The sequence below is a fragment of the Mobula birostris genome, chromosome 18 (genome assembly GCF_030028105.1).
Source record: "Mobula birostris isolate sMobBir1 chromosome 18, sMobBir1.hap1, whole genome shotgun sequence".
Taxonomy (NCBI): domain Eukaryota; kingdom Metazoa; phylum Chordata; class Chondrichthyes; order Myliobatiformes; family Myliobatidae; genus Mobula; species Mobula birostris.
In genome coordinates, this window is record NC_092387.1 from 18,755,408 (window position 1) to 18,899,586 (window position 144,179).

Sequence of the window (144,179 nt, forward strand, 5' to 3'; positions counted from 1 at the left end):
TAAAACTCTTTGTGCTGCCCATGTCAAACAGGCAGCTTGTCCTGTGCCCCTCCACCAGGATGTCCATCATTCACCTTGTGAGCTGGTGGGGAGCGCTTTGGTCGAGGGTCAGGGAAGCCAGGGTGGGGTCGCTGTCTTGGTCCGGCGTGGTGGGGTGCCCCGTCAGCACCAGTTGGTCATAGGCGGTGGGAGGTGGCGCCAACCAAGATGGCTACCCCCATGTCTCGCACGTGGTGATGGCATGCAGGGAAGATGGCAACTCCCATGTCTCGCACGTGGTGGCGGCGTGCAGGCAAGAATAGCGACCCCCATGCCTCGCACGCAGTGCTGCTTGATCCCGCTCGCGGTTTGGACTTACAGGCCTTGGTGAAGTGGCCCTCCTTTCCGCAGCTGCAGCAGGTATCTTCTCGGGCCGGGCAGCGTTTCCCGGGGTGCTTCTCGAGTCCACAGAAGTAACACTTAGCAGACTCGCAACTGGCAGCAGCCGAGGTCGATTCGCCGGCAGATTGCGGGGTCTGCGGCACCCACAAGGCCGTTGGGGGATCGCGTGCCTGGAGAGCCTCAGGGTTGTGCAGAGCGGCCTCCAGCATGTCGGCCAACTCGATCGCCGAATGTAAGGTAAGATCAGCTTTTTCCAACAGCCGCTGGCACACATACACTGACCTGGTCCCCGTGACGAAGGCGTCTCTCACTAGGAGCTCTGCATGCTGTCCTGCCGTCAACCCCTGGCAGCCGCAGGTCCGCACGAGCGTCTGTAGTGTCCGGACAAACTCAGCACTCGATTCCCAGGGCCGCTGGTGCTGTGTCTCTAAGCGATGCTGCGTGTAAGTGGTGTTTACCGGCCACAGGTATTATCCTTTGAGTGCGTTCATCGCACCGTCGTAGCTCGGCTGGTCTCTGATCATTGAGTAGACCCGTGGACTGACCCTGGAGAGAAGAACTCTGCGCTTCGCTGTGCAGTCGGTCACTTCAATCTCCTCTAGGTATGATTCGAAGCAAGCCAGCCAGAGTTTGAAAGCGTTTCCAGCTTCAGGTGTTTGCGGGTCGAGGTCTAATTTGTCGGGTCTCAGAGAATGTTCCATGCTTTAAAATTACTGCTAATAAAATTGATGCACCATCAGTAACTCCAAAAGACTGGAAGTAGAGTAAATACTGAAAGACTTTTATTCGCAGTAAAATGTGACCTCCAGCATGCTGAGTGTCTGCCCCTGGACTGAGGAGGAGGAACCAAGGCCCAATCGCCTTTATTCAGGGGTCTGTGGGAGGAGCCACAGGGGCAGTCAGCAGAGGGGTGTGTCCAGACAGTTAACCCAGTTACAACATATATATATATGGTTTACCACAGGTAGTTCACAATAACTAGTCATTTCCATTCCACGTCATTCGTGTAAGTTTCATTATTGTTCTTTATAAGTTGAATTGTTGGACTTGTGTTGGGTAATCCATGAGGCTAATGAAAAGGACCATTATTTCACTGGATTTAGTAATTAATCTGATGACTCTGTAACTGTCTTTCTGTGTGTCATTTACTTTTGAATTAATCAGGCTTCTACAACTTGAACTGTCTTTCAAGGCATAGATCGTAATTCTTACCGATTGACCCCAGTTATGAATGCCCAACATGTGGGACACCCCTAGGTATTTTTTTTCAAGATGGTGCTGAGCTGCAGTCTCTGTTGATGTCGCAGCTCAGATTTAGTTCTTTTTTAGCTGATTTTTTAGGTTGATAGGAATGGTTTAGAGGACAGAGAGGGGAGTTAGGGGTCCAGCATGTAATTGCAAGTACGAAGAAAGCACAGCAGCGCCTCTACTTCCTTAAGAGTTTACAAAGATTTGGCATAATATCTAAAACTTTGACCTCTGTAGGTGTGTAGTGGAGAGTATATTGACTGGCTGCATCACAGCCTGGTATGGAGACACCAATGCCCTTGAACAGAAGACCCTATAAAAAGTCATGGATCCAACCCAGTCCATCATGGATAAAGCCCTCCCCACCATTGAGCACATATACTCAGAGCATTGTCACAGGAAAGCAGCATCCATCATCAGGGACCCCCACCACCCAGTTCATGTTCTCTTCTCACTGCTGCCATCAGGAAGAAGGTACAGGAGCCTCAGGATTCACACCACCAGGTTCAGGAACAGTTATTACCCTTCAACAATCAGGCTCTTGAACCAAAAGGGATCACTTCACTTGCCCCATCACTGAAATGTTTCCACTACCTATGAACTCACTGTCAAGGACTCCTCATCTCATGTTCTTATTTACTTATTATTATTATTTCTTTCTCTTTGTACTTCCACAGTTTGTTGTCTTTTGCAAGCTGATTGAACCCCCGAGTCAGTGCAGTCTTTCGTGGATTCCATTATGAATTTACTGAGTATGCCTGCGAGACAATGAATCCCAAGGTTGTACATGGTGACATATGCACTTTGATAATAAATTTACTTTCACCTTTGAGTTTAGGATTCAGGGACAGGGGAATTAGAGGTCAGACTGGAGTCTAATCCTCCAATCAGCGTTCGAAGGCCAGCAACACTGATGTACAGGTTGGTGAGACCGGAGGTGGACTAGTGTTTGGAGCCCTGTCATTGGCGATTCTAGAATGCAAAGCCTAGTACTCAGTGATCGATGGATCCTGAGGACAATGCTGCATATCAAGGCCCAAGGCCTGAGTCAGAAGTCTGGAAGTTGTGGCCCTTTGGCCGGAGCATGAGACTGCAAATCCCTGCGAGTGGGCTGAGGAACTCAAAGCCCAATGTCTGCCAGCCTGAGTCCGAGTCCCCTGGAGGCTGGAGGGTGAAGATGGCCTCTCCTGGGGCTGGATGACTCTGTGTGTGTGTGTGTGTGTGTGTGTGTGTGTGTGTGTGTGTGTGTGTGTGTGTGGTAGGGAGGAACGGGGTTATTTTGCTGTTATTATTTTAGTCACTTGCTGTATTCTGTTTTGTTGTTCTGCTGAGCATTGCGGGTAAGCTACGTTGGCACCGGAATGCCTGGCAACACTTGTGGGCTGCCCCCAGCACACCCTCAGATGTGTTGGTTGTTAATGCAAATGACACATTTCACTGTGAGTATTGATGTACACGTGATGAATAAATTTGAATCTTGAGTATGAATGAGCTTCCATGATGTGATTAAATTCAAAAGTCTGACATATCTACATATTTCATTCCTACAAACAGCAGAAGTCTGTCTCTCTCTCTCCCCTCTCCCTCCAGTCTCATGTGCTTTGATGTTATTCATTACAATACCGTGGAGATATGATAATCATATCAAGTGTTTTGAGTATATTTTCCAATTTATGGCAATATTAACTCACGGGCATGTGTAAAAATGAAACCTGTGTATTACCTGGGACCGACAATATGTTGTCATAGTCCCAGAAAAATACAAAGCTGAACAGGCCTTTCGGCCCATTGAGTCTGTGCCAACCATCGACCACCCATTTACACTAATCCTACCCAAACCCATTTTATTTACCCTGCATTCTCATTAACTGGGTTCTACCTTCCTAGAATCTAAATTCCTAGATACTAGTACTCAACAACGCCCTATAGGCAATTTACAGCAGCCAATTAACCCACCAGCCTACATGTTGGTGAAACCCCGAGGACCAGGGAAACCCATATTACCACAGAGAGTGTGTGCAATTCTCCTTCTTCATCTCCTAGAGTGAAATTATTCATCCCAAGGCCCTTTATCCTATTTAGCCCCTTATGTTCATCATAAACAGGTGGCTTGTGCTCAGTACATTCCTATATATACTTGGAGGATGGAAACGTCTTATTGACAATTTTTCTGCACCTTAGGTGTTGCCAAGGACAATATTTGTAGGATTTCCACCTCCCCTTTCATCGTTTACATTGGCCCCACCTCTTTCTACTGCTGCACCCTCTTCAAACCGCACAACTCTCTGAGAACTCTTATTATAACCTTCTTCCACAATGTAGAAGAAACCATAATTAGAATTCTTAGAGAGTTGCAGGCTCTAAAAGTAGTATCAATACTTTTCCCTGGAATTCCTCTCCTAAACCTTTCCTACTGTAGGGCAAAAAGGTAGCAAACGGAATACAGCGTTGGGAAATGTATTTTGCATTTTGGTAAAGGGAACAATAGTGCAGACTATTATCTAAATGGGGAGGAGGTTCAAGCATCAGACGTGCAGAGGGACTTAGGAGTCCTCGTGCTAGACTCCCAGAAGGTTAATTTACAGGTTTCAAAGAAGGCAAATGCAATGATGGCATTTATTTAAGGATATAAAAGCAAGGAGATAATGCTGAGCCTTTATAAGACATTAATCAGGCCACATCTGGAGTATTGTCAACAGTTTTGGGCCCCATATCTCAGAAAGGATGTATTGTCATTGGAGAGAGTCCAGAGGAGGTTCACAAGGATGATTCCAGGAATGAAAGGGTTAACATATGAGGAGCGTTTGGCAGCTTCAGGCCTGTACTCACCAGACTTTAGAAGAATGCAGGGGGATCTCATTGAAACCTACTGAGTGTTGAAAGGACTATATACGGTGGATGTGGAGAGGATGTTTCCTCTGGTGAGGATATTCTGAACTAGAGGGCACAGCCTCAAAAGTGAGAGGTGACCTTTCAGAACAGAAGTAAGGAGGAATTTTTTTAGCCAGAGAATAGTAAATCTGTGAAATACTCTGCCACAGGCAGTGGAGGCCAAGTCCATGTGTATATTTAAGGTGAAAGTTGATCACTTCCTGATCAATCAGGGCATCAAAGGATATGACAAGAAGGCAGGTGTATGGGGTCGAGTGGGATCCGTGATGGAATAGTGGAGTAGACTCGATGGGCTGAATGGCCTAATTCTGCTACTGTGCCTTGTGGTCTTATAATAAGTCTACAGCAGATGCAATCTCACTTGGCCTTGGATCACCTACATCAGGCTGCTGTTTACAGATTACAGCTCAGTGTACAACATAATCTTACCCTCAGTTCTAATCAAACAAGCTCCAAAACCAGGGCCTCTGCAAATGGATCCTTGACTTCCTCACCAGGAGACCACAGTCAGTGTGGATCAGAAACAACATCTCCTCTCCACCAACAATCAACACTAACACACCTCGGGGATGTGAGCTTTGCCCCCTGCTCTACTCTCTCTACACCCATAGCTGTGTGGCTAGACACAGCTCAAACAGCATCTATAAATTTGCTGATGTCACGACTATTGTTGGCAGAATTTCAGATGGTGACGTAGAGGCATGCTAGTGTGAGGCAGAACAGCTGGTTGAGTGGGGTTGCAACAATAACCTTGCACTCAACATCAGTAAGACCAAATGAGCCGATTGTAGTCTTTGGAAAATGGAATTCAAGGCGCTGGGAGTCCAGGTCCCTTCTCAGGCGGGGGTTGATTCTCAAAGCATTTCATCACAGTAGATGTGAGTGCCACTGGGCAATAGTTGTTGAGGCAGCTCATCCTGCTCTTCTTGGGCACTGATGCCCTTTTGAAGCAGGTGGGAGCCTCCGACCGCAGCACTAAGAGACTGAAGATGGCCTTGAACACCCCTGCCAGTTGGTTGGCACAGATTTTCCATGCTCTACCCGGCATCAGGGCCTACACCTAGTGAGGATTTATCCTCTTGAAAGGTGTTCTGATGTCAGCCTCCGAGACGGAGATCACGGGGATACGCATGGGTGTAGTTCTATTCTCCCTTTCAAATCCTGCATAAAAGGCATTGAGCTCATCTGAGAGTGAAGCATCACAGCTATTCCTGATGTTAAGTTTCCCTTTGTAGGAGGAAGTGGCCTGCAAACCACAGTCAATGAAGGCGAGCACCCCACATGCCTTCTTTGCCATCTTATCTACTTGTGCTGCCTCTTTCAGTAATGAATGGAAATCTCTTGGCATGAACTCAGTTGATGTCCACAGCTAACACAACCAGTTGAGGGCATTGTAATTATTGTCACATATTTAGAGCTACCATGCAGAACAGGTCCTTCCAGCTCTTCAAGCCAAACTGCCCAGCAACCCCTGATAACCCTGACTTAACCCCAACCCGATACAGGACTATTTACAACGTCCAATTAACTTGGACTGTGGGAGGAAACTGGAGCCCCGGGGAAAACCCCACGCACTCCATGGGGCGGACATACAGAGAATCGTTACAGAGAACACCAACGTTGAACTCTGAACCCCGACACCCCGAGAAGTAATAGCATTGTGCGAATCACTACACTACCATGATATAATGAAAACCTTTGCTTTGCATGTGATCCAGACAGATAATTTCATATCATATAAACATCATGGTAGTACAATAGAAATGCAATAACAGAATGCGGTATACTGTATATTGTTACAGTTACAGAGAAGGTACTGTCAGGTAGACAATAGAAGCACGGGCCATGATGAGGTAGACTGTAAGGTCAAGAGTAAATCTTGGTCAGTGGTGGTTGAAGTATTACAGGGAAGCTGGTCTGGGTGTCTTCTATGAATGGGGGCGGGGTTGGCAGAGGAACTGAATGGGAGGCAGCATTGAATTACCTGTGAGATGGAACCTCTTGGTTTCCTGGTGGAGCAAGTGCCCTGTAACATTTAAAACAATTGGTAGGGGGTGTTGGTGAATAGAAAGAAGGGAATTTTTCCAATGGCCTTCCTATCTGAAATGCCGTACATACAATAGCAACCATATTGCCAAGTAACGTGGCTGGAGCAACACTGGAAACACTCAATAGGCAGGAAGCACCTGTGGAGAGAAAAAGAGTAAATACTTCAGGTTAATGTTAAATTGGAACTGGGTTTCTCCCTTTGCATTTTCTGTGCTATCTTGCTATTCTATAAGCAATGAACTTTCTTCTCTGCCGTTTCATAGACATAGACATAGAATAGTACAGCACAGTACAGGCCCTTCAGCCCACAATGTTGTGCCGACCCTCAAACCCTGCCTCCCATATAAGCCCCCAACTTAAATTCCTCCATATACCTGTCTAGTAGTCTCTTAAACTTCACTAGTGTATCTGCCTCCACCACCGACTCAGGCAGTGCATTCCACGCACCAACCACTCTCTGAGTAAAAAACCTTCCTCTAATATCCCCCTTGAACTTCCCACCCCCTACCTTAAAGCCATGTCCTCTTGTATTGAGCAGTGGTGCCCTGGGGAAGAGGCGCTGGCTATCCACTCTATCTATTCCTCTTATTATCTTGTACACCTCTATCATGTCTCCTCTCATCCTCCTTCTCTTAAAGAGTAAAGCCCTAGCTCCCTTAATCTCTGATCATAATCCATACCCTCTAAACCAGGCAGCATCCTGGTAAATCTCCTCTGTACTCTTTCCAATGCTTCCACATCCTTCCTATAGTGAGGCGACCAGAACTAGACACAGTACTCCAAGGTTGGCCTAACCAGAGTTTTACAGAGCTGCATCAAAACATCGTGACTCTTAAACTCTATCCCTCGACTTATGAAAGCTAACACCCCATGAGCTTTCTTAACTACCCTATCTACCTGTGAGGCAACTTTCAGGGATCTATGGACATGTACCCCCAGATCCCTCCGCTCCTCCACACTACCTAGTATCCTGCCATTTACTTTGTACTCTGCCTTGGAGTTTGTCCTTCCAAAGTGTACCACCTCACACTTCTCCGGGTTGAACTCCATCTGCCACTTCTCAGCCCACTTCTGCATCCTATCAATGTCTCTCTGCAAACTTTGACAATCCTCTACGCTATCTACAACACCACCAACCTTTGTGTCATCTGCAAACTTGCCAACCCACCCTTCTACCCCCACATTCCCAGATTATTAATGAATAGATAACTAACATCTCCATGGTGGTTAAACATTTCATTTAATGGCTAACCACAGGGCATCTCAGCGTGACTATGATGTCAATGTTTCCCCTATGTCTGACACAACACAATCCCTGAATTGAAACAAGGTCAAATATGTGATTCAAGAGTTCAATTGAACAAAGAAGGTTTCTGGCAATTACTTGTTTCATATCTTTCGGCACACTTAGCTGGCACAAAGATATTGACCAGAATTTTGACTAACCAACACCCTCCCTCCACAGCCACACCTTTCTGGAGGAGCAAGTTTCAGATTTCCACTACTCTTTGGAAAATATTCCTTCCTTCTGATCCAATCGCTGGCCCCCATTCAATAACTCAGTTATGTTAGCCCATGAGCCTCATGCAGGTGTGAGCTGGGTTTATGCAGCCCTGCCTGGCCTAGTCTCTCTGGGCACCATGGTAACGTGAGGGTTAGTGCAATGCTTTACAGCACCAGCGATCAACAGTCAGGGTTCAATTCCCACTGCAATCTGTGAGGTATCTCCATGACCGCGGGGGTTTCTTCCCACTCTCCAAAGACTAACAGTTAGGGTTAGTGAGTTGTGGGCATCGGATGCGGGTGGCACTCATGGGCTGCCACCAGTACGTTTGGACTGTTTTGCTCATCGTCACAAAATAATGCATTTCACTGTATGTTTCAGTGTTTCGATGTACATGTGACAAATAAAACAAAGCTTTCATTTTTTTAGTCCCTGTGACAGGTCTGCCATGTATTTCCTCTTCAAATTTGTCAAAGTTCAGCATCCTGGCAGAACCAAGTGGTCTAAACAGTGTCTGTGCCACCATTAGAAATGGTGTCTCACAGTTCCAGTCAGCAGGGTTCAGTGTCAGCCTCAGGTGCAGTGTGTGTGTGTAAGGTCTGCACATTCTTCAGACTGCATGGGCTTAAATGATTGCTCCTTTCTTTCCTCTTACATGCCAGAGACCTGCTGGCTGATAAGTTATTTGGCACAGTAAATTAACCCAAGCGTAGGTGGATGGTCGAAGGTGTGTGAGAATGAGGTTCCTGGGGATAAGCCTGGGAATGAGATTGATGTGTTTGCTCTGAGAGCTGGCATAGACTTGATGGGCTGTTTGTCCTTTTTTTTAACAAGAGGAATGTGTGAAGCATCAGTACACAGCACCATTGGCACAAAGCTTCAGTACACTGCCCCATTAGCACAAAGCATCAGTACACTGCCCTATTTAAGGCTGCCGTGGAATCTTCATATACACCCTAGAGTCTTAGTTTAAAGCAAGGGTTCCCATCCTGGGGTCCACAGACCCTTCGGTTAATTGTAGAGGACCATGGCATAAAAAAAAGATTGGGAACTCCAAGTTTAAAATCTGACAATGTACCATTCCCTTTGTTCTGAACAGCATCTTATTTAGATCTTTCTGCTCAAACAGACCCTAAGCCCAGAAATTCCATACCCACCTGACGAAGGATTAACATGTCAAATAGATGTTGGAATTAGGATGGATCTTTGATCTGAAGTTTGACAGGAATAAAAGTATATTGCATATTGTATTGACAGGTGAGGTGTGGACACATATGCTTCGTGGAAATCTTTGGTCATTGCCTTGTTGCCAGTGAATCAAAAGGAAAGGCTGTGAATTGGTACTCTTCCCTCAATACTACGCTCCGAAGTTGCCTGTACCTGGATTTATCACATCGGAGTAGGCAGCACTGGGCACTAGGACCCAGAAGGACCAGCTCAGTGTGCTGCAATGCTCTGCCTCATTGGCCAGCATGTTCTGAAGCGCTTGGTAGTCCAGCTCTGCAGGATCGTGTTCGCCTGCCTGGACAGTGAAATGCACCGAGCTTATCAACCCATTGTGCCGACCAGCAATAAGTATCTGCAGCTGAAATGGGACAAGGACAATTATCAAAAGCATAGAACAAAGGTTAGATGATGTGAAAGGCGGCAGAATGCGTAAATGGCTTCTTAAAATATGTTTTGCTTAAAATATCTGTTTTATTTTGTTACTGGGTTCATTTAAAATATTATTGATACAAGTTAATTTATTAATGACTCTATTCAACTCGTCTCTTGTGTTACATTCATCGTTTCTTCCTCCTCCTCCTTAGCACACTATGACTCATTTACTGCTCATAATCCTGCCCCGTTACTTAATGTTGAATTCCTCCCGAGATGAAATTCACATTTAAGTCACAAATGTCACAGCGCAGGAGAGACCATTTGGCCTACTGTTGCCGTGCTAGCCCTATGATACATCAATCCGATTAGTCCCATACGACGATCTTCACAGCCTGACATTTTCCATTCAAGAATTCTCTCTAGAGTGTTGATATTGAATTAGTCTCTATTAGACTTTCGACCTACACATTGTAGATTACACTAAAACTCTATTTATCCTGCAGTCATTTGTTCAGGAACTTTGATGGTTCGGAATCTGGCTCATTTATTAGTCCAGAGTGTAAGCCAGGCATCCAGCAAGGGAGCTTGTGTTTAGAAAAGTTATTACATTACAGGTGGTCTCCAGGTTCAAATGGTTCAGTTTATTCTCAGAGAATGTATACAGTACGCAGCCTGAAATACTTGGTCTTTGCAGACATGCAAGGCTTTAATTCTTGAGAAATGGCCATCAGCCAATTTCCCTGTAAGAAACGTTGATCGTCTACAGCAGCCCACATCAATTCACTCTACATATACTTGCTATAATTCTTCTTCTTCATTAAATAGTCATCCTACTGCTACCCATAATTAAACTAATGGAATATGCAGTGTATCCAGTTGTTAGTGAACACCAGAAAACATTTTTTTTTGCTACCTGAAGAGGTTGTTTAAAACATTTACGGCAGAATTTGCATAAAGCTGAATTTCTGTACTTCAGGTCTTCTGTTAACCAGGGATCCCCCTGTAAAGTCAAAGTCGAGTTTATTGTCACGTACACAAGTACATGTACGTACAGATGCATCACAGGCACATACAGGCAGCTCTCACAAGTAAAACATAAATTAAATACAATCTTTGCAAGAAAGAACTCAATTAGAACAAAAAAGTCCATTTTAGGGCAAAGTGATCAAGCGGTCATAGTGTTGCTAAATTCTTGTGCTGGTTAGTTCAAGAATTGAATGTTTGAAGCTGAGTAACTGTTCTTGAACATGGTGTTGAGGGACATGTCTGTACTATGTAACATATATAAAAGAAATGAAACAAATGAGTTTGGGTATTAACAGAAGTAACCAACAGCAGCCCCATAAATCTGCTAGTCCTCCAGCACCAAAGTGCTGCAGGTGCTAGATTATCGGATTTTTACTGTACAACTGCTCGCTGTGTAGTGATAATTGTTCATTCATGTCCGCCCTGCCTCACCTGCCAGTCACCTTATACACAGTGTTCTGTGATACCGACACTTCCAGCACTAGAAACAGTTTCTCCACATCTCTATCAAATCAATCATGGCCTTAAGCACCCCTGTCAAAACCCTCTCTGCTGTAGTGACAATAATCACCAATCTTCCCATGTAATTGAAGTGTATCATCATTGTACTTCTCTGCCCCATTTCCTAACATCCCTCTAGCCCTGGTTCCTGCTACTATGGCTGCCAAGACCCAGTGTAATGGAAATAGCACCACTAAACCTCTCTGCCTTGCTACTGTTAAGATGCATTTTAAGAATGACCCAACCATATATCTCCTTACATGTGTCAGTCTCAATTGCTTGAAATACTGCTGAGAGCCACCTCTGTATCATCGTTACGGACCCCCACCACCCAGGCATGCCCTCTTCCCATTACTGCCATTAGAGAGGAGGTCGAGGAGCCTGAAGACACACACTCAACATTTTAGGAACAGCTTCTTCCCCTCCGCCGTCAGGTTTCTGAACGTACAGTGAACCAACCCTTGAACACTTGCAACACACACAAAATGCTGGAGGAACTCAGCAGGTCAGGCAGCATCTATGGAAAAGAGTACAGGTGATGTTTCAGGCCCGAGATCCGTTGGCTGGACTGAAGAGAAAGAGATGAGTAGATTTAAAAGGTGGGGATGGGGAAACACAAGGTGATCGGTGAAACTGGGAGGGGGAGGGATGAAGAAAAGAGCTGGGAAGTTGATTGGTGAAAGAGATACAGGCTGGAGAAGGGGGAGTCTGAAAGAAGAGGACAGAAGGCCATGGAAGAAAGAAAAGGGGGAGGAGCACCAGAGGGAGACGATGGGTAGACAAAGAGATAAGATGAGAGAGGGAAATTGTGGGGGGGTGGGGGGGAGGTGGCATTACCAGAAGTTCGAGAAGCTGAAGGGTCTCGGCCCAAAACGTTGACTGTACTTTTTTCATAGATGCTGCCTGGGCTGCTGAGTTCCTTCACCATTTGTGTGAGTTGCTTAGATTTCCAGCATCTGCAGATTTTCACTTCTTTGTGATGGGCTCACTATTTATGCTCTCTTTTGTTTAAATACTACTTGTTTAATTTAATTTTAATATATATTTCTTACTGTAATGTGTAGTTTTTTATATTGTACTGTACTGCTGCCACAAAACAACAAATTTCACGACATGTCGGCGATATTAAGCCTGATTTTGATTCTGAATATTTTATTATATTAACGATGCCTTGTAAATTCCCGTTAATGTTGCTTGATGTTCACCTGTATTTTGTCCTTTCTATGTTCTCCAAATAGAACATAGAATAGTACAGCACAGTACAGGCCCTTTGGCCCACAATGTTGTGCCAACCCTCAAACCCTGCCTCCCATATAAGCCCCACCTTAAATTCCTCCATATACCTGTCTAGTAGTCTCTTAAATTTCACGAGTGTATCTGCCTCCACCACTGACTCAGGCAATGCATTCCACGCACCAACCACTCTCTGAGTAAAAAACCTTCCTCTAATATCCCCCTTGAACTTCCCACCCCCTACCTTAAAGCCATGTCCTCTTGTATTGAGCAGTAGTGCCCTGGGGAAGAGGTGCTGGCTATCCACTCTATCTATTCCTCTTATTATCTTGTACACCTCTATCATGTCTCCTCTCATCCTCCTCCTCTCCAAAGAGTAAAGCCCTAGCTCCCTTAATCTCTGATCATAATGCATACTCTCTAAACCAGGCAGCATCCTGGTAAGTCTCCTCTGTACTCTTTCCAATGCTTCCACATCTTTCCTATAGTGAGGCGATCAGAACTGGACACAGTACTCCAAGTGTGGCCTAACCAGAGTTTTATACAGCTGCATCATTACATCGCGACTCTTAAACCCCATCCCTCGACTTATGAAAGCTAACACCCCATAAACTTTCTTAACTACCCTATCCACCTGTGAGGCAACTTTCAGGGATCTGTGGACATGCACCCCCAGATCCCTCTGCTCCTAAAATCTTTATGAAAATGTGCCCCATGTAAAATTACTGTGTAAGATTGATAGTAAATTAAACACAGATTGTTTGTGCAATCAGGAAAATTCAGGTAAACACAGATAAAAAGACATTAGTGCCTCCTCAAACAGACAAGGAGATGCATCCTGATGGAAAGGTAACCAAACTACAGTTAGAGAAAATGTAAGGACTTATTTGAATAGATTTGTATTCTCGAATAGAAATACATTCACACAAAGAAGACCCAAAGTGCATCCATAGAAGAAGGTGTATCTGGATGAAAGCATACGTGTGTTTCACTCTGTGAGTGCAAGAGCCTTTGACTTTCCTGCTACTGATTAGGGCCTTGTCCTAATAAGAGAAGTTAAACAGTCGGTGTCTGTGATCTTTGGAGTTTAGAAGAGTGAGGGTTAACTTTATTTAAACATACAAGGTCCTGAGGGGTCCTGACACTGTAGATGTTAAGATGTTTACAATGGAGTCTTGAAAAAGACAATTTAATGACAAAATAAGGCCCAGACACTTAAAAGGGGGGTACAGAGAAATTTCTTTTTGCAGAGCTTGGAATTTGAAGTTGAAGTCAAGTTTATAGTCACACACAATTAATGTACACAGAAATTAGATTAGATTAGATTATGAAGACACGCAGTCCTCTTTTATTGTCATTTAGTAATGCATGCATTAAGAAATGATACAATATTCCTCCGGTGTGATATCACAAAACACAGGACAGACCAAGACTGAAAAAAACTAACAAAACCACATAATTATAACATATAGTTACACAGTGCAACAATACCATAACTTGATGAAGAACAGGCCAGGGCACGGTAAAAGAGTTCAAAGTTTCTCGAAAGTTCCACATCTCACACAGACAGGAGAAGGAAGAAAACTCTCCCTGCCATGCCCGACCACAGTCCGACTCTGAGTCGTCTGAAAACTTCGAGCCTCCGTTCAGCCCTCTGACACTGAGTACCGAGTACCATCTCTATCCGATTGATTCGACCTCAATCTCGGTCGCCAGCAGCAGGCAAACCCGAGGATTTTGGGGCCTTCCCTCTGGAAGATTCTCGATCGCGCAGTAACAACAGCAGCGAACCTGCGTTTCAGAAATTTCTCCAGATGTTCCTCTGTGCTTTCACGTCTGTCTCCATCAAATCAGAACCGTCTAAGGCCCCTATTTAACGGATATGGTATCATTTCACCAGAGAGCAGCGCGCACATGGCACGCTGCTATCTTCTCCTCCCGCCAATTGCAATGAAAACCTTACTTGTAGCAGCATCATAGGTAAGCAGGGGCTGTGGAAGATGAATTGTTGTAAGTGGAGGTAGACAATTTTTTGAAAGTTGGAGGGATTGAATGCTTTGGAGAACTGTCATGGAAGAAGAGTTGAAATCTGTAGGAGATTAACCATGATTTTATTAAATAGTTGGTTGCCATACCTACACCCATTTTCTTGTGTTCCATCAAACTCATGTCCTTCAAGAGGACCACAATCATGTTGTAGGGTCTGCCTCAATGACTTGGAGAGCTATATTGGCTAGAGTCAAGGCCTTGAGCTTTGGTTCATGGTAGGGTCACCCATGACAAACAGGTCAAAGGGTAGAGGCCAGACCAAGAGTGGTCCACTGATCTTCCAGGTTCAGGGGTTCAGCTCAGGAGTAACAACCCTGACTGGTCAAAAAATATTGTTACAGAAACAGGAATGAAGAATCCTTCTATGTCTGTCTGCAATGGTATGGACAGACAGAGCTGGAGGGCTTTTATTGCTGCCCTAGTTGCCAGTGGTATAACCAGAAGTAAGTATCAAACTCACGTAGGAGATAGTGTGCAAAACAGCCCCTCCACTTTCGAGGAGTTCATATACAGTCAGAGGAGTGGGCTGGTGCAGCACATCCAGAAGAAAGTAACTCACACCATGTTCTTACTCATAAGAAATCTAAGTTGCTTTCAGCCATGTTAATATATCATCTTCCAAAGCAAGTCGTCCCCAACCCTAAGGCACCGCCTAAGAAGTGGGCGGTGTCTGTGGGAGACAGATACATATAATTGTTAGCAGACTGTCCTGTCCTGGTTTCTGTAGATGTGACTGTTCAAGAACACAATGTACTTTCTCTAATTCACAAAGAAGGGTAACGTATCCTCAATCAGGGATGTACACAGCAGAAACAAGCCAAGAATAAGGCCTGAACATTAATCATAGTGTAGGCAATTCACATTAATATAGATCTTGAAAATCTCATTTAAGCTAGTACATAGAACTCCAATAGTCCTACCTCTTGGAGTTTTAGGGTGCTGGACCAGCAGATTTTCTGGACAATTGGATGTAATATCCAAACACTTTTATTTCACTTTTTTACATGTTACGCAGTAATGTCGTGCATTCAACAGGGAGAGTGATTTTAAGTGGAGTGGAGAACATGCACCACCTGGGACCCCGATTACCGATGCAAACCCACCCACATTCCTGTCCCTGACTGTGGCAGCCCACCCATCCCACCATCGAGACTCTGATCCCAGCACCATCTGCATGTCCCCCGTTCACTTGAAACCCCAATTCTCCTACTGGACGAGTGAGTGAGCAGATGCCAGAATACTGGATTTTTTACTTGTTTGACACTGTAATTTCCTTTGGGATCAGTAAAGTATCTATCTATCCACAGGCAGTGACATCAGACATGACAGCTCGAAAATCCAATAATAGAAGGGTAAAATCTGCTGGATTTTCCCTTGCTGTTGCCCCCTGCTGCCTCTCATGCTAACCTTGCCCTTTACAACTTTTGTGGTAAACCATATACGGTACATGTTGTAACTGGGTTACCTGTCTGGACACGCCCCTCTGCTGACTGCCCCTGTGGCTCCTCCCACAGATTTCTGAATAAAGGTGTTTCGCCTTGCCCCTCCCCCTCAGTCCAGGGGCCGACACTCAGCACACAGGTCGTATTGTACAGCCTTTCAGTATTTACCCAACTTCAGTCCTTTGGAGTTATTGAAGGCAACTTTTTAAGTAATATGTTCAGGGAGATAGCAGGTCTCTGATGTTACAGGACAGTAAAGAATCAAAAACGCTGTTTCTGGAATAAGGTAGTTGTAATCTTCCAGTCAACAAGTTCAACCACATGAACTTTATCTGCACCGATACTGGTGACAAATCTTTCCTTTACATGAAGTGCCTGACACCATATCATAACTGTTTCACAGGTGGAAAATGCCACTGCTGTTGTAGATACGAAAGGGCCTTGGACTCCTGCACATATTCAAGTCAAGTTAAAGAAACTACAGGTATAATACTGCCATCTTTATTAAGAAACCTTTTCCAGTTGTGTTTATCATTGTTGTTTATTGCCCTGTCTGAAAAGCTAATATGACTCGTTGGTTCTTTCCATGACCATGATCGTTCTTGGCAAGTTTTTCTACAGAAGTGGTTTGCCATTGCCACCTTCTGGGCAGTGACTTTACAGGACGGGTGACCCCAGCCGTCATTGATACTCTTCAGAAACTGTCTGCCTGGTGTCGCATAACCAGGACTTGTGATGTGCACCAGCTGCTCATACGACCATCCACCACCTGCTCCCGTGGCTTCACACCACCCAGATCAGGGGGCTAAGCAGGGCCACACCTTGCCCAAGGGTGACCAGCAGGCTAGCGGAGGGAAGGAGCACCTTTCACCTCCTCTGGTAGAGACATATCTCCACTTCCACCCTTAAAGTGACTAGGTGATTAAATCAGACCCTAGGGAGGTTGGTTACTAATCAATATTGTTGATGAGGGACTGGAGACAGATCTAAACCCAAAGTAGAGCTGAGGTTCCATTTCCTAAAAGGATTCTATGAACCATTTGGAATTTAGTGACAGCATTGAGGTCCTTTGAGTTTGACAGTACTTTATTCTTTTTGTTTAAGAAGCATCTTGACAAGTACTCGAATCACCAGGATGCTTTGTACCTTTGTACCAAATGTGGGTAAATGGAACTATTGTGTGGTGATGTATTGTATCCCTGTGATGCTTTGATGCTGCCGCAATCAAGTTTTTCTTTGTACATGTACCTCATCATAGTTGTGCACATGACAATAAACTTGATTTAGATAGGTGATGTGGGTTAGCATTGACATGATGGGCCAAAGAGCCTGCTTCCATGAGTCTGTGAATGTAATTCAGATTTGCAACATGCCATTGTGGATTTGAGCTCATATTCTTTGTGTTACTAATCCAGTAGCCTGATTGTTCTGTTACTGCGCCCTGTATTTGGGGCAGCAACAAAGGTCTTCCGTCTCTGACTCTCTTTGACCATCTTCTCTAATGTGCCCCAGGTATAGTTCAGGGTTCTCATTTCTGCCTCTGTGGTATGGCGTCCGTTTGTCTTGGGCCTCTCATTTTTCCTCCGGCCTTCAGGGGTCCAATGAGGTGCTGTCTCAATGTTGGAGTTAGCCTTTCTCTTCATCACGTGCCAAACCCATCTCCAACACTGCCCTGTATTTAGTACAATGTCAAATGTTTCAGGCAGCAGATGGTACAACTTTTGTAAGGCTATGTTTAAGGGGGTAGTGCACATTGGTAGAAAGACCATGGTTTATTTTAAAGTTCTATTGTCGGGATCATTTAAATTAACTGTCCCTACACAGTCCTGGAATTAAAATTCCAATCTCTCCGAACACCTCAGTTATAAAATTCTCATCATAATTTTCAGATTATTCACACATTTACCCCTTCTTATCTCCTCCAGCATTACAAACCCTGAGATCACAGACTCCTCCAACTCTGAAATGTTCTTTACTCCATAATTGTGGGGGTCCACTGTCCAACTACATGCACGAAGCTCTGGAATTCCCTTTCTAAACCCTCTTATTCTCATAATTTAAATCCTTATGAATCTTTGACAAACCTTTTGATCAACTGGATTAATATCTCCCTTTTATGGAAATATGCTTTGTTTCATGATTTTCTGAATATCACAGGATTCTCTGTACTTCCCTCTGTAACTGGATCCTCAACTTCCTAACCGAAGACCACAATCTGTGCGGATTGATAACATATCCTCCTCATTGGCAATCAACATTGGCGCACCTCAGGGGTGTGTGCTTAGCCCTCTGCTCTACTCTCTATATACACATGACTGTGTGGCTAGGCACAGCTCAAATATCATCTATAAATTTGCTGACGATACGACTATTGTGGGTAGAATCTCAGGTGGTGGTGTACAGGAGTGAGATATGCCAACTAGTGGAATGGTGCCACAGCAACAACCTGGCACTCAACATCAGTAAGACAAAAGAGCTGATTGTGGACTTCCGGAAGGGTAAGATGAAGGAACACATACCAATCCTCATAGAGGGATCAGAAGTGGAGAGAGTGAGCAGCTTCAAGTTCCTGGGTGTCAAGATCTCTGAGGATCTAACCTGGTTCCAACATATTGATGTAGTTATAAAGAAGGCAAGAGAGTGGCTATACTTCATTAGGAGTTTGAAGTGATTTGGCATATCAACCAATACACTCAAAAACTTCTATACATGTACCGTGGAGAGCATTCTGACAGGCTGCATCACTGTCTGGTATGGAGGGGCTACTGCACAGGACTGAAAGAAGCTGCAGAGGGTTGTAAATTTAGTCGGCTCCATCTTGGGTACTAGCCTACAAAGTACCCAGGACACCTTCAGGGACCGGAGTCTTGGAAAGGCAGCGTCCATTTTTAAGTACCCAGGGCAAGCCCTTTTTTCACTGTTACCATCAGGAAGGAGGTACAGAAACCCGAAGGCAAACACTCAGTGATTCAGGAACAACTTCTTTCCCTCTGCCATCCTATTCCTAAATTGACATTGAACCCTTGGACACTATCTCACTTTTTTAAAATATACAGTATTTCTGTTTTCGCATGTTTTTTAAATTTATACAATATACGAATACTGTAATTGATATACTTATTTATTTTATTTATTTCTCTGCTAGATTAGGAATTGCATTGAACCGCTGCTGCTAAATTAACAAATTTCACGTCACATGCCAGTGATAATAAACCTGATTCTAATTCTTTACAATATTAAAACGTCTTACAACACAGCCGAACTGTAGGTGATGGGATGGTTCGCAGAGTGGGTGTTACGTACCCTGTAACTGGGTTGCCAAACCAGCAGAAATGGATCACTCAGTTGGAGTCTGGATTACTAGAACTAAGAAAGTTTTATTAAAGAAACAAGCAACACAGTACTCTAATCAAAAGGATAATGAATGCAACAGTTCAGCAATGATAAACACACATGTACACAGAATTAAGATAACAGGATCAATCAAGCTCTATCGTTGTCTAGGGGTAAATGACCAGTTTCAAAGTGACGCAAAGTTCAGTTCAATTTAGTTCAGTTCAGTTTGCAGTAATCGCTGTCGTGGGAGATGGACAGTGTGGGGGGAAGGAGAGAGAGAGCAAAACGAATGAATATTCAAACAGCTTCCACACAGACCTTCGCAGTCAGCTTTCGTGTGAGTCCTTTGTGATGTCATCTGAGGTCACCGACCGTGACCCCCTCCGTTTCCAGATACGATCGTTTCTCTGCGGTGAACCCGGCACCCAGGCAAGGGTGGACACACACCAAGTTCCTGCCGATCGTGCCTTTCCACCCTGTGCGTCTATGGCCTAGTCCCGCAACTGGTCTTCCATCACTTCCCACCGACTTGTGGGAGACGCACCGCTTCCAGGGTCTCGTTACCTCGGGTGTCGTGTGCGTCCTGCCTTAGCGAACCTGTCCCTTTTTATCCCCCTGCTGGAGTATCGCCTGTCCATCACTTCAAACAGTTCAGGGTTCAAAGGGGGAGCCGGTCTTGACAGCTCTCCTTCCGTTACTCTCTCCCGTTCCTTCATTAACATCTCCAAATGCTGCTCCATTGTTTTCCTTATCTCTCTCTCTCCTGAAGACAGGCGGCAGACCAACTGCTGATCCCACTGGTGCCAGCACAGGACAGCTAACATCTTAATCTATGTGTATTCTCGTCACACTTCCCCCCTTTAAGGGTTTTTACCGGGGTAAGCATTACAAACATGAATACACTATTTGGTACACACAAATACACATCTTTACCAGCTATTTGGCTAATACAGTGAATTTGAAGTTGTCAATACCTGACAGACAGTCAGCCATCACATTTTCTGTTCCTTTTATATGTGTTATTAATAATCCCTTAGACCGGGCTCCAACTTAGCAAACTTCATAGTGGCCAAAAACACTGATGAATTGCGATCAATGTAACCTCTCATTGGGTTTCGTCCTGGACCACAATAACAAGGGTCGTCCCATTCCGACTTAGTTTTCTCTCGCAAGGGCTTAGTAGGAGGGGGAGGGGTAGTAACCACAGAGTTATTGCAAAACTTCCTACAGTACCCCACCATCTCCAAGAGCCCTCTGACGGCCCTCTTGTCTGTCGGGGTTGGGAGGTCAGTGATAGCCTGCACTGTAGCTTGCATCGCTGCCAGCTGCCCCTGTGTCACCACAATTCCCAGGTAAGTGACCTTCGTGTGGCCGAACTCATTTTTTTCAAGGTTCACTATCAAGCTGGATTCAGACAGCCGTATTACATCGCCAATACACACCTCTGTGTTTGTCAGCCCTTTAGTCACTGAATTACTCATTCTATAGGGTTGGTGCTCCCTAGGCTGACCTAGTATAACAGACACCACCCAACGTCCCAATTCCTTGCATCGCCTCAGGACAATCAAACACACGTGTGCGAGTTGTTTAATTACTTCTCCTAAAGAGTCGCTTTGTTCGGGGATTAAGGGAGAGACCTTATCAGCAGAGCTGGCCAAAACAATAGCCTTCTCCCATCTGGTCGATACCATACTCATCTTTTCAAAATATTTTTTTTTCTCTTATCAGGGGGACCCTAGCTTCATTGATTTCCGCGCTAACACCGACTAGGTTTGTTAGCATATCAAAAGCCTGTGACCGTCTCAGTTCGCGTCGGCCATAATCAATAACATCCTTCCTCCGGTGCGGCCGGCAAACCTCTTTCATGATTCCACCAACTGTTTCCTCCAGCACCGCAAAATGTCCACCTTGTGGGCCAGGTTAAAAATCTCATCCCCATAACTCTTTTGCACCACCCCCCATTCCTCATCTGCGGGTACGGTACTTGGTCTCCCTTTCTTCCTTAGCACTTCCTCCTCCAAAACCATCAGCCCCTCGTCTCGCTCCTGCGCCTGCACAAATTCCTTCCTGGCTAATGCTAAGTCTGTCTCAGCTCCCTCACTACGTCTTGTTTCACTACACTCCTTCTTTTCACTTTCTACCCCCGTCTCGTACAAGGCTGGCAGAAACGTCTCAGCTAAATGTACTACCGCGGTTCCATGATGAACCTGTGAGTCCATGGGCGGGGCCGCACTGCTGGCAGGCTGACCTGTGAATCTCACTGCTGGGAACACAATTCCCCCGGCGAGGTCATTACCGAGCAAGACTTCCACGCCTTTCATTGGTAATTCGGACCTCACCCCGATCGTGACTAGTCCAGAGATCAGGTTGCTTTGTAAGTGTATCTGGTGCAAAGGGACTGCCTCTGTCCCTTCCCCAATACCTTTCACCTTGACCTCCCCAGTCTGGGTCTCTGAGCTAAACTCTAATACACTCTTCAGTATTAGTGACTGACACGCTCCCGTGTCTCTCCAGATCCGCACTGGAACTGGTTTTAACCCCTCCTTCACTGACACCAATCCGGCCGAGATAAACCTCTCGCGCCCTTCCTGAACTTTGGCAGACCTGTCCTTCCCTAGCGGTTCGTTTACCAGCTCGATACAGCCAGTCAAAATCGCTGTTTTTCCTTTTCCCGTCTCCTTCTTTAGGGCAAAGCACCTGGAAGCAAAGTGTCCGACTTTCCCACAATTATAACAGACGACCCCAGGAGACTTCCTACCAGACTGCTCCCGGTCTACCTTATCCTTCTCACTAGTCCCCGGCTTACTTTCTGACTTTTCCGGCGGACTCTCCCCGCCGTCCTGACTACCCTTCTGGTAGCCTTTACTCGGGGCAAACTTCATTTTATGCGTCAACGCATACTCATCCGCTAACTTAGCAGTTGCGGCTAACGTGGCTGCCTCTTTCTCATCTAGGTAGGGTCTCATACCCTCAGGGACACAACCTTTAAACTGCTCAATCAAGATCAGCTGTAGCAGTCTGTCATAATCTCCCTCTACCCACTTCGAGGCGCACCAACACTCACAATATGTCTGCATCTCACAGGCAAACTCTAAATACGTGCGGTCCCACTGCTTCCTCGCATCCCGGAACCTCTGCCAGTATGCCTCCGGGACCAACTCATAAATCCTGAGGATGGCCTCTTTCACCACCTCATACCTCTGGGCATCTTCCGCGGACAAAGCTGAGTAAGCTTCTTGGGCTTTCCCTTTCAGTACACTCCGAAGCAAAACAGCCCACTTATCCCTCAGCCAGTCCTGACTTGTAGCAACTTTTTCGAAATGGAGAAAGTACCGATCCACGTCGGTATCATCAAATGGGGGAACCAGCCTAACCTCCTGGGTCGCCTGGAACCCTCCACCTTGGTTCGGCACGGGCCCCTGCTCTGCCCTTATCCTTAACTTCTCCAGCTCGAATTCCCTTTCCCTCTGTTTCTCCTCTCGCTCCAACTGTCTCTCTCTTTCTCTCTCTCCTGCCTTTCTAACTCTCTCTCCTGCCTTTCTAACTGTTTCTCTTGCCTTTCTAACTCTCTCTCCTTCTCTTCTCGCTCCAACTGCCGTGCCCGGAACTCGTGCTTGAGTTTCAGTTTTTCAAGCTGCACCTGTACCGCGTCTCCAGCAGGTTTTTCAATAGACACTACCTCCAGCTCGCCTTGGGGAAACACACCTTTAGATACATAGTGCTCTACGATAGCTCTGTGTATCTCCTCTGTCCTCATTGTCGACTTCCCCTTAGCAAGATTCAACCGTTTGGCCACAGCTACCAATTCCGATTTCATGGCATCCTCTAATGCCTCCAAGGTCGGCGCCTTTATAAATTCCTCAGCCTCCATTTCTGCTGTTTATCTTTTCTTTCTTTCGGGAAATTTGACCCAATCAATTTACTCCATCCCAAATTTAGCGTTCGAAATCCCGGATGAGCCCCCACTTATGTTACGTACCCCGTAACTGGGTTGCCAAACCAGCAGAAATGGATCACTCAGTTGGAGTCTGGATTAGTAGAACTAAGAAAGTTTTATTAAAGAAACAAGCAACACAGTACTCTAATCAAAAGGATAATAAATGCAACAGTTCAGCAATGATAAACACACATGTACACAGAATTAAGATAACAGGATCAATCAAGCTCTATCTTTGTCTAGGGGGTAAATGAGCAGTTTCAAAGTGACGCAAAGTTCAGTTCAATTTAGTTCAGTTCAGTTCGCAGTAATCGCTGCCGTGGGAGATGGACAGTGTGGGCAAGGAGAGAGAGAGCAAAACGAATGAATATTCAAACGGCTTCCACACAGACCTTCGATATTCTTCGCAGTCAGCTTTCGGGCGAGCCCTTTGTGATGTCATCTGAGGTCACCGACCGTGACCCCTCCGTTTCCAGATACGATCGTTTCTCTGCGGTGAACCCGGCACCCAGGCAAGGGCGGACACACACCAGGTTCCCATCGATCGTGCCTTTCCACCCTGTGCGTCTATGGCCCGGTACTTCCCACCGACTTGTGGGAGACGCACCGCTTCCAGGGTCTCGTTACCTCGGGTGTCGTGTGTGTCCTGCCTTAGCGAACCTGTCCCTTTTTATCCCCCTGCTGGGGTATCGCCTGTCCATCGCTTCAAACAGTTCAGGGTTCAAAGGGGGAGCCGTTCTTGACAGCTCTCCTTCCGTTACTCTCTCCCGTCCCTTCATTAACATCTCCAAATGCTGCTCCATTGTTTTCCTTATCTCTCTCTTCTCCTGAAGACAGGTGGCAGACCAACTGCTGATCCCACTGGTGCCAGCCCAGGCCAGCTAACATCTTAATCTATATGTATTCTCGTCATATGGGCAAGTGGGGAATTTAAACTGTCCTATTTCACTGTAGCATGGGATAAGACTAAGTTTGATTTGGGCATCGTCTGGACTGTAAACAGCAAAAATACACTTCAATGGAGTTAACTTCGCCCGTTGGAAACTCATAGTCACTCTTCACAATGGTTGCCTGTTCGTAGCTTCACTACCATAGAGAGATAGCAAAGAAGATGAGTAAGTTTGTCACTACCCTCATGGGCTTTATCAACAAGGGTGTTGTGAGTTGTGTACCAAAGAGGACAATCTGGGTTTTGCCAACCAGAAGCCATGGATGAACCGGGAGATCCGCTCTCTTCTGAACTCTAGGTCTGCAGCATTCAAATCAGCTGACCCTGACCTTCATAATAAATCAAGATACGACCTCTGTAAAGCTATCAGAGAAGCTAAGAGATAGTACCAGTGCAAAACCGAGTCCCTTTCCATAAAAGGTTATGGGGCATGGCGTAACACTTGTGTTCTGTGACTCTGACTTAGTAACAATTAGCCTGAGATTTCATCACTTGAATGTGATTGTTTAGTGGAAGCCTTCATAGATTTATTAATCTAAACTGACATATCAAAGTTGATAGAGTTTTTTGATCAAGGAACAGAGAGGATTAATAAGAGAAGTGTGGTTGATATAGTATATGTAGACTTAAAGCAGACATTTGATAAAATTACACATAATATAAAATGATATAGTGGCTTTGGAGGCAGTGCAGAGGAGGCTCACCAGGTTGATTCAAGAGATGAGGGGGTTAGACTATGAGTTTGGTTGGTTGTTCGTCCATCGTTGACGTCGATGAGGACCTTGACACCATTATGATGGTGTCGAGACTGGCGCATGATTTGGATTTAAGTGAGGGGGAGTTGCGCAGCGTCAGCCTCACTCTCTCTTCCCAATTCCCATCTGGATCCAGTGGCAAGACAGAGTCTAGACGGCTGGAGATGGGACTAGGTGCAGTGGATGACCAGGACGCCTTCTGTGTCTTGTCCTGCTCTACACGTTCCACGACTATGAGGAGAGATTGAGTCGCCTGGGACTGTACTTGCCAGAATTCAGAGGGATGAGAGGAGATCTAATAGAAACATATAAAATTATGAAAGGCATAGATAAGATAGAGGCAGGAAAGTTGTTTCCACTTGTAGGCGAGGCTAGAACTAGGGGACATAGCCTCAGGATTCGGGGGAGTAGATGTAGAATGGAGATGAGGAGGGTCTGCTTTTCCCAGAGAGCGATGAATGTGTGGAATTCTCTGCCCAATGAAGTAGTAGAGGCTACTTCAGTAAATATATTTAAAACAGGGTTGGATAGATTTTTGCATAGTAGGGGAATTAAGGGTTATGGGGAAGAGGCAGGTAGGTGGAGACGAGTCCATGGTCAGATCAGCCATGATCTTGTTGAATGGTGGAGCAGGCTCGACAGGCCAGATGGCCTACTCCTGCTCCTATTTCTAATGTGCTTTTGTTCTAATAAGCTTATCAAGACTGAGGCTCATGGAATAGAAAGGGAAGAATTTCTAGGCTTTATAGTTTGGGGTACAAGGAAGAACCTTTAGAAAGCATGATCTGAGCACAGCTGGAGGGCCGTGTTGAATTCTGCTCACCGTGTTTTAGGAAAGGTGAAAAGGCTTTTGACAGGATGCGGATGAGATTTACTGAAGTTATTTCAGGGACTTCAGTTCTGTAGATAGTTTGGACAATCTAATTCTGCTCTTTCAACAGTGGAGGCTGCATGGAGATCTCTGAAAGCAGTATTTAAAACCCTGAAGGCTGTAGACAGAATAGATTGCCAGACAGTTGGACTGTAAAGCGGTACGGTTGGCAGAGCCACTGCCTCACAAGATCAAGGTTCCGAGCTCAGTCTGGGTGCGGTTTACACGTTCTCCCTGTTGCTTTTGTTTCCTTCCACATCCTAAACACACTCAGCTTGGAAGGTTAATTGGTGGTGTAACTTTCCCCTAGTGTGTGGGTGAGTGGTAAAATCTGGAAGGAGTTGATAAGAATCTGGGGAAAATAAAGTGGGATGAGTGTACAATTAGTCTAAATGGGTGAGTAACGATCAGCGCAGGCAGGCTGAAGGGCTTGCTTCCAATCTGCATCTCTGTGTGACTTTGTGCGAGACTGTTCCCATTGGAAAACAGGCTAAGAACTAAGGGACACAGATTGGCCAAATAACCTGAAGTGACAAGGAGGAAAGCTTCTTTGATTTAGAGGATGGTTGGGTTTGAAATCTGTCTCTACAGCAGAAGGGAAGTAGTGGAGCAGGTTCAACATGGCATCTAAAAAGAAAAAAGAAAACATTTAGCATTATGAGGAGTGGGACTGACTGGATTTCTCAAACAGAGTCCTTCCATGAACTCAGGAGGCTGATTGACCTCTGTCAGTACTGTAACTACTCTGGGATGAGACACATTAATGGTAACTAATGGCTGACTGTTCTTTGTTCAGTTACAGGAAGAACGCTTGGCTGCCATAACAAGAGACAATCAGATCCTTTCCTCCAAGTTAGCTGATATCATGAGATCCAATGGGACAGTGGAGAACTGGAATAACTACGTAGCTAAAAGGTGCAGATGTTGGGGATGGGCACTTAGGGCTTAATGGTTGGGTTCTCATGAAAGAAATCTGCAAGTTTCAGCCAGCAGACTGAAAGCTGAGCGGTCTACAAAATTATGAGGAGCACAGACAGGATAGACAATAGTACACATGTCCCATCAAAGTTATCTATAACCAGAGGGAATTGGTTTAAGGTAAGGAGGAAAATTTAGGGAATACAAGGAAAAATTAGTTTACAGGGAGGATGGTTGGAATCTGAAATGCACTGTCTGGACACCGAGACTCTCACAGCATCTAGAAGTATCAACTTAAGCAGTGGATTCACTCAGGAACACACGGCTATGACCATGTACAGGTAAACGTGGCTATCATAGAGGGTTCTTGATGGTTAGCATGGACTAGGTGGGCTGAAGGGCTTGTTTCTGTGCTGCATTACTCCATGACTCTACGGCTTGTGTTCAGTAAACAACCCTTTATGTCCAATTTATAAAATGTGCTTCTATTTATATGCATGCTTTGATTCACCTCAAAATGCCCCATAAAGTTCAAAGTACATATATGTCACCATATACAAACCTGAGATTCATGTTCTTGCGGGCATACTCAATGAATCCAATGACCATGATGGAATGAATGAAAGAACACACCAGTGTGCAAAAGACAACACACTGTCCAAATACAACAAGAGAGAAATAACAACAACAAATAAATAAGCAATAAATATTGAGAAAGTGAGATGAGGTCTTCTTGAAGGTGAGTCCCCAGGTAGTGGGAACAGGTCAGTGATAGGACGAGTAAAGTTGAGTGAAGTTCTCCTCTCTGATTCAAGAGCCTGATGGTCGAGGGTAATAACTGTTCCTGAACATGGTGGCGTGGGTCCTGAGGACCCTGTACCTTCTTCCTGATAGCCACAGCGAGAAGAGAGCATGGCCTGGGTGGTGGGGGTCCCTGATGGTGGATGCTGCTTTCCTGCAACAGTGCCTCATGTAGATGTGCCATGACATTTTATCAGTGGAATTTCAGTTGTAATGCATGAATTTGCCCGCAGCTGGATCCCACAAACGATAATGTGATATCAACCAGATAACTTATATTGGTAATGCTAGTTGGGAGGCATCTAAACTTCAAGATATTTTCAAGATAGAAAGCTTTCATAAATATCTATTACAGTATATGTAAATGTATTTCTTAATCTCATTAAAGACCACTTACAGTATACTTGTATAGAGGGTGGAAGGTTCAATAGCAACTTTCAGAAGGAAATTAAAATCACTATCTAAGGGTTTTATGGGACTGTATCTAAAGGTTTTGTGGGACTGTGTAGAAGGAGAAGGGGGGGATGGGTCAAATTGTGCTTCACAGCTCTAGAGACCCAGGTGCACTGGGTTCACCAGGTTATGTAATAACTTTATAAAACTCTGGTTAGGCCACACTTGGAGTATTGCATACAGTTTAGTGATCCAGGGGCACCGGGTTCACTAGGTTATGTAATAACTTTATAAAACTCTGGTTAGGCCACACCTGGCGTATTGCATACAGTTCTGACCGCTCCACTATAGGAAGGATATTGAGAGAGGGGTGCAGAAGATGTTTACCAGGATGCTGCCTGGTTTAGAGGGCACGCGCTATCACAAGAGGCTGGATGAGCTTAGGTAGTTTTCTCTGGAGTGCCCGAGGCTGACAGGAGATCTGATCGAGGTTTACAAAATTATGAGAAGCATAGAGAGAGTGGACAGAGAGTATCTGTTTCCTGGGGTCTGATACCAAAGGGCCTGCATTGAAGGTGAGGGGGGTAGGTTCAGGGTGGATGTGAGCGGGGTAAGGTTTTTACTCAGAGAGTGGTGGGTGCCTGGAATGCACTGCCTGGTATGGTGGTAGAGGCAAGTAAGTTAGGGGCTTTTAAGGGACGTTTGGATAGGCACATGGATTTAAGGAAGATGGGGGGGATATGGACATGGTGTAGGCAGGAAGGATTAGTGTTTGAGTGTTTTTGTTTTGCCTTTTAGCTGCTTTGGCACAGCATTGTGGGCCGAATGGCCTGCCCTGTGCTGTACCGTTCTATGTTTGCTCTAGATCTCAGCTACAGCCAGTGTGGGTCACACATCAGTTTGACACATGGGTTACCTCTGGGGGTTCCAGTTTCCTATCACATCCCAAATTTTGTAGCTTGGGTGTAGATCAGAGGTAGAATTGATGGGAATGAAGGGAGAATAAAGTTAGTTTGAGTAGAATCGGTGTAAATGGGTGCTTGATGGTTAGCTGTGTATGGCAGCTCTTCCAGGGAGCCAGGAGAGCAAATATCCCATTGCTGAATGATTCTGTGATAAAATTCCTGCTTGCCTTTAGAATTTAGAACCCCCCCTTCCCTTCTCCTGCCCCCCTCCTAAGACGGCAGCAGCTAAATGCATCCACTTCCAGGAATGGCAGGTGTTCAATAGTCCTACCCGCCCCCCATCCATATATTATTAATTTTGGACTGCACTCCTGAGGTTTTAGAGTTTATTTTATGTATATATCCTTTGTCATGCTGCAAAACGTTGAGCTGCTAAACTGTGTTTCATTGCCCAAACAACAATGACAATAAAGATATTCTTCTTCTTAAAAAGAATTAGCTCATGTGTTAGTTACCGCACGCAATGAAAAATACCCAACTAATTCTTAATAATTTTCTAATACAGGGGTTCCCAACCTTTTTTATTTCATGGAGCTTTAGCATTAACTGAGCACCCCAGGATGGTAACCCCTGCTAATGTGAGGGTCCCAAACTAATCTAGATTCCCAGTTAGCCTTATGAAAGGATTGGCGAGATTCTTTCTAAACTGTGGCGATCCATTTGCTACTGAGCAGGGAATTCTTGATTTTCGACTCAGTAGTGTTTTAGGATTAATGATACGTTTTGACTTCATGATGCTGTGCGGCCGGGAGGGAACTTGGGGCGGGACGGTAGCGTACTGGTTAGCACAACGCTTTACAGTACAGGCAATCCAGGTTCAATTCCCGGCACGTTTTCCCAGTGATCGCGTGTTGCCTCTGGCTGTTCTGGTTTCTGTCCAAAGGTGTACTGGTTGTTAATTGTTCATTGTAAGTTGTCCCAATTATTAGGCTCAGATTAAATGAGTGGAAGGACCAGAAGGGCCTATTCTGCACTGTATAATACATAAGTGGTTACACTCTCCATGTGCCAGCAAGTTCACCAGCCTGGGTTAGACACTGTAGAACACCCTGAAAGTTGCTGCCTTTTTGTATAGTTCCTCTTCCCTCAACTGAAACTTCCTTGCTGCCTTCCACCCAGTCTTAATGCGGAGGAGCGCCACAGGAGGTTCGCGCAGATAACGCACGAGAACCAAGCCCTTCTACAGCGCATCGCGCACTGCGAGTCGGAGTACAAGCAGAGCAAGCTGAAGGAGGAATGGGAGAGAGTGAAGAGGGTGCAAAATAATATTGCCCGGTACCCGCGTGGGACGAAGACTGAGCAGGTAAGATGCAGACTGGGTTAGGTGTGGTATGGTTAAATTAAGTGTGATTTATGGCTCTGAGGGAATGCTCAACAAGCACACGAAATGAAAAGACTTTGAAGCTATGCTGATGTACTGGATGAAGTACGGTGGGAAGAGGCTTGTGGAGCTGGGCTAAATCATACGAACAACATAGAACAGTACACCACAGGAACAGGTCTTCAGCCCACTGTGTTGTGCCAAACCAGTACTTAAATGTCTAACTAAACTAATCCCTTCAGCCTGCACAGGTCCATATTCCTCCATTCACCGCACACATTTGTGTGCCAATGTAAGCGCCCCTTAAACATCACTGTCGTACTTGCCCTCACTACAACCCCTGACCCTCTAAGAGGACCACAACCTTGTTGTGGTATGGAGGCTTGTGTGTCTCAGTGACCCAGAAAGCTATGCTGGTTGGAGTCAGGGCATTATGCTTTGGCTCTTTACAATCACACCACAGTAACAGTTGCCTTATTAAATTAATGAATACCAAATAAAGACATGCTGATTACTCACCAAAATTTGGCTTAACTAATGACAACTCAGCAGCAGGAAATTGTAATCTGGATGAGCGTATGTTATTCGCCAAGCAGGTCAAAGGGTAGAGGCCGGACTATGAGTGGTCCACCGGTCCTCCAGGTTTTGGGGTTCAGCTCAGGACCAACAACCCTGACTGGTAAAACAAAACTATTACAGAAACAGCACTTCTATATCTGAGTACGACGGTATTCCTGAGTCTCCACCCAGAACTTGCATGACTGACAATCGTGAAAACCAAGCTTCTGACATGATGAAGGAAGCCTTGAAGCCCTCCAGAGATGGAGGACCATCATTGCTGCCCGAAATGCCAGTGGCGTAACGGGCAGTAGAGAGAGACTGCCACGGGCAGTGCGTTTCAGACACCCACTACTCTCAGTGTAAAAACACTTGCCCACACATCTCCTTTGAGCATACTCCCCTCTCACCTTAGATTTACAGTAGATGCTGTCCAACCCGCTGAGTTCCTCCAGCATTGAGAGGCAATGGCCCCTCTAGCTGTGCCCCAAATTCTGTGCTCGCCTCCAAGTGGCTTATCAGCATCAATCTGGGGATGCTGTCCCGGCATTTTATATAATTCAATGACATTATTATGATTGAGTGTTACGAGTTAACCCCAATCATAATTAAAAGAGAGATTTCAGTTCTTCCACACTATTGAGAAGAGGATTTGTTCCCCCCCCCCAGCCATCGTCTGAGATTTATCCCTCTTTTGTTAACGATTTATGTCTGCCACAGTGCAAAGTGCCCCATGGTAGACAGAGATTAATGTGATGCTATTACAGCTTGGGGCATTCCGGTGTTCGGAGCTTGATTCCAGAGCTGTCTGTAAGGAGTTTGTACATTCTCCCCGTGACCGCGTGGGTTTCCACCAGGTGCTCCGGTTTCCTCCCACAGTCCAAAGACAGACCGGTTGATTGGTTAATTGGTGTAAGATAGGTGGGTTGCTGGGCGATGCAACTCATTGGGCCAGAAGGGCCTTTATCTTTAAGTAAACAAACAAACAAACAAACAAATAAGTACATGACTGAATGAAAGAGAGAAAATCCTACAGTAGCTGGGGCTGAGGGGAAGAGATGCATTCAAGTATCGAGTTAGTAGGAGTACAGAAGAGGTACTGATTCTTCCCAGAGATCGGGCTGTACAACAGTTAGTGCTGCTACCTCTCAGCTCCAGGGACACAGATCATGACCTTGTATGCAGTTCTGTGTGAATTTGCATGTTTTCTAATCACGGCCGTGTGGGATACCACCAGATCAGGTTCCCCTCACCTCCCATAGATTAATTGATCGGTGTAAACTGGGGCAGCATAGCGGTCAGTGTAACACTGTTACACCAGTGACCTGGGTTCAATTCTGCCACTGTCAGTAAGGAGTCGTACGTTCTCTCTGTGACCTCTGGGCTTCCTCCAGGAGCTCCAGTTTCCCCATTGCGTATTCCAAAGATGTACGAGTTTGTAGGCTAATTGGTCACATGGGTGTAATTGGGCTGTGCAGGCTCAACAACCAGAAAGGCCAGTTAATGTACTGGATCTCTAAATAAATAAATAAAATAAATTACCTTCTAACAATAATAAACAGGGAATTGTTGGCATGTGTGGGAGAGAAAAGATAAGTTGAAGGGGTGCAGGGAAATAAGCAGAGGGGGAATGGGATTTCTCCCTGAGGGCTGGCATGGTCCCGATGGGCCAAATGGCCTCCTGCATTGTTATACCTTGAGGACTGCACACAGTGAGGGGCCCACACTGGGAAAACAGCTGCAATCAGTGGATCACAGAGCAAAAGGACCACTTGGACATTATACCCTGCCTGGACGCTGTTGTTGAATGACACAACCCATTAACCAGCCTGTTAATATTTATATTGCTGTCCAGCAGGCACATGGAACTTCCACTTGTTGGTAGCCATTTACCAGATGGTGCCAGGCTCCTCCGAGGTTACACTTAAAGCAGTTCCTTCTACAATAAAGAAACAAATCTAATAATATATAGGAATGGCAGTATTGCTGGCTACTGACCCAGACAGTTGATCCTTAAGCAGGCACTTGGCATCAAAGTTAACAACCGTCCAGTCCCGTTCTGTGGGCCCAGAGTGGCTGATGTGTGAACAGCAAACTCTTCCACAGATAAGAAAACTGGTGGCAGACTGGTGCTTACATAGGGACACTGTGTAAACATGGCCACCGGCTTCTCGGTACCATTTCCCCCGGCTCCTTCTCCACCTCAAGTGGTCATGGGCCCGAATTATCCAGGAGTCACCGCTGGGAGTGAGCGGCGTTTCCATTAAGAGTTTCCAGCCTCATCCTCTGCTCGTCTGGTGACTTCTTTCCCTGGCAGAGCTCGGGACAAGCGTGTCAGAACTGAGAGCCCAGTGACAGGCAGAGAAAACAACACAGCCGAAATGTAATCAAAAATACAGAAGATGCTGGGTTTATGTTGGAACTGCTCTGCAGGTCAGGCATCATCTGTGAGTAGAGAAATTGAGGACGAAAATGTTTCATCAGAACAACACAGTCTATTGACTACGGGTGAATGAGCGTAACTAGGGCCTCGTTGCTGGGTATGTTAACCTGAGAGAGAGCATTTGTTTGCTCATCATTGACCAGCTCATAGATTCATTGGGTTATTAAGCACAGAAATGACCCTCAGCTCAACTCGTCCGTGGCAATCATATTTACATGGGTTTGACCCGAATCCTTCCAAACCTTTCCAATTAAATGTCGTAATTATACCCACCTCTCTCACTTCCGCTGGGAGCTCATTCTCTCTCCCCACCTCCCTCTGTACACAAAAAAATGTCCCTCAAAATCTCATCCCCCTCACTTTTAACATTTGACCTCTTGCTTTAGGTTACCTAGTATGTTAAAATGAACTCTTAACCTCTCTCAATCTAGCTGGTTATGGCCCTGCACCTCGTTGTCTGCCTGCACTGTACTATCTCTGTAGCTTACACATTTTATTCGTCATTTTTGTTTTCCCTCAGTGCAATGTCATGGTGAAATGATGTGGGTGGATGTCATGCAAAATAACTTTTTCACTGTACCCCAGTACATATGAAAATTATAAACCAATTCCAATTCCAGATAAAGACTGTGATTATCTTTATGCCCTTCATTATTATATAAACCTCCTTAACGTCACCCCTCAGCCTCCTTTGCTCCAGGAGAAACAATCCCGGCTCCTGCAGTCTCGCCTGATAACACAAGTCCTCCAGTCCCGTCAACATCCTCTTGAGCCCTTACCGCACACTTTCTACTTTAATCACATCCTTCTCTGGCACCGTGACCAGAACTCCAAGTTTAATCTCACTAAGTATCCTTCCAGTGAATCTGGAGGCTTTTGCAGAGACGTTGTTGGTGTTTTTTTCCCCAGTGCCTTGCAGTGGCTGCTGAAGGTAGCTCAGGCCTCAGAAGCATGAAGGAGGGCAAACCTAATAATTAAGGTCGGTAGAAACACTCACTAAATGCAGGAGGAGCTCAGCAGGCCAGGCAGCATCTATGGAAAAGAGTAAACAGTTGACGTTTTGGGCCGAGACCCATCGTTGGGACCTACCATAAGTATCCTGACGTGCTTTCTGGTGTCCTGATGAAAGGTCTCGGCCTGAAACAGCAACTGTTTACTCTTTTCCATAGATGCTGCCTGGCCTGCTGAGTTCCTCCAGCAGTTTTATTTGTGTTGTTTGGATTTCCAGCATCTGCAGATTTTCTTGTGTTGGTGATTCAACAAAGGGCACTAGTTCATTTTTCTCCTGGTACCTGCTCTGCCATTTGAAAAGATCACAGATGTTCTCTTTGTAACACCAGCTCTTCACTCATGCCCACCCAAATAGTCTTTTACCGGCTGCTTATCAGAGATCGATCTGCCTTCGCATCATCAACATCCCTTCCAAACAAGGGCAACTATAACCATGTGGCACTAAGACATTTTAAAGAAGATATGTTCCTTCCAACAGTGGGAAATAGAGCAATATGTGGCATTTAGCAAGAGGCAATTAAAAGGATGTATTGAATTATTAGAAACAATTTATAATGATCATACCACTTTCTGAATCACAACTCAGGATGTAAATACTCGATTGGAGAGCTATGGGGGAAGACTCAGGAATACAACCAACTGTTTTATCATTATCCTTCACCGGGTCACCTCCTGTATTGTGCTGTTCAATGTTTCTGTAACAACGCAGACACACAGGCTGTCCCCGTGTTATGGACACCCCTACGTAAAACTGATTAAATTCAGAAGTCTGATGTATGTACAAATGGTGGAGATAATTTCCTCTCTTCACATTTGGTAAGTTGTTTTCCTACCGCTTTTTATTTGTATTACAGCACTGTGAGGATGTGGTTATCACACTGAATGATTGTTGTGTATTTTCCTGCTTACTGATAAAATCAACTTAAGACGTCTGTAAAAGTGGAACGTGTTCATGCCCCAGCTGGAGCCTGTACCCATACATGAATTATCACAGTAGTAAACTCTAACTACTTGCCATAGATTGAAGTCGCAAAGGCAATTTGCAGTTTAAGGATAAATATTTTCTATTTTCTGCAGAAAACTGGGAAGAAACTGCACCTGGGAGTCACCAAGAATAGCGAAACTGCCCGGTTCGAATAAACTGGCAAGGACCAGGTGACGTCAGCGGCATGGCAACCAATAAAAGTAGGGCTTCAGGCTCCGCCCCCTTCTCACATCGATTGCGTGTCCAAATCTATCCCCCGGACTTTCCGTGGATATCCTGACGTGTTTTCTAATTGACATCCTACAGATACATTTCCTCCTTCCACTTCCTTTCCAAGTTATGTTAAAGGAGCTTCTATCCAGAAGCAGATTCACGTGGATCAGCCAGTCAATAGTCAGGTCAAAAGCAGATGGGAATCGGGTTTGTAACGCCCCTGGTTTTAACATTCTCTAAAGGATTTATTGCCTGTTTTTGCACGGAGAAAGATGGTTGAATGAGATGATATTGTACATCGGAGTCACCAGAATCTCTGTCCTCTACTAGTCTCCCTTCCACAATATTTTCCACAGCTCGGAGACCCTGAGTAAAATCATGCAAAGCTCATCAGTATTGCTGGTCTTTCCTGGCTTATGATCAACAGAACACATACCTGTTAACAACAAGCCGTGACAATACTAATTACGTTTCAATTAAGCTACTTTTGTTTGATTGACATTATTATTGGTATCTCCATGGGTGGCTAATTTTCCAATTACATGATATTATTGGCTGTTACCTTTGCCACTTCAATCAAAAGCAGGAACAATTTGAAATGCCTCTCAGCCCTTGCAGCTGACTGACCATAACCGACCAAGGTTATGAAACACTATTCCTTGATTGCAGATTTACTAAGGTTCCAGGTCCACAATGAGCTTGAGTTTTAAAACTTTTTATAAAATCCTCCTTGTGCCCATGACATGAATAAAGTTATGGCTATCGGACTGTATTTGGCTGTTTATTTCCCCTCCATAGATGCTGCCCGACTTGAGGAGTTCCTCCAGCTTTGTGTGTGTGTTGCTCAGGATTTCCAGCATCTCCATCTCTATAGCAACCAGTGGCCTCCAATTCTCCAGCAACCTTGCATTCCTCTAACTGTCAGATTTTGGAGTCTTAGAGTTGAGACATGATAATACGGCACAAAAACAGTCCCTTACGTCCCAAGAAGTCTACATTTACCATCAAGCACCCATTTACACTAATCCTACATTATATCCTCCTTCCAGATTCTACCCGTTACGTACCCCGTAACTGGGTTGCCAAACCAGCAGAAATGGACCACTCGTTGGAGTCTGGATTACTAGGAGCTAATAAAGTTTTATTAAAGAAATAAGTAACACAGTACTCTGATCGTAAGGATATAAATGCAACAGGTTAGCAATGATAAAACACACATGTACACAGAACTAGGGTAATAGGAATCAACCAAGCTCTATCGCAATCTAGGGGTAAAAGGACCAGTCTTAAGTGACACAGAGTTCAGTTCAGCTTAGTACAGTTTGCAGTAATCGCTGTTGTGCCATTGGAGAGAGAGAAGGGGGGGGATGCAAATTTGATTCAGGCAGACCTTTGATGTTCTTCGCAGTTGGTTTCGGGCGGACCCTTTTATGTCTTCTATCCCGCTGTGGTCACCGATTGTGACCCCTCCGTTCCGGATACGACCGTTCTTCCGTGGTGAACCCGGCACCCAGGCAAGGGCGGACACACACACCAGGTTCCCACCGATCGTACCTTTACACCCTGTGAGTCTATGGTCGGTTCCGGCGAATTGGACCGCCAAACTCCCACCAACTTGTGGGGGCACACTGCTCTTCCAGGGTCTCGTTATCTCGTGGTGTGTGTCGTGCCTTAGCGAACCTGTTCTTTTTATCCCCCTGCTGGGGTATCGCCTGTCCATCAAACTTCAAACAGTTCAGGTTCAAAGCAACCGGTCTGTCAATATTCTGAATTGCGTCTCTTTTCCGTTAAACTCTCTCTCCTCTCTCATTAACATTTTGAACGTTTCTCCATTGTCTCCCTTATCTCTCTCATTAGCATCAATCGTCTGATAACTTGGTTTGGCGTCACATACCACAGTTGGGGTAATGTACAATGTCCCATCTGTCAACCAACCGGTATGTCTTTGGGATGTGGGAGAAAACTGGACCATCCTGAGGAAACCCAGGCAGAACATGCAAACTCCACACAGACAGGACCAGCGGTCAGGTTGAACTCAGATCACTGGAGGTGTAGGATGGCAGTTTTACAAGTTGTACCACCGTGCCACCTCAACTGCCTTAGTTCTCTACTTGGTTTCAGCCTCTTCCGATCTGGTAACTCCATCACGCTACCTCTTCCATTCTTCATCGGGACTGCCCGTACCCTGCGGCATCGTCCTGTTCTGCTGTATCAAGATCCAAACCCAGCCTCTTAGTTTTATAGCATTACAACACATAAGGCGGGTGCTGGAGCAATGACATCAACAAGGGTGATACCAACAGGCTCAATAAACTGATTAGAAAGCAGGCTCCGTTATAGGGGTCAAAGTGGACACACTGGAGGCTGTGGTAGAACAAAGGACTCTATGGAAAATCCTTGCAATTTTAGACAGTTTCTCATGCCACCTTGGCTGAAAAACAGAGGAGCACTTTTAGTAATAGACTAAGACAGCTCCAAAGAGCGCTATATGAGGTCATTCTTACCCTCGGCCAGAAGGCTCTATAATGAGCCAACCTATAGCCAGGGAAGTGATGACTCCTCTCTGTTAGACTGTTTGAGGTAACTCATGTTTTACCCTTTTGTACTTCTCTTCTACTATTCGTATATCTGTGCACTTGTAATGCTACACTGACACCGTAAATTTCCTTTGGGATCAATACAGTATCTATCTATTTTGCCCACTGGATTCATTCAAGCTCTCATCAGAGCGAACGGTCCCACTTTGCCTCCTTATTTCCCTGCACCCTTGCAACATATTCACTCTCAAACGAGCCATTCAACGCCTCTTCACTTATTTAGCCATGAAGGCCATTTAGCCTACCGGCAGAACTTAAAGATGTGGGAGGAGAGCAGAGTACCCGGAGTTGGGCGTCACGGTACCGTGGTGGTTAGCGCGATGCTAGTACAGCCCAGGGTATTCCGGAATCCGGAATTCAATTCTGGTGTCGTTCTGTCGGGAGTCTCTGTACATCCTCCCTGTGGGATGTGTCGGGTTTCTTGGAGTCCTCTGGTTTTCTCCCACACTCCAAAGACGTGCCGGGTAGGTTAGTTGGTCATTGTAAATTTGCCCCGTTACTGGGGTTAATCGGGTTTGTCGGGAGTTGCAGGGGGCGACACGGATCAACGGGCTGGAAGGGCCTGCGCTGTATCAATCAATCAATCAATAAACTCACAAAGACACAGGGCAAACTTGCAAAGTTCAGGACCAAAATCAGGACTGAACCCAGCATTTTGGAGCTCTGAATCAGAAGTTCTACTTACTGTGTCAATATACTGCAGTGTCCGATGGTGAGGTACTCCAGTGGCTGACAGAGCCAGAGGTATAGGACAGGTATCCCACATTATCAGGAACTATATCTTAATCCTGTTTATAAAATCCCAGTCCTGACACCAATAAACTGAGGCTATCTGACTGGATGAGATTCAGCTGGGTTACAAAATCCTTATTTCCATGAGCAGAAATAGAGAGGAAATTAACCACCTCAGACTCCTATTAATCCAATGTACAACTCCATCCACCTAGTCGATGTCAGCACTCATGGTCTGTCGAAAATTCCTCTCACCTTTACCGAACCCATCAACACATCCATTCCTTCTTGTCGATGGTCTAAATCTCTGAAAAGTTTTCTGTGGTTTCTGTCCCCGTTACTCCAGGTTGAACCAGGTTACATGTTCTTCAGAGTCTTTGAGTAATTCCCTGTTGGATTTATTTTTAGCGCCTATAGAAATGCTTTTCGCAACTCCTCCCCGCCCCCAGACCCAGACACACATATGCCAACGCACAGATAGACACACACACACGTGCATATAGACGCATGCAAACACACGCACACGTACGTGCATAGGCATGCAGAGCAGACACACACATATTTGCTCATACATAGACACAGAGTGGAGATATTTCCTGATAGGCTATTTAATTAACTTCTTCAATGAAAAGCCTCTGTTGGATCATCCCTTAGTCTTTTATGGATGAAAAGTATGGCCTGCACCCCCTTGGTTTTGTTCCGTCATACTCCACCTCCCAATCTCCACCTTAAATCTGAACTAAGGAAATCGGAGCTGGAGTGGATTATCCAGCGCCACTTACTTCCATGGCTGACCCGCTACTAGGCAGCTGGTGGTGTAACGGTATCCGCACCGGACTTTGGGGCGAGTGGTCTTGGACCTAGTGCTTTCTCGGCATACATGACAGATAAACTGGGGTACAAATCGAAGTCAATCCTATGACCACTGCGAAAGGATGGTGAAGGAATACCTGATTAATACCATCCACGACCCTGTAAGGAAGCTCAAGTCGCAGCTTTTGTGGGTCGAAGATGACCTGGGTTCATTCAGGACGGCTGCATTCCCTGTGAATGCGGAGCAGCTTACATCAGCCAGGCAGGATGCACGGTAGAAACCCGCATCGAGCAGCACAGGAGGTGTATCCATTTGGGTAACCCAGAGAAATCGACAGTAGCAGAGCACTGCATTTGCAATGGCCACGGGACTGACTTCGATGGCAGAAAACTACTGCGTGCCACCTGTGGGTTTTGGGAGCACCTGGTGAAGAAAGCCATTGAAATAAAACGAGAGGAAAAGAACTTTAACAAAGACGAAGGTCTCACTCTAAGTAAGAACTGGAACTCGGTTATAAACAAGGTGGGACAGCGGAACCCTGACTGGAGAGGACTAATCAATCAGAAGGGGCGGATGTCATACAGGGGTAGATATACTATCGGACTAGACATGCCCAGGCACCATCCCGGATGGAGATAGCAGAGTTTATCATGGAAGCGTCGGTTAAAATCGATACCTGTACCCGGCTGGAAACCCGACAAAAGTTTATTTAGTGGTTCCGGGTTCGAATCCAGCCAGCTCCTTGCACACTTTTCATCCGTGTTGGGTTGAGCATCGAGCTAGTAATTTGGCCTAAAATGCTGAAGCGACAGTAAGGTTGCCGCCTGGTGCGCCACAAGGCGCGGCGAGGACAGCAATGACCTGCCACTACGGCACCCTTTCCCAGCTCTCTCCCCTATCCCTTAATTCACATAACAACCAGAAATCCAACTACCTGTGTTTTGATTGGACACAATGACTCCACCGCGCTCTCACTGAAGAAATTTCTCCTCATCTCAGTCCTAAATGGCACAATCCTTGCCCCAAAACTGTGCCCACTGGTTGAAAGCTCCTCAACGGGGAGGGGGGGAGCCTCTTCCCTGCACCGGGTTTGCCAATCCTTCCAGATGATCTAAACTCTAGGGAATACAGTCCCAAGTCAGTTTAATTTCTCCTCTTAAAACAAACTGCTGTCTGTGGAACTTGTTTATTGAAATCCTTGCTGTGTAGCGATGTGCTACACACAGCGCTAGAATAACCACACCGAGTCGGTGAGTTAGAGTTGCGATGAAAGGGATTTATTCAAACTTCGCGGCCCGCTTTAAAGTCTTCCCGTTCCCGCCCTCTCTGGGCGGGACTGCTGTGGGGAATGCATATTCCCAGACCCTTTCTGCGCGCCGGATTTTCCCCCTGCTGGTGAAGATGGCCTGGCGCCCTTTTTGGGGCCGGCCCTCTGCCTGCGCGCGCTGTTGTGAGCCGGTTCGTGGGTGCCAGAAAGTGGGTCGCCACATAACCCCCCCCCCAGAACCGGCGATACCTCCCCCAATGTCCACAGTCTGGATCGGCCTCTGTTTGGGCGGTCTGCCCCTGCGCCGCGGTGCCTGAGCCTGGACCGGTTGCGCCAAGTCCACATGGGCCAGTTTGAGTCGGTCCACCGTGAAAACCTCCTCTCTCCCCCCAATGTCCAGCACGAACGTGGACCCGTTGTTCCTGATCACCTTAAACGGTCCCTCGTAGGGCCGCTGTAGCGGTGCCCGGTGTCCGGCCCGTCGTACAAAAAGAAACTTACAGTTCTGCAGGTCTTTGGGTACGCAGGTCGGGCTCTGTCCGTGCTGTGAAGTGGGGATGGGGGCCAGGTTACCGAGCCTCTCTCGTAGTCTGTCCAGGACTGCTGTGGGTTCTTCCTCTTGCCCCCTTGGGGCTGGTATGAACTCTCCTGGGACGACCAGGGGCGCGCCGTACACCAACTCGGCCGACAAGGTGTGTAGATCCTCCTTGGGCGCCGTGCGGATTCCGAGCAGGACCAGGGAAGTTCGTCCACCCAGTTAGGCCCCTCCAGGCGGGCCATGAGAGCCGATTTCAGGTGACGGTGGAAGCGCTCCACTAGTCCGTTCGACTGTGGGTGGTAGGCAGTTGTGTGGTGTAGCTGTGTTCCTAAAAGGCTGGCCATAACCGACCACAGGCTGGAGGTGAACTGGGTGCCCCTGTCGGAGGTAATGTGGGCCGGTACCCCGAAGCGTGCTCCCCAGGTTGCGATCAGTGCTCGGGCACAGGATTCGGAGGCGGTGTCGGTGAGCGGGACTGCCTCTGGCCATCTGGTGAACCGGTCTATCATAGTTAGGAGGTACCGCGCTCCTCGCGACACTGGCAGGGGCCCCACGATATCCACATGAATGTGGTCGAACCTCCGGCGGGTGGGTTCGAACCGCTGCGGCGGAGCCTTGGTGTGCCGCTGCACCTTGGCCGTTTGGCACTGCATGCACGTTTTGGCCCATTCACTGACCTGCTTACGAAGTCCATGCCACACGAACCTGTTGGCGACCAGCCGGACGGTTGTCCTGATGGAGGAGTGCGCTAAGTTGTGAATGGACTCGAAAACCCGCCGGCGCCAGGCTGCTGGCACGACGGGGCGGGGTTGGCCGGTAGCTACGTCACACAGTAGGGTCCTCTCACCTGGGCCTACGAGGAGGACTTGAAGCTGTAAACCGGAGACTGCAGTCCTGTAACTGGGGATCGCAGTGTCTGCCTGCTGTGCCTCTGCCAGCGCTGCATAGTCCACCCCCTGGGACAGGGCCTGTATGGTAGGTCTGTAAAGTGCGTCCACCACGACGTTGTTCTTTCCAGAGACATGCCGGATGTCCGTCGTGTACTCGGAGATGTAGGACAGATGTCGCTGCAGGTGGGACGACCAGGGGTCGGACACCTTAGTGAACGCAAAGGTAAGCGGTTTGTGGTCTGTGAACGCGGTGAAGGGCCTACCTTCTAAGAAGTACCTGAAATGCCGGATTGCCAGGTATAGTGCCAATAGCTCCCGGTCAAAGGACTGTATTTGAGTTCGGGTGGTCGTACGTGTTTGCTGAAGAACGCCAGGGATTGCCAGCGACCCTCGATGAGTTGTTCCAGCACTCCACCGACCGCTGTGTTGGATGCGTCCACCGTGAGGGCAGTAGGAACGTCCGTTCTGGGGTGCACTAGCATCGCGGCGTTTGCTGAGGCTTCTTTGGTTTTAACGAAAGCGGTTGCGGCCTCTTTGTCCCAGGTAATGTCCTTGCCCTTACCCGACATCAGGGTGAACAGGGGGCGCATGGTTCGGGCTGCTGAGGGGAGGAAACGGTGGTAAAAATTCACCATACCCACGAATTCCTGCAAGCCTTTGATTGTGTTGGGTCGGGGGAAGTGGCGGACCGCGTCTACCTTGGCGGGCAGCGGGGTTGCCCCATCTTTAGTAATCCTGTGGCCCAGGAAGTCGATGGTGTCGAGTCCGAACTGGCATTTGGCTGGATTGATTGTAAGGCCGAATTCGCTCAGGCGGGAGTAGAGCTGGCGGAGGTGGGACAGATGCTCCTGCCGACTACTGCTGGCTATGAGGATGTCGTCCAAATAGATGAATGCAAAGTCCAGGTCGCGTCCCACCGCGTCCATTAACCGATGTGCGGCATTCTTTAGACCAAACGGCATTCGGAGGAATTCGAAAAGTCCGAACGGGGTGATAAGTGCTGTTTTGGGGACGTGGTCCGGATGTACAGGGATTTGATGGTATCCCCGGACGAGGTCTACTTTGGAAAAGATCCTTGCGCCGTGTAGGTTTGCTGCGAAGTCTTGAATGTGCGGCACAGGGTAGCGGTCTGGCGTTGTAGCCTCGTTCAGTCTGCGGTAGTCACCGCATGGTCTCCAGCCCCCCGTTGCCTTGGGCACCATGTGAAGGGGGGAGGCCCATGGGCTGTCGGACCGTCGTATGATCCCTAATTCCTCCATCTTCTTGAACTCCTCCTTCGCCAGTCGGAGCTTGTCCGGGGGAAGCCTTCGAGCACGGGCGTGGAGGGGTGGTCCCTGGGTCGGGATGTGGTGCTGTACTCCGTGTCTGGGCATGGCTGCCGTGAACTGCGGTGTCAGTACTGATGGGAAATCCGCCAGGACCCTGGTGAATTCATCGTCGGACAGCGTGATGGAGTCCAGGTGTGGGGCTGGCAACTGTGCTTCACCCAGGGAGAACGTTTGAAAAGTCTTGGCGTGGACTAATCGCTTCCCTTGCAGGTCGACCAGCAGGCTGTGGGGTCGTAGAAAATCTGCCCCCAGCAATGGTTGGGCCACGGCGGCCAGTGTGAAGTCCCACCTGAACCGGCTGGAGCTGAACTGTAGCCGCACCGTGCGGGTGCCGTAGGTTCGTATTGTGCTGCCATTAGCGGCCCTCAGGGTGGGTCCCGGTTCTCTGTTGTGGGTATCATAACTCGTTGGAGGTAAGACGCTGATCTCCGCTCCGGTGTCGACCAAAAATCGGCGTCCCGACTGCTTGTCCCAGACGTACAGGAGGCTGTCCTGATGGCCAGCTGCCGTAGCCATCAGCGGCGGCTGGCCCTGGCGTTTCCCGGGAATTTGCAGGGTGGTCTGCAGCGGCGGGTCTCTGTGCCCCACCGCTGGTGGTAGAAACACCATTGTTCGTTGGGCTCCTCACTCCCGTCGCCGGGTTTTGTAGGCTCTGCTGCCGGGCCTGGTCTGGTCTGTCGTTGGGTACGCGGCTTGGTGATTTGTGCGACGGATGCCCCTCTCTCTTTCCTGGCATTCCACAGCACATCTGCTCGGGCCGCCACCTCCCGGGGGTCGCTGAAATCTGCGTCTGTCCTCGGGCAGTTGCTCTAGGAACGCCTGCTCAAACATGAGGCAGGGTTTGTGTCCTTCAGCCAGGGCCAGCATCTCGTTCATTAATGCTGACGGCGGCCTGTCTCCCAAACCATCCAGGTGCATTAAGCGGCGTACTCGTTCGCGCCGTGAGAGTCCGAAAGTCCTTATGAGCAGGGCTTTGAATGGTGTGTATTTGCCGTCCTCCGGGGGCGACCGTATAGACTCCTCAACTTGTGCAGCTGTCTCCTGGTCGAGGGAGCTCAGCATGTAGTAGTAGCGAGTGGACTCCGAGGTTATCTGCCGAATGTGGAATTGTGCTTCTGCTTGTTCGAACCATAATTGGGGTCGCAGCATCCAGAAGCTTGGCAGTTTTAACGAAACTGCGTGAACAGATGCAGCGTCAGTCATCTCTGGTCCAAATATCGTTTGGGCCGTCGGGGTCACCAATTGTAGCGGTGCGCTACACACAGCGCTAGAATAACCACACCGAGTCGGTGAGTTAGAGTTGCGATAAAAGAGATTTATTCAAACTTCGCGGCCCGCTTTAAAGCCTTCCCGTTCCCGCCCTCCCTGGGGCGGGACTGCTGTGGGGAATGCATATTCCCAGACCCTTTCTACGCGTGGGATTTTCCCCCTGCTGGTGAAGATGGCCTGGCGCCCTTTTTGGGGCCGGCCCTCTGCCTGCGCGCGCTGTTGTGAGCCGGTTCGTGTGTGCCAGAAAGTGGGTCGCCACAGCTGCATCATTTCTTTGGGTGGCAAATACATCCCTCCTTAGGTAAATCCAAAACTGGACATGATATGCAGTGTGCATTATCTATATAGCAGCTACTCACTGAGACTCCTTAGACAGCAGATTCCAAACCTATGACTTCCACAAGCTGGAAGGACCAAAGCATGGGGAACACGACCTACTGAAATTTCCCTCTGAGCCATACACCATCCCGACTTGGAAATTGATGGCCTTCCTTCACTGACCTGGAACTAACGGCACTGGGGGTTTACCAACACCTCAGTGATTGCAGCAGTTCAACAAAGCAGTTCAACATCTTCTCAAGGTCAATAGGGCGATTAATTGCTGGCTCAGCTTGCAAAGACCACACGCCCAAAACAAATATTAAAAGATTACGGCCTCTGCACAGTTGCTGTAAGGTTTCAATAGTTCAATCTAATGTCAGAGAAATGTATGCAGTATATATCCTGACATTCTTTTTCTTCACGACAATAACAAAATTTGTAACACTGGCTTTCTCAGTATAGAAACCCCAAAACAGAACACAAAAACCATCATATTAGTCCTTTTTTGTTAGACTTAAGCAGTAGGAGTAGGGGGAGACATTTCTCAATAATCCTGACAACTGGCTTATGCACCACCTTGTTAAAATCAGAAACTTATTGGAACGATTCATTAGGCTGCTAGAATTTTCAACCTTTATTTCTTTTCCCAACCAGTCTTTTTATCCCCAGGAGATGCCAATTAAATCCTTGGGATTTAAAAATTAATACTCTTAGTATGTTGACCACTGTTCCCTATAAGCTGCATGGCTGCACAGTAACTGAAATGCCCCCACACACATAGCCTTGTTACCTTGCAGCTGGAAAGTTCACGAAACATGAAAGATTTTCTTTGTTGTACTATATTTCATTATATCCTTCAATTAATAACTACAATCAAAAGCATGTGACTTTTCAATTTTAATTCTAAATATTCATGGTATGCATATTAAAAAAAAGTGCCACCCAGTTTTCAGGCAGTGTAAAATTTTTCCAGCCCAGAGCAGTGATTGTTCCACACAACTGTCATAAAGATTAGAGGGAACATTGATGTTGACCTCACAGGCAAGACCAGCATCAACAGAAAATCAAAAAAACTTGCTGATGTCAGAAATCTGAAATAAAATGCTGGAAACTCTCAGTAGGTCAGGTGACATCTGTAGAAAGAGAAACAGAGTTAATGTCAAAGACTTTCCATTCTTCCAGCATTAGCTGCACTGACGAGATACAATTTGCTGGGCTACTTCAATTACTTAAGAATGAATTTTGTTTTTCGTGGACTGGAGGTTCATGGACGTTTGACTACGTAATGTTGGCAGGTGTCCTTCCTACAAGAATCTTAGTGGTTTTGAAGGCAAGTGGTGGAAATCTCACTCAGCACTGACAGATAATGAAAAAGCAGGGAACAGATGTGGGCAAATTATCTATGACCTCCTGTTTGCTAGGAAAATGTCTTTTCGATGCATTTATTCTGTTTTATAATATGACGAACCATACGAAGTAAGTTCAGTACCAATTATAGTTGTTCTCATTAAGAGAGGCACGAGAGACTGGAAATGCAGGAATCTGGAGCAACACACAATCTGCTGGAGGTTCTCGGTGGGTTGAACACCATCCGTGTGAGGAAAGGAATTGTTGACCTTTCAGGTTGAAACCTACTTCAGGATTTTGAGGGTGGCTGATTCCCAAAACCAGACTGAAATAAGGAGAACGAGAAGAAAAGAAGGCAATGAACCTGAGGGCCAAGAGTGGGCCTTCGACCTGGTCTGTGGTCTAATTAGATCACGGCTGGTATTTCCCTGAACCCCATCTGCTCGCTAACAGTCTGTCATGTTTAATATTAAAAAAGGTCAGTCATGAAATTACTTACTGATTTTCCATTTTGATCAGTTCTTGTTCCAATATACCCACCATCTATTTAGAAGTTAGAACAGTATGGTAGAGAAACAGGCCCTTCAGTCCACAATGCCGTGCCAAACTGATTAAACTAGTAATTAAATGCCTCCTAAACTAATCCCTTCCACCAACAAGTGAGGTTATCCACTTTGGTGGCAAAAACAGGAAAACAGATTATTATCTGAATGGTGGCCGATTAGGAAAAGGGGAGGTGCAACGAGACCTGGGTGTCATTGTACACCAGTCATTGAAAGTGGGCATGCAGGTACAGCAGGCGGTGAAAAAGGCGAATGGTATGCTGGCATTTATAGCGAGAGGATTCGAGTACAGGAGCAGGGAGGTACTACTGCAGTTGTACAAGGCCTTGGTGAGACCACACCTGGAGTATTGTGCGCAGTTTTGGTCCCCTAATCTGAGGAAAGACATCCTTGCTATAGAGGGAGTACAAAGAAGGTTCACCAGATTGATTTCTGGGATGGCAGGACTTTCATATGATGAAAGACTGGATGAACTAGGCTTATACTCATTGGAATTTAGAAGATTGAGGGGGGATCTTATTGAAACATATAAAATCCTAAAGGGATTGGACAGGCTAGATGCAGGAAGATTGTTCCCGATGTTGGGGAAGTCCAGAACGAGGGGTCACAGTTTGAGGATAAAGGGGAAGCCCTTTAGGACCGAGCTTAGGGAAAACTTCTTCACACAGAGAGTGGTGAATCTGTGGAATTCTCTGCCACAGGAAACAGTTGAGGCCAGTTCATTGGCTATATTTAAGAGGGAGTTAGATATGGCCCTTGTGGCCAAAGGGATCAGGGGGTATGGAGAGAAGGCAGGTACAGGGTTCTGAGTTGGATGATCAGCCATGATCATACTGAATGGCGGTGCAGGCTCGAAGGGCCGAATGGCCTACTCCTGCATCTATTTTCTATGTAACACAATGTCCATATCCCTGCATACTCTGTGCATTCATATGCTAATCCAAGAACCTCTAAAAAGCCTCTATCATATTTGCCTCCACAACCACTCCTGGCAATGCATTCCAGATACCCACCATTCTCCCCCTCTATGTAGAAAGATATGCTCCACACACGTCTGCTTTAAGCTTACCTCCTCTCATCTTAAATACATGCCCTCTACAATCGGACATTTTGACTCCTGGGAGGGGGGAGGAAGCTGTTTACTTTAGCAGAATCAGGTTTATTATCACAGGCATGTGTTGTGAAATTTGTTAACTCAGCAGCAGCAGTTCAATCCAATACATAATATGGAAGAAACATAAATAAGTAAATAGATTATAGTATATATAATGAATAGATTAAAAATTGTGCAAAAACAGAAATAATATATATTAAAAAAGTGAGGTAGTGTACACGGGTTCAATGTCCATTTAGGAATCAGATGACAGAGGGGAAGAAGCTGTTCCTGAATCGCTGAGTGTGTGCCTTCAGGCTTCTGTACCTCCTACCTGATGGTAACAGGGAGAAAATGGCATGCCCTGGGTACTGGAGGTCCTTAATAATGGATGCTGCCTTTCTGAGACACCGCTCCTTGAAGATATCCTGGGTACTTTGTAGGCTAGTACCCAAGATGGAGCCGACTAAATTTATGATCCTCTGCAGCCTCTTTCAGTCCTGTGCAGTAGCCCCCGCATACCAAGATTGGTATACCAAAGAAAACAGCCAAGTTTGTCCATCCCCTCCTTACAGCTCACAGCCTCGAATCCAAGCAGCCTTCTGGTAATTATGTGGGGCATCACATGAGCTAGGAGCAGGTGCTCTGCCATTCAACATGGTTCTAACTGTTTCGATTATAACCCTGACTGCACGTTCCTGTGTACCGGAAAAGCCTACAGAAAGTGGTAGGTACAGCCCAGTCCGTCACAAGCAAAGCCCTTCCCACCTTTGAGTACACCTACGTGGAGCACTGTTGCAGGAAACACCCCCACCACGCAGGCCATGTCCTTTTCTCGCTCCTCCTGTCAGGCAAGAGGTACAGAGGCCTTAGGTCCCACACCACCAGGTTCAGGAACAGTTATGACCCTTCAGTCGTTAGGCTCCTGAACTGGTGTAGATAACTTCACACACCACATCTCTCAAATTATCATTCAAACCATACATAGATACAGCTGAACAAGACAGCGTTCCTCTGGGACCGAAGAGCAAAACATTCCAAATAGTGAGCATATTCACTCGAGGAGGGCCCTGAGCAACCGATGGTACAGTATAGTCTCCTGGCAGTGTACAGACACATGCAATCCAGCCTGTCATTCCACTGCTCAAACATGAGAGGGAGCACCGACGGGAGAGGCCAGGCCCCAGCCGAGTGCAGACACCACACTGTGACGCTTCCATGCCATCATCTCACCCGGTCTGCAGCAGCAGGCAAGCCTGAGGCTTAAGGCCCAGTCCTTGCTACAACCAAGGCGACATAGCTCCCAAGTCATCTGTCCCACCACTAGACAAGGGTAACTGGCCTGTGGCACCTTATATTGTCACTAATTATTGCAATGCAGAGTCTTGCAATCGCCAGTGAAATGTCCGAGACAATGTCCCATGGTTAAGGCTGATTTATACTTGTGCGTCAAATGTACGCCGTAGGTACGGCGTAGCCGCGACCCTACGCTGTACTCTACGCCGTAGCCTAACGTGCACCTCTCCCAAAATGTAACTACATGTCGCAGCGACGCAGACCGCAGCAATTGTGATTAGTCCACTTGGTAGCATCGCATTTCCTCCTACGCTGCAATAGCTTCCCATTGGGCGACTGAAGGGCAGGGAAGGAACTCTAGCTGCAATGGTTTCGATGAAGTTTTACAGACCTCCGAAATTATGGAGGACCCTGTGCTTGATGCCAGTTTGTAGCTAGCTGCTACAGCCTCTTGACTTTCACCTGAAGCTAAAACTCGAATGGTGATTGCCAGTCTCTGAGTATACTGTGCGTTCACTGATGCGAAATAAATGGTTGGAGACGATGAACCAAATTGTCAAATCTACTTGCCGACATCCGAAAATATTTGAAATGCATTTCCTCATCCATGTCTCTCAGTGGCCGGACAAGCACAGAAAATTCACCCTCCTTCAGTTTCAGTTGCCATTGTTTAAAGTTAGAGTTTCTTCATGTTGAGTTTCAACACGAAGAAACTCAACACAGTGGCATAGAAACCCCACCGCCAAATAGCGTTTTGGCGGTGAATTACAGAGAGACGCAGACACACCAACGCACAGGTATAAGTGCTCACACAGCGTGGCCCACTTGTGTAGGCTAGGCGTAAGCTGGTACGCACAAGTATAAATCAGCTTTAAGGCTCAAAAACAGCTACTTCCCTTCAACCATTCGGTTCTTGAACCATCCCGCACAACCCCAATCAGTATTGCAACTGCTTTGCCCTACAATGGACTTCTTGTTCTGTTTTAATCGTGTTTTTCCTTGTGTTATTTTCACAAATTCGTGTTTTTTTTTGTTGTGGGTGTCGTGTTGCTAATGCTATGTGCCTGAGATGCTGATGGAAGTTTTTTTCTTTGTCCATGTGAGAATAAACTCGACTTTGACATCCTGGAGAGACAAACAGTTGCAAGTTCTGGGTCTGTGACCATCACAACTGGAGGAAGAGAAAGATAGACATGGGGTTGGGTTGAGGTTTTCTGCGACCATAGTAATCCATTTGCAAACGTTTCGTCACCAGACGGTTTTCAGCAGGGGGGAGGATGAGGGGAGAGATGCACGGAACAGGGGGAGTGTCAGTGATCGCAATGAGAATATGATCGATATGAATTTCAACCTCCCTCAGTTTGTGTTGGTGGTGGTTCAGGCAGTGGTCCGGCCACCCCGCTGCTGGGGTCCTCATTGAGCCTCTCCCAGAATCCTTCGCTCTCTTCTAGCTGCGGGAACCAAGATGGTGGGTTGAACTGGAGCGTTGTTGCCGCAGAATCTGCTGTCATCCGTTAGCAACTGCGGGTCCCGGCCATCGGCACCGGCCCAAACAGATGTGGCACCCATCTGACCGGACCTGTCCGCCGATATTGCGGGCGGGGAGTGGATGGAAGCGGAGATAATGGGTCCCGGAGTATCTGCTTTCCTGGGCCCTGAATCCCCGCTTCCGAGTTCGGGTGTCACTGGCCGCGGGGAACCGGGCTAAAGAGGGAGGAGGTTTCGGGCTTGGGCTGTCTAGCGGGGGCTGTGCTGAGTCCCCGTATCTGGGATTGCGCTGGTCCCAGGTTGTATTGGTATCTGTGGCCCTCAGGTTGGGCTGGTATCCCAGTCTGTGATTCTTTGGGCCGGCTGAATCGGAGGGTTTCATCCGGCTGGAGCCTTAGACGGCTTCGGAGGTGGGGGGGGGGCGTTGGGGAGGGTGAAGAGTTGTTGGTGATTGAAATTAAAATGTTAACTGATTGCCCATCCATAGAGCTGAAAAGGAGGATGCAAATTATTCAGAACTGTGAGTGAGTTTTGGGAGACTAAATGATACCTGTTTCCCGGTGACAGATAACAGGCCAGACGGGTATTTGTAAGATAACTGGCAAAAGCCAGAATGGGTATAATTTAATGCAGTGGATGTTGATTTAAAAGCCAGAGTGTTGTTGGTGTAAAAAAACATTGCAAAGCATGTGGAGATAGTGGAACATAAATAGGACAGGTGAGCATATTTAATGTAAATTGAGGCAGATATTTGGATTAGATTATCTCAAGTTGACCGTTGGGTACCTTGTGTAATTCCAATTGAATGTGAAATAAATTTAATATTTAAATTAATTCACAGCATGTTCTGGAAGAATATAGTTAGTATACTGTATTCTTTGGAAGAGTGGGGAAGAAAATTGTTGCAGTGTCACTTAATGTTTTGCAGCTGATTAGAAATGGAGAGTCTACGAAAGCTGTAGTGAGAAGCACATTAATACAGAGGTTGCTGCACCCCACTTAAGGGAGGTGCTATCAGAACTTTACCTTGTGTACCTATTAACTTGAACTGTTTTATTCAATCGACTTAAGTCATGTAGCACAGCCCAGACTGGTGAAGTTTTGCTGAATGATCTCCAGAATTGTTCGGAATGCACATGCTGTTTTATGTGCTGCCTCTGGGTTGCTGTTGGATTAAAAGGGCTGAAGAGTGAAGATACTTAACTGTTCCTGTCCTGTTAGGGTCGCGTCAGGACTAAGACGGTGAAGAAAGCCGCTCGGGTGATTATTGAGAAATACTACACCCGACTCGGCAGCGACTTCCACACAAACAAAAGGGTTTGCGAGGAGATTGCCATCATCCCCAGCAAGAAACTCCGCAACAAGATTGCAGGGTAAGAAATGTTAACCCTCCCTTAAGGCTTATGTGACCAAGTTGCTTCATAACAGTGATGGGGTATATCAACTTATTTTCCTGTGATTGCTCCCTCTGACACGTCTCTTAATACCACTGTTTGGTAATGGATCCTGTGTACACCCTAATTTCCATTTATAGATTTTACCTGTGATGCCAGTGGGTTGGGGAAAGAGGTGTGGAATTGTTTTGGTAACCATTATAGATGAGTGTTGCTTCGATATGTGTGGGGGTTTCCCCATGTAAAACCATGAAGTGTGCGCACATTGCTTTCTTGCAGATTTTATTAACATTTGAAGATTTTTTGCCATCTGCTGAAGGTTCAATAGGTACATTTAATGTCAGAGAAATGTATATAACATACATCCTAAAATTCTTTTTCTTTGCCAACATCCATAAAAACAGAGGAGTGCCCCAAAGAATGAATATCAGTTAAATGTTAGAACCCCGAAGCCTGCCCAGTTCCCCGCTCCCATGCACAAGCAGTAGCAAGGCAACGACCACAAGCACTCAAGCTTGCAGCAAAGCATCAATAAAAACACAGACTTGCAGTACCCCAAAGACTACTCGTTCACCTGGTAATTCTGCATACCACAGAGTCACTCCCTCCCTAATAAGGGAAAAATAGGTATTCCTGTTTCACAGCGAGAGGGGAGACATAACAAACAACTCATTGATTTATGATGATAAGTCTGTTGTGTCACTTTTCTCAAGCTCCGCCCCCAGAGAATCGGACCCAGAAACGTTCAGCTCTCCAGACACACAACCCACGGCAGCTAATCCTCTGCTCCCGATGTTCTGTGTTCTCCCGCGACTCCTCAGTCAGGGGCACTGGCCTTGTATCAGCCTGTCTCCAGAGCCACAAAAATCTGGCACCCTGAAGGCGCGCTAGTCTTCCAGGCCGGGTCCTGAGGATATCAAAAAGCGGCCTGTCGTGAGGCCCTGAGAGCAGGTCCCATTCCCGCAAAGAACCAAAGTCAAGAGTGTAACTTGGTCAGGGTCTTCAAAGGAACCTTGAAAAGGAAAAGAGATATCAAAGATAGAAATAGAGCTGTTTCTAAAGATGCAAGCGAACGGGTCACCATTTAGCGTCACCTTGACTTTGCTCTGCTTTCCACGTCCATGATTACTTCAGTTGTTGCCTCAAAAATGAGGTAGCTCACTTACTGGAATTTGAAAGTTTGTTTAAAACTGTATGAATTACAAAACAGCTCCTTCACAATGGGTTCCAATGAAGACTCAATAATTAGCCACTGACAGCAGTTTGCCAGAGCCCTCTGGCCTGGACCAGTCTTTCAAGATGTGCCCAGGTGTAGCCCCGTCTTTGAAGATCATTCCTCTCCCAAGGATGTGTTTTTTGGAGCTTCTGTTGCATTCTATAGCTCTGGGTTTTTGTGGGATGGGTTGCTGACCTCATGGCCAACCCTTCTGCAGCCAGGCTTTGTATCGTCCATGGTGGAGTTCCTATTCTGATTGGATCTATTTTTTAAAATAGTTTTGTAATTTGTTGCTATCTATTTGCAAGCATGGGAATTAATTATTGAATAGAAGAACAATGAAAGTTTACAAGGTTCTATATATTTTAACCTAGGTATGTGACACACTTAATGAAACGCATCCAGCGAGGACCAGTTAGAGGCATCTCCATCAAACTGCAGGAAGAAGAGAGAGAGAGGAGGGATAACTATGTCCCAGAGGTGGGTTGATTTGCCTTTTATTGAGTTCATTGATTCCTATCCATTTACTTAAGACCTAGGGGGTTTGCATTTAATTGTCAGGATCTGTAAATGATCATAAAGCAAAATACTTGCTAATGACTTTTGGGGAGAGGTCAATTGTCGTGATAGTGTTTACATGTGACTGCACTTTGTCATTTATCTCCTGCTGTAGGAGACTCAAACCCAAATTTAGTTAATAGTTCCTGATTATTGGTTCTATTGGATTGGATATCTGGGATAGAAAATTAAAATTGGGCTGACTAAGGCATCTGATCTGAGGAATTTACTCTGGTACGTAATAGTGAAGAATTCTTTCTCAGTGCAGGGACATCCCATAATTCTCATGCACTCCATCCAGCACTCCCATGTGCTTTCAGCGTTTAAAATACACATCCTATGCAAACTTAAGGTTGGGTAGCGTCTTTTTCCCTTTCCTCTTCCAGCCAAACCCACTCTGAGCCTACCTGAGTCTGGCCCTCTCATTCTGCCTCCATTCAGTAGCAACTTTTCTTGGTGCCTAGTCAGATGTGCCTGGCACACCCCAGAAACAACAGTCATTTTCTTCCCTGAGCAAGTGCCTCAGCACCTAGGCATTAACCAAGTGCCCTCAGCACCAAACCTGTACCTGCTGGACAAAATGTGGGAATATATGACAGCTCGTGCCCTTTTTTGGGCCTGAACTCAGCTGACTAGTCATTGGTGGAGGTTGTCGACAGGCCCCCATAATGCATCCTGTCGATAGGGCACAGCATAAATAGAGAACTATCATGGTCATCTTTGAAGAGAACTGAAATTGTCATAAGAGATTTTAATCTGTAAAGCTAACTAGCAAGCGTATTGTAGGAGAAATTGTGGAGTGCATCAGGATTGCTTCTGAAAACAAAACGAAGCAGAACCTACCCAGCAGCAGTCCTTATTTTGGATTTGGCATGAGTAGTGAGGATTAATAAGAGATCTTGTAGTTAAAGATCCTCTGGAAAGTATTGGCCACAACGTGATAGAAATCCAGATGGAGTTTGAGGGAGAAATCGCTGTTTCCAACATGCATAAGGCCAGTTATATAGTGGTATAAAGCTGGAGTTTTCTGAAGTGGAGTCAGAAAATCAGCTGAGGGATGAGTTACTGGGCAAACAGTGGATATTCAAACAGCTGGTCCAAAATGCTCAGGAATTTGTCCCCACTTAAAAATGAGGGATTCTGTGAGAAAGAGGCACAAATGTGGTTGACAGATTGCGAATAATGTTACACTTGAAAAGTAAGACATTGGAAGTAGCTGGAGAAGTGGGAAGTTTTATGGGCTTTTTGTATTTCACTACTATGTACTCAGATGGAAATTTGATTTGAGAGTGAGGGTTAGGGATAGATTGAGGGTTACAGAGGAGTTGAGGCCTGTGTTGATCAGCTATAATGGTATGGAATGGTGGAGCAGGTTTGAAGAATCTGGTGTTGTACTTTTTTTTAGCTCTCATTCACTATTACAGTGTTGGATTGGTTAGTTGCTGCTGTCTGTCAACTTCCCGTTTCCTTGTTTGATAAATCTGCATCCTTTGCTTTAATCCAGTGTTGAGCTGCTGTTTGGAACACCTGCAGCTAAATCTTTAACTAACTCATCTCAGCAATTGTTTTCTTCTCTGTTATGGAGAGCTTTGTTCCCTGGCTCTGAGATTACTGAGTTAGATGGTATTTGTTTTGACCTTCAGTGTGTGCTTATGAATTGGGGGGAAAAAATAGAGCTGTCATAACCTGCACTATGATTCACCGATCTGGCAACTCCTGTACCTCATTTCTTTTCCTGTTTGATCCTCAACACCTTTGTGTCTAAAGATCTATTGATTTCACTGTAGTGTCATCATTTTACTGTTCATAATTTCACCGGTCTGATTGTTTGTACTCCATGTGTTGAAACAATATTGTTGTTCACAGTGTCTGCTGTTTGACTAGAATTCATCTTTGCCTGTATTTTGAAATGGTTCATTCTGAGTTACTGTTTAAATTGGCTAGTTTTGGGCCCTTCACAAGCTGCTGCCATTGTCTAAAGATGAAATTGGTTTAGTTTGTTGGATGTACAGCATGTGCAGTGGATGGGTTGCATTTAAAACCGGCTTTTCTTGATGTTGGTATTCCTATAGTCTCCGGGCTGAATGAAGCTGGCTTTGATCTGTTGTTGCTTCTGTATGTGCCTGGGCCGGGTGCAAGTGGCTGATCATACCTGCCTGGCTAAACAGGAAAAGTCCACGTCCACAGGATGTCTTAAAGCTTTATCCCTTAATCAAAGCTGTTATTGCACTTAAATGCTTTCTGTTTGGAGACAGTAAAATAAAATCAACAGGCAAGTAGTGTAGTGGTTAGCGCAACGCTTAAAATGGCAGCACCTAGCAATCGTGAGGGGCTCAGTGATGAAAAGGGGTGGCAGTTACACCAGCGATCCAGCACATTACAGACCAGCAGCAGGGTTTCATGTTTTTGGCAGGGAATGGAAGCACTGGCAGTGTCTTGTTGTGCAATTGCAGTTGTGTTGGTAAATGTAGTTACAGTGCACAGAAAGGTTCTGTGGGAAAGAAAATTAATAACTAACTGGTTTAAAGTCTTGTCCAAAAGACTTGCTGGCCTAGAACATGTGCAGTTGGTATTACACCTAGAACTATTGAGAGGTGGAGCACAAAAACAGCCCCGCAACCCAATGTCTATCTTGGCGATCCAGTCACCTACTTCAACTTATCCTAACTTAACTTTTATCTTCACCGCAGATTCTATCCCTCATCTGCCCACTAAAGGCATTTTATGGCAGCTAATTAACCAACTGACTTTCATGTCTTTGGGGGCGTGGGAAGAACCCTACACATCAAAGGGGGGGGGGCGTGGAAACTCCACATTGACAGAACTGGGGTTCAGGATTGAACCTGGAGTAATGAGGCAGTGCATATCAGCTGTATCAATGTGCTGCCCAGTTGTAGCCTGAAACTGAGGTCTGGTGTTGATGCTACCAGTGGAGTGTAAGGAGGCTGTGTCTGGCCGAAATGAGTGATCTTTACCCTTTTTTTTTTTTTGTTTCTCCCAGGTCTCTGCTCTGGATCAGGAGATGATTGAGGTGGACCCAGATACCAAGGAAATGTTGAAGCTGCTGGTGAGTGATGAGTCATTGCTGCTTTGCGGTGTTAATAAGATATGGCCTTTGTTACATAAATTTTGGATGAAGTGCTATCCTGATCTGCCCTCACTATAAGGCCTTGCTTAATACAAGATGAGGAACAATACAGCACAGGAACAGACCTTTTGGGCCACAATGTACTAAAACAATTAAATTAGTAATCAAATGGCTAACTAAACTAATCTCTTCTGACTTTTGAACTCAATGCCTCAACTAATAAGAGAACAAGAATGCCATATGCCCTCTTAATCACCCTATGAACCTGTGCAGCCACTTTCGGGGAGTTATGAACTTGAATCACAAAATCCCTCTGCTCATCAATACTGTTAAGGATCTTACCCATGGCAGTGTACTGTCTCTTTGCATTTGACCTAACAAGCTGTAACACCTCACATTTGGCAGAGTTAAACTCCATCTGACATTTTTCCATCCATATCTGCAACTGATCTATATCCCATTGTATTCTTTGTCAGTCTTCTATGCTGTCTATAACACCACCAACCTTCGTACCATCTGCAAACTTAATAACCCACCCATTTACATTTTCACTCAGGTCATGCCAATCATCGGAGATCCCAGTCTCAGTACAGATCCCTGTGAAACTCTCCGTAGAATAAGTCCTTTTGACCAGTACCTTCAGTCTCCTATGGGCAAGCCAGTTCTAAATCCAAATGGCCATTTCACCATGGGCCCTGTGCATCTTAATCTTCTAGATGAGCCTCCCATGAGGGAGCTTGTCAAATGCCTTACTATAATCTACATAGACAACATCCACAGCTCTACCTTCATCAATCACCTTTGTCTCTTTTTTTTAAAAAAAAGAATTGAAATCAAGTTAGTAAGACCTGACTTGCTCTGCACAAAGCCATGTTGGTTCTGCCTAATTAGATGGTAGTTTTCCAAATGCTCATAAATCTTATCCCTTAAGAATTCTCTTCCACAAACTTTCCTACCACTGATGTGAGACTCGGTAGTGGATAGTTTCCAGCATTATCCCTGGTTCCCTCCTTAAATAATAGAGCAACGTTAGCCACTTGTCAATTCTCCAGGACCTTGCCTGTGACTACAGAGGTCACAAAGATATTGTTTAAGTCCCCAGCAATCTCTTCAGTTGCTTGTCTCAATAACCTGGGATATATCCCATCAAGCCAGGGGACTTATCTACCTTAATGCTCTTTAAGAGACCTAACACGACCATCTCCTCTACCTTGAAGTGCCCTAACATCAATATGCTCAGCACTGATCTCCCTGTTTCTTATTAAATACTGATATAAAGAACTCACCCACATCCTATGCATCCAAGGAAATGTTCCCTCCTTTATCTTTGAGTGGCCCTTCCCACTCTCTAGTTATCCTCTTGATCTCAATGTACAGTGCCTATAAAAAGTATTCATCCCCATTGGAAGTTTTCATGTTTTATTGTTTTACAACATTGAATCACAGTGGATTTAATTTGTCTATTTTTGACACTGATCAACAGAAAAACACTTGTGTCAAAGTGAAAATAGATCTCTACAAAGTGATCTAAATTAATTACAAATATTAAACACAAGATAACTGATTTGTATAAGTATTCACACCTTCAAGTCAGTATTTAGTAAATGCACCTTTGGCGGCAATTACAACCTTGGGTCTGTGTGGATAGGTCCCTGTCAACTTTGCACATCTCAACACTGCAATTTTTCTACCTTCTTCTTTACGAAACTGTTCAAGCTCTGTCAGATTGTGTGGGGATTGTGAGTGAACAGCCCTTTTCAAGACCAGCCACAAATTCTCAATTGGATTGAGGTCTGGCATGGCTACTCCAGGACATTAACTTTGATTTTAAGCCATTCCTGTGTAGTTTTGGCATTATGCTTGGGGTCATTGTCTTACTGGAAAACAAATCTCTCAAGTCACAGTTCTGTTGCAGACTGCATCAGGTTTTCCTCCAGGATTTCCCTGTATTTTACTGCATTCATTTAACCCTCTACCTTCACAAGCCTTCCAAGGCCTGCTGCAGTGAAGGATGCCCACAGAATGTTGCAGCCACCACCATGGTTCACTGTAGGGATGGTGTGTTTTTGATTATGTGCGGTGTTTGGCTCATGTTCTGATAGCCAAAAAGCTCAATTTTGGTTTCATTTGACTATAGGATGTTCTTCCACTGCCATGAGTCTCCCATAAGCCTTCTGGCAAACTAGCTGAATTGTTTAAACAGTGGATTTCTCTTTGCCAGTCTCCCATGAAACTGCAACTGATAAAGCACCTGGGCATCAGATGTTGTATGAGTGGCTTCTCCCATCTCAGTCACTGAAGCTTGTAACTCCTCCAGAGTTGTCATGGGTGGCCTCCCTCACTATTCCCCTTCTTGCATGGTCACTCAGTGTTTGAGGACGGCCTGCTCTAGGCAGATTTACAGCTGTGCCACATTCTTTCCATTTCTCGATGATTGACTTAACTGTACTCCAAGGGATAATCTTTGACTTGGAAATTTTCTTGTATCCATCTCCTGACATGCTTTTCAATAACTTTTCACGGAGTTGCTTGGAGTGTTCTTTTGCCTACATGGTGTAGGATACTGACTCACCAGCAGTTGGACCTTCCAGATACAGGTGTATTTTTACTACAGTCAATTGAAACACCTTGACTGTGCTCAGGTGATCTCCATTTAACTAATTATGTGACTTCTAAAACCAATTGGCTGCACCAGTGATGAACTGGTGTGGCATATTAAAGATGGTGAATACACACTATCAATTATTTGTGTTTTATATTGGTAATTAATTTAGATCACTTTTTAGAGATCTGTTTTCACTTTGACACAAAAATTTTTCTTTTGATCGGTGTTGAAAAAGCCAAATTAAATCCTCTGTGATTCAGTGCTGTAAAACAATAAAACATGTAAACTTCCAAGGAGGTGAATATGTTTTATAGGCACTGTGTATATATAGAATAACTTGGGTATTCTTTAATCCTTCTTGCCATGACTCCTCCTGGTTTTCCTAATTTCCTTCTCGAGTTGAATGTATTTAAAGAAGTGGATGTCTCTTACTAGCTTTTGGGAGTAATCCAAAACAGAAGTTGTATTATAAGTAAATCACTTTCATAGTTCTTGTTTATAAGTCAGTTTCACTGACTGCAAATAGGTGTAAAAATTGTGTGAAGGACCTTGTGACAGTATATAATCTTAAGCTTCCCTGGTAATTTCAGTAGAGCAACATTTGTATATCAAGTCAAGTCACTTTTTATTGTCACTTCAACCATAACTGCTGGTACAGAACATAGTAGAAATGAGACCATGTTTTCCCAGGCCATGGTGCTACATGAAACAATATAAAAACTACACTAGACTACAGACCTATCCAGGACTGCATAAAGTGCACAAAACAGTGCAGGCACTACAATAAATAATAAACAAGACAATGGGCACAGTAGAGGGTATAGTAGGTTGGTGTCAAGCCAGGCTCTGGGTATTGAGTCTGATGGTTTGGGGGAAGAAACTGTCGCATAGTCTGGTTGTGAGAACCAGAATGCTTCGGTGCCTTTTTCCAAATGGCAGGAGAAAGCTTGCTGTTTCATATGTTGGCATTAACAACTGACGAGCAGCTTAGAGTTTTCTCGGTGGCTATATGGATCTTCCAGTCAGGAAGAAGTTGTTCTTGTCTGTAAACATTTGCATTATATTGCACTGAAGGCCATGGCTGACCTTTCAGCTGTGGGGTTTGTGTGTACACAAGTGTTCTTATCTGGCTAATACAGGCCATTGATGACAATGATAAGAGGGTCTGCCCTGACAACTCAGTCCTGACGAAGGGTTCCGGCCCGAAACGTCGACTGATCATTTCCACGGATGCTGCCCGAGCTGCTGGGTTCCTCCAGCGTGTTGTGAGTGTTGCCTCGGTCCTTGTGTGTGACCAGTCTTGGATGTTTTTTTACTCAGTAATTTACTGGTTCTATTGAATGGTGGAGAATAGAATAAAAAGACCATAAAATGGGAACTTGGTACATTTAATGTTAGAAATGTATACAATATACATCCTGAAATTCTTTTTCTTCGCAAACATCCACGAAAACAAGAGTGCCCCAAAGAATGAATGAGTTAAACCATTAAACCCCAAGGCTCCCCCTTCCCACGCACAAGCAGCAGCAAGGCAATAACCCCTCTTCCCCCCACCCCCACCAGCAAAAAAAGCATCAGCGCCCTCCACCGAGCACTCAAGTGTGCAGCAAGCATCAGTAAATACACAGACTTGCAGTACCCCAAAGACTACTCGTTCACTGGGTAATTTTGTCCTACCACAGGCTCTCTCTCTCCCCCTAATAAAGGAAAAGAGGTGTCCCCATTTCACAAGAGGGAGACATAATAAACAACTCACTGGTTTACAATGTTAAAGGTCTGTTGCCTCGCTTTTTCCGAGCTCTCTGGACACACAGTCCCTGGCAGCTAATCCGATGTTCTGTGTTCTCCCACGATAATTCAGTCAGAGACATTGGCCTAGAATCGGCATGTCTCCAGAGCCACAAAAATCCGGAACCCTGAAGGTGTGCTGGCCTTCCAGGCTGCATCCTTAGGGTATCACGTGTCTGTATCCATTCTTAGAATTTCCTTAGATCCATGGAGTGCACTGAGCTACTTTTTCTTATTTATTAACTAGTAGAGTGGAGAATGTTAATACAGTTCTCATCCATGTGTCCCTGAATATCTTGCTGTGCAATAGTATGTAATGAACTTCACCAGTCGGTTTGCTTTGTTTAATGGATTTCTCACCCGTTCCTTACAGGACTTTGGCAGCTTGTCCAATCTTCAGGTCACACAGCCCTCAGTGGGAATGGCCTTCCGGACTCCCAGACTCTAAAGTTGTTTCTACTATGTCCTTAGAATAATAAAACAATAAAAAGGAATTGCTGGTTTTGTGTTCTTATTTACGTTCTGTAACTCAGCTTCTCCAGCTGCCTCCGCAGTTTGGCAATAAGGTGAGTGACCCGTGTGTTCCTGGAGTGCAGTTAATGTGGCTTCTGCAGGTTTGACAAGATGTGGTATAAACTGAAGGTTTGAAGCATTGTTACTGAACGGGGATTGGCAAGACGACAGTACTTATTGCTGACTTTAAAGACAGCTGCCAACTGTTTTACGAAACACTCTGGAAACCCTAAATTAGAAAACCTTGAATAGTACAGGCCCTTTGGTCCATGATATTGTGCTGACCTTTTAAACTACTCCATGAGCAATCTAGCCTTTCCCTCCCACGTAGCCCTCCAGTTTTGTCTATGTGTCTACCTAAGAGAAACATTTTGAAATATTCTACTTAAAAATTGAATTCCACAATTCTTTAAAAACCTAGCTGGTTTGCTGAGGAGGTGGTACAGGAACCACGCTGTTTTTAGGAACAACTTTTCAGATTTCTGAACAGTCCATGAACGCAACCTCAATATTCCCCTTTTGCACTAATTCTTTTGCAACAATATTTTTGTTTTGCACTACTGTAAAAACAAATTTCATGATGTGTCCATGACAATTTTAAATTTTACATTTTGCCTTTGACAATAAAAGCTGAAGGCCCAGCTATGCTGGTAATGTTAGCCGTGCTGTATTCACATTTTCACTTGGGAAGTTCACCATTGCTTCCAGGACTGACAAGTACTGAGGAAAAGCTTGAAAACTTCAAACTGAACTGGGCAGCAGTCTGCCTGTGCTAAAACACTCCCAAAATATGGAACACAAACAACAGGAATTCTGCAGATGCTGGAAATTCAAGCAACACACATCAAAGTTGCTGGTGAACGCAGCAGGCCAGGCAGCATCTGTAGGAAGAGGTGCAGTCGACGTTTCAGGCCGAGACCCTTCGTTAGGACTGATGAAGGGTCTCGGCCTGAAACTGTACCTCTTCCTACAGATGCTGCCTGGCCTGCTGCGTTCACCAGCAACTTTGATGTGTGTTCCCAAAATATGGACCTGCCTTTGTTTTCCAAGGTCTAACTGTGGATCTTAATTGTTGTGGAAATGGGTGGGGGGTGGAATTGTACAGCCAGGGCACTTTGGCAGGTGTTCAGCTGGTAGAGCTGCTGCCTCCGCCAGAGACGGGTACAATCCAGACCTGGTCTCTGGTGTTGTCAGTTGAGCTTACAAGTTCTCCCTGTTAACTGGTCACCTTAAATCTGGCTACATCTATGGACAGAGACGGACTGTTAATGTTCTAGGCCATGAATGTCAGCCCTCTCCACTTATCACCTCCCAGCTTCTAATATTCCCACTTCCCCCGCCCTGCCACCTCTTTCTGTACCCAATCACCTCACAACCCTTTGACACTGGTTATCTCTTCAATCTTGGTGAAGATCTTGATATGAAACATTGTCCATTCCCTCTATAGATGCTGATTGACTTACTTCATTTCCTTTGTGTGTTACCATGCAGTCCCTTGTGTCTCCAAGTCACTCAATTATCTCTGGTATGTAGGTGAGTTGTAGAATGTTGGGGTTGATGCGAATGTAGAGGAAAATAAATTGGAGGGCTGTATCTCCCTTTGACTTAACTTAATGGCCCATTCTCTCCAGTCTAAGTGAGCTGCCATTGATTTGGACCTTTCAAAATGCTTATAGATTACCAACCAATCCCAGTCATGGGATGTGTTGGCACATAGTTCTTAGTAACTTCTACCATCTCCAATGGGATCCCACTACCAAGCACATCTATCCTCCCCTTCACTTTCTGCAGGGATTGCTCCCTTGTCTGTTCACCCTTCCCCACTGATCACCCCCCTGACACTTAAAGTGCCACACCTGCCCCTACACTTTCTCCTTCACTGGCATTCGAGGCCCCCACCAGCCCTTCTAGGTGAGGCAACATCTACTGGAGCCTGTAGAGGTCATCTACTGTGTGTGGTGTGGCCTGTATATTGGTGAGATCTGATGTAGATTGGGAAACAGCTTTGCCAAGCACCTACACTCTGCCAGAAAAAGTGGGATGTCCTGGTGGCCACCCATTTCAAATCTACTTCCTATTCCCATTCTGAACGTATCCATGGCCGCCTCTGTGCTGCCGCAATAAGACCACACACAGGTTGGAGGAACAACACCTTGTATTCCATTTGTGTAGCCTCCAACCTGAAGGTATAAACATCAATTTCTCAAACGTCCAGTAATTTTGCTATTCCCCCTCACCATTCCTCATTTCTGTTTTCCTCTCTCACCTTATCTCCTTACCTGCCCATTACCTCCCACTGCGGCTCCTTCCCCTTCTGTGGTCTTCCATCCTCATTGGATTCCTCCTCCACTCCTTTATCTTTCAAATATCAACTTCCCAGCTCTTTACTTCACTCCCTCCCCACTCCTGGTTTTACCTATCACGTACCACTTTGTATTTCTTCTCCACCCCACCTTGTTGCTCCAACCTCGTCTTTTTTCCCAATCCTAATGAAGGGTCTCAGCCTGAAACATGGGCTGTTTGTTTATTTCTATAGATGCTGGCTGAACTGGTGAGTTCCTCCAGCATTTTGTGTATGTGTAGCTTGGATTTTCTGAAGCTACAGATTTTCTCATCTATGTGTTGGACAGTGAGGTGATGGTGCTAAAAATTAAAATCCTTGAGGGTAAAATAACGGGTGTTTGTTCATGTGGAATAAAGTTTCATTTAATATATTAGAGATGTGGTATATTAACAGGCTCTACCAGCCCAATGAGCCTCCGCTGCCCAGTTACACCCATGTAATCGATGTACCTACCCATACATGGGAGAAAATCAAAGTACCCTGTGGTTGAGATTATTGTCAAGCTCCTTACAGGCAGTGGTGGAATTGTACCCAGTTTAGTAGCACAGTTACAGTGCTATGCGACTGTACACAAAGATGTAAAAGATGACATGACTTTCCTGTCATTTGGGGCAGACTAAGGGACCAATTGGATTGAGTCAAATAGAAGAAATTGATTTTAAAAACATGGAAATGAGGTGACAATCTCAAGTACACGCAGAAACCCGCTTCTTGGAAGGAAGTCATGGTCTCCACCAGAGGGAGCTCACACTTGGTATACGTAATCACCAAGTCAAAGTTCAAAGTCAAATTTATCAGCGTATATACATGTCACTACTAAGATTCTTTTACCTGCAGGTGTACTTAGCCAATCTATAGAACAGTAACTGTAAAAAAGATCAATGAACAACAAACTGCAAATGCAATAAAATAAATAGCAATAAAAACAAATATGAAATAACAAGTATAAAAAGTCTTTAAAGTGGTACCATTGGTGTGGGAACACCAGAGATAGAATGAGTGGAATTATATCCTTATAGTCTGATGGCTGAGGGGTAATAACTTCCTGAACCTGGTGGTGCGAGTCCTGAGGCACCCGTACCTTCTACCTGATGGCAGCAGCGAGAAAAGAACATGGCCTGGGTGGCGAGGATCTTTGAGGATGGATGCTGCATTTTTACAGCAAAGTTTCATGTAGATGTACTCAGTGGTTGGAAGGGCTTTACCCATGATGTACTGGGCTGAATCTCCTACCTTTTGTAGGATTTTCCACTCAAAGGCATCGGTGATCCCATATCAGGCTGTAAAGCAGCCAGTCAGCACCAAGATTTTTGATGGTGTGCCGAATCTCCGCAGACTGCTGAGGAAGTCGAGGTGCTGTCGTGCTTTCTTTGCAATTATATTTATATGATGGGTCCAGGACGGGTCTATTGAGATTGTGACACCCACAAATTTAAAGTTATAAACCCTCTCCACCTCTGATCCTCTGGTGATTTCTGGCTCATGGACCTCTGGTATCCCTCTCCTGAAGTCTACAATCAGTTCCTTGGTCTTATTGACATTGAGTGAGAGGTTGTTTTTATTACTCCACTCAGCTAAAAGTGCAGTTCATTGTCATGCACAAGAAACGTAGAACCCCTACAGCACAGTACAGACTCTTTGGCCCACAATGCTGTGCCAAGTATGTACTTACCTTAGAAATGACCTAGGGTTACCCATAGCCCTCTATTTTTCTAAGCTCCATAAACCTATCCAGGAGTCTCTTAAAAGACCCTATCGTATCCACCTCTGTTACCGGCAGCCCATTCCACGCACTCACCACTCTGCGTAAAAAAACTTACCCCTGACACCTCCTCTGCGCCTACTTCCAAGCACCTTAAAGCTGTACTCTCTTGTGCTAGCCATCTCAGTCCTGGGAAAAAGCCTCTGACTATTCACACCATCAATACATCTCATCTTGTACACCTCTATCAGGTCACCTCTCATCTTCCGTTGCTCCAAGGGGAAAAGGCCGAGTTCACTCAACCTATTCTCATGAGGCATGCTCCCCAATCCAGGCAACATCCTTGTAAATCTCCTCTGCAGCCTTTCTATGGTTTCCACATCCTCCCTGTAGTGAGGGGACCAGAATTGAGCACAGTACTCCAAGTGAGGTCTGACCAGGGTCCTATATAGCTGTAACATTACCTCTCGGCTCTTAAACTCAATCCCACAATCGAAGAAGGCTAATGCGCCATATGCTGCCTTAACCACAGAGTCAACATGCGTAGCAGCTTTGAGTGTCCTATGGACTCGGACCCCAAGATCCCTCTGATCCTCCACACTGCCAAGAGTCTTACCATTAATACTTTTTTCTTCCATCATATTTGACCTACCAAAATGAACCACCTCACATTTATTTGGATTGAACTCCATCTGCCACTTCTCAGCCCAGTTTGCACCCTATCAATGTCCCGTTGTAACCTCTGACAGCCCTCCACAACATCCCCAACCTTTGTGTCATCATCAAATTTACTAATCCATCCCTCCACTTCCTCATCCAGGTCATTTATAAACATCACAAAGAACAGGTGTCCCCAGAACAGATCTCTGAGGCACATCACTGGTCATGCAGAATATGACCTGTCTACAACCACTCTTTGCCTTCTGTGGGCAAGCCAATTTTGGATCCACGAAGCAAGGTCCCCTTGGATCCCATGCCTCCTGACTTTCTCAATAAACCTTGTATGGGGTACCTTATCAAGTGCCTTGCTGAAATCCATATACACTACATCAGGGGTACCCCACCTTTTTTGCACTGCGGACCGGTTTAATATTGATAATACTCTTGCAGACCGGCTGACCAGGGGAGGTGGGGGGTGGTAGGGTTGCCAACGGACAAGAGTAGCAGTCAAATACGTTGTGCTTACCCCGAGAAAGACTACCGTGACCATGAAGCCTTGCGCGGGCACCAGTGCGCATGCGTGTACGTGCTGATTTTTTTTCCCGGGGTGGGTGGTGTTAATCAGGACTGGAATATAGGTGGATAAGTGGCTAATACACAAGCTAGGGTCTGATCAGTCCCAGCTGGGTCACCTGGAGGAGGTTGTATGATGTTGAAAGACCCAAAACACCCGATGATTCCAGGAACATCAGTGAAGATGTGTCCAGAAGCATCAGTAGATGTATGTACACAGCGTTTCTAAAAGGGTTTATCTAACGAATTTAATATTAAACACACAGCGCATATTTTCCTCGCACGAATATAGTGATAAGTCACTTGTAAGTCAATAGCATCATAACATTTTAAGTAACGTTTGGGTACTAAACACACAGCACATATTTTCCCCGTATGAACATATAAAATCATTGCAACACACCAATATCGCTGAATCAGTGGGAGCCCTGGGCTTGTTTCCCTGCAACAAGACGGTCCTATCGAGGGGTGATGGAGACAGCGATACTCGAAGGGGGTTCCTTATGTCCAGTCTATTCCACAATTTAGTTTTCGTTGCATTCATTGCAGAGATATGTTGGAAATGGAAGCAATGTTTTCAGTGCTTTCGTGGCTATCTCAGGATATTTAGCTTTGACTTTGATCCAGAATACCAGCAGAGGTGTTATGTCAAACACACTTTTCAGCCCACCGTCATTTGCAAGCTTGAGGAGTTGATCTTCTTCCCGTGTTGACATGGATGACGCGCGGGTAATGACCTCGCGTGTGTTCAAGCTCAACAGTGGGTGTGACAGGGAATGAGGAAAGGTGCAGCTGACTCATATCGCCAAATCATATGGTTTCCTCGCAGCCCGGTAGCACAGGCTCTACAGCCCGGTGGTTGGGGACCGCTGTACTACATCTACTGCTCTGCCTTCATCAATGTGTTTAGTCACATCTTCAAAAATTTCAATCAGGCTCGTAAGGCCTTTGACAAAGCCATGCTGACTATTCCTAATCATATTATACCTCTCCAAATGTTCATAAATCCTGCCTCTCAGGATCTTCTCCATCAATTTACCAACCACTGAAGTAAGACTCACTGGTCTATAATTTTAAGGGCTATCTCTACTCACTTTCTTGAATAAGGGAACAACATCCGCAACCCTCCAATCCTCCGGAACCTCTCCCGTCCCCATTGATGATGCAAAGATCATCGCCAGAGGCTCAGCAATCTCCTCCCTCGCCTCCCACAGTAGCCTGGGGTACATCTCGTCCGGTCCCGGTGTCTTATCCAACTTCATGCTTTCCAAAAGCTCCAGCACGTCCTCTTCCTTAATATCTACATGCTACATATTCATTAAGTACCTCTGCTATCTCCTCCAGTTCCATACACACTTTTCCACTGTCACACTTGATTGGTCCTATTCTCTCACGTCTTATCCTCTTGCTCTTCACATACTTGTAGAATGCCTTGGGGTTTTCCTTAATCCTGTCTGCCAAGGCCTTCTCATGGCCCCTCTGGCTCTCCTAATTTCATTCTTAAGATCCTTCCTGCTAGCCTTATAACCTTCTAGATCTCTATCATTACCTAGTTTTTTGAATCAAGTTGTTATTTATTTGCAGTAATGTGCACAATATTATACAAGGTGCAAAGTGTTATATAAAAAAAACAAATGGTGCAAAGTTGTAAAGCACTGAAAATTACACACCGTTTAGTGCTCAAATATAAGTGTGGAAAGTGTATAGTGTAGGAACTGACAAAATGCTAAATTATTAAATATCAAAATATTAAAATATGCAATTGTTCATTGCTTCTGCTACTGCCTCTCAAATAGCAGTTTGTGGACATTGAACATTGCCTACGGCCTGTGCTCCTCCGGTAGCCCCCACAGCAACATCTCCAACTGTTTGCCCAAACCTGGAGAGCTCATCATTTTCCTGCAACAGTCTACGTTGCAGTTCCACCCTGCGTTCATCCAACTGGGCGACCTGCTTCTGAAACCAGTCGTCATATTCTTTCCTCTTCTTCTTCTGTGCCATCCTTGGGCTGGGGGACAGAGGAGATGGCTGGGGGACAGAGGAGATGGCTGGGGGACAGAGAAGGTGGCTGGGGGACAGAGGAGATGGCTGGAGGACAGAGAAGGTGGCTGGGGGACAGAGGAGATGGCTGGGGGACAGAGAAGGTGGCTGGGGCACAGAGGAGATGGCTGGGGGACAGAGAAGGTGGCTGGGGGACAGAGGAGATGGCTGGGTAACAGAGAAGGTGGCTGGGGGACAGAGGAGATGGCTGGGGGACAGAGAAGGTGGCTGGGGGACAGAGGAGATGGCTGGGGGACAGAGAAGGTGGCTGGGGGACAGAGAAGGTGGCTGGGGCACAGAGGAGATGGCTGGGTAACAGAGATTTCTCACTACTTGATGATGATTCTGCACGTGAAGATGGAATGTCTGGTGGCTGGTTTTCCTCAGCAACTGAAGTGGCGGACAACCCTGAGGTTGAATCATTTCCATCCTGTGATTATGAAAGAAATTGCAAATAGTTTGAGTTAGTCTTTGTAATTATACATACAGATAATATATGCATACAGTGTCTGTACACGGATTGGCAGAGCTATGAAAAGGAGGAAATGGCATATGACTACATTGGCAGAATACTGGTTATTGCGTTTGCATTATGAGCAAGCCAGATACAATTACAGCCTATTACACTTTTGTTTCACAGAAGCATTATATTTGCACAAATTATTATGCCGTGTTTATAACTAGACAGTATTGCTAGCTTGCTAGCTAGCCTAAACACTTACTACAACATTTATATATGCATCCGTTAGTCTCGTGAGACCATGGATTTGTGCCTTGGAAGGTTTCCAGGGCACAGGCCTGGGCAAGGTTGTATGGAAGACTGGCAGTTGCCCGTGCTGCGAGTCTCCCCTCTCCACAACACCAATGTTGTCCAAGGGAAGGGCACTAGGACCAATACAGCTTGGCACCGGTGTCGTCGCAGAGCAATGTGTGGTTAACTACAACATAGAGGTTTATGATACAAAGAGCATGTTATATTTACCTTGTTGTCGTCATAATTTGACTCTGTTTCCTGGTGCTTAATACGCAGTGCCAGCCAGGAAAGAAGCAAATAAAACACGGCACTTTTTTTTCCGCCTGGGTCCCCGCTCCTCTTGGCAAGTCTTTTCTGGTCGCGCACGTACTTGTCCCTCAAGTTTTTCCATTTCCATGACGTCCAAACTGATGTTTGTGGAAATTTCTTTCCACAAATTTGATGCCATTTGGCAGTCTTTATAGTCTGGCGACGAAGAGTCGTACAAATGTACATATTTTCAGGCTTCCTCAATTAACCTCTCCTCGATTTGGTCCATTTTCCATTTCACGTTCTCCTTCTCTCTTCTCTCTCAATTCAAAAATGGTGGGAGGAAGCAACCAGAAATGAGTAGGAGAAAATGCGATGCTACCAAGCGGACCAATCACAGTTGTTGCAGTCTACTTCTTCTCCATCTTGTTTTAAGGCGCTTGGCACCCAGCTTAATGGTGCATTACTGCCACCTTCTGCTCCGGAGTGTGCAATACACTTACATTCTAAATCCCTTCACCCAATCTCTCACTCACACACACACACACACACACACACACACATATGATAAATACACAGCCTATATAAAGTAGAAATAATGTATGTACAGTGCAGTTTCACTTAACAGAATCAGGAAAATTAAGCCAAAACTGATTTATAGAAAAACAATGGGCACGTACACGCTTGCGCACACAGGTGCCCGCGCAAGACTTCATGATCATGGTAGTCTTTCTCGGGGTAAACACAAGTGTCCTGTATTTGACTGCTACTTTTGCCCCTTATTTGGGAGTGAGAAAGTTGGCAACCTTATCCTAGTACCCTATTCCTGCTTATCCATATATCCTATAAAAAAAAACCCTGTAGCTCTTAAGAAAGCTAAAAATACCCGGACCTGTGCTCTCTCACCCATGCCCAGCAACCCTTTTAATGTGATTTTCTGCCCCCCAATTCCCTTAGATTAATTCTCATCATCTCCCTCTGTATCCCATTCTTCCTGCAACTCAGAACTACATGTTCTACTGACTCCTCTTCCTGACATTCCTCACACAATCCTGTCTGGTGTCTCCCTATCATTTTCAATGTTTTGTTTAATGCACAATGCCCCAGCCTTAACCTAGTCCACACAGTTTCCTCTCTTCTGTATCCACTACCTACCCTAATACCTGCAACACTCTTTTGTATTTGATATAAATCCTCCCTTTCCCCTCCCTGTCCCATCTTTTTTGCCACATTTGGTTGTTTTTTCCCCCCAGATTACACACTTAACCTCTGCTTTACTGATACTAATGTGCATTTCTATATTTTCTTTCTTTAATGCGCTCTTTGCCAACTCATCCACCCTCTCATTCCCCTTCACCCCTACGTGTGCTGAAACCCATAGAAATTTTACCTGACCTCCCTGATTTGCAATTCTTGTGACTGACTGAAGGATTTCATAAAGTACATCTTGCCGACTGTTTGAGTGAAAAGACCTTAAACTTGCTAGAACTGAGGATGAATCTGAACATATCAACACTTTGACTTGTCTAGCTTTCTCCATCCATCACAACACAACCAACACTGCCAGTATCTCCACTGTAAACACCCCTAACTTATTAGATGTTCTTCTGTTAATTCCAGTTTCTTTTGCTGGTATAGCCACCCCAAACCCTGTCATTCCTGTTTCAGGCTCCTTAGCACCATCCATATAAACCTGAGTATAATCACTATACTTTTCCATCACATGACAGTTAAATGCACTTCCCAAATCTGTTTTATATCTTCCTTTCCTTTTTACCTCTAACAAATGCCAGTCTATGTCAGGCCATACAATGTTCCATGGAGCTACAACCGGATAAACTACTGAAGGACTTATCCTTAGATCAAACACTCCATATCCTTTAGCAATATCATTCCCTACCCGACTAAAGGTATCCCTCTGAAACCTCCCATTTTCCCAGCACTCCTGCAACACTCCTTTTGCAGGGTGAGAATCATTGTGCCCCTGCAAATTAGCCCAGTAGTTTGCCATCAATTGCATCCTTCTTAGTTTCAAAGGCATTAGTCCCACTTCTACCTGTAGGGCTGATACTGGTGATGTTTTAAAAGCCCCACTGCACACTCTCAAAGCCTGAGCCTGAATCACATCCAGTTTCCTTATAAGAGACCTAGCTGCTGATCCATATACTATATTTCCATAGTCCAACACAGATCTCACTAAAGCCACATACATTCTCTTCAACGCTGAACAACTTGCTCCCCATTCCCTACCAGTCAAACATCTCATCACATTTATTACTTTTTTACATTTCTCCTCAACTTTCCTGATCTGGTCTGCCCATGTTAATCGTGAATCAAATATAAATCCCAGAAATTTAAATGATCCAACCCTTTCTAATTCAATCCCATACATCCTTAACTTCTTCCCTACCTCAATTCTTTTCCTGGTGAAAAATACAGTTTGAGCTTTTTCTGCTGAAAATCTATATCCCCAATCATAACCCCACTCCACCACTTCATTAATTGCTTCTTGTAGTTTCCTGATTATATGGTCCATGTTCCTGCCTCTTTTCCACAAGGCCCCATCATCCGCAAACAGTGACCTACCTATATCCACTGGTACCTTTGTGAAGACATCATTGATCATAATGATGAAAAGTAACGGGCTAAACACACTACCTTGAGGTGTGCCATTTTCCACTATGTACTGTTTTGATAATTCTGATCCAATCTGAACTTGAATTTTTCTACCAAACAAAAAATCTTTTATCCAATTAAAAACTCTCCCACCAACCCCCATCTTGTGCAGTTTAATTAATAATCCTTCCTTCCACATCATATCATAGGCTTTTTCAATGTCAAAGAGCACTACCACTACTGACTCTTTATTTGCCTGGGCCTTCCTTATTTCAGTCTCTAACATAATCACTGAGTCCATGGAATTCCTTCCCTTTCTAAAACCACTCTGATAACTTGCCAGCATTCCCCTCTTCTCAAGTTCATACGATAACCTTTCTGTTATCATCCTTTCCATTATCTTGCATATATTTGATGTTAATGCCATTGGTCTGTAGCTAGTGGGTTTTGATGGATCCTTGCCAGGTTTCCTTATTGGAATTACTACTGCTTCTTTCCATGCACTTGGTAATCTTCCCTCCTCCCACACTCTGTTATAAAAATGCAGCAACTTCAAGAGCGCTCCTTCTCCTAGATTTTTTAGCATAATATAGCATATCAGATCTTTCCCTGGGGAGGTTGGTCTCGACCTCTTTCTTGCTCTCACCATTTCTGCCAACGTAAATGGATCATCAATTATATCATCTGTTTCTTCCCTCCTGTTTAACACACCTGGGTGTTGATTCATTGTTCTTTCCCTTCTCCTTCTCCCTTCTTTAGACAAATTTTCTGAACTGTGTATCTGTACAAACGACTTGGCCATAACCTCAGCCTTATCCCTACTGGAGACTGCAGTTTCCTCCTCAGATATCATTACTGGATATTCCCATTCCCTTCTATCTCCTCCCATCCTCTTAATCATTCCCCATGTCTCTCCCACAGGTGTTGTTCTTCCTACCTTGTCGCAAAAACTCCTCCAACTTGCCCTTTTAGCTTGACGTATAGTTCTTCTCACCACTGCCTGTGCTTTCTTATATTGAACCAAATGCTGCATATTATGGGTTCTTTTAACTAGCCTGAATGCTCTATTTCTGTTTTTTACAGCCTGACAACATTCCTCTGTCCACCATGGTACCAGTTTTCTAGTCATCCTATTTTTACTCCTAGGTATAGATCCTTCTGCTGCCATAATAATTGCTGAAGTCACCTGATCTATATTTCATCTATATTTCCAGAAATGTCAATCTTTGTCAATGCTTCTTCACTCAACTTCTGGAACTTACCCCAGTCTGCTTTTCCAAACACTCACTTTGGGATTCCACCACCTGGTCTTACTTCAACTCTTTCACCCACTGAACACAAAACTGGGTAGTGATCACTGCCTACTGTTGAAGCAGTCCAAACTCCCCAGTTACTAATGCCAGCCAAGGTATTAGACACTAACGTAATGTCTAACACTGACTCAGTTCCTGTTGTTATGTTTATCCTTGTTCCTCTACCATCATTCATACGCACCAAATTCCTTTCTTCCATCAAATCTTCAATTACCTTTCCATTTGAATCTGTAATCGTATCCCCCAATATTGTGCTGTGAGCATTGAAATCTGCACACCACACTACTTTATGTCTGTTTTGTCCTTGTATCCTTAATAGGCTGTCCAAATCCAACCTTTTACATGGATTGTAGTAGTTAATTATAACCACTCCCTCCCCTCTCTCCCACACTTCCACCACTATGTATTCCTGATCATCTCCTTTTTCCAGTACCCTATATGGTATACCTTGCTTGATTAACATAGCACAACCCCCTCCTCCCCCTAGATTTCTATCTTTCCTTATCATTGTATATCCATATACCACAAAGTCTAAGATTGGTTTCAACCAAGTTTCCTGAATACACACTACATCCGGTTTTACAACCATTTTTTTAATAAAGTGCTTGAATTCCTGGCTATTGGCCAGTAAGCTCTTTGCATTCCATTGCAAAAGAATCACCATAATTAGTATTAACCAACCCATGACACTTTCTGTCTTGACTGATTAGTGAGGTTCTCCCTCACTTCTTCCCATGTCAGTCCTACTAACCCTAAATGGTTCACTGCTGCTTTGACCACCAGCTGAATTTTGTCACTTTTTGACTTTATCTCAGCCATACTATTAATCACTCCTGCAATGACTGTTACTAGAGCCTTTTTGTCTACATAAATCCTGTCATTTGTTCTTTGTGGCACATCTCACATCCTTATTGCTCCCTGTTCATTAGGAGCATTATTCTGTTCTCTTGACATTCTTACAGCTTCTGCATAAGTGATCTTTCTTTTCACTCTTATTTCTTGAATTTTATTCTCCCATCTCATAACCTCACACCCACTATATGCCACATTATGAGCTTCTCCACAACTGCAGCATTTTGGTTGCACTCCTGTTCCGCACTTTCCATATTCATGATCACCCCCACATCTAGCACATCTCCTCTGCCTTTTACAGTTTTTAGCTATGTGTCCAAACCTTTGACAATTATAGCACCTCAATGGCTTTGGCACATACACCCTTACTGGGTAACTCATGAAACCCAGGAACACCTTCCTTGGCACTCTTCTTCAAATTCAATCAATACTGTTTCACTTTCCTTTTTCACTCCATCCTTTGTTGTTTTCAGTCTTTGAACATTCATTACTTTTCCTCCTTTGATACTCCTCTTTAACTCCTCCATATTTATACTCATTGGTACCCCCGTGATCACTCTTTTACATCCACCGCCATTTTGTGGTCCCACCCTCCCTGTGTATTCCACCTTGCATTTTCCTATCTCTTTTAGCTTGAGTGCTTTCTCAAGTTGTTCCTCATTCGCACATCTTACCAATAGGTTGCCATCATTAAGGACTTTTGCAAATGCTATTTCCCCTATCTTATTTGCCAGAGTTGTTGTTAGCACAAATGGGTTAATTTTCTTCATGTTTCAGATGTCTCTCTGGTGCTTCCCACTCCCTCTCCTCTCTCCCTTTTCCCAACCATGATTCCCCTCTCCCTGCCTCTTTCCCACTCTCAGTCCACAATAGAACATAGAACAGTACAGCACAGAACAGAAACAGGCTATTCAGCACACTGTGTTGTGCTGAGCCATCTCAACAGTAAATCAAAAACACCCAAAAACGAATCCCTTTGCCCTACACAGTATCCATATCCCTCCATTTCCTTACACCCACGTGGCTATACAAACGTTCCTTAAAAGCCTCTAATCTTCTCCGTGGATTGTCACCTTGTCGTGGTGGAGAAGCTTGTGTGGTCCTGTGATCCCGAGCGCAATGCCGTCTGGAGCTATGCTCCTAGTAGGGTCACCCATGGAGGTAAGGTCGAGGGTGAAGTCCCTGACAAAGAACAATCCAACCAAGACCTCAACGGTGGAACAGGTGGATGAAGTTACTTCGAACTCAGCGGCTGTGAAGGCGGATGAAGGCTGCAACAAATCCAGCAGCTCCAATCGTCGTGGTTTCCATGTCATTGGAACCAGTTGGTTGATTTGTGAAGTATCGTGTACTTCTTGGAGTGCAACATCAAGTACACGTTAAACAAATACACACACAGGCATCTTCACTCTGTGGGCCACTTCTTCAGAACGAAGACCATCGTCCTTGACCTCAAGGGATAGCCACGACGACGACGACGAAAAACCTCTAATGTATTTGCCTCTACCACCATACCAGACAGTGTATTCCAGGCATTCACCACTCTCTGAGTAAAAAACATACCCCTCACATCCCCTTTGAACTTACCCACTCTCACCTTCAATGCATGCCCTCTGGTATTAGACATCTCAACCTCGAGAAACTGATACCTCCTGTTTACTCCATCTATGCCTCTCATAACCTTACAGACCTCTAACAAGTCTCCCCTCAACCTCCACCACCCCAAAGAAAACAACCCAAGTTTATCCAGCCTTTCATGATAGCACATGCCCTCTAAACCAGGCAGCATCCTGGTAAACTTCTTCTGCCCCCTCTCCAGAGCCTCAACATCCTTCCTATAGTGAGGCAACCAGAAATGTACACAGTACTCCAGATGTGGCCTAACCAGATTTTTATAAAGTTGCATATAGAGACCCATATCAGAATCAGATTTATCACCACTCACATATGTCATGAAATTGTTTTGTTTGTGGCAGCAGTACAGTGCAGAGTTTTTAGGCACCCTAGCTATTTGTTTGTGCCTAAGACTTTTGCACAGTTCTGTATAAAGAATCATTCAATTAGCTTAATGCTATTACAGCACTAGTGTAGGATTTTGTGAATAAAACATGCAAGAGTCATTTTAGGTGCTAACAAAAGCCTTTTATTTCCATTATGAACAGACCAAAGGCAGTCGCCATTGACGTCATTGAGAAAGTGAGCACAACAACTCAATGACAGTGTTTGTGAATTATGTGGACCAGTTTCTGTAATGAATAATATCTGTCTCCCGTTACATTACCCTACGCGAGCCACCAGTGTTCGATTCTATTGCTGTGTGTAAGGAGTTTGTACCTTCTGCCCTTCTCCATGTGGGTTCCCTCCCACACTGCCACAGACAAGTGGGTTAGAAGGGTAATTGTTCACAGGAGTGTAATTGGGCAGAGTGAGCCAGAACGGCCAGTTACTATGCTGTATCTCTAAAAATAAAATAAAAAGATTCTAGTGCACTGAGTCATAGACACAAGAGATTCTGCAAAATGCCAAGAATCTTGAGCAACACACACAAAATGCTCTGGGTGTCAGTAAGTCAGGCAGTATCTGGGGAGGGAAATAAACAGTTGACATTTCAGGCCGAGACCTTTCATCAGGGTGTGATTATAAACCCTGAGCCTGACATTCAGTTGGTGTTGCAAGAAACAGATGGCATTCTTTTCAATATCTGATCACACCGAAGTGTTTATCAGCTGCAGAGCTGGCGGCATTTTAATATACACACATGGATCCACACCGGCCAGCCCTGGGGCAGTTTGCAGGCCGTTACGTCTTACAAGGTGAAACCCAGCATCAAGTGTGGATGTAATGCTTCACTCCCAGATGAGCTCAACACCTTTCATGCGCAGTTTGAAAGGGAGAATAAAACTGCATCTGTACGGATCCTGCAGACTCCGGTGACCCTGTGATCTCTGATGGAGTACTTGGCAGGGCACTGAAATCCTGTGCCAACTGATTGACGGAAGTGCTGAAGGGCAACTCCAATCTCTCACTGCTGCAGTGAAGTTCCCACCTGCTTCAAAAGGGCGACCATCATACCAGTGATCAACAACTATCGACCAGTTGCACTCACGTCTACTGTGATACAGTACTTTGAGAGGCTTGCCATGGCCAGAAGCTATGACTATCACCCAGTTGCGGTCACACCTACTGTGGTGAAGTGCTTTGAGAGGTTTGTCAATGCCAAAATCAACCACTACCTCAGCAAGGACCAGGACCTGCTGCAATTTGCCTATTACCACAACAGGTTTACCACCAGCTGGTGGCATTCTGGCATCAGCGCCGGACTTCGGAGTGAAGGCTTCCGAGTTTGAATCCAGCCGGCTCCCTTGCATGCTTTCCATCCGTGCTGGGTTGAGCGTCGAGCTAGCAACTTGGCCTTGTAAAAATAAGAAAGCCTTTTTAAAAAAAACGGTGTCATGACGGCGTTCCAATGACTCCACTTGGAGTTAAGGGCTTTCTTCTACAATAGGTCTACAGTGGATACAATCTCACTGGCTCTCCACTTGGCCTTGGATCACCAGACTATAGCAATACCTAAATCAGCTGCTGTTTATTGATTACAGCTCAGTGTCCAATACCATCATACACTCTAATCAACAAGCCCAAAAATCTGGGGCTCTGTACTTCACTCTGTAACTGGTCCTTGACTTCCTCATTGGGAGAGCAGAGTCACTGTGGATCAGAAATATCATCTCACTCTCCCTGACAATCAGCACTGGCGTGGCTCGAGGATGTGTGCTTCGCCCACTGCCCTACGCCCACAACTGTGTGGCGAGGCGCAGCTCAAATGCCATTCTATAACTTTGCTGGTGACACAACTATTGTTGGCAGAGTTTCAGATGGTGACAAGGAGGCGTTCAAGAATGAGACAGATCAATGCGTTGAGAGGTGTCACAGCAACAACATTGCACTCAGCAACAGTAAGACCAAGGAGATGACTGTGGTCTTCAGGAAGGGGAAGTCAAGGGAATAGACACTTATCCTCATCAAGGGATTAACAGTGAAAGGGTGAGCAGTTTCAAATTTCTGGGTGTCAACATCTCTGAGGATCTATACTGGGCTCAACATATTGGTGCAATTACAAGGAAGGCACGACAATGGCCAAATCTCATTGGGAGTTTGAGGAGACTTGGTACGTCACCAAAGACTCTTGCAACATTTCTACAGATGTACTGTGGAGAGTATTCACCGTCTGGTATGGAGGGGCCACTACACAGAATCGAAATAAGCTGCAGTCATAAACTCGGTCAGCTCCGTGATCGGCACTAAGCTCCCCAGTATCGAGGACACCTTCAAAAGGCGATGCCTTAAACAAGGCCCCGTCCATCTTTAAGGACCCCCATCACCCAGGACATGTCCTTTTGTGATTGCTACCATCAGGGAGGAGGAACAGGAGCCTGAAGACACACACTCAACATTTCAGGAACAGCTTCTTCCCCTCCGCCAACACAGCGCTGAATGGACATTGAAAACATGAACACTACTGCAGTATTTTTTTCATTTTTCTTTTTGCTCTCTTTTTGCAGTGCTAATTTAATTTATTTTATATATATTTCTTATTGTTACTGAGAGTTTTTTCATTATTATGTGTTGCAATGTACTGCTGCCACAAAGCAGCAGTTTTCACGACACGAGATAATAAACCTGCTTTCCATTATGATTCCGATGGAATCTCCTGCCGTGGTGTTTCATTCGCTAAAACAACCAAGAATAAGCTTCCACTAAACCAGGGGTCCCCAACCTTTTTGGCACCGCGGACCGGTTTAATATTGACAATATCCTTGCGGACCGGCCAACTGGGGGGTGGGGGTGTTCAAGTAGGGTTAAACTCACCTCAACATGTCTTTTACAGCTAGAGTTGCCAACTTTCTCACTCCCAACTAAGGGACAAAAGTAGTAGTCAAATACAGGACACTTGTGTTTACCCCGAGAAAGACTACCATGACCATGAAGCCTTCCGTGGGCACCTGTGTGCACATGTAGGATTTTTTTCCTACACATCGGTTTTGGCTTAATCTTCCTGACTATACTGTATATACATTATTTCTACTTTATATAGGCTGTGTATTTATCATATCATTCCTGCTTTTACTATATGTTAGTGTTATTTTAGGTTTTATGTGTTATTTGGTATGATTTGGTAGGTATTTTTTTGGGTCTGGGAATGCTCAATATTTTTCCCATGGGAATTAGTGGTAATTGCTTCTTCGCTTTATGCCATTTTGGCAAGAATGGTTTCATAGGAACGCTTTACCTTAGCGGGGGAAATACGGGACAAGGGCGGTCCTGTATGGGACAAACCAATTTCACCCAATATACGGGATGTCCCAGCAAATGCAGGACAGTTGGCAACCCTATGTTCAAGTTCAACAGTGAGTGACAGGGAATGAGGAAAAGTGCAGCTGACTCATATCGTTTCCTCGCGGCCCGGTAGCATATGCTCTATGGTCTGGTATTGGCCCATGGCCCGGTGGTTGGGGACCGCTGCACTAATCCACTGTAAAGCTCTTCCACCAATGTGGATCAGCTTCCAGAACTTCACCAATACCTCCAGCACAGTCTCTGAAGGTCTGAGGAGAAGGCTGAAGATCAAACCCAGCAGAGAGCAATGCTCCCTGCCCTCTCAGCTCCTTCATGCCAACAGATAAATTGGAGAATGGGGAAACAGTTTTCAAAGCCTCCTGGCAAAAGTGAAACATCCCAGCACATAGGTATCCTGGGCCCATGGCCATACAACATGAAGAAGAAGGTTTTAGGATTGAATGAGGGGAGATTTGACAGAGGTATATAAAGTTATAAGGGGTTTAGATAGGGCAAGCAGGCATTTTCCCCTTCAGGTTCAGTAAGACTAAAGCTAAGAGGTCATAGGTCTAGGGTGCAAGGTCAAGTTGGCATAATACAGCGCTAGTGACTGGGGTTCATTTCCACTGCTGACTATAAAGAGTTTATACGTTCTCCCCCTGACCATGTGGGTTTCCTCTGGGTGCTCTGGTTTCCTCCCAGAGATGTATGGGTTAGTAGGTTAATTGGTCACATGGGTGTAATGGTGATCTGGGCTCATTAGGCTGGAGGGCCTGTTACTTTGCTGTATCTCTAAATAAAATAGCATAAACAAATATGCCAAAGCCTGGTATAAACAAGGAAGGAACACACCTCCTTTTGCACGACACACTCGCCTACCCCAGCTGGTCCCTCCTATCCCATTCTGTGTCTGCAGGGTCACCTTCAGCCACCTCGCGTCCCAAAGGACTGGAGTGAAGATAAACCCTCCTCATACCACAGGAGCCTCCTCATGAGAGAGATGCCACAGACAATACCAATGTTTCTTCAAATGAAATCACCCTGGTCATTTTCTGCATCCCTTGTTGATGGCGGATGACAGCAAATTCAACACATATCCAGGAGTTGGTATATTATTTGAAGCTGTAGAAGACGTTGTTGAGGCCGAGTCTGGAATATTGCGCGCAGTTCTGGAAAGATATCAATAAGATAGAAAGAGTGCAAACAAAATTTACACAGATAGTGCCAGGACTTGAGCACCTGAGTTTTAGGGAATCGTTGAATAGGTTAGGACTTCATTGCCTGGAGTGTAGGAGGATGAGGGGAGATTTGACACATTATGAGGGGTAGAGAGAGGCCAAATGCAAGCAGGTATTTTCCCCTCAGATTGAGTAAGACTAAAACTAGAGGTCATAGGTCTAGGGTGCAAGTACTTCAGGGAAATCTGAGGGGAGCTTCTTCACAGACAGTGGTGTGAGTGTGGAATTTGCTGCCAATGGAAATGGTTGAGGCAGTTTCAATTGTAACATTTAAGCGAAGGTTGGATAAGTAGATAAATGAGAGGGGTATGGAAGGCAATGGTCCAGCTGCAGGGAGTAGGGACTAGGTAGGAAATTAGGTTGGTACAGACTAGATGGGCTGAATAGCCTGTGCTGCTCTGTGAATCTAGAATTTGAATTCAATAAAGCCCGTTTATATTTATTGGGTGGTGAGGTGGAGATATGTCTCTACTAAAGGAGGTATAAGGTGGTCCTTCCCTCTGCCAGCCTGCAGGTCACCCTTAGGCAAGGTGTAGCACCTGCTTAGCCCCTCCCCACCCCCTCCCAGTCTCCTCCCCACACCCCCCCCCCGCCCCAGATCAGGGTCACGTTAAGCCATGGGAGCAGGTGGTGGATGGTTGTATGAGCAGCTGGTGTTATGCCACCACTGATGCCAGGCAGACCATCTCTGAAGATATTGATAATGGCTGGGGCCACCCATCTTGTAAAGACACTGCCCAGAAGAAGGCATTGGCAAACCACTTCCATAGAAAAATTTGTCAAGAACAATCATGGTCATGGAAAGACCACAATCACCCACGTCAATACGACAAGGCACGTTATAATGATGGCATTGCTACATTTCAGACAGTGCTCTGAATCTTTTTGTGTACTGGGGATGGCAAAGAAATGTCAAAAGGTGACTGTAACTGTACAGCACTGGACAGGCGATTTGGCCCACAGGTTGTGCCTTTTAGCATCAGTTGACCAACAACATGCAAGTTGGCAGTGGCGTGCACTATGTGGGAGTGCACCTATTGGAGGCGCATCTCTCAGGACAGATTTAATAGGGCAGCACATGGCCCAGCGAGTCTACCTCACAGTGCCAGAGACTCAGGTTCAGTCCTGACCTCAGGTGCTGTCACACGGAGTTTGCACTTCCTCCCTCAGCTGGTCCAGTTTTCTCCCAGTTCCCAAAGACACTGTTGGTTGGTTAGTTTGGCTGCTGTACATTGCCCTGGTATTGGGGAGAGAGGTAGAACCTAGGCAGGGGCCCTAACCTGTGGGCCATGGTATAAACAAGGTTAGGAGCCCCTGGAACTAGGGGAAGCTGATAAGAATGTGGGGAGAATGAAAAGACAAGTGTTTAGTGAAGGATTGTGGCGCATGGCCAAGTGGTTAAGGCATTGGACTAGCAATCTGAAGGTTGTGAGTTCAAGCCCCAGCCAAGGCAGCGTGTTGTGTCCTTGAACAAGGCACTTAACCACACACTGCTCCAGTCCACCCAGCTGAAAATGGGTACCAGCAAAATGCTGAGGGTTAACCTCGCGATAGACTGGCGTCCTATCCGGGAGGGAGTCTCGTACTCTCAGTTGCTTCACGCCACAGAAACTGGCATAAGCACTGGCCTGATGGGCCTATAAGGCTCGGGACAGACTTCAACTTTAACTAAGTGAAAGATTAGCTCAGCACAGACTCAGCAGGCCGAATGGCCTGTTTCGGAGCTCTGTCATTAAACTGGTGTGAAAAACGGTGTAACAGCACTGAGGAAAAGCTGGCAAGTTACTCCCAGTGACTTGGCCAATATCTACCCCTCAGCCAACACTCCTGAGGAGATTTTTGGTCACAGTTGGGTTGCTTGTGAAAGTTTGCTGTGCACAAATGCTGCCTGGTACCCAGGACTATGCTGGCTGCAAAGTGCTTGGGGATGAGAAAGTTAATATACAAATGCAAGTTTAATTTCAACCCTCAAATTCAAATTTAAACAAATTGGTCTATTGTATAATGAACTTACTAAATAAAATGACAAAGGAATGGTTTTGTCCCATGTACAATAACACTGAGTGAAGCAATTGTGCTTGTGTGCCATCGAGGCAGATCATTCCAGATGGAAGTGTAAGAGATTCTGCAGGTGCTGAAAGTCCAGAGTAACACACACAAAATACTGCAGGAACTCTGCAGACCAGACGGCATCCCGGGGGAGGAAGACACAGTTGACGTTTCAGGGTGAGACCCTTCATTAGGATTCAACGCTCTCCTCATAGCTCTAGCTCCCCAGTCCTAGCAGTTTTCACGAGGAGCTTGTCTCCTCCCTCTGGTAGAAGAAAAGCAGAATGCATAATTTACTGTTACAGTTACAGAGAGAGAGCAGTGCAGGGTGACTGTAAGGTGTGAGGCCCAGATGAGGCAGGTTAGGAGATCAAGAGTTCCGCTCAGCACATGAGGGGTCAGTACAGGAGTCCTGATCGTCGGAAGATCACCAAGCCTGAAAGTAGAATTAAAATAACATCTTACAATCTTGGTGTTGAGATTTAAAAGAATAGAACGGTTGTAATAGGTGTAATGAGAGGATCTAGTGGGGCAGCTCGCAGAGAGTTGTCACACTCTGTGGAGTGTCCAAGGCCCCCCCCCCCATGACCCACCACCAAACATAGAAAAATAGGTGCAGGAGTAGGCCATTCAGCCCTTCGAGCCTGCACTGCCATTCAGTATGATCATGGCTGATCATCCAACTCAGAACCCGGCACCAGCCTTCCCTCCATACCCCCTGATCCCTTTAGCCACAAGGGCCATATCTAACTCCCTCTTAAATATAGCCAATGAACTAGCCTCAACTGTTTCCTGTGGCAGAGAATTCCACAGATTCACCACTCTCTGTGTGAAGAAGTTTTTCCTAATCTCAGTCCTAAAAGGCTTCCCCTTTATCCTCAAACTGACCCCTCGTTCTGGACTTCCCCAACATCGGGAACAATCTTCCTGCATCTAGCCTGGCCAATCCCTTTAGGATCTTGTACGTTTCAATAAGATCCCCCCTCAATCTTCTAAATTCCAACGAGTGTAAGCCTAGTTCACCCAGTCTTTCATCATATGAAAGTCCTGCCATCCCAGGAATCAATCTGGTGAACCTTCTTTGTACTCCCTCTATGGCAAGAATGTCTTTCCTCAGATTAGGGGACCAAAACTGCACACAATACTCCAGGTGTGGTCTCACCAAGGCCTTGTACAACTGCAGTAGTACCTCCCTGCTCCTGTACTCGAATCCTCTCACTATAAATGCCAGCATACCATTCGCCTTTTTCACCACCTGCTGTACCTGCATGCCCACTTTCAATGACTGGTGTATAATGACACCCAGGTCTCGTTGCTCCTCCCCTTTTCCTAATTGGCCACCATTCAGATAATAATCTGTTTTCCTATTTTTGCCACCAAAGTGGATAACCTTACATTTATCCACATTAAATTGCATCTGCCATGAATTTGCCCACTCACTTAACCTATCCAAGTCACCCTGCGTCCTCTTAGCATCCTCTTCACAGCTAACACTGCCGCCCAGCTTCGTGTCATCCGCAAACTTGGAGATGCTGCATTTAATTCCTCCAAGTCATTAACATATATTGTAAACAACTGGAGTCCCAGCACTGAGCCTTGCGGTACCCCACTAGTCACTGCCTGCCATTCTGAAAAGGTCCCGTTTATTCCCACTCTTTGCTTCCTGTCTGCCAACCAATTCTCTATCCACATCAATACCATACCCCCAATACCGTGTGCTTTAAGTTTGTGCACTAATCTCCTGTGTGGGACCTTGTCAAAAGCCTTTTGAAAATCCAAATATACCACATCCACTGGTTCTCCCCTATCCACTTTACTAGTTACATCCTCAAAAAATTCTATGAGATTCGTCAGACATGATTTTCCTTTCACAAATCCATGCTGACTTTGTCCGATGATTTCACCGTTTTCCAAATGTGCTGTTATCACATCCTTGATAACTGACTCCAGCAGTTTCCCCACCACTGATGTTAGGCTAACCGGTCTATAATTCCCCGGTTTCTCTCTTCCTCCTTTTTTAAAAAGTGGGGTTACATTAGCCACCCTCCAATCCTCAGGAACTAGTCCAGAATCTAACGAGTTTTGAAAAATTATCACTTATGCATCCACTGTTTCTTGGGCTACTTCCTTAAGCACGCTGGGATGCAGACCATCTGGCCCTGGGGATTTATCTGCCTTTAATCCCTTCAATTTACCCAACACCACTTCCCTACTAACATGTATTTCGCTCAGTTCCTCCATCTCACTGGAGCCCCTGTCCCCTACTATTTCATGAAGATTATTTGTGTCCTCACCTGTCCTCGGGGGCACTGACCTCAGAGGGAGCAGGGACACCCGGACTCCTATTGTGCTTGAAGTGTTGGAAGGGTCCAGCAGACAAACCCAACACGAGTGGCTCTCGTCTCCCTTTTCTCTGAGCAATAGCAACCCGTTTATTCCAGTCTAGCGCTGTACATAAGTAAGCATTGTTTTCAGAGTCTCGGTCGCGCAGTTCTCTCAATCAATGCCCTTAGTCTTGTGTGCTGCCTCTTAGTGTCTGCGCTGCGTCAGCCCGCGTGTTTGTCCTGTAGCTGTGGGTTTGAAACTGAATAAGAAGCTGGGTGGGAGGAGGTTTATTTTGTGATTCGCTTCTGGCTGAAGGGTTTTTGCGCCAAGTAACAAGGGTATGATCCCAGTGTCAGGAATGGCCTGCGCCATTTCTTTAGGAGACTGAGTGACTGGAACTTGTTTTTGGAAACCTCCGCCACTGAGAGTCCCATAAAAGTCTCCCAACCTTGGGACCTGAATCTCTGCAAGGACTCGGGGTGTGAACACGACAGTGTGGTGTGTATCATCGCACCACTTATCAGCAACGCACAATTCGCCCATTCCTGACTAACAGAATAGTTTAGCTTCCAAGTTTATATATAAAGGGCTGCCAAAACCTCTTCTATATGAGCCTTATAAATGTAATTTGTAAAAACGTAAAATGTAATATGTTTGAAGAGGGCTTGCAGTGATATTTTTGGAGGAGCGGGGGAGAGCAGAGCAGGGCATAATTGGCTCCTTCAGTGGGCTTGCACAGACACAATGGGCTGAAAGCCCTGTAGTGACTTACCTGCGATTAGCTCCACCTTTTTGTATTAAATACAAATAATGATAGGAGCTAATGTTGCCGTTCTGTTATGAATTATTTCGTAGGTGTTACATCTCAGATGACCTGATGTAACGAGTGTCTTTACTCAGACCTGATGTAACGAGTGTCTTTACTCAACTTAGATTGATATCTCCGCCTCTTTTATAGGCAAAGTATAAATTGTGTCATCTGGATTCACCCAGAATATTTGTATATTTATCATCATGAGTTGATATTTTGGATCCTGTCTGCATAAATTTGAAATGAAATATTACCTTGTAAATGTGAATTTGTGTATAATAATACACTGATAGTTCATGTATCCCTTCTCAGCTGTCTATTGCTCTGTGTTATCAGGAAGGGGGTGAATGGGGGATTCCAATGGAGAGATAGAACAGGTGAAGTAGGCCAAATGGCCTCCTTTGTCTCCGTCTCGGATCGCAAGACTCTGCAGCGGATAGTGAGGTCAGCTGAGAAGATCATCGGGGTCTCTATTCCCGCCATTACAGACATTTACACTACACGCTGCACCTGTAAAGCGAACAGCATTATGAAGGACCCCACGCACTCCTCATATAAACTCCTCTCCCTCCTGCCATCTGGCAAAAGGCACCGAAGCATTCAGGCTTTCACGACCAGACTATGTAACAGTTTCTTCCCCCAAGCCATCAGACTCCTCAATACTCAGAGTCTAGACTGACATCTACATCATTTATTATATTGTAATTTGTCCTCTCCTGTGCCTATTATCTTGTTTATTATTTATTGTGCTGCCCTGCACTGTTTTGTGCACTTTATGTAGTCCTGTGCAGGTCTGTAGTCTAGTGTAGTTTTTATGTTGTCTTACATAGTCTAGTGTAGCCTTGTGCTGTCTCACATAGTCTAGTGTAGTTTTGTGTTGTTTCATGTAGCACCATGGTCCTGGAGGAACATTGGTTCATTTTTACTGTGTACTGTACCAGCTGCTTATGGTCGAAATGACAATAAACTTGACTTGATTTGACTTGACTCCTGTGCTGCTGTCACAATGGTGCATTGGGAACAGACACAAATGTGAGACAGACACTGAAGTACAAGGAACAGGACTTGACTGGAGTAGGGACATGACAGGATACAGGCCAGGAGCAGGGACAAGAAAACAAACTTGGGCTAGGGAAAGCCAGACCAGGACTAGAAACCATGGACTAGGAGACAAGGCTTGGGCTCCGATCCGGAGACTGGACAAGGACCCAGAACCTGGGTCTTGCCTCAGGCTCAGACCCCAGAACCAGGCAAGGAGATGACATGGCTTTAGGACAGGATGTGGCTGGGGTCTAGAGGCCTGAGCGTGGAGACAGGGTGGTGTCTTGGGTTCTTGGAGCCTGGCTGCAGGACTGTAGAGGCTTGGGTTTTTGAAATGCAGAGGCTGATAACTCAGAGGCTGAAGCTGAGACACCAACTGGGAACTGAATATTAACATAGAGCCAGGACTTGTCCTTCAAAAAGCCAGGACTCATCATTAACACGACACCAACATGAGACAGGACAGCACATAGACATAGAGCTGGGACTTATACTTAGACAAGCTGGGACTCAACCTCTCCACACCAAAGGGGGACAGGTCCACCTGTTGGGTAACAGCAGAACAGCCAAACTTACCCAGAGACAAAGCCAAGACAAGACATGTCCCCCCCGCAGGGCAACAGCAAAACAGCCTGACTTACTCCACAGAGGCAAAGACAAGACATGACCCCCCCCCAGGGCAACAGCAGAACAGCCTGACTTACCCCATGGAGGCAAGGACAAGACATGACCCCCCCCCCCCAGGGCAACAGCAGAACAGCCTGACTTACCCCACCACAGAGGTGAGGACAAGACAAGACAGATCCCCCTGCAGGGCAACAGCAAAATGGCCTGACTTACCCCACAGAGGCAAGGACAAGAAGAGACAAACACCAAAGAATGACTAACAGATCCATCTCTGCTTCAGGGTTGCTCCAAGTCACAGTTACAGCCAGCAACCTCCACTGGCTATGGAAACAGCCAGATCCTTACCTAGCTCAGAGGGGCTAACGGCTACTCAGCTGGTCCAGGAAAGAGCCGAATCCATACCGCAAAGACTACTCCAACAACTGGCAACAAGGCTCCATGAAGCAGTTGTCCTCCAACCAGGCCTAGAGATCACAAATGATTTCATTAGCAGGTTGCTCCAAGGGGGGCTGACAAGCCAAACCAGCACCCACACTTAGCCCCAAGGCTACTTATATTCCAAGCCCTAAGATGGAATCAGGTGCCTATGATTAACTTAATCAAAGGAGGGACAGCTGGAAGACCCGGAGTCCTGAGTCCACAGACTGGACCGTGAACCGGAATGTGGACTTCACGGACCGGACCATGACAGCTGCGGAGTCTTATGATTCCGAAAAGTGTCTATTCTCCAAGAGTATCTCCTGTTTTTGAGGCTTTAGGAAATCTCCATTTAAGCAGGCTGCAGTCAGCATTGAAATATTAATGAACAAGAATCTCTCAGAAGATGGTGAACCAGCCACAATCACGTTGAATCGCAGGACAGGCTTGAGGGGTTGAGTGGTCTGTGCCTGCCACTTTCTCGTCTCATGTGTATATTATGTCACGTACCCCGTGACGGGGGTAAAGAACCAGCAGAAATAGAAACCACTTTGGAGTCTCGTATTGCTATAAACTGCTAATATTTATTAGTAACTACACTGTACAGTAATATAAATGTACATAAATCAAACAGATTAGCAATGATTGTATATAAAAGTAAGTGTGGAATATATATGTATGAAAACCAAGCTTCTTTAAGTCTAGGGGTAAAAAGATACAGCCTTACGATGTTGAGTAAAGTTCAGTTCAGTTCAGTTCGTGGTATTTAGTTGAGTAGTGATGGAGAGAGAGAGAGAGAGAGAGAGAGAGAGAGAGAGAGAGAGAGAGTTGAGTCTTCAGGTGAGCTGATTCCATCGATCTTCTTGTCGTCCTCCGAAATCCTTTACAAGTCACCGGCTGTGACTTTAACCAGGGGGACCGGTTTTCCTGTGGTGGAACTATCACCCCGGCAAGGGTGGACACATAGACAACTCCCCACCAGTCAACCCCTTCTCCTCAAACTGGAATTGCAATTTGGATCGATCCGCCTGATCGATCCTGCAAAACCCACTTTCTCTGCGGGCACCACAATGCTCATTCAGTGTCCAGATCATGTGTCTGAGGTCTGTATCATCCGACCTCCCATTTATTTCACCAGGCTGAGCATCACCTGTCATTCAAAGAGTCCCTCCCCCCTTTGTCTGTAAAGAAATGCACAAGCAGGCAACAAGTCCTTAAAGAAATATCAACAACCCGCTGACAATCATAACATCGAATGTCCATTAAATAACACCGCCTTCGGTCACCATAGCAACTTTCGAGCTGCTCGGGGCTGTCTCCAACTCCAAACTCAGTAAAAATCCAAAGTTACTTCCAATGCCTTAAAGTGACAGTCCAACTGTTAATCTTTGTCTCTCTCTCTCTCTCTCTTTTCAAAAGCAACATATCGGTGGTGAATAACTCTATCTCCCTCTCCTTTCCAAACAAACCATCAATAATAAATGTCTCTCTCCAAATAGTTAATAGGGGCACTCCAGGATCCCCTCACAATTAGTAGTGAATTCTCTGCCCAGAGAAGCAGCAGAAGCTACCTTGTTAAATATATTTAAGCCACAGTTAAATAGATTTTTCATACTAAGGGAATTAAGGGTTATTGGAGGAAGAGCTGGGTCCACGGCCAGATCAGCCATGATCTTATTGAATGGCAGAGCAGGCTTGACAGGCCCAGAGAGCTGACTCCTGCTCCTATTTCCAAAGTTCTGATGTTCTATTAGAGGGAATGGATATCCAAATTCCATCGACTGGCCGACAGGTTAACTCCTGAGTAAGCAAAATGATCAGGCATCAGTTTACAAGGATGTTGCCTGGATTGGGGAGCATGCCTTATGAGAGTAGAACGTAGAACCATGGAACATTATAGCACAGAAACAGGCCTTTTGGCCCTTCTTGGCTGTGCCAAACTATTTTTCTGCCTAGTCCCACTGACCTGCACCTAGATCATATCCTTCCATACACCTCCCATCCATGTATCTGTCCAAATTTTTCTTAAATATTGAAAGTGAGCCAACATTTACCACTTCATCTGGCAGTTCATTCCACACTCCCACCACTCTCTGTGTGAAGAAGCCCCCCTAATATTCCCTTTAAACTTTTCCCCCTTCACCCTTAACACATGTCCTCTGTTTTTTTTCTCCCCTAGTCTCAGTGGAAAAAGCCTGCTTGCATTCACTCTATCTATACCCATCATAATTTTATATACCTCTAGGTTGAGTGAACACAGCCTTTTCTCCTTGGAGCAGCGGAGGATGAGAGGTGACCTGATAGAGGTGTACAAGATGATGAGGGGCATTGATCGTGTGGATAGTCAGAGGCTTTTTCCCAGGGCTGAAGTGGCTAGCATGAGAGGGCACAGTTTTAAGGTGCATGGAAGCAGGTACAGAGGAGATGTCAGGGGTAAGTTTTTTACGCAGAGAGTGGTGAGTGAGTGAAATGGGCTGCTGGTGATAATGGTGGAGGCGGATATGATAGAGTCTTTTTAGAGACTCCTGGAGTTTAGAAAAATAGAGGGCTATGGGTAACCCTAGTAATTTCTAAGGTAAGTACATGTTTGGTGCGGCTTTGAGGGCCGAAGGGCCTGTATTATGCTGTAGGTTTTCTGTGTTTCTACCTTCTGAAGTGTGAAATTGCTTGCCTTTAGAGGCTCAGCTCCTGCCCAGCCCTGTTCAGAAAGGAATCCTTCCAACCTGATCTTGACATGTGTGGGGAACAGTGAACTTATAGCCTGCCCCATATCCTTTCGTTCATCACTGAAAAAGAATGAAGTAAAATGGACTATACTGGAGGGGTGGCGTGGTACAATGCCAGTGATTGAGGTTCAATTCCCGCCACTGTCTGGAAATTCTCCCCCTGACTGACCGGATTTCCTCCAAGTGCTCTGGTCTCCTCCCATAGTCCAAAGACATACGGGTTAGTCAGTTGTGGGCATGCTATGTTGGCACTGGAAGCCTACTTGGAGGCTTCCTCCAGCACATTCTTGGATTTTGTTAATCTTTGAATCTATCTCTTAATACCCGGTTAAGACTTCCCTTCTGAGGATGGGCGATTGGAACTTGTTTGGGGTGGGGTATGGTATACGTTCTGTGAGGGGGGCAGGTGAGTCAGAGCTGGATGCAATTGAATGTTCACAGTAATGTCGAACCGATGGGTGGGTATTCATGGAATCCTACAGAGATTCAGCATGGAAATAGGTGCTTTGATCCTCAGAGTCCACACTGACCATCGAGCACCCGTTCACACTAACCTACCCTGACCCAGTTTATTTACTGAGTCCTCACTGAGCATTAAACACCCTTTCACACTAATCTACCCTGACCCAGTTTATTTACTGAGTCCACACTGACCATCGAGCACCCGTTAACACTAATCCTACCCTGACCCAGTTTATTTACCAAGTCCACACTAACCATCGAACACCCGTTCACACTAATCTACCCTGACCCAGTTTATTTACTGAGTCCATACAGATCATCAAACACCCATTCACACTAATCCTACTATGCTGACCCAGTTTAACTTCCTCATAATACCTTCCAAATCCTCCCAGATTCCACCCCAGCGACAATTAGAGCAGCCTATGAACCTACGCGCCCCACAACCCCGTGGTGTGGGAGGAAAACCAAGCAGCCGGAAGAAACCTATGCTGTCACAATGAGAACGTGCAGACTCCACATAGACAGCACCTGAGGCCGGGATCGAACCGGGGACCCTGGAGCAGTGCAGAGTGCAGCTCCACCAACTGTGCCACAGTGCCAACCGTGAGGGACTGATGGGATTCCTAATGGGTCAGAGGTAACTGGATGCTTCTGGGACATTTGTCACCGATGGATAAAGGCAATGAGAGGGGAACTGTAGTCTTTCCTGAGGCATTAGTTCCCAGTGAATATTGGTAGTCGTTGACCTGATACTGGAGTAAAACATATATTTTTGTCATTAACTTTTCTTTAATCTAGCTCGGCATTTCTGAAGCCCACACTTGGTGAAGAATGGGTTCTTATGGGACTGCGCCGAATATTCCACACCTCTGAGCTGAATTTGGGACTCGTCTTGTGGCAGCAGTACAGAGCAAGGTGTAAAAACCGCGATAAATGACAAAAACTAAAAAGGAATAGTGAGTTAGTCCTGACGAAGGGTCTCGGCCTGAAACGTTGACTGTACCTCTTCCTAGAGATGTTGCTTGGCCTGCTGCGTACACCAGCAACTTTTATGTGTGTTGCAAGGAATAGTGGGATAGATTTCGTGAATTCATGGAGAATTCAGAAATCTGATGGCGGAGAAGAGGAAGCTGTTCCAAAGAAGTCAAACCAGTGATTGATTGAGACTCGAGAACCTGGAGCAATAAACAAGCTGAGGTACTCGGAGGGTCAGGTGGTGTCCGTGGATGGAAATGGATGGTCAGCTTTTCGGGTCACCTGGCCATTCCTCTCCATGGATGCTGCCTGACCCATTGAGTTCCTCCAGCAGATTGTTTTGACTTTCTGTGATTGACTAAACTTAGTCAGAATTGAGGGACGGATTACTCCTCCTGATGTCACGCTCCTGTGGCTGAAGCCTGAAGCACCACATTCACCAGACACCTCAGCGACTCTACTGGAGGGCAATGATTGCGATGAGTACTTCTTGTGTCTGTGACGGGATCCTGAATTACCCCTATGAACTGTGCTCTATTACTCCTATGAACTGTGTTCGATTACTCCTATGAACTGTGCTTTGGAAAAGAGAGAGAGAGAGAGAGTTATTTAACACCAACAACTTGTTTTGAAGAGAGAGAGAGAGAGAGAGAGAGAGAGAGAGAGAGAGAGAGAGAGAGAGATGAAGACTGCTCACAGGTTGTTTATACTTTCTTCAAGGACATTTGCCTGCTGGCATTTCTTACACAGAGAGAGGAAGGAGGAGTTATTTGAATGATAGCTGGTATCCAGTACGGTGAGATAAATAGGAGGTCAAATGATATAGACCTCAGACACATGTTTTGGACACTGAATGAGCTTTGTTGTGCCTGCAGAAAAAGTGGGTTTTTGGAGGATTGATCATGCGGATTGATCAGTGGCTCTTGCAGTGAAAAGGAAAGGGGTTGACCGGTGGGGAGTTGTCCATGTGTCCACCCTTGCCTGGGTGATAGCTTCATCACAGAAGACCGGTCCCCTTTGTTGAAGTCACAGTTGGTGACTTCTAAAGGATTTTGGAGGACAACGGGAAGATCGATGGCGTCAGCTCACCTGAAGATTCAAATCTCTCTCTCTCTCCATCACTACTCAGCTCAATACCACAAACTGAACTGAACTTTACTTATCATCGTAAGACTGTATGTTTTTACCCCTAGACTTAAAGAAGCTTGGTTTTTCATATATATGTTCCCACACTTACTGATATACTTACTTATATATATAATCATTGCTAACCTATTTGATTTATCTACATTTATATTACTGTATTGTGTAGTTACTAATAAATATTATTAGTTAATAGCAATACTGGACTCCAAAGTGTTTTCTATTTCTGCTGGTTCTTTATTCCCGTCACGGGGTACGTGACATGTCCACCTCACTTAGTGCCAACGGGTACTTTAAACCTGGTCCAGGGTCCTGCCTATTCCCGTCAACTTGTTCAGTTTGGAGAATATAGATTCTTTCCCACATTGATCAACGGGACGAGACACAAATAAACCAGAATTAGAGTCAGGTTTATTATCCTTGATGTGTGTTTTGGGATTTGCTGTTTAGTGGCAGTCAGACAATGCAAGACATTAAAATTACTATAAACCTGAATCTAAATAGTGGAAAAAGTGAATGATGAGTGTTCATGACTTGAGCCCCATTTAAAAATCAGTGTCGTCAGGAGAGGAGAGGAGAGGAGACTGTTAGACTATCAGACAGTGGAGATATAGTAATGGTAGCTGAAGGAGTAGCCACTGCAGTGGTCTACACACTGGATTAGTGAATCAAAGCCTCAGCTTCCTCTACCAATCCACACACACCACAGAGAAGCTTAGATGTAGCAGAGGTCAAGTGTGGAGCAGCTGATTGAATTGTTACATACACTGGATTCCAGTGTTGCATCTCCACATGGAGTGTAACGGTTGTGGGCGATCACACCTCTTCTGTTTGTTTCCATTTAGATGTCATAAGAAGCTGGGAAAGTCAATAAGCCAGGCCAAGGAAGCCATCTCCCAACTGAGACAAAAACTGAAGGCCCAGAATGGTAAGGAGAGCGAAGAATTTCTTTACACAGATCTGTCAAGGAGATGCCAAAAGCCAAGGGCAGCCTGTTCCATATGCCCACCACCCTCTGTGTCCCTTCAAGTCCTTTCTTAAACCTTTCCCCTCTCACCTTAAATCTATGCTCCACACATCAAAGTTGCTGGTGAATGCAGCAGGCCAGGCAGCATCGCTAGGAAGAGGTACAGTCGATGTTTCGGGCTGAGACCCTTCGTCAGGACCCAAATCTATAAATCTATGCTCTCTAGTTTTAGACTCCCCCCCCCCCCTCACTGGCTCTGGGAAAAGACTGTGATCATCTACCTTACCTGTGCCCCTACCGATTTTGTGCATGTCCGTAAGGACACCCCTCAGCCTCCAGCACTCCAGGGTAAAAATGCCCTATCCAGCCTCTCCTTCAAGCCCTCCTATCCTGGGAATATCCTCAAGAATATTTTCTGCAAAGGTACACATGGATCGATTGCATGAGTTATGGGAATCCCAACACAGAAACCAAAGGGAATGCTTCACCTTCCGATTGTACGTTAGGATCTTTTACATCCGTCTGGATAAACAGCTATGGTTTCAGAACATCTCACCTGGAGGAGGGGAGCTTTGAACATACAGAACTCTTTCTGTATGACACAGGAGTGTCAGCCTGGGATTTGTGTTCAGACCTCTGCAGAAGGATTTGAACACACACTCTTTGGCACAGAGTCAAGAAAGAGGTAGCTGAGTCACAATCCTACAAACAGAAGTACTTGAATAGAATATAAGAGTTGGGAAGTTAATGTTGCAGCTTTTACATATCATTGGTTGCACAGGCTTGGACTAGTGGAAGGACGTAATTGTGCTGGAGAAATTTCAGAGGAGATTCACCAATATTTTTTGGACTGGAGACTTTGGTTATGGAGCGAGATTGAATAGGCTGGGCTTGGTTTCACTGGAGTGAAGGAGGCTGAGAGTGTGAATCTGATTGAGGTAGGTGAAATTATGAGAGACACAGAAGAGACAGGCAAAATGTTTTTCTCATGTGGAGCTACCAAATACCAAAGGACATATGTTTAAAATGAGAGGAAGAAGAGTTAAAGGGGATTTGAGGGGAAGTTTTATACACAGAGAGCAGATGATAGCTGCCAGAGGTGTTGGTGGAATCAGATATAATCACTGTGTGAGAGACTTTGAGACGGACACTTAAGTAGGCAGGGCATAGAAGGATATGGTCCCGATGCAGGTAAATGGGATTAGTGCAGATGAGCAAAAAGATTGCCATGGAAGAAGTGGGTTGAATAGCCTGTGGTGTGGCATGATCCCCACCATCCCAGAAATGCCATAATTTCACCACTACCAATGGGCACCCATTGCTCAGGAACACTTCAGGAAATTCACCAAGTTCAGGAAAAGTTATTACCCCACAACCGTCAGGTTCCTTAGGCCACCATGGATAACTTCACTCACCACTACTCTGAGCTGATTCCACACACTACAGACTCACTTTCAAGGACCCTTCACAACTCATGTTCTCAGTAATACTTTATTTTCCACAATTTATCTTATTTGTCAATCTTTGTCTACTTTTTCCTGATGAGGTGTCTCGGTCCGAAATATCGACTGTTCATTCATTTCCTTAGATGCTGCCTGACCTGCTGAGTTCCTCCAGCATTTTGTGTGTTTTGCCTTGGATTTCCAGCATCTGCCGATTTTCTCCTGTTTGTGTTTCTCTATTTATGTGTAGTTTTTCATAAATTAGATTGTAGTTCTTTTTCCTGCAATAAAATTAATCTCAAGGTAGCTTGGACAATAGTCCCACTTGGTGGAGGGACCTCCGGTAGTCCCACTGAAAGTGCTGCCCCTCGGCCAGCAAAGACCTCCAAATCCGTCCCCTAATGGACTTCTGCAGCAAGAGTTCTGTCAGAAATTCATTCGGGCAATGTAGTATATGGTAACAAACATCTACTTTGATAATAAACTTATTTTGAACTTTGACCTTTGAACTCTGACTCTAAAGGTGGCAAGCTGGAAATGGATGGAACAGAAGTATTTTCAAATAATGACAGGCATGGCCATGTCGTTAGCGCAGAGCTGGAGGCCAGGGATGGGACGTTGACCAACCTGCAGAGACAGAGTCAGACCAGGCTGAAGGAGAGCCGACAGCTCCTGTCCCAGCTGGACATCGCGCAAGTGTGAGGAGTCCCCCCCAGAGACTCCCTCAACTTCAGCTGTTGTGTTGTTTATTACTAGAACTGCTGCAAGAGGATATGGTTGTTGGTTTAAACGGTTCCTGTGGATATTCTCACCTATGCACTTGAGTGTGTTGGTGAAAGGTCAACACCTTGTTGGGATGGAAGATTTGGAACTCTCCTTCTTGGACAAAGCAGCCTCCTCGATCAGGACTTGTGCACTACCCAGCTTGACCCTCCATTCCCTCCTCTGACACGGCACTCCGGATGCAGCGAGTCCGATCCTGGTTGTTCCTAGTGCGATGTTATTACGGTGCCAGCGAGGCAGGTTCAAGCCCACCGTTGCCTGTATGTTCTCCCCGTGACCACGTGGGTTTCCATACGGGGTTCCAGCTTCCCTCCACATTCCAAAGACGTACAGGTTTTTGGGTTGCTGCCCGACTTGCTGAGTTCCTCCAGCGTGTCGTGAGGTTTTTAGGTTAGTTGCTGACATGGGTGAAATATGTGCAGAAGTGGGTTTGTGAGTTGGGAAGTCCTGTTACCGTCCTGTATCTCTAGATAAAACAGAAAAACCTGGTGGCTTCTGTCCACCATGTAGAAACCAGGGGAGACGTGTGTGAGTTACTCTTCCATGTCATATACTGTCCTGGATGCAAGGTCTTCACTAGGGTCTCCCAGATGGAATTCCCGACCAAACGCAGTGTAGGAGAGCCTTCACCGGAGGGAGTGCCGTGTCTCGTCATCACATCCTCAGGGTATTCACTTCTAGTCAGGTGTGAAGGGTGGGGTAGGAGAGAGGAGGTGGATGGAGGCATGTGCTGTGGCCTTCCTGCGGTACCATGGTGGCTGTGTCTCCATGGGACGCAGGCATCAGGCCAGGGAGGTGAAGGACCGAGGAGCGGAGGAGGATCAGAGCTGAGGGGAGCTGCAGCGTTCATCACTTTGCAACAGGAGCGAGAAATGGAAACACTCTGACATCCCCAGGTTGATGAGAGAATTAGACAGTGGAAGTTGGCTTATTATTGTCTCTCGTAGCAAGGTGCAGTGAAAAGGCTTTGTCTGCATGCCACCCAGACAGATCATGCCCATAGCAGACAAACTGTCTGTACATCGAAGTAGTACAAAATGCAAAAACAGAATGCAAATTATAGTACTAAACTTACAGAGGAAGCGCAGTAATGGCAGACATATAGAGTGCAGGGGCCGTGATGAGAAAGACTGGGAGATCCATAGGAGGTCCATTCAGGGTCTTCTAACGATGGTATAGAAGCTGCTGTCTCTCCATGTCCTAGTGGAAGGGGAGAGAAGAGAGAATGCTCAGTGTTCAGGTCCTGATGCAGGGTTTTGTCCCGAAACATCAACAACTCCTTTCTCCCCACAGACACCACTTGACTCGCTGAGCTTCTTCAGCAGATTGTTTGTTGCTCCAGATTCCAGCATCTGCTGACTGTTTTGGCTCCATTTGACTGTGCAGATCAGGATTACAAAATTGAATCTGCATCCACCATTACCACTGGAAGCTCATTCTACATTTGCACCCCCCCCCCCATCATGTTCCTCTTAAATATTTCACCTTTCACCCTCAACCCACAACTTCTAGTTCTAGTCACAGCCAACATCACTGGATAAAGCCCGTTTGCATTTACCCTGTCTATACCCTTCATGATTTTGTACACCTCTATCAAATCTCCCCTCATTCTCCTATGCTCCAGGGAATAAGTCCTAGCTTCTTCAACCTTTCCTTATAACTCAGATCCTCAAGTCCTGGCAACATTCTTGTAAATTTTCTCTGCACTCTTTCAATCTCTCTGGTATCTATCCTGTCTAAAAGCAAAATACTCCATATCTTAGAACAAAAAAACCCCTCAGAAAATACTGGAAACAATCATCAGGGCAAGGAAAATTTTCGAAAGAAATATAAAATAAAATCTCAGGTTGATGCACTACCAGGTAAGTTCTTCCCTTCTTACTGATACAAAGTGCCAAAACACACAAATGCAGCTCCTGATATAAGGTTATTGAACCGAACCAAACTCTCCACGGATGCTCTCTGATTTGCTGAGAAGTCCCTGCATTTTCTGTGCAGAATTTTCAACAGGGAATACCTCACCCCAAGTAAAAACATACGCGTTGAACATAAAGGACAACTATGGAGTACAGCTTTAATGAACACAAGAGGTTCTGTAGATGCTGGCAACCTCGAGCAACACGCAGAGCATGCTGGAAGAACCCAGCAGCTCAGGCAGCATCTATGGAGAGGGGTAAACAGTCGATGTTTTGGGCTGAAACCCTTCAACAGAATCCAAAACGGGAACTGTTTATTCCTCTCCGTAGATATCAGACTTGCTGAGTTCCTCCAGCACTTTGTGCTTGAGTACGTTTCTAACCCAGCTTGTCTTTGTATTTGTGTCTTTGGGAAGTTGTTACCTGGCCCACTTGATGGGGAAAGGCAGATGGTTCAGCAGGCTGAAGGTGTAAGAGGAATAACGCACAATCTCCGTGAGTGTCCGGGCAGCAATAAATAGAACATTGTTCTCACTCTGCACCTGTTTCACACTGTGTGTATTTCTTTTTTTTGGTGTGTACGAGTCTGTGCGTGCGTCGTGATGATGTCTTTTTCATGGCTTTTACAAGGTGCGGAGAGAGAGAGAGAGAGACTGTGTGGCACGTCACTCCTCATACGGACATTTTTTGCAGTATTTTCTCTTTGTTTTATGAGGTCGAGTTGCGGTCTTGACACTCAACCCGGCACGGATGGAAAGCATACTCGGGAGCGGACCTGACTGGTTTCGAACCCGGGAACCTCCGCTCCCGGGTCCGGCGCCGATGTCGTTGCGCCACCAGCCAGTCCTCACACTGTGTGTATTTCATGGAGGAAGTGGGAGAACTGTGCCAAGAGGGAATAAATGAACATTTATTGCCCTCGAGAAGGGAGTGAGCCACCTACGTGAACCCCTGCAGATTCTCCTGTTGTCACAGTATAATTGGGAAGATTGATGCAGGATTTACATCCAGCGATGATATCAGACTGGCACTGTATTTCCCAGCCTGGGTGCCGGCTGCTCCAGTGGGGACCCTCTGGATGGTGGAGTTTCACTGTACCCACGACTCTTGGTGCTAGAGTTTGCAGGTCTGGCAGGTGGTATCAATGTGTTTTGGGGATAGTGGGCACTGGGTACTGGAGATGGAGGGGATAAGTACTGATCTGGCCGATCGAGCGGGCTTCTTTCTCCTGGACGTTATGGAAGCACAGAGCACAGCATGAAAGCAGACCCTTCTGCCCATTGGCTTCTATGTTCCTCAGCGCTGGCAGAACTCAGCGGGTGCTGCCTTGGGAAGACTCAATCATACACCTGACGTCTGCCTTGTGGACAGGGGAAATTGCCTTCGGGCCGGTGGGGGGGGGGGGGATAGGTTGGATCATGATTCTTTTCAATCTGCTCTTGTTTGAGTTTTGAAGATCAGTGTGGGGAGGAACTGTCTCCACTGGCAGAAGGATAAGACGCTGGTGGGTGACAGAACCAAGGATAATCTGAGGGATGGTGCTGGGGGATTTCATTTACCATCTTGTTGGTGGAAAAGGAATGGCAGGGTTCTCGGTGGAAATTCAGTCTTTAGGCTTTGGAGCAGAGGTTCACAGACTGGGGTCCATGGACCCCTCAGTTATAGTAGGGCTCCCTTGACATGAAAGAAGTTGTGAATCCCTGCTGGAAGAGTTTGGAGAATGAAGAGTGATCGTGTTGAAAACTGTAGGATATTGACAGGGCTTGATCTTGAGATGTTCCCACAAGTGGGAGAGTCTGGAACGGGAGGACTCAGTAACAAGATTTGCAGACAGTCATTTTAAACCCAAGGTGTGTATGTTGGTTGATATCTGGAATTCTGTATCCCTTGGGGGAGTGGAGGCTGAATCTCCAGGGTATTTTAAAGAGAAGTTAGAGAAAGTTTTGAACCATTGGGGAACTGAGGACAACTGGGAAGAGGCACAGGACAGTAGATGAGGCCAGGAGTGGATCAGCCATGCTGGGGAAGGTTTGAGGGGCTGAATGGCCTACTCCTGCTCGTTTTCTTGTGTAGCTGGCTGGAAATTCACGCCGTTCCCTCAGTGCCCCATGGATTCTGGATTACACTCTCAGTGCTTACTTGAGCCCTAACCAGGAGCAGAGGGTGCAGCAACTGAACCCGATTCTTCCACACCTTCCAGGTACTTTCACAAGTTGAGGCAGCAGGCCATTTGGCCCATCGAGTTGATGCTGCTTCTCAGCTTTCCCACCAGTCGCATTCACCCACACATTTCCCTGTCTCATGCCAACCACCCCCCCCCAACTCACACAGTTCGCCAGCCACTCACCCCTGCACTGGGGGAAACTCACTGTGGCCAGTTCACCTACCGACCCTCTTTGTGAGGTGGGAGGAAACCAGAGCATGGGGAAGGGACCAGCATAGTCACAGGGAGAACGTACAAACGCCACACAAACAGCGTAGGAGGTCAGGATCGAACCCAGGTAGCTGCACTGGTGCTCTGGCCCTGCACTGGTGCTCCGGCCCTGCACTGGAGTAAGCACTGACATCCATGCTGACACCCTGCTGCAGAACCAACGGCGTGCAGCGTTATCAAAGGTGCAGCCTTCCGGACGAGATATTAAACTGTCGGCCATGCCTGCCTGTTTGTGTAAACACAGATGTTTCTGTGGCACCATTTCAGTGACTGGACCAATACGTGTCCCTTAAACAATGTGACAAAATCAAATCAACCCATCGTTATTGCTCTGCGGGATCTCACTGTGCAGGGCGGCTGCTTCGTTTTGAAACTTGGTAGAAGAATTTCCAGTTGTCTATAGATCCAGGTTTTGAGTCTAAGCTCAAAGTTTGGGTCTTATTGTGCGTGCTTGCAAGGGATTATACTTAAAGGAAGGGCAGGAATAAATTAACATGTTTCACAAAACATTCATTTTCCTCCCTGGGGTCCTGAACCAGGAACTGGACTGATGAGTGAGAAAGCTGGATACAGTGATGACGAGTCAGAACATGTCTCCATGAATAAGGTACAGTACCTGTTTCCTCGTGTCCCTTTTCTATTTTACCCCTATATTATACTTCACCGCGTCCCACTGACTGCAATTCTGCCTTGTCCTTCCTCACAGTCTCACTACACACTGTCTCTATTTGTACACCAACAGTCCCATCACTCTGGTTCCCACCCCCTCCCCTGCCAAATTGGTTTAAATCCTCCCCAACAGCTCTAGCAAACCTGCCAGCAATGATATTGGTCCCCCTTGGGCTCAAGTGTTGCCCGTCCCTTTTCTCCAGGTTATACCTTCCCCAGAAGAGATCCCAATGATTCAGAAAGCTGAAGCCCTGCCCCCTGCATCAATTCCTTAGCCAAATCATCCTATTCCTATCCTCACTGGTTCGTGGCCCAGGCACCAATCTAGAGGTTACTACCCTGGGAGTCCTGATTTTCATCTTTCTACTTAACTCCCTATATTTTCACCTGAGGACCTCTTCCCTCTTCCTACTTATGTCATTGGTAACAATCTGTAACGTACCACGATTTCTGGCTGCTCTCTCTCCCCCCTTCGAACGCTGTGGACCCGATTTGAGACATCCCTGACCCTGGCACCTGGGAGGCAACGTACCATCCAGGCATCTCTTTCAGGTCCACAGAATGTCCTGTCTGCTCCACTAACTATGGAATCCCTGATCACTACTGTACTCCCCACCTGCTCCCTCCTTCCCTCTGAGGCACAGAGCCAGACTCACCTAGTTGCTGTGGCTTCCCCCGGTAGGCCATCCTCCCAACAGTATCCAAAGTAGTATACTTACTATAAATGGGAATGACCACAGGCTAGCTATTCCCTTTTCCTCTCCCAACAATCACCCAGGTACCTGCCTCCTGCAGTTTAGGGGTGACTACCTCCCAGTAGCTCCTATCGCTCACCTCCTCATTCTCTCATATGACCTGAAACTTATCCCACTGCAGCTCCAGTTCTAGATGCTGTCTCAGAGGAGCTGCAGGTCGGTGCACTTTGTGCAGAGGTAGTTATTGAGGAGACTGGAGGTCTCTCAGAGTTTCCACATCCTACACAAAGAAACCCTGGACCCATTCTCACTGCACTTAGCTCTGAACTGAAAGAGAAAAAAAAAACTTACTTAGAGCCTCCGCCAAGCCTGGTGAATGAAAGCCTGACCGCTCTAATACTGCCCACTCCAACAATGGCTGCTCTGCTTACACCTTGCTTCTTTTTATTAGCATTTGCCGAGTGTCCAATAGATCATTACGATTGCAACCAACCAAAAGTCCCGAAAGGTCCTGAACTTTTTTTAAAGTCTCAAGCCACCTCAGCCAAACAAGCAAATGCTTGCAATGATTACAGCCCACCAAGTGGGAGGGGGAGAAGAGAGAAGGTCCGGGGAGGGTGGGAACTTTGACTATGCTGACTGCTTTACTGAGACAGTGAGAAGTGTAGATAGAGTTTATAGAGAGAAGGCTAGTTTTCGTGATGTCTCCATAACACTGCAGTCACGTGCAGAGTAATTGCTATACTAAGCCATGATGTGTCCCGATGGGATACTTTCCATGATGCATCAGTAGAAGTTTGGGAGGGTTAAGGGGGACATGCCAAATTTCTTTATCCTCCAGAGGAAGTAGAGGCATTGGTGAGCTTTCTTGGCTGTGGCGTCCATGTGATTGGACCAGGATATTTATTTATTTATCTATTTATCTACAGAATAGGCCCTCTGGCCCTTCGAGCCTCCCGGCCCAACAATCCCCGGATGTAATTCTAAACTAATCACAGGACAATTTACAGCAATCAATGAACCTACCAACCAGTACGTCTTTGGATTGTGGGAGGAAACCACAGCGGTCACAGGGAGAACGTACAAACTCCTTACTGACAGGGGTGGGAAATGAACCTGGGTCACTGGTACTGTAAAGGGCTGTGTTAACCACCGCGCTAATGTTCCGCCCCGTTGCTATTGGTGATGTTCACACCTCGGAACTTGGAAGCCTCAGTCCTCTCGACCCCAGCACCTGTGACGTAGGCAGGACCATGTGCTCTGCCCTCTCCTTCCTGGAATCAATGACCAGCTCTCTTGTTTCGCTGTCATTGAGTTAAAGGTTGTTGTCATGACACCATGTCACTAAGTTCCCTATCTCCTTCCTGTACTCCAACACATCGTTATCGCATGGGTACGGCATCAGCTGTACTCTTACAGTAAACTGCTTTGCTTTGATGCAGGAGCCTGAAATGCAACAAAATCCAGGCAGGACCTGGTGTCAGGTGGCCCCTGATCACCCCTCCAGTGCTCTGACGCCAGACGCTGAAGAGGCTGCTCCCCAGGAACAGTCGCAGATGGAAATAGAGGGCAAAATGCTGTTGGTCGCTGGAGCCGCAGGTGAGCGTGTGATGCTGTTGGTCACAGGTGAGTGTGCGAAGTTTGCGCAGGTAGTGCGGGGTCAATGGGTAAATGTGTGACTTGAATTCAAGTGTCACAGAAAATTATCCCTTCATGTAGGATAATTGCAAAAATATAATGAATCTCTAGGGAGTTGATGGGCACAGAGAGAGAGAGAGAGAGAGAGAGAGAAAGAGTCAAAGAGACAGAGTCAGAGAGAGACAGAAAGAGAAAGAGAGAGAGACAGAGTCAGAGAGACAGAGAGAGAAAGACAGACCGAGATAGAGAGAAACAGAGAGAGAGAGAGAGACAGAGACAGACAGTCAGAGAGAGAGAGAAGACAGACACTGAGATAGGGAGAGGGACAGAGAGAGAGAGAAAGACAGACACTGGGATAGAGAGAGAGACAGACACACAGACAGGCAGAGACACAGACAGACAGAGAATAGTTTGGGGTATAAGAAAAGGAGAAGGGGGTTTAGGATTGAAGGGCGTGGTCTGATTAGGAACATAATTTTAAGAAGGCAATCAACTATCAATGCCAAACCTTCTAGTGTTTCATTGCTCTCTGGGAGAACATGAGACAGTGTCTCCCTTAGTCCAGCTTGGTTTCATGGTCATCCACCTCTTAAATAATCCCCACTGCTCACATTAGCTCCTTCCTCTCTGATCAATTAGTCTCTCTGGCCCAGAGAGAGGGGCCTTGGATACAACTGACCTACGTCAGTAGTTACCTTCTATCTGCATCTTCTTCATAAGTATGAAGTATGACCGAAACTGCTTCAACACTATCTCTCCTAAATGCAGCCAGCTCCACATTCTCAGCACTCTACGAAAACAAGTGCGATATACTGTCGATTGGCGCGTTAATGGTTTCTTAAATATACACTCCTATTCCAGACAAACATAGCTCTAATTTAATTGCATACCTATATAGTTTAAAACACCCGGACTGACACCTCTGTCATACCCTTAGCAGAGAAAAGTGAATCGCCCACCCGGTCAGCTCCCAGTGCCAGACTCTCTCAGTTAACACAGTCTAAACCTCAGCTGCAGATATGCTGATACACAGAGAGCACAATTGTTCAGTTACAGTTACCTGCGCACACTTCACTTGTAAAGTAACTTTAATGTTTCATCAGAAAAATGATCTGACTTAACATTATTTTGAAACATTCCTTCTAGCTGTTACTGAGAAGTTCAACAAATATATTTTCCCCCCACAGGAATTCAGGAAAACAGCGAATCACAGTTTGAATCAGCAGATTATGGTGTGGTCTTATAACCAATAGCAAAGCCTGAGGTTGAGGTATTTCACACATTGGCTAAGGGTGACATCATGGAGTCTCATCCAATGAGGGCGAGGTCATGGAGTCTCACCCAATGGCTGAGGGCGAGGTCATGGAGTCTGAACCAATGGCTGAGGGTGAGGTCTCAGGGTTTGCCCCGAATGGTGAGGACGAGAGATCTGAGTCTACCCAGAGCTTGTCTTCTGGTCAAACACCCTGTCTTGATGTGCCTGCACTGGGAAGGGCAGACAGACTGTGCGACAAGAACACTCAGGTAAATCTTCTTTCATCTGATATTAGATTGTCAGGTACCCTGGATAATTGGCAGGTCTGGTGGTTGATTGGCAGCTACCTTGAATGATTGACAGGCACTGAAGATGACGGGCAGGTGAGTAAGTTGTGAGGATACTGGCCTGTTGCCCAGGGTACACTGTTCCTCCTCAGACAGTCTATCAGGGTGTGTCACTGCTTCCACTCTAGTTCCAAAGAGAAGAACTTGCCTGTGCATGATTTTTTTTAACTACGGGAGAGTTTGCACATTGATACCCCACAGCCTAAACAGAGTAAGACTCTAATCCAAAGGCCAGGACTTCAGGACTGAGATATACAGATTGAGCTAGACTATCTCCGAGGACACACATGTGTAACCTTCCCACTCCGTTGGGATATGGTGACATATTTTTAGGATTTGTCTGCAACTGTCCCACTGTTATTGAGTGAGAAAGTGAGCTGGATAATGCATTGCAATAATAACTCCGTTTATTGCAACCGTGGAGGTTGCAACGCACCAGACATCCAGTGAAGTCTGTAGTCACCGGTGAGCTGCAGGCAAGGGGGCATCTGGTTTGCACAGATCCTATGAACAGTAACATACAGCAGGGAAACGAGCCTTTCAGTCCATCTCATCCATGCCAGCCCCTTTTGTCTGAGTGCATTCATCCTATCTATATCCCTCATGATTTTTCACACCTCTATAAGTTCACCCCTCAGTCTCCTACACCCCAGGGAATAAGTCCCAGCCTATCCAACCTCTACTTGCTGTGTAACACAGCCCCTTGAGTACTGGTAACAGAACTGTAAATCCTGATAAAACACAGTCAGTGACCACTTTGTTGAGCACAGGAGGACCCTGTACAGGAGCGTATTTCTGAATGTCCGTGGTCTTCTGCTGCTGCAGCCCATCCACTTCAAGATTCAACGTTTTGGAGATCCAGAGATGTTCTTCTGCACACCACTGTTGTAATGCGTGGTTATCTGAGTTACCGTCACCTTCTTGTCAGCTTGAACCAGTCTGGCCATTCTCCTCTGACCTCTCTCATTAACAAAGCGTTCTTGCCCACAGAACACTGCTCAGCAGATGTTTTCTTCTGTTTTTGACACTATTCTCTGTAAGCTCTAGAGACTATTGTGGGTGAAATCCCAGGAAATCCGCAATTTTTGAGACACTCAAACCACCCCGTTTGGCACCTTGGTTAAAGTCACTTAGATCACATTTCTTCCCCATTTGGTCTGAATAATAATGGAACCTTTGAACCATTTCTGGATGGTTTTATGCATTGAGTTGCTGCCACGTGATTGGCCGATTGGATATTTGGATTCACGAGCAGGTGTACAGGTGTACCTGATACAGTGGCTACTCAGTGTTACAAACTCCACAGATGAATGAGCAATTAGTGCTTATTCTGTTACCCAAAGTTAGATTTGTCCTCCTTATCACCCTCCCATTTCTGTATGATCTGCCTAGAAGTACAAAGTAGACCATAGGATATAGGAGCAGAATTAGGCCACTTTGGCCCATCGAATCTGCTCTGCCATTTTATCATGGTTGATCCATTTTCCCCCTCAATTCCAATCACCTGCCTTCTCCCTGTATCCCTTCATGCCCTGACTAAACATGAATCTATCAACCTCTGCCTTAAATATACGTAAAGACTTAGCCTCCACAACCTACTGTGGCAATGGATTCCACAGATTCACCACACTTTGACTAAAAAAATTCCTCTTCATCTCTGTTTTAAAAGGACGCCCTCTATTCTGAGGCTGTGTCCTCTGGTCTTAGACTCTCCCACCGTTGGAAACATCCTCTCCACATCCACTCTATCAAGACCTTCCACCATTCAATAGGTTTCAATGAATTCTTCTGAATTCTAGTGAATACAGGCCCAGAGCTATCAAACACTCTTCATATGACAAGCCTTTCAAACGCAGAATCATTTTTGTGAAACTTCTTTGAGCCCTCTCCAATGTCAGCACATCCTTTCTTAGATACAGGGCCCAAAACTGCTCACAATACTCCAAGTGAGGCCTCAGCAGTGCTTTATAAAGTCTCAACATTACATCCTTGCTTTTGTATTCTAGTCCTCTCAAAATGAATGCTAATATTGCATTTGCCTTCCTCACCACTGACTTAACCTGCAATTTAACCTTTGGGGAATCCTGCGTGAAGACTCCCAAGTCCGTTTGCTCCTCAGATATTTGAATTTTCTCTCCATGTGGAAAACAGTCTCTGCTTTTATTCCTTCTATCAGAGTGTATGACCATACACTTCCCGACACTGTATTCCATCTGCCACTTTGCTGCCCATTTTCCAAATCCGTCTAAGTCCTTCTGTAGCCTCTCTACTTCCTCAACACTACCTGTCCCTCCACCTATCTTCATATCGTCCACAAACCTGGCCACAAAGCCATGATGCCTGATCTTGAGCAGGAAATTGGTCTCAACCGATAATGTCAACTACCCCTCTGCCTCCATAGGTGCTGCCTGTCCCACTGAGTTCTTCCAGCATTTCGATTTTTGATCAGACTCAAGTATCAGTAACCTACTGCAGTTGTTCTTGTTGTCATGCAGAGTCCTGAAGCAAGCGGTGGTGAGAAATGGGAGTCTCTGGATTCAAACGGAGGATCCCACCACGGAGAGTGCAAACATGGGACTCTGGGTAGATTGGAGTCAGAATGACTTGCATTTATATACACAAAGGATTCTGCAGATACTGGAAATCCAAAGGAGCAAACACAAAATGCTGGAGGAACTCGGGCAGCATCTAGGGAGAGGAAAGAATGTTGGACGTTTTGGGCTGAGACCATTCATCAGGACTGGAAAGGAAGGGGTAAGATGCCAGAACAAGAAGGTGGGAGGAACAAGATGGCCAGATGATAGGTGAAGCTAGATGAGGGGGAAGGTAGGTGGGTGGGTGGTTGGGGGAGGAGATAGGTGGAAGAGATAAAGTGCTGAAGAAGGAATCTTATGGGAGAGGAGAGTGGACTATGGGAGAAAGTGAAGGAGGAGGGGTGATGGGCAGAAGAAGAGAAGAAGTATGAGGGGGAGCCAGAATGGGGAATGGAAAAAATGTGAGCATGTGGGGTGGAGAGAATTTTACTGGAAGTTAGAGAAATTGATGTCCTTGCTGTCAGATTGGAAGCTACCCAGACAGAATATAAGAGTCTGTCTCCGGAGATGGAAACAGAGAGATGGAGAAAAGGGAGATGGGTGTCCGAGATGGACCAAGTTAATTTGAGGGCAGGGTGGGAGGTGCAGGCAAAACTGATGAAATTGACGAGCTCAGTGTGGGTGCATGAAGCAACAGCAATGCTGTTGTCAGTGTAGTACAGAAAGTGTTGCGGGATGTTCCCAGTGTGGGCTTGAAGCATGGACTGCCGGTTTGCAGATAGTGGGAGGAGCCGAAAGAGAAATTGTTGAGGGTGAGGACCAGTTTCGCCAGATGGAGGAGGGTGATGATGAAGGGGAACTGGCTAGGTCTGTTGTCGGGAAAGAAACAGAGAGCTTCAAGGCCTTTGACAGGGGATAGAAGTATGCAGAGTCTGGACACCCATTGTGAAAATAAGTACCAGTGAACATGGTGTGATATAAATTGCATTTATAAAGCAACTCTGCTTTCCTGAGGTACTTTATAGCCAATGAGCCATCTTTTGTTTAATTACTGTTATCACCTACGAAATGTGGCAACTGCACAGGGGATCCCGAAATGGAAATCTGATAATAACCATGGCTAGCACAGATTTAACCACTATTTCCAAAAGGTGGCTTGGACCAGTTTTTAAGAAGTTTGATCAGCCTCGGGACAACACAGTCAAAGCCGCCAGTGTTTCCTATCTCTGACCCACCCTGACCTTTTACATGTACTGCAACTAAACCTCCTCAGGAGCAGAGGGGAATGACACTGGGTGCCTTGGTGGGGCTGGGTGCAATTCCATCACAGTCTTCTCACCAGTATCACCACCTCACAGAATTCACTCTCCTCTGGTTGGACGTTGCAGCCATCACAGCTGGATGTCTGATCTGTCAAAGGAGAATGAATTCTGTTGGACCAATAATGATCATCTTTAATCTTTAAGTGTGTTAGTTTAATTTCTTCTAAATACAGTACCTCCTCCAACACTCAAAAGTTGTGAGACTCAAGACCGTAGCTTTGTAAATCAATACAGCCAAAGGCCCAGTCCATCATGGGTAAATCCCTCCCCCCACTAAACACGTCTACACAGCACGTTGCCACAGGAAAGCAGCATACATCATCAGGGCCCCCACCACCCAGGTCGTGCTCTCCTCTCACTGCTGACATCAAGAAAGTGGTACAGGAGCCTCAGGACACACACCACCAGGTTCAGGAACAGTTATTACCCCCCCCCCCCCCCAGCCATCAGGTTCTTGAACCAGTGGGGATAACTTCACTCAACTTCTCTTGTTCTCTCCACCACTGAAATGTTCCCACAAGGCGCTCCATCTCATGTTCTTGGTATTTCTTTATCTATCTGCCTAGTTATTTATCTAGTTACTTATCCAACCATTTCTTTCTCTCTTTTTGCATTTGCAATTTGTTGTATTTTGCATACTGGCTGTCTGCTCTATTGGTGCGGTCTTTCATTGATTCCATTATGGAATCGTTATTGGATTTATTGAGTATGTGTACAAGGAAGTGAATCTCACGGTTGTATATGGTGACATGTATGTACTTTGAGAGGTTTATTTTCCCACAGAGCCCTGCAGAGCAGTTGTTGTTCTGTTTAGTCTAGGAGGCTCACCCCTCTTGCTGTCTGTCATTGTAATTCAGGCTCTGAAGTTCGAGCAACCTGCTCCGGCTCCGATCCAAAGGTCTCCCTCAGGATCCACCAGACCGTGAACCAGTTCACAGACACCTCGAACAGAACGCTTCTCCGGAAAAGTACTGTCCCTCATTCCTACTGGTTGCCGTTGCTTCTGGGGGGGACCGACGGGGAGGAAATCCAGTGGAAGTGACCGAGTTTCGGCGTGGCAGGTGCCAGAGGATGGATGGGCACAAGATGTCCCCCTGATTTCAGTCAGCAGTGGCACCAATAATTGGGGCAAGTTCACCAAAGTGGGGCTGGGGTTCGGCTGAGACAAGCTGGTGGTGTGAACTTGGCTTCTATACTTGGAGCTTAGAAAACTAAAGACTGGTTTGATCAATAATTGAAGGACTCGGTGCAGATAACAGGAAAACTCTTTCATGGAAGAATCAGGAGTACATGAAAAACTAGCAAAAGTTAGGGGAAAAGGTCTTACAAAAGTATAAAATGAGAATTTGGAGTATCTCCCTGAGTGGGTGCTGGGGGTCTTTAGTCCCTGAATTTTGCTGGTCCACACCTTCCTCCCTGCAACCGTGTGGGTTTCCTCCAGGGGCTCTCATTTCCTCCAACATCCCAAAAACATGCAGGTTGGCGGGTAAATTTCCCCCCCCATCTATGGGTGAGTTAGAATCTGGAGGGAGGTGTTGGGAATGTGCGATGAATAAAGTCGATTAGTGTAGCTGTGTACATACATCTATTGATGCTTCTGGACACATCTTCAGTGATGTTCCTGGAATCATCGGGTGTTTCGGGTCTTTCAACATCATACAACCTCCTCCAAGTGACCCAGCCGGGGCTGATCAGACCCCAGCTTGTGTCCAGATGGCTAGCTACTTATGACTCCATGGCTCCCCTCTTTTGAGCCACAGCCATCTTGAGGCCCTCTCTGCCGCATCAGTGGTACTGCGGATGGCTCTCCTCTTCCTCTCTCCCTCGATGCTCAAAATGCTGAAGGCTCTAACTAAAGAACGAGCTACGAATCCCCTACAACCAACCTCCACTGGGAGACACCTCGCTCTCCATCCAGCCTGCTGACAGTTGCTGACCAGTCCTGCGTACTTGGAGAGCTTCCTTTCAAAGGCCTCCTCCAAGCTATCTTCCCATGGGACTGTCAGCTCCAGCAGCACCACTTGCTTAGTAGCCTCAGACACCAGGACAATGTCTGGTCGCAGGGTGGTGGCTGCTATATGGTTGGGGAACTTCAGCTGCCCTTGCAGTGATGCTAGAGACTCATTAATGATCGGGTTCTGCACTTTATCTCCCTGTGACTCTAAATATTTGTATTTATGGACAACACAGAATGAAGAGGAAAGGAAGTTAGGGGAGGCTTCCCAGGAATGTTAGCTTAAACTGGACTAGAAAGTGATAACATATAATGTGCAGAACTATTGGCTGCAACAAGTTCGACCCCAGTACACGTACGGAGGGCAGTGTAAAATGCCCACTTATCTCTCTACCGGCACGTACACAAAACCTGTGATAGTCAACAATGAAGATTGGTTTTTATTGTCATTCATCAGTAGAACAAGTGTAAAGGAGATTGAAATAATTATTACTCCAGATCTGATGCATTATAAAAAAAACACAAAAAACATAATGAACACAATAGAACACAAAAAACATAATGAACACAATAGAACACAATAAATATAAACACATAAGATTAGCTTCTATACTGTACATAAACTGATGCTAGTTACAGGGGTGTCTGTACATAAAGTGACTGACAGGAAGTGGTAAACTAGTGGAGGTTGGGAGTATGGTGAGGAGGGTTAGTGGGTAGAGGTGTTGATCAGCCTGATGGCTTGGGGGAAGTAACTGTTTTTGTGCCTGGTGGTGCTGGTGTGGATGTTGTATAGCCACCTCCCTGACAGGAGTGAGACTAACACTGTACTGACCACCAGTGAGATCTGATTGCTGTATCGCAATCCAGAGACCGAACAGCTTCCACATGCACTGCCTACAAAGCAATCTGAAGGAATTATCTGAATTGACTTTATTTCTTACATCCTTTCCATTACACGAGAAGTAAAAACCTTTACGTTACGTCTCCATCTGAATGTGCAACATGCAATTTATGGTAGTTTGTAATAAATAGTGTGTACAACAAGACAGTCAATACAGCACAGAGACAGAAACTCAGACAGAAACTCTGATGACCTGGATGCCAAACACTTCCTAGATTTGAGTGCACCTCATGTGGGGTCATTTTCACCAGGTAAACAATAGCAGGATTTCCAAAGACATTCTCTCTGGAGAATTAACCTCAGAAACGTTAGAATCAGGTTTATTATATCTGAGATGCAGTCCTGTGCAAATGGAGAGGGGAATTATGGTTGGGAAAAGGGAAAAGGAGAGGGGAGGGAGCGGGAAGGTGGTGTTCGTGGACGAGGTAGTGAGGTGGTGTTCATGAACAAGGTAGTGAGCGGTGTTCGTGGACGAGGTAGTTAGCAGTGTTCGTGGACGAGGTAGTGAGGTGGTGTTCATGGACAGGATAATGATTAGATTAGATTATTAGATTATAAGGATACGCAGTCCTCTTTTATTGTCATTTAGTAATGCATGCATTAAGAAACGATACAATATTCCTTTGGTGTGATATCACAGAAACACAAGATGGACCAAGACCGAAAAACTGACAAAAACCACATAATTATAACATATAGTTACAACAGTGCAACAATACCATAACTTGATGAAGAACAGGCCATGGACACGGTAAAAAGTTCAAAGTCTCTCGAAAGTTCCACATCTCATGGAGACGGGAGAAGGAAGAAAACTCTCCCTGCCATACCCGACTACAGTCTGACTCTGAGTTGTCCGAAAACTTCGATCTCCGATCAGCCCTCCAACACCGAGCACCACCTCTGCCGAACGCTTCGACCTCAGCCCTGGTCACCAGCAGCAAGCAAAGCCGAGGATTTTGGGGCCTTCCCTCCGGAGATTCTCGATCGCACAGTAGCAGCGGCAGCGAACCGGGCATTTCAGAAGTTTCTCGAGATGTTCCTCTGTGCCTTCTCACATCTGTCTCCATCAAATCAGAATTGTGCACAGCCCCTATTTAACAGATACGAGATCATTTCACCGGAGAGGCTATGCTCGCTGCGTCACGCTGCCATCTTCTCCTCCCTCCTTCTAACTCCTTCGAGGTGGTGTTCGTGGACGAGGTAGTGAGGTGGTATTCACAGGTTTATGGTCTGTTCAGAAAATTGATAGTGAAGAGGTAGAAGCTGTTCAGACAGTCATGCAATTAGTCAGAATGCTGTCCACCATCTGTAGAAATTTTTACGAATCTTTGGTGACATACCAAATCTCGTCAAACTTCCAATAAAATATAGGGTTAGAGTCAACTAGGCTCTATCTGGGTGTCAATGACATCTGTAAGGGATTATAAGAGGCATAAATATGGACACCAGGACACGATGGAACCATAAGTGCAGCAAAGACCTCCAAAGGTGAGAGGAGGAAAGACTACATGCAGAGGAAAATAGAGACTGCAGGAAGAAAAAGTCCTGCCAAGTTCTACCAGTTCATCAACTTCGCAGCCAGAGGAGAGACCTGGTTTACACCAAAGTTCTTGGAACCTACAAGGCTGTCCCCTGCCCTTATCTCAGATACTCTGACTACAGATCCATTTTGCTAATCCCTGCACTAGTGAAGTGGGTCAAACCAGTTCACAGGGAGTTCAGGACCTGTCCAGAAGATGCCACCCCAGCGCTGCAGGACTGCTGGAAGGCACAGATTGGAGCGTATTCAGGGAGGCAGCTTCCTACGGTCATCACATCAACATTGAAGAATATGCGGGATCGGTGACTGGTTATAGAGGAAGGTGCATCGAGGATGTTACTGTGATTAAACACTGCATTGCCAGGGCAAACCAGGAACCATGGCTGACTGCAGAGGTTTATGTGCTGCTTAGGGACTGGGATTCTCTCTTCAGATTGGGGGACAGGACAGCTCTAAGATGAGCAAGAGCTGTGCTCTCCCGAGACATCAGGAAAGCAAAGCCTGAGTGTGCACCGAAATTCCACGGACACCTTTGTGACACCAGGGACGTGTGGTTCACGTGGCAAGGTATACAAACCAGAGACTGTGCGGCCCAGCTAACAGAGGTCTTAACGGACAGCTTTAGTGTCTCTCTGAAACTGTCCATTATCCCTGCAGGCTTCAAGGCAACCAACATCATTCCGGTGCCCAGGAGAGCAATTGTTTCGGGCCTTAATGATTACTGGCCAGTGGCACTGACTTGGACAACCATTAAATGCTTTGAGTGGCTGATAATGGATCGTATAAAATCCCACTTTCCAGCTACATTGGACCCTTTCCAGTTTACCTGCTGCTCAAATTGGTCCACTGATGGTGTCATAGCCTTGGCCCTCCGCTCTGACCTGTCCCACCTGGAAATCAATGCCTTATACAATACAATGTTGATCATCAACCTCAGCATTTAACACCATCGTCCCTCAGCGGCCGGCGGCTGAACTGTCCTTGTTGGGAGTCCATACCCCTCTCTTGTAACGGGACCTTGAACGTCTTGATGGAAAAATCTCAGTCAGTCTGAGTTGGCAGCAACGTTTCAACCTCCATCATGCTGAGCACTGGGGGCACCCCCCACCCCCTGGGGTTGTATGTTGAGCCCTCTGCTGACTCATGGCTGGCACTGCCAGATACATCATCACGTTCGCTGGTAATGGTTGACCTCATCAGCAGCAATGATGAGTCAATATACAGAGTAAGTTAGGGTGGATTGTCAAATGGTGCAAGAACAACAATCTGGGTCTCAATGTGGACAAGAGAAAGGAGATGATTGTTGACTTCAGGAAGGCACAGGTCGACCACTCTCCATCGCACGTCAATGGCTCAGCCGTGGAGAGAGTGAAGAGCACAAAGTTCCTTGACGTGCACGTAATGGACGATCTAACCTGGACCCACAATATCTCCTCACTAGTCAAGAAGGCACAGCAGCATCTACACTTTCTGAGGAGATTGAGGTGAGTAAGGCTGCTCACCCCCATTCTAACAGGAGGACCACCGCGAGTGCCCTCTCTGGCTGTGTCACTGTCTGGTGTGGAGGCTGCAAGGCACCGGTCCACAAGACCCTACAGAGGACAGTTCAAACCACCAAGAGGATCATCGGGGTCTCCCTACCCCCATTTGTGACATTTACCAGGAGCGTTGCAGACAAAGGGTCTGAAGCATTGTTGAGGTTCCCTACCACCCATCCCATAATCGCTTTGAACCACTACCACCAGGAAGGAGGTACAGGAGTATCAGGACTAGGACTTCCAGGCTGGGGAACAGCTTCTTCCCTCAGTCTGTGAGACCCTGCCACCACCGAGGTCTCAACATTAGGTCAACGTGCTGATAACTGTTTATTTGTGCCGCATTTTACTAACTGCATGTTGAAATATATTTTATTAACTTATTTATAGTATAATATGTTATTTTATGAGCTGTGTGAGATATATGTTGTTTTGGTACGCTGTGGTCCAGAGGTGCGTTGTTTTGTTTGGTTGTATATATGTGTAACTCACTGGTAAAGGTTTTACTGCTAATGTTGTAGGGTATTTCATGTAATGGTCTTTCTATATAAGCAGTGTGTTCTGCTGGCAGTGTTTGGGTTACTGTTAATGATAAGGGATACTTAGGAAAGTGTGTTATCCAATCAGGAGAGTGGAACTTGGAGTAAGTTCTAGAGAATGCTGGGTGGGGAGCAGTTTTTGTGATGAGCACTGAGGTGAGTCAAAGTCTTTGTTCGGCAGAAAATGGAGAGAGAAGGGTCTTGAGAGAACAGGCTGTAGAATTTGATCCGGCGGGAATGTGCAATCCAATGGAACCCAAGCAGGGGAGTTTTACCGGGAAGCAGCGGATAGGAGTTGCTGCAGTGGAAAACAACGGCTTCTGGAAGATTTGAGCTCCACCGTGCACATGTGTCTGTTTCAGTGTAATGGGACCTTTTTGCTTTTTTTTTTCTTTCTTTCCTTTAATAACTGACTGCTTAAGTTAACATTCTTAAATATATTTGTTCATAGTTGTATGCAGTGTATGACCGTTATTTCATGCCGACAGGGGCAGTAAGTCACACAGCATTCACACAAACCGTGTTTGTGTGGGCGAGACATCCTACCCTCACAGGTTTGGCGGGACCAAAGTCGTATACGCCCTAGACCTGAGGAAGGTGGGTTTCTTGTCACAGAGTCCAGTGGCTGTTATTGAGGGGCTAACGAGCCGCATTTCCAGAGACCCCCAGTAAACAGGGGTTTCATATGTACCGTCAGATTATAGCAAACTTGAACAGATGCAAGCACCCATATAACACCTTCCAGTAAAGCAGATATAACAGTGACCCCCCCCCCCAATACAGACCAGAGACTGCTCTCCAGCTGACCGTAGATCCTTTCTAGGAGATGGATCCATTGTCTCTTCACCTGAAAGAGCACTGGGGGAAGAGGGGTTGCATTGTCTCAGCCATTACTGGGAGCTCACATTGGTCATGAGGGTGGGGCTTTACCCAGGAAGGTGTAAATGTGGCACAGATTCTCACCATCTGATCCGGAGGGCATCTGCCTACACTGGGACTGGCCTGTCATTGACAAGGGTGGAAGGTTGTGGAAATGATAAATCCATTGGCTATGGAGTTTTGTCAGTGCCCAGAAGGTGTAAGAAAAGGATTCTCTGTTCAGTCTGACTTTTTGACTGTATAGTAATACATCAGGTGATTTCCCATGGAGCCTCATGTGTGTTGAGTGCTCAGATCCCTAGCCCTGTTCCTTTAAAATTGGACAGGCTGCACTAGGCAATGACACTCTATGGATCCCGGGAGTTTTCGGCTCTAGAGAAAACACTTGGGGTGCAGCACTCTGTAAGTAACTCAGCCTGTTCCATTGTGGGTGAACTCTTCCCATCTCCCCGTTGAAGTCATCTACAAGAAGCGATCCCTCAGAAAGGTGACAGCCAGCAACAGGAACCCCCACCATCCAGGCATTCCCTCTTCTCCATGCTGCCATCCGGAAAGAGGTAGAGGAGCCCGAAGATCCATGCCTCAAGGCTTAAAAGAAGCTTCTTCCCCATTCTTGTACCAACCTGAAAAGCCCTGGCACTACCTCAGACTACATTCCTTTTTCTCTCTCTCAACTTGCACTAATGTCATGTTTATTTTGTCAGGTATGTTAATTTAGGTTTATGTGAGTTTACTTTTGTCAAGTTGCTGCTGCTGCTGCAAAAGGCTAACTTTCATGGCGCTTATATGTACAGTATGCCTATGACCCTAACCTTGAACTTGAAGGCACTAAACCACTGGGCCTCAAGGCAAATTGGGAGTAATGATCAAAGCGACCACCAGGTGGAGACAGAGGTCCAATAGTTATGAATTCACCGTTCAAGAAAGCACCGAAGATCCTGAGAAGTCTGGCTGTCTCTGCCAGACCTGCGAGTTCCTGCTACTGGGATGGAGAGTGCCTGCTGGGGGTGGCTGGGGGTGGCTTGGAGTAGATGGGAGGGAGGGTTGGGTTGGTAGACCGAAGATCCTAGTTCATGGACATGCCAGTTTCCTGATGCAGTGACAGGACTGCATTGTGGCCAGGAGTGTGCTGCTCGGACAGGGTGGTTTCCCCTTCCCCGGGTGATGTGATCTTGTCTGGGCTTGGTGGGAGAATCATGTGGGGGATTGTAAATGGTGCCGCAATTCCCAGTGGGATTTCTGGATCTAAAATCCCATACTACATGTAGTGCAGGTAGGTAAATGCTAACTTGTTCAGCAGGACTGGATTTGTGTTAGTCAAGGATACTGAAGTCTCTGGAGACAAGTTGTGTGGGTTAAGAAAGATGCAGACCAACCAACATCTAGCTGAAGGATAGGACAGGAAGAAGGGCTGAATGTCCCCTTCCCGCTCCTATGTTCACTATGGTTGCTCTGTAGGATCAATAAGTAAATGCTACACCTTGTAGGGAAAGAGTACATACATCAGGGTTTTGTGTGAGGCAAATTGCCTTTCTGTCTACATGGCTTGACCTGACAGTTGCCTTGAGCAGTGGTTCCCAATCTTTTTGGAGTTATTGTCACCTTGTTGAACCTGGTGGTCCAAGTCCTGAGGCCCTTGTACCTTCTACTTGATGGCAGTAGCGAGAAAAGAGCATGGCCTGGGTGGTGAGGATCTTTGATGAAGGATCCTACGACAGTGTTTCAAGTAGATGTGCTCAATAGTTGGGAGGGCTTTACCCGTGATGTACTGGGCCGAGTCTACTACCTTTTGTAGGATTTTCCGCTCAAAGGCATTGGTGTTCCCAAACCAGGCTGTAAAGCAGTCAGTCAGCACCTTTCCACCAGACATCTCTAGAAGTTTGCCAAGGTTTTTGATGACATGCTGAACCCCCACAGATTCCTGAGGAAGTAGAGGTGCTGTTGTGCTTTCTTTGCAAATATATTTATATGATGGGTCCAGGACAGGTCCTCTGAGATAGTGACACCCAGGAATTGAAAGTTACTGACCCTCTCCATCTCCGATCTGATGATTACTGGCTCATGGACCTCTGGTTTCCCTCTCCTGAAGTCTACAATCAGTTCCTTGGCCTTACTGACATGGAATGAGAGTGTGTTGTTATTACACCACTCAGCCAAGTTTTCAATCTTCCTCCTCTATGCTGATTCATCACCACCTTTTGATACAGCCCACAACAGCGGTGTCATCAGCAAACTTGTATATGGTGTTGGAGCTATACTTAGCCACACAGTCATGGATGTGGAGCGACACTTCATTTGAAAAAAAAGCCTTTTCACACAACAGACACATTGGCTACTGTTGGTTCTGGTATCAATCCATATTTCAGATACTCCACACCATACCGTCTAGACTTCTTTTTCATTTGGTCTGCTTCAATTTCTTTATGGATTAACGACCATGATCAATCGCCTATTGTTTAAGTCTGCACTCAAGTGCTGCGATCAATAAAGGGGAAAGTTATGATATCATCATAGCTCAGGCAAAGCCTAACTCTCTGCCTGAAGGTACAGAAAGTGGGGCAGCGATATCTTGGTTGGGCTGCGGGCTAGAGGAATTCGAAAGGGCAGATTCTGAACTTGCCCCCATTGCACACCATATCCTAATTCACAGGAATTGTGGTGCTGTGTGATTGGAGAATGGGAATTGCAGCAGGTCAATAGTTCACAAACTTTATTGTGAACAGTGTTAAACAGAAAATAAACATTAAACGCTAGGCCAAATAGGGTTGTTAACTAAAACTTTCAAATGGGAAACAAAGCCTACACCTATGACTGAAAAGAAAATCTGAACATTAAACGGATACCGCTAGTCTTCAAAGTCAGTTGACTCGAGAGTCCAGTTTCTCAGGGAAGGCTGAAGGCAAACAGGCAGCGAAGCGTTGCTGTGCTCTGTCCAAGTCTCGACAAACATTACGACGACAGGTATGGAGTTAAATACTATCATGATTAACTAATAATTAGCTGACATGTGCAAATTCACAAACGCAATTGCCGTACCTACTGCGCTGCCGAATCCGTGTTGTGACACATGAATATTATTTCTATGTTGCTATCCTCCACGCTTTGTGATTTGCTGGATACAAACACTTGTGTTTTGGAAGGAATCATTGCTGATGTGTTGCTTGTGGATTGGAGGAGTCTGATGTGCTTCCCACGCCCCACGATTTTCAACTCATTGATTAGTGTGGTGGTATCAATACTCATTCTGATTATAATAAACCACTACAATTTTGTGTAGTTTTCTCAGAGCTTCGAGCGCCTCTTCCCAGACTGAAAGCTGCGGATCACGGAGGGGATTTGGTGTCACTAGAAGAGGTGGTATCAGAAGATAGACCATCCTTCAAACTCACAGCCCCGTGAGTATCAAGCAAATCTTCTACATAAAAATCATAAAAATCTGTAATAAAGCTCATCTGAATTACAAGTTTTCTCTCGTGCCTTTTGTCGCTTTGCTGTTCATTTTCACACAAGTGTTGCCCTCTTGTGCTCTGGTGACCGGTAACCAAATCAGCCAACGTGGTATGTGTGTGTTAAGGTCATTGTATGCCTTGTCAGATGGTATACACTTCTCAGTTGAGCTTACATTGTTCAAACAGAGCATTTAGAACTGGAAACCAAGCCACAATCAGTGGCAACACCCTCTGCCAGTCCATCCAGAAAACTGACGTAAGTACCTGTTCTTATCTCCAAGAGCACCATTTATTCTACAGTAAATACAAATGGGAGATGAATTTCATTCTACTCGTAATTCAACACATTTTCTTACAATGTGCCAAGTCTAGTCACATTTCCTCCTTAGACAATGCATTCAGGAAATGTTTAAGAGACTGCAACACAGGGAACAGCCTCTCAGTGTCCATTAGCAAGACCTAAGACTGTAGTCCTTTCCATTAAACCTTTGCACCAAGTCTCAGTGCATCCCTTAGCATGTACACCTGCACCTCAGACTGCTCCTGGTGGCAGCATTCCCTTATGAATCTCCCCATGCTGGAAGACCAACAGATCCAAGTACACCTTTCACCAAATTAGCCCATGGGACATAGGAGCAGGATTAGGCCATTCAGCCCATCGAGTCTCTTCCACCATTCCATCATGGCTATTTTACTATCCCTCTCTACCCCATCCTTCTGCCTTCTCTCTGTAACCTTTGAGGCCCTGACTAATCGAGAACCTATCAACTTCCACTTTAAATACACTCATTGCCTTGGCCTCCATAACTGCCTGTGGTAAAGGATTCCGTAGATTTACCACCCTCTGGGTAAAGCAATTCCTCCTCACCTCTGTTCTAAATGGACAGCCCTCTGTTCTAAGGCTGCGATCTGGCTGTAGGTACCTCCACTATTGGAAACATCCTCTCCACATCCACTCTATCTCGGCCTTTCAATATTCAAAAGGTTTCAATGAGATTCTCCTCCCATTCTTCCAAACTCCAGAAAGTACAGGCCCAGAGCCATTAAACGCTCCTCACGTGTTAACCCTTTCATTCCTGGGATCATTCTCATGAACCTCTTATGGACCCTCTCCAATGTCAGCATGTCTTTTCTTAGATAAGGGACCCAAAATTGCTCACATATTCCAAATGCGGTCTGCCCAATGCTTTACCGTAACATCCTTGTTTTTATTTTCTAGTCCTCTCAGAATGAGTGCTAACATTGCATTTGCTTTCCTTACTACCGACTCAGCCTGCAAGGTAACCTTTAGGGAATCCTGCTTGAAGACTCCCATGTTCCTTTGCTGCTCTGATTTTTTTAATGTTCTCCCCATTTAGAAAATAGTTTATGCCTTTATTCTTTCTGCCAAAGTGCACGACATACACTTCCCTACAGTAGATTCCATCTGTCACTTCTTTGTCCATTGTCCAAATCTATCCAAGTCCTTCTGCAGACACCTTGCTTCCTCAACACTACCTGCCCCTCCATATCATCTGCAAGCTTGGCCATGAAGCCATCAGTTCCGTCATCCAAATCACTAACATATGAACATTAAAAGAAGCAGTCCCAACAACGATCCCTGAAGAACTGCAGCCAATCAGAAAAGACATCCTTAATTCCCACTCTTTGCCTCCTGCCAATCATCTAACCTTCTATCCATGCTAGTATCTTTCCTGTAATACCATGGGCACTTATCTTGTCAAGCAGCCTCATGTGTGACACCTTGTCAAAAGCCTTCTGAAAATCCAAGTAAACAACACTCACTGACTCTCCTTTGTCTATCCTGCTTGTTATTTCCTCAAATAATTCCAAAAGATTTATCAAGCAAGATTTCCCCAAGGAAACCATGCTGACTTTGGCCTATTTTATCATGTGCCTCCAAGTATCCCGAAACCTCATCCTTAATAATGGACTCCAACACTTCCCCAACCACTAAGGTCAGACTAACTGGCCTACAGATTCCCTTTTTGAGCCTCTCTTCCTTCTTAAAGAGTGGAGTGATATTTGCAATGTTCTCTTATTGATAAATTGCTGATTCGGCAGCAGTTAATGTTTGTCTCGTTATGTACCTCTGGGAACAGCCCCGAGATCAGCTCCACTGTTACATACTGCTTTGGGTTAACCGAGTCAAGGACCTTTTCCAAAGAGAGGTGGATAATTATTTCTTCATGCATCATACTATATTAAGGGTAATGTGTGTCGGGAGTGAGACTCCATCCATGCAGGCTTGATCTAACAGGGAGGGCTCCTCTCACTAATAGCCAAGCCAGGTCTTGGTTCTTGTTGGTGAATTCTGGCCATGAGATATTCTACCAAATGACATGGACAGCTTGTGTGTGAAATTACCCACTATGTATATTGTCCTTCTCCCAAAGGCTCTACAAGACTTTCCAAACTGCCCAACACCTTAAGGATATGGTCAAGTCAAAGGTCATTATATGGGATGATGAGACCTCTTGGGTAAACCAGATTACCAGGATACACTGCATAAGCCTTCTACATGTGGTTGGAATTAACGTATGAGTTCATTGGTCCTATAGAGGGCCTGAGTACAGCACAGAAGAAGGATCTTTGGCCCAATTCATCCAGGCTGACCAAGATCCCCATCTGAGCTGAGCTCCATTTGGTTGTGTTTGTCCTACACCCATTTAAACCTTTTCTATCCACGTATCTGTCCAAGAGACCTTTAAATGTTGCTGTTATCCCTGCTTCAGCCACTTCATCTGGCAGGTTGTTGCGTATGCACTCAGCCTTCTGAATGAAGAAGTTGTTCTTCAGGTCCTTTTTAAATTTTCCCATCTTCCCTTAAACCTATGTCCTCTAGTTTTTGGTTCCCTTTTCCTGGGGAAAAGACTGTGTGTATTCACCCTATCTATGCCCCTCATGATTCTATATTCCTTTATAAAATCACCCCTCAGTCTCCTACACGCTGAGAAATAAGCTCCTAGCCTGACCAATCCCCCCTCGTAACTCGGGTCTTTGGGTCCTGGCAGTATTCTTGTAAATCATCTCTGCACTCTTTCCTATAACGGGGAGAAACTGTACACAATACTTCAGACTCACCAGCGCCTTGTACAACTGCAACGTAACATCCCAACTTCCATACTCAGTGACCTGTCTAATGAAGGTCAACGTGCCAAAAGCCTTCTTCACCACTCGGTCTACTGAATGAAGTCTCTCGGAACTGAGTAAAGGCAGATAAAAGATTGTAAATTGCGAGTAAATGATTGTCCACCAATAAGCAGGTACTTAACACTGGCCTCTGTCGTTCAGATTCTGTTTAGGGACTAAACAGTAACCAGTTCCAACAAGTATTGTGTCTGCAGCTGCAGATCAACAGCAATAACACAGAATGTGCTGGGACAAACTCTGCCCCTCTTCTCTCCAGTACACAAATGGAAACTGGATAAATGACCAGCAGGAAGTCAGCTTTAGGGACAGTGAGAGCACCACGAACTTCTTCCACTCCCTCAACACTTCAACAGGCCTTTGTACTTCGGAAATCCTCCCTGGCTCCAGGTTTAAAACTTCCACAGAGTGTTGGAGCATTTGGGGAGGCAGTGATGAGAATGTGTTCAAGCAATGCAAGGGGACTTTTATGTTGCCTCTTGCTAACTCTGTTATCTCTGAGTGTGGGCACGTGGCCAAGTGGTTAAGGTGTTCGACTAGCTACCTGAAGGTCGTGAGTTCGAGCCCCAGCCAAGGGAACGTGTTGTGCCCTTGAGCAAGGCACTTAAATCACACATTGCTCTGCGACGACACTGGTGCCAAGCTGTATGGGTCCTAATGCCCTTCTCATGGACAACATCGGTGTCGTGGAGAGGGGAGACTTGCAGCATGGGCAACTGCTGGTCTTCCATACAACCTTGCCCAGGCCTGCGCCCTCGAGAGTGAAGACTTTCCAGGCGCAGATCCATGGTCTCGCAAGGCTAATGGATGCCTTTACTTACTGATTTTAACTCAACTCTGAAACTATCAAGTAATTAACAAAGATGAGAATTCCTCCAGCACTTTGCGTGTGTTGCAAGTAATTAACAACATCCAGTACCAAATGTCTGCCATCGCGGAGAACGAAGGCAGCAAGTACACATGGACACCATCCCCTGCAGGTTCCCCACACAATCCGAATTTGGAAATAGGCTACCATTCCAGATTGTAGTTGGGCCTAACTCTGGAAATCTCTACCCTACACTGTGGGAGCACCTATACCCGAACATAAGGATTAGCAGCAGGCGTGGCCCATATGAGTCTTTGAGCTTGCTCCACCATTTATGAAGTTCACAGCTGACCCTCCACCCCAGCGCCAATTTCCTGCACTCTCTATTTTCCCTGAAATCTATCAGTCCACCAGTCTGAAGAAACTTAACAGTGGAGGCACCACAGCCCTCCAGAATAGAGAATTCCAAAGGTTAGTCACTACCTGTATGAAAAAAACATCTCATCTCAGTCCCCAGTGACCTACCCCTTGTTCCCTATTTGTGGCCCCTTGTTGTACTGTACTCTATTTTGTTATACCGTTCCATTAATAGATAAATTCAAAACTACGTGATTTTTCCATTTTCATTTTAAATATTTACAGTGCGCATTTTACAAAAAAAACATCTAACGTGTTGTGCGGTTTTCAGGCTGTGTAAAGATTTCCTGCTCAGAGCAATGATTGGTCTCTGTAGCTGTAAAAAAAAATTAGATGGAACATGGACTTAGTCTGTCCTTGAGTAGCAAACCTGCCATCACTTGACTCTCAGTGCACTCTCTATATGGTAGGTATATCCTTTCTCAGACAAGGGCACTGAACTGTGCACATATTCCAGGTGCGGTCTCATCAAATCCTTGTACAATTGCAAGAAAACTTATTTCATCCTGTAAGCAAATCCCCTTGTGACAAAGACAAATATACAATTTGCCATATTTGTTTGCTGCACCTATACGTCAGCCCTCTCATGACTATGCCAAAGAACACATCGGTCCCTTTGTACATCAAACTACACAATCTGACTACAAACACTCTGTCAGCCTCACAGTTTTCTACATTATGTTCCATCTGCCATGTTCCTGACCACTCACTCAGCTTGTAAATATCCCCTCTGACGCCTCATTACATCCCCCTCCATAGTCACACTCCCACCTAGTTCAATAAGGTTCGCATTCAATCGGAGAGGACGAGAATACAAGAATGTAATGCTGAGGCTTTATAAGGCCTCACACACAAAAGTTGCTGGTGAACGCAGCAGGCCAGGCAGCATCTGTGCTGGCATTATGCTGGCATTTATAGCGAGAGGACTTGAGTACAGGAGCAGGGAGGTACTACTGCAGTTGTACAAGGCCTTGGTGAGACCACACCTGGAGTATTGTGTGCAGTTTTGGTCCCCTAATCTGAGGAAAGACATCCTTGCCATAGAAGGAGTACAAAGAAGGTTCACCAGATTGATTCCTGGGATGGCAGGACTTTCATATGAAGAAAGACTGGATGAACTGGGCTTGTACTCACTGGAATTTAGAAGATTGAGGGGGGATCTGATTGAAATGTATAAAATCCTAAAGGGATTGGACAGGCTAGATGCAGGAGATTGTTCCCGATGTTGGGGAAGTCCAGAACAAGGGGTCACAGTTTGAGGATAAAGGGGAAGCCTTTTAGGACCAAGATTAGGAAAAACTTCTTCACTCAGAGAGTGGTGAATCTGTGGAATTCTCTGCCACAGGAAGCAGTTGAGGCCAGTACATTGGCTATATTTAAGAGGGAGTTAGATATGGCCCTTGTGGCTATGGGGATCAGGGGGTATGGAGGGAAGGCTGGGGCGGGGTTCTGAGTTGGATGATCAGCCATGATCATAATAAATGGCGGTGCAGGCTCGAAGGGCCGAATGGCCTACTCCTGCACCTATTTTCTATGTTTCTATCTCTAGGAAGAGGTACAGTCGACGTTTCAGGCCGAGACCCTTCGTCAGGACTAACTGAAGGAAGAGTTAGTAGGAGATTTGAAAGTGGGAGGGGGAGGGGGAGATCCACAATGATAGGAGAAGACAGGAGGGGGAGGGATGGAGCCAAGAGCTGGACAGGTGATAGGCAAAAGGGGATATGAGAGGATCATGGGACAGGAGGCCCAGGGAGAAAGAAAAGGGAGAGGGGGGGAAAGCCCAGAGGATGGGCAAGGGGTATCGTGAGAGGGACAGAGGGAGAAAAAGGAGAGAGAGAAAAAGAATGTGTGTATATAAATAAATAACAGATGGGGTACGAGGGGGAGGTGGGGCATTAGCGGAAGTTTGAGAAGTCAATGTTCATGCCATCAGGTTAAGGCCTCATTGGTCTAAGACCACAGATGTGAGACAGATGCAGAGGAGCAGAATTAGGCTACTAGGCCCCTCAAGTCTGCTCTGCCATTCCATTATGGCTGATTTATTATCCCTGTCAAACCCCATCCCTTGTGTTCTCCCCGAACAGCCTCAGAATAGAAGGAAGATCCTTTAAAACAAAGAAAATGAGGAACTTCTTTATCTAGAGGGTGGTGAATCTGTGGAAGCCATTGCCACAGACAGCTGTGGTGGCCAAGTCACTGGGTACACTTAAAGTGGAGGTTGATAATTTCTTGATTAATAAGTGCGTCGAAGGTTGCAGGGAAAAAAACCAGGAGAATGATTAGTGGAGCAGACTCGATGGGTTGAATGGCCTAATTCTTCTCCTGCGCCTTATGATCTGATATCATCAGCAGACTTGAAAATATTAAGAAGGATTCCAGTAATACCAAAAAGGTGGCTCATTGCCATCTTCTGAAGGATATTTAAGGATAGGAAATAAATTATAGCTTTACCGGCTGTGCCCACATCTGGAAAAGTGAACAACCAAAGAACTTCAGCTGAAATCTTCATTTGCATTGCTCAGGATGTGCAAGATCTATTTAGGAAGTCAATCATAGATCAGTTATCTTAATATTTCAGTAATTACCCTAAAACATTTCCTGGAATGAAAATGTTAACCTGCCACTAGAATGGGTACCCTAGTGTTCTGATCTGTATTGAATAACTTATTCAGCAAGAACAAACTGCAGGACATTGTCTTACCAAACTGACACACACAAAGTGCTGGAGGAACTCAGCAGGTCAGGCAGCGTCTATGGAGATGAATAAATGGTTAATGTTTCAGGCCGAGACCCTTCTTTAGGACTGAAAAGGAAGGGGAAAGATGCCAGAATAAAAAGGTTTGGGGGGAGGGGGGGAAGGAGGATAGCTAGAGGCTGGTAGGTGAAGTCAGGTGGGTGGGAAAGGTCAAGGGCTGGAGAGGAAGGAATCTGATGGGAGAGGAGAGTGGGCCAGAAGAGAAAGGGAAGGAGGAGGGGCACCAGGGGGAGGTGATAGGCAGTTGAGAAGAGGTAAGGGGCCAGAACAGGGAATAGAAGAGGCAAGGGGGAGGACTTTTTTTAACCAAGAGAAATAGATATTCTTGCCATCAAGTTGGAGACTACCTAGTGTAACCCTCAGCTATGTTGGCTCGTATTTATCTAGGGGAAACCCCGTCCGCTACCCAATCAGTTGCTGTGCAAATGCCGCCGGATTCAGCTTCAAACATCAATCATCAGCCAGCACACAATGTACGTTTTACAAATTACACTTTATATATCTTACTAGGACTATGAGATTAATAGAGGTACAATACAAAAGGGAATGAAAAAGGTGCCAGACTTATCAAAGTTTAATTTCTTTGTGCACGCAGCTGGAGCTCGGGACCTTCTTTCTTCCCCCTGCGATCCACTCTGACCCCCTCGACTCGCAGCTCGGGACTACCCGGAGTGATCGAGCAGAGCACTCCCAGCATGTCCGTTGTCCTCCCGGCCTCTCCTCCAACTCCCTCCAAAACCCCCGTTTCCCAGCCATATGAGACAGAGTTAAAAAATACATGTGGACTAAGATGTTAGCTGTCCTGTGCGATCACCAATGGGATCATCAGTTGATCTGCCACCTGTCTTCAGGAGTTTCGGCCCGCTTATGATCAAGACTCCTGAGGTGGTGGGCCAGCAGTGCTAAAGCACCACCTCCCACTGGTGAGCTTAAAAACTTGGCATCTGCCTCTATCAGAGTTGTTGGTCACTTCCATCCAACAGATAGTCTGCTCTTCAGGTGTCTATGCAACTAGCATATCACTCCAAGAAAGATTAACATGAACACCCATTGGTTCATTTGCCCTATTATCAATAACATAACCCAAGCAAACTGCTAGCCAGAGAACATTCTCAGCATTTAACATTTAATTAACATACGCAGTAACATAAAAGATTAACATAACAAAGAATCCTTTTTGATTAACATACGCAGTAACATAAAAGAAGAAACCCCTTAGACTAGAATATAACGTGTTGCTCCCTCAGTGTGAGGGTGACCTCACTGTGGCACAAGAGGAGGGCATGGGTTGATATGTCAGGACAGGAATGGGAATTGGAAATAAAGTGTTCAGTCACCAGCAAGTTCTGCTTTTGGCGGATGGGAGCGGAGGTGCTCAACGAAGCAGTCCCTGATTTATGACGGGTCTCACCGACGTAGAGGAGGCCGCAGCAGAAGCACCAGATACGGACGACCCCAGCAGATTCACAGGTGAAGTGTTGCCTCACCTGGAAGGACTGTTTGGGGCCCTGAATGGAGGTGAGGGAGGAGGTGAGTGGGCAGGTGGAGCACTTAGCCACTTGCATTGATTAGTACTGGGTGGGAGGTTAGTGGGGAGATATGAATTGACAAGGGAATCATGGAGGAAGCGATCCCTGCGGGGGTGGGGGGGAGAGATAAAGATTAATTTAGTGGTAGGATCCTTTTGGAGATGGTGGAAGTTACGGAGAATGATGTGTTGTATACGGAGGCTCATGGGGTGGTAGGTACGTTCCCAAAAATGCATTCTTCCATGAATTAAAAAAAAATCCAGTTTTTCAAATCCTCAGCAACACACACAAACTGCAGGAGCACTCAAAACGTCAGGAGCCATCTATGGAAGGAAATAATCAGTCAATATTTCGGACTTTTCCCAGTTCACACTTCCATGTCTTTAATTATGCTTTTACCCACTTTTACACAGCAGTCTATTAAACTCTCAGAACATCCTAGTAGTCAATAACATTTTGAAGTGCCTTCTCTTTTGCTTTGGAGACAACAGTTACTTTGGTAGAGATGACAGCACTAGTCAGCTCTACTGGTGTACTGTTGGGCAAAATAGAAGTACTCTCCAAACTCTACAACAAGTTCCCAAATTCTTCAGCAAGTCCCCTAACTCTGCAGCAAGTTTCCAAACTCTTCAGTGAGTCCCCTAACTCTTCAGCAAGTCCCCTAACTCTTCAGTGAGTCCCCCAACTCTTCAGCAAGTCCCCTAACTCTTCAGTGAGTCCCCCAACTCTTCAGCAAGTCCCCTAACTCTTCAGTGAGTCACCCAACTCTTCAGCAAGTCCCCTAACTCATCAGTACCACGATCGCCTACGTCGTATGACACGGCACGTAACAAATGAACCTCACTGTACATGTGCACATGACAATAAACTCAACTCGACTGGTGTCCTGAGTCTTATAGGCTCCATCAAGGATGGAGTGAGAAACACTTGGACACAGAAATAAAAGCAGAAGATGCTGGAAACACTCAGCAGGTCAGGCAGCATCTCTGGAGAGAGAAAGAGTTAAAATTTCAGATCTGGGGACCTAGAGATGATAAAAGATGAAAAAGAAACTTTTTATTTATTCAATTATTGAGATATAGTGTGAAATAGACCTTTCAAGCAGCGCTGCCCAGCAACCCCCGATTTAACCCTAAGCCTAAACAAGGGACAATTTACAATGACCAATTAACCTGCCAACCGGTATGTCTTTGGACTGTGGGAGGAAGCCAGAGCACCTGGAGGAAACCCACGTAGTCATGGGGAGAACATTCCAACTCCTTACAGATAGTAAACAAGAGGAATTCTGCAGATGCTGGAAATTCAAGCAACACACATCAAAGTTGACCCTAGTCCTGACGAAGGGTCTCGGCCTGAAACGTCGACTGTACCTCTTCCTAGAGATGCTGCCTGGCCTGCTGCGTTCACCAGCAACTTTGATGTGTGTTCCTTACCGACAGTGGCAGGAAATGAACCTGGGCTGCTGGTACCGTAGAGCATTGTGCCAACCACTGTGTTACTCCGCTGCCCCATTAGTCTGGATGGCAGAGAAGGTGGGAGAGGCCGAGGAATCAAAATTAATGTATCACTACAGAAACAGTGACCTTTGAAAACTCTTCTTTATTCCTCCATGTTGAGACAGGCAGGGCCAGTCTAATAGTCCTTGAGACATTGATAGTGGACCATGAGCTTAAAACCCTTCAGCCCTTCTGATGCAGACCTCTATGCTAGTTGAACAGGGAAAGGATTAGACCCAGTGACCATTAAACATTTCCACGTTAGGATGAGATGTGACATTCAGCTCTGATCGCTTCATCATAGAAAGAAATCAGGAGCTTTAGAGAGAGTGCAGAGGGGACTTACCCAGATACTGCCCGGATTGAAGAGCATGTTTTATGAGGATAGGCTGAGTGAATGAGGGCCTTTCTCTTTGGTGCAAAAGAGATGAGAGGTGATGGTGTACAAGGTGAATAAGAGGCATAGATCAAACGCACAGCGGGAGACTTTTTCCCCCAGGGCATAAATAGCTAATAAGTAATTTTAAGGTGATTGGCAGAAAGTATAGAGGGGATGTCACAGGCTGATACATTAGAGACATTTCAGAGACTTTTAGATAGGTACATGGATGATATAAAAATGGAGGGGTATGTGAGTGGGAAGGGTTAGATTAATCTTAGAGTAGGTTAAAGGGTCAGCTCAACATCGCAGGCTGAAAGACCTGTACGGTGGTGTACTGCTCTATGTTGTATACGACTTGAAGAGCACCCAGAGGAAACCCATGTGAGCACAGGAGAATGTACAGACAACGGCAAGAATTGAACTTGTAAACTGTTACTCTAGTCACTACGCTACCACCCTGCCCAATAGAATAGCTGGGATAGAAGTGCAAACAATAACTCAACAGGCCAAGGGTCCTCCCCTCACATAATAATTCTTCAAATGAACTTCGGAAAAGGTTCAACAAGTTGATTGGTTCCTGCTGTTCCCTTCTTGATCTCATCTGCTTTGGAGAGTGATCAGGGGAGATGCTCAGCGCACTGCACCTCATTGCAGGAGTGACAGAGGGACCACAATTCCAGACCCGAGAACAAAGGACCTGCTCACAACCTCCCTGACCACACCACCGTTTTCTTCACCCAGCTAGATATCGAGCGGAATCTGAAGGCAACACGCCAGGGCCTAGTTTGCGGCCGACTCCCAAAGAACGCTTATGAGGTGAGAGAGGTGGACAACTCTGGGTGCCAGAAAGTCCTCTCTCAGAGGGTGGGGAGAGTGTGAAATGAACTGCCAGTGGAAATGGTGGATGCAGGTTCAAAATCAGCATTTAAGTGAAGTTTAGATAAGCACATGGATGCAAGGGCTCTGGGGGGCTGTACTCCAAGTGCAGGTCAATGGGACTAGGCAGCATAACAGTTCAGCACCACTAATGGGCTGAATGGCCTGATTCTGTGCTGAAGTACTCTATGACTTTAGTCAAGCAGTCAGACTAGGAAAGAAGCCGAACTAAATCTATTTTCATCTACTCTGAATGAAAATCTAAAAACCTTCAAAAGCTGGAAACCTGAACTAAAGAGCAGAAAATGTGGGAACACTCAGCAGGTCAGTCAGCATCTGTGGAGTAGGAACAGAGTTGATGTTTCAGGACAGGTCTGCAACATGAGGTCAGCGCCACATGAATGAGGCCAGTTGCGAGGTTCCAGAGGAGACACGAGAGGTTTCAGATACAGTACTGGAAATTGGGTCAACAAGCTGTCTGCTGGAGAAGCTCAGTGGATCGAGCAGCGTCTGTGGGAGGAAGGGATCGGCGATGCTTCGGGTGGAAACACTGCATCAGTTTTGACGCAGGATTCTGACCCAAACATCAACAACTCCTTCCCACCCATAGACGCTGCTTGACCTCCAGCTGAGTGTTTGTTGCTTCAAGCTCCCAGGTCTGTACTGACTCTGTATAAAAATCAGGGGAAAAAAAACTGCAGATTCTGAAAATCTGAAATAAGACAGGAAATGCAGAAAACATTCTCCGGGCGCCATGGTAACGTCGCTTGGGGCATCAGAGTTCCTAGTTCAATTCCGACAGTGTCTGTAAGGAGTTTGTACGTTCCTCACTGTGAACGTGCAGGTTTCCTCTGGGTGCTCTGGTTTCCTCCTACAGTGCATAGATATGCCAGTTAGTAGGTTAACTGGCCATTGTAAATTGTCCTGTAGTTAGGCTAGGGTTAAATGGGGGGTTGCAGAGCAGTGCCTTTCATTGGGCTGGAAGGACTCGTTCCGTGCTGTATCTCTAAATAAATACAGGACTGTGCAAAAGTCTTGGACTCAAATATATAGCTAGGGTGTTAAAGGCTTTTTCACAGCACTTTAGTACTGTTATGTATGGCACTGTACTGCTGCCGCAAAAAAAGAACAAATTTCATGACATATGTGAGTGATGATAAACCTGATTCTGATATGGGTCTCGATTGTGGACAGAGAGTGGGAAGGGGGCAGGGAGAGGGGAATCATGCTTGGGAAAGGGGGAAGGGAGAGGGGAGGGAGTGGGAAGCACCAGAGAGACATTCTGTAATGATTAATAAACTAATTGCTTGCAATCAAATGAGCTTGTCTGGTGTCTCAGAGCTGGGTCTGTCTACACTCATGCCACATCCCTGCCCCTGGCACTCCTTCTGTGCCACCTGTCCCACAACCCTCCCGCGGCCTTCCACCCCCGCCATTCCCAACATCCTTTGCTCCCGCCAGATTTACAAACTCGTTTTCTACCCCACGTTGACAAAAACAGTACTGTGCAAAAGGCTTAGGTGTCATTCTCTACCCGGTTTCATTCCACTGCCTGTCTTGATTCCCTCCGCTAATTACACACACACTATAACTACTTGGTCTTGTATCTCCTCCCCCAAATGATTCTATCTGCCCATCATCCCTCCTTTAATCTGGTTCCATTCTCCACTTTCCCTTTGTATCAGGTTCTCACATCCTCAACCTATTGTTCTTCCACTTGCTACCTTCCAGCCTCTGTTGCTACATCCAGATGACAGTGCCCATGATCTCTTGTTCCTTGCGCGTGACCCTGGGTTCTAGGATTTAGACCAAGTGATGACAGATGGCCTCACCCCTCCCTCTCACATAGCTCCGAGCCAGGATGGTGCGTGGCTTGGGAGGGAATCTGTAGATGGTGGTGCTCCTGGGGACCTGCTGCCTTTTTCACTTTTTGGGAAAGAAGTTTTGGGTTGGAGAGACACTGCAAAGAAGAATTGTTGAAGGGCTCCATGGCAGACATAGTGCTTTGGTGATTGGGAGAATGAATATTTCATGTCATGGATGGGGTGCTAATGAAATGTCCAGGCTGCCTTTGACTTTTCACCCTGTTCTCACCGCAATCGTTTGTCTCCTTTCCCCACAAATTACGTAATTACATCCCCATCCCGACCCTGACGAACTGAATTCAGACCGTTGCTGCGGTGATGGAGAGCCATGTAAAAATGCAGCAAGAGCGACTGTCCAGCCTGATGAGGAGTTACAGTAGCTTTGTGAGGAGCTGGGAGGCTGGGAGGAGGGCCAAGGCAGGAGAACCACCCCACCAGCCTGTCTGAACAAGGATGGAAACCCCACAAAGGCGGGTGAGAAACCCCCCGTGGCTGAAAACCTGACGTGGAGCTCCACTCCAATCATAGCAGAACATCACGATGTAAAATCAGAACTTGAAACGTGAGATCATTTCAGAAATCCCAGCATCCAACGAGAGAGAAATACTTACTAGGCATTGAAAGCTGGGTTCCATTCTAAACAATATTCATTCAGGTGATTTATGAACATGGAACATAGAACAGTACAGCACAATACAGGTTCTTTGGTCTATGATGTTGTGCCGACCTTTTAACCTACTCTAAGACTAATCTAACCCTTCCCTCTTATATAGGCTTCCATTTTTCTACCATTCATGTACCTCTCTAAGAGTTTCTTCAATGCTTTGTAGAGATCTGTTTTCACTTTGACACAAAAGGGTCTTTTTCTGTTGTTCAGTGTCAAAAAAAGCCAAATTAAATCCACTGTGATTCAATGATGTAAAACAATAACACATGGAAACTTCTGGGGGGGGGGCTACCTTTTATAGGCACTATATCTGCAGCTATCACCACTTCTGGCGAGACGTTCTGCACACCCACCACTCTCTGTGTAAAGAACTTACCTCTAACATCCCCCAGTGCTTTCTTCCAATCACCTTAAAATTATGCTTTTAAAATTAGTCATCTCAACCCCAGGAAAATGTCTCTGGCTGTCCTCTCAATCTATTCCTCTTGATACCTTGTACTTCCCTATCGTCACCTCGCATCCTCCTTCGCTCCAAAGAGAAAAGTCCTAGTTTGCTCAACCTATCTCCGTAAGACATGCCTTCTAGTCCAGGCAGCATATTATTATTAATAATAATAGCATAATATTATAGAAAAGTTTCCAACTTTCTTAATTTGTCTTGGAGTCTCAAGCAATTAATTTGTCTCTTGGATGTCACACCTTGATGAATCCACTGGAGAGTTCTAAAAAGGATTTTATTTTTAAAATTTTCATCTTATGCTTTTATATGTTCATCATAAAATTATTGGAGATGGGTAAATAGGTCAATTAGTTGGGTGAGGCAGGAAGTTACCTGACAATAATTAAAACAACTATTATCTATTAACAGTAAAGGTTCTTCATCTGAATGAACAGGGGAAAGAACTTCAGTGTTAATGCAACAAGATATGAAACAAATTCATTTATGGCTTTTGCCTTATTTAAACATAATTGTTATTTTCTTTTTAATTGATCTGTTCTCCAGATACAGCCTTCTACTCCTTAACCAAGACTTAAGATATGGGCTTCGCTCTCTGACTATTCTAGTGACTATTCCTGACGAAGGGTCTCGGCCCGAAACGTCGACTGTCCTTCTTCCTATGGATGCTGTCTGGCCTGCTGCGTTCCACCAGCATTTTGTGTGCGTTGCTTGAATTTCCAGCATCTGCAGATTTCCTTGTGTTTGCCTAGTGAATATTTTGTATTATTGTCGACAGTCATTCAATTTATTCCAACGCATATTTCATCAGCTATTAAACAAAACTATTGCTAAGTGTAGGACATCTTGTGAAGCCAGAAAGCCAGTGTCAAGATATAAAATTCATTATTTTAATCCCTCCTTGTTTCTGTTCCACCTTTTCTCCACATATAATCGAAAACAGCCATCCTCTGCTGCTACCACATCCTGCCACTACTTCCACACTCTACCCCTCCTAATGTAGATGATCTTGTAGTGCAGTTAGAGATTGGCAGGTACGATGTTGTGGGCATCACAGAGTGGTGGCTGAAAGAAGATCATAGTTGGGATCTTAACATCCAAAGATACACATTACGTCAAAAGCATAGACAGGTAGGCAGAGGGAATGGGGTGGCTCTGTTGATAAAAAATGAAATCAAATGCTTGGAAGGAGGTGACATAGTATTGGAAGATGTAGAATCCTTGTGGGTAGAGTTAAAAAACTGCAAGGTAAAAATACCCTGATGGGGGTTACATACAGGCCTCTGAACAGTAGCCAGGATGTGGGATACTAGTTACAAGGGGAGATAGAAAATGCATATCAAAAGGGCAATGTTGTGATAGTCATAGGGATTTCAATATGCAGGTAGATTGGGAAGATCAGGTTGATGCTAGTTCCCATGAGGGGGAATTTGTAGAATGTCTATGAGATGGCTTTTTAGAGCATCTTGCGGTTGGGCCCACTAGCGGACTGGCAATTCTGGATTGGGTGTTATGTAATGATCCAGATTTGAATAGGGAGCTCAAAGTAAAGGAACCCTTAGGAGGCAGTGATCATAATATGATAGAATTCATCCTGCAATTTGGGAAGGAGAAGCTAAAACCAGATGTGTCAATTTTGCAGTGGAGTAAAGGGAATTACAGAGGTGTGAGAGAGGAGCTGGCCGAAGTTGATTGGAAGGGGTCACTAGCAGGGATGACTGCAGAACAGCAATGGCTGGAATTTCTGAGAGCAATTCGGAAGGCATAGGAAAGATACATCCCTAAGATGAAGAAGTATTCTAAAGGGAGGGTGAAGTAACCATAACTGACAAGGGAAGTCAAAGTCTACGTACAAGCAAAAGAGAGGGCATATAATAGAGCAACAAGTAGTGGGAAGTTAGAAGATTGGAAAGCTTCTCAAAAAACAACAGAAGGAAACTAAAAAAGCCATAAAGAGAGAAAAGATAAAATATGAAGGTTAGCTAGCCAATAATGTAAAAGAGGATACAAAAGGTTTTTCCAGATATATGAAGATTAAAGGGAGACAAGAGTGGATATTGAATTGCTGGAAAAAGATGCAGGTAGGAGTGGAGGACAAAGAAGTGGCCGTTGAACTTAAGCATTTTGTTACAGTCTCATGTGGAAGTTGCTAGCAATATGCTAGAATTGTGATTACTAAGGACAAGGTGCTTTGGAAGCTGAAAGGTCTGAAGGTAGATGTCACCTGGACCTGATGGACTCCATGCCAGAATTCTGAAAGAGGTAACTGAAGAGATTGTGAAGACATTAGTAATCTTTCAAGAATCATTAGATTCTGGAATGGTTACAGAGGACTGGAAAACTGCAAATGTCACTCTATTCTTTAAGAAAAGAGGGAGGTAGAAGAAAGGAAATCATAGGATTGGAAAGATGTTGGTCTATTATTAAGGATGAGATTTTGGGCACAAGACAAAATAGGCCAAATTTGTCTTGGTTTATTAACATGGTTTCCTTAAGGGATTTCTTTATTGATAAATCTGTTGGAATTCTTTGAGGAAATAACAGGCAGAAGAGAATTGGTAGATGTTGTTCACTTGGATTTTCAGAAGGCATTTGACAAGGTGCCACACATGAGACTGCTTAATAAGATAAGAGACCCTGGTAGTACGGGAAAGATACTAGCATGGGTAGAAGATTGGCTGATTGGCAGGAGTCATAGACTGTGAATAAAGGGGCCTTTTCTGATATGCTGCCAGTGCCTAGTTGTGTTCTTCAGGGACCAGTGTTGGGACCACTTTTTTTCACTATCAGTGATTTGGACGAAAGAATTGATGGCTTTGTGGCCAAGTTTGCAGATGACACGAAGAAAAGTGGAGGGGCAGGTAGTGTTGCGGAAGCAGGATGTCTGCAGGAGAACTTAGACAGATTAGGGGAATGGGCAAAAGGGTGGCAGATGGAATATAGTGCAGGGAAGTGCATGGTCGTGCTTTGCAAGAAGGAATAAAGGTGCGGACAATTTTCTAAATTGGGAGAAAATTCAAAATTCGGAGGTACAAAGGGACTTGGGGTCCTCATGCAGAAATTCCTAAAGGTTAACATGCAGGTTGAGTCGGTGGTAAGGAAGGCAAATGCAGTATTAGCATTCATTTTGAGAGGACTAGAATTCAAAAGAAAGGATGTAATGATGAGGCTGTATAAGGCATTGTTCAGACTGCACTTGTAGCTTGGGGATCCTTCTCTAAAAGATGTGCTGGCATTTGAGAGGATCCAGAGGAGATTCATGGGGATGATCCCAGGAATGAAAGGGTTAACATGTGACGAGCATTAGATGGCTCTGGTCTTTTACTTGCTGGAGTTCAGAAGAATGATGGGGGGGTCTCGTTTAAATCTATTGAATATTGAAAAGACTAGATAGTGTGGATGTGGAATGGCGGAGGAGTCTCAAAGGGCTGAATGGCCATATTCTGTACCCATGTCTTATCTTTTATGGTTTAATATGACAAAATCAAGGTAATGAGAAAAAAATAAAACTATTTGAATACAAGAGGAGGGATTCCCATCATTTTAAACTGTTTGCTCCTCCTCAAAGTTCCAAGTTCAAAGTAAATTTATTCTTGAAGTGCATATATATCACCTGAGATTTTCTTGCAGGCATTCACGTTAGAACAAAGAAATGCAATAGAATCAATGAAAAATTACACACAAGCACTGACAAACTATGCAAATACAAAAATAAGCAATTAATATATATAAACAGATTGGTAGGTAAATAAATAAATAATACTGAGAACATGAGTTGTAGAGTTCTTGAAATTGAGACCAGAGGTTGTGTTCAATGATCAGTTCAGTGTTGTGGTCAGCGAAGATGTCTATACCACAAATAAGCTCTTCTTGGGCTTCCAGCCAGGTCCAGGTGTCAATTATAACCGATGTTTCGATGACAAACTCTGCCACCTTCATCAGGGATGATGCCTGGGCATCTCTAGTCCGGCGGTATTTATATATTCTTTCTCTCTACTTTTATTGTGCCACACCAATGGCTTTTGGGACCACCTGGTGAAGGAAGCCATGGAAATAACACCAGAAGAAAAGAATTTGAACAAAAACAAAGTTCTTGTTGTAAGTAAGAACCAGAATTCATTTGTAAACAAAGTGGGAGAACGTAAATCTTATTGGATGAGGAATATCCAATCAGGAGGGACAGGTGACGGGTATATAAGTATCTCCGGACTAGACATACCCAAGCATTATCCCTGATGAAGATTGCTGATTCATTGAAATTTGTAACAAAACACATTGATGAAGGTAGAGCAGCAGATGTAGTGTATATGGATTTCAGTAAGGCATTTGATAAGGTTCCCCATGCGAGGCTCATTCAGAAAGTAATGAGGCATGGGATCCAAGGAGACCTTGATTTGTGGATCCCGAATTGGCTTCCCCACAGAAGGCAAAGGGTGGTTATGGATTGTTCATACTCTGCATGGAGATCAGTGATTAGTGGTGTTCCGCTGGATCTGTTCTGAGACCCCTCCTCTTGTGATTTTTATAAATGACCTGGATGAAGAAGTGGAAGGGTGGGTTAGTAGGTTTGCTGATGACACAAAAGTTGGGGGTGTTGTGGATAGTCTGGAGGGTTATCAGAGGTTACAGTGGGACATCAATAGGATGCAGAACTGGGCTGGGAAGTGCCAGATGGAGTTCAACCCAGATAAGTGTGAGGTAGTTCATTTCAGTAGGTCCAATTTGAAGACAGAATATAATATTAATGGTAAGACTCTTGGCTGTGTGGAGGATCAGCGAGATCATGGAGTCCATGTCCATAGGACATTCAAAGTTGCTGCACAGTTTGACAGTGTTGTTAAGACGTCATATGGTGTGTTGGCATTCATCAACCATGGGATTGAGTTCAAGAGCCGTGAGGTAATGTTACAGCTTGGTCAGACTCCACTTGGAGTACTGTGTTCAGTTCTGATCACCTCACTACAGGAAAGATGTGGATACTATAGAGAGAGTGCAGAGGAGATTGACAAGGGTGTTGCCTGGATTGGAGGGCGTACCTTACGAGAATAGGTTGTGTGAACTAGGCCTTTTCTCCTTAGAGCGACGGAGGAGGAGAGGTGACCTGATAGAGGTGGATAAGATGATGAGAGGCATTGATCATGTAGATAGTCAGAGGCTTTTCCCAGGGCTGGAATGAGTGGCACGAGGGGGCATAGTTTTAAGGTGCTTGGAAATAGGTACAAGGGGGACGTCAGAGGGAGATTTTTCACACAGAGAGTGGTGGGTGCGTGGAATGCACTGCCAGCAAAGGTGGTAGAGGTGGACACAATAGGGTCTTTTAAGAGAATCTTAGATAGGTACATGGAACTAGAAAAATAGAGGACTATGCAGTAGGGAAATTCTTGGCAGCTTTTACAGAAGGTTACATGGTCGGCTGAAGGGCCTGTAATGTGCTGTAGATTTTCTATGTTTCTATGAAATGTCGGTTATAAACGATCCCTGCACCCGCCTGGAAGCTCGAGAAGAGTCTATTCATCACATATGCTGGGAGAGCACTAGATCTTTTTCCATGTCTGTAGCAGTTCAGGATGGTTGAAGGGTAATAACTGTTGCTGAACCTGGTGGTGTGGGACCTAAGGTTCCCGTACCTTCTTCCTGATGGTAGCAGTGAGAAGAGAGCGTGGCCTGGATGGTGGGGGTCCTTGATGATGGATGCTGCTTTCCTGGGGCAGTGCCCTTTGTAGATATTCTCAGTGGCAGAGAGAGTTCTTCCTGTGATAAACTGGGATGTAGCCCCAACTTTTTGAAGTTCTTGGGTACCGGTGTTTTCATACCAGACCGTGGTGCCATCAGTCAGGCTACTCTCCACTGCACGTCGAGAGAAAACCATCCTAAGGGTTGTTAGTTCTTCTCTTGGCTATTTGCTCCCTGCTCATTTGTGCCTCCCCAGAGAGGATGTTTCCTATAGTGGGGGAATCTAGGATCAGAGGGCACAGCCTCAGAACACAAGGATGTCCCTTTAGAACAGAGATGAGGAAGAATTTCTTTAGCTTCAGATGGTTAATCTGCGGAATTGATTTCTACAGTCAGCTGTGGAGGCCAAATCATTGGGTATACCCTAAAAGTGGAGGTTGATAGGTCCTTGATTAGTAAGGCCATCAAAGATTATAGGCAGAAGGCAGGTGAATATGGTTGAGATGGATAATAAATCAGCCATGATGGAATGGTGGAGTAGACTTGATGGGCCGAGTGGCCTATTTCTGCTCCTTTGCCTCATTATGTGATGGTTTTTCTATACATCTTTTAGTATGGTAACTTGTTCATGTGCTTCCATTTCTCTGTGTTTCAGGTGCTGTTTAAGTTGCACGTTTATAAATTCCGTGCTATCACTGTTTCTATGTGCATATAGTAGGACCTTTGAGCTGGCTAGAGAACCTTTAATCTTCCTGATGATTCATCGATGTGTTGGAATAATTGCAACACCAGAACAAGCAGGCATCATTTCATCTGTCTCAAATACCTCTGCACAGATTCTTAGCATAGAAGTCTTTTAAATGTGATTGCAGCCCATCTGTTGGCTTTAGGCTCTTTGGTTGAAAACCACTTAAGTATCTGTGCCTACTGTACACCCTTTCAATAAAGAGAATGAGGTAGCAGCTTCTCTAATGCTAGGGTTTAGAAGGCACATTATCAACTTGTTCAGTAAATAACGTTTCACACTGTCATTTGAACACAATAAGAACATGAAATTGACAAGAGTGGTTCTCTTAAAACCCCTCTCAGAAGTTTGGTGTTCGTCACTCTGTGTTCGGTACCATTCAAAAGACCGATTTCCCCAACACAACTGAACAAGTTGTTTTATTCCTCGGAGAGCACAGGGCTGGTGCTAAGTGGACACAATGTACTCTGGGCAGAGGCTGCGCTGAGCAGCACGGCTGACCAGGACACTGAAGCCAGTGGAGGCACAGTTGGGCATTTTCTTGGTCGCGCCGGTCATCTCATGGAAGGGAAGGTAAGCTGAGAATTAACCCTGGGACACCAGGTGTATTTAATAAGGACTGGCAGACATAGGTGGGACAGTGTACTGGAGGTTAAGCCTCGGACTGCTCCCCTTTAATGGGCTCTGCGTAAGTCTCGGCCTGTCTGCCTGTCTGCAGGAAATTTGTGAGATGGTGTCTGCTGTGTTTTTGGGGTTAAGATACTGGACCTTGATGAGGGTGAGACCATCGATCCGGGTAAGTGTGTTCAGATTCCCACCTTAGCAGCTGGGGAGTTTAAAATAACGTATTTTGTTTTGGAATTGGTTTACTATTGTCACATGTACCAAGATACGGTGAAAAGCTTGTCTTGCATTACTGTTCATACAGGTCAAATCATTACACAGTGCATTGAGGTAGAATAAGGTCAAACAATAACAATGCAGAATAAAGTGGAAAGGCGATGGAAAAATGCAATTCAGGTAAGTAATAAAATGCAAGATCATAATGAGGTAGATTGTGAGGCCAAGAGTCCATCTTATCATACAGGAGGCTGTTCAAGAGCCTGATATCAGTGGGATAAATGTTTTCCTTGAGCCTGGTGGTACGTGCTTTCAGGCTTTTGTATGTTTGACCTGATGGGAGAAGTGGGAAGAGAGCATGTCCCAGGTGAGTGGGGTCTTTGATTATGAGGGATGCTCTTCTTTGGCTATGAGAAGTATAGAAAGAGTCCATGGAAGGGAGGCTGGCTCCTGTGATGGAGAGCTGGGTCTCCAACTCTAGTTTCTTGAGTTCACGAGCAAAGCAGTTGCCATACCAAGCATTTATGAATCCAGGCCAAATCCTTTTTACAGCGCATCGAAAATCCATTGTTAAAGCAAGTCTCGCCAACTGTTGTTAAAAACTCATTGTTCACTAACAACCAGCAGGATGTTCGCTGCCTTGCCTGGTCTGGACTATCCAGGTCCTCTACTGTGGTCAACTCCTGACAGCTCAGGGAGAGTCAGGGATAGACAGTCAAATGCTGTCAAATCAGTAACACTAACAAATACGTGGATTAAAAAATCTCAAATCAACCCTCTGAACAAGACTATTTGAACACCCAGAGGCAACCTTTTGTTCTTTTTTCAAAACTTACCCCACCCAGCTTTTTCCTGTGAAACTTGTTAGGAATAAATTTTAAATCCACAGCTATGTCCACACTATGCCGGATACTTCTGAAAACGCTGGTCTTGAGTAAAAACGACAGGCGTCCACACTAAACATTTTTCAAAATATCTCTGTCCACATTAAAACAGATATTTGGGCGAACCTCCTCCTACTGGGCATGCGCAGGACACACAGAAAACAAGCGAAGAGGAAACGATATACTTGGTGCACGTTTGTCCAGTTACAGAGCAGAAAAACTTAAAAGGAATTGCTCTTGGCTCTTGCGCAGGAGGACTTAAAACTGAAAAATAAAACAAATACTGGAGCGTATGGAGGCAACCGACAGGGAGTTCACGGACAGTATGACCCGACTGATGACGAACATTGAAAAACTGACTAACTTTGTTGCATTAATAAAGCACCTTGTTAAATGTATAAAACATGACTGCATCAGTGTTATCTTGTATTTCCATACAATGTTACATTAGGCTGTTACACATCTATTGTCAGAGAAGTACTTGCATA

General features: G+C 45.7%; 2 protein-coding genes and 1 pseudogene across 3 annotated transcripts; 2 read left to right on the forward strand and 1 right to left on the reverse strand.

Moving 5' to 3' along the window:
* The first annotated feature begins 205 nt into the window (after nt 1-205).
* On the forward strand, nt 206-62,069 carry LOC140211989 (small ribosomal subunit protein eS17). Of its 2 annotated transcripts, none has more exons than XM_072282314.1 (5): nt 206-210; nt 52,148-52,299; nt 53,911-54,016; nt 57,096-57,161; nt 61,949-62,069. In XM_072282314.1, the coding sequence occupies exons 1-5, from the start codon at nt 208-210 to the stop codon at nt 62,021-62,023; spliced, it is 402 nt and encodes a 133-aa protein (XP_072138415.1). In that variant the 5' UTR covers nt 206-207; the 3' UTR covers nt 62,024-62,069. The 2 variants fall into 2 exon arrangements, with proteins under 2 accessions (XP_072138415.1, XP_072138414.1); XM_072282313.1 differs by lacking the exon at nt 206-210 and adding an exon at nt 50,810-50,906.
* Nucleotides 9,574-36,499, forward strand: LOC140211798 (uncharacterized protein CFAP97D2). Its single transcript, XM_072281945.1, has 5 exons — nt 9,574-9,701; nt 16,331-16,411; nt 26,572-26,690; nt 29,972-30,155; nt 35,263-36,499. The coding sequence occupies exons 1-5, from the start codon at nt 9,609-9,611 to the stop codon at nt 35,323-35,325; spliced, it is 540 nt and encodes a 179-aa protein (XP_072138046.1). The 5' UTR covers nt 9,574-9,608; the 3' UTR covers nt 35,326-36,499.
* A 7,064-nt stretch (nt 62,070-69,133) lies between the features above and the next one.
* LOC140212246 (uncharacterized) lies at nt 69,134-78,258 on the reverse strand (annotated as a pseudogene).
* Nucleotides 78,259-144,179: the final 65,921 nt, after the last annotated feature.

Excerpts from the sequence above, each read along its gene's own strand:
- LOC140211989 (XM_072282314.1), top strand. Across the intron at positions 54,017-57,095 it reads GGGATAACTATGTCCCAGAG|GTCTCTGCTCTGGATCAGGA; the intron begins GTGGGTTGATTT and ends TGTTTCTCCCAG. Across the intron at positions 57,162-61,948 it reads AGGAAATGTTGAAGCTGCTG|GACTTTGGCAGCTTGTCCAA; the intron begins GTGAGTGATGAG and ends CGTTCCTTACAG.
- LOC140211798 (XM_072281945.1), top strand. The coding sequence starts at position 9,609 with ATGCACCGAGCTTATCAACCCATTGTGCCGACCAGCAATAAGTATCTG. Across the intron at positions 16,412-26,571 it reads TCAAGTTAAAGAAACTACAG|TTACAGGAAGAACGCTTGGC; the intron begins GTATAATACTGC and ends TTCTTTGTTCAG. Across the intron at positions 30,156-35,262 it reads GTGGGACGAAGACTGAGCAG|AAAACTGGGAAGAAACTGCA; the intron begins GTAAGATGCAGA and ends TATTTTCTGCAG.